This window comes from Girardinichthys multiradiatus, chromosome 19, assembly GCF_021462225.1.
Source record: "Girardinichthys multiradiatus isolate DD_20200921_A chromosome 19, DD_fGirMul_XY1, whole genome shotgun sequence".
NCBI classification, from domain to species: Eukaryota; Metazoa; Chordata; class Actinopteri; order Cyprinodontiformes; family Goodeidae; genus Girardinichthys; species Girardinichthys multiradiatus.
Window position 1 is genome coordinate 12,141,573 of NC_061811.1, and position 109,378 is coordinate 12,250,950.

At 41.4% G+C, this 109,378-nt stretch overlaps 5 protein-coding genes across 12 annotated transcripts; 4 read left to right on the plus strand and 1 right to left on the minus strand.

The window, feature by feature from the left end:
- Window positions 1-6,005: 6,005 nt before the first annotated feature.
- arf6b (ADP-ribosylation factor 6b) lies at window positions 6,006-8,455 on the plus strand. The gene is made up of 2 exons (XM_047345344.1): window positions 6,006-6,197; window positions 6,428-8,455. The coding sequence occupies exon 2, from the start codon at window positions 7,034-7,036 to the stop codon at window positions 7,559-7,561; it is 528 nt and encodes a 175-aa protein (XP_047201300.1). The 5' UTR covers window positions 6,006-6,197; window positions 6,428-7,033; the 3' UTR covers window positions 7,562-8,455.
- Window positions 8,456-24,233: 15,778 nt separating this feature from the next.
- On the minus strand, window positions 24,234-30,540 carry vcpkmt (valosin containing protein lysine (K) methyltransferase). Of its 3 annotated transcripts, XM_047393187.1 has the most exons (6): window positions 30,256-30,540; window positions 28,452-28,565; window positions 28,288-28,360; window positions 26,413-26,542; window positions 24,603-24,722; window positions 24,234-24,513 (listed from the first exon to the last, which is right to left on the minus strand). In XM_047393187.1, the coding sequence occupies exons 1-5, from the start codon at window positions 30,537-30,539 to the stop codon at window positions 24,652-24,654; spliced, it is 672 nt and encodes a 223-aa protein (XP_047249143.1). In that variant the 5' UTR covers window position 30,540; the 3' UTR covers window positions 24,234-24,513; window positions 24,603-24,651. The 3 variants fall into 3 exon arrangements, with proteins under 3 accessions (XP_047249143.1, XP_047249141.1, XP_047249144.1); XM_047393185.1 differs by lacking the exon at window positions 26,413-26,542; XM_047393188.1 differs by lacking the exons at window positions 26,413-26,542; window positions 28,288-28,360 and having other exon boundaries at window positions 28,463-28,565.
- A 921-nt stretch (window positions 30,541-31,461) lies between these two features.
- Window positions 31,462-45,724, plus strand: msh4 (mutS homolog 4). Of its 2 annotated transcripts, XM_047345810.1 has the most exons (20): window positions 31,462-31,822; window positions 32,401-32,529; window positions 32,614-32,777; window positions 32,886-32,996; window positions 33,129-33,244; window positions 34,311-34,484; window positions 34,585-34,757; window positions 34,850-34,917; window positions 35,175-35,249; window positions 35,333-35,397; window positions 36,708-36,877; window positions 36,977-37,113; window positions 37,224-37,327; window positions 37,807-37,931; window positions 39,538-39,738; window positions 39,825-39,943; window positions 40,038-40,166; window positions 40,386-40,560; window positions 40,640-40,728; window positions 45,281-45,724. In XM_047345810.1, exons 1-20 carry the CDS (start codon window positions 31,624-31,626, stop codon window positions 45,473-45,475), a joined length of 2,718 nt encoding a protein of 905 aa, XP_047201766.1. In that variant the 5' UTR covers window positions 31,462-31,623; the 3' UTR covers window positions 45,476-45,724. The 2 variants fall into 2 exon arrangements, with proteins under 2 accessions (XP_047201766.1, XP_047201767.1); XM_047345811.1 differs by lacking the exon at window positions 40,038-40,166.
- A 303-nt stretch (window positions 45,725-46,027) lies between these two features.
- On the plus strand, window positions 46,028-76,772 carry ktn1 (kinectin 1). 5 transcript variants are annotated; one of them, XM_047345143.1, is made up of 35 exons: window positions 46,028-46,177; window positions 53,111-53,784; window positions 54,439-54,597; window positions 54,709-54,825; window positions 56,334-56,464; window positions 56,580-56,684; window positions 56,784-56,915; window positions 57,000-57,106; window positions 58,917-59,061; window positions 60,683-60,779; window positions 60,867-61,045; window positions 61,140-61,229; window positions 61,341-61,378; window positions 61,479-61,569; window positions 62,798-62,866; window positions 62,971-63,008; window positions 63,095-63,185; window positions 63,297-63,365; window positions 63,450-63,487; window positions 64,225-64,315; window positions 64,420-64,532; window positions 64,624-64,720; window positions 64,810-64,850; window positions 64,957-65,047; window positions 66,599-66,685; window positions 70,329-70,418; window positions 70,501-70,587; window positions 70,667-70,756; window positions 70,838-70,930; window positions 71,785-71,868; window positions 72,075-72,158; window positions 74,565-74,648; window positions 74,753-74,848; window positions 74,932-75,042; window positions 75,782-76,772. In XM_047345143.1, the coding sequence occupies exons 2-35, from the start codon at window positions 53,112-53,114 to the stop codon at window positions 75,809-75,811; spliced, it is 3,738 nt and encodes a 1,245-aa protein (XP_047201099.1). In that variant the 5' UTR covers window positions 46,028-46,177; window position 53,111; the 3' UTR covers window positions 75,812-76,772. The 5 variants fall into 5 exon arrangements, with proteins under 5 accessions (XP_047201099.1, XP_047201101.1, XP_047201102.1 ...); XM_047345145.1 differs by having other exon boundaries at window positions 54,442-54,597; XM_047345144.1 differs by having other exon boundaries at window positions 46,094-46,213.
- A 6,010-nt stretch (window positions 76,773-82,782) lies between these two features.
- On the plus strand, window positions 82,783-103,536 carry peli2 (pellino E3 ubiquitin protein ligase family member 2). Its single transcript, XM_047345211.1, has 6 exons — window positions 82,783-83,133; window positions 91,887-92,016; window positions 96,103-96,204; window positions 98,346-98,543; window positions 98,688-98,876; window positions 99,486-103,536. The coding sequence occupies exons 1-6, from the start codon at window positions 83,057-83,059 to the stop codon at window positions 100,062-100,064; spliced, it is 1,275 nt and encodes a 424-aa protein (XP_047201167.1). The 5' UTR covers window positions 82,783-83,056; the 3' UTR covers window positions 100,065-103,536.
- The last annotated feature ends 5,842 nt before the right edge of the window (window positions 103,537-109,378 follow it).

A 109,378-nucleotide genomic window follows, 5' to 3' on the forward strand; every position in this document is an offset into this window, starting at 1 on the left:
GAGGCCGCGGGCTGGTGTGGGTTTGCTTGTTGCCCCCCAGCTCAGCCGTCTCGTGTTGGGGTTTACCCAGGTGGATGAGAGGGTCGCATCCCTGCGCCTTCGGGTTGGGGACAGGTCTCTGACTGTCGTTTCGGCCTACGGGCTGAGCAGTAGTGTGGAGTACCTGGCCTTCTTGGTGTCCCTGTCAGGCGTGCTGGATAGTGCCCCTCCCGGGGACTCCATTATTCTGCTGGGGGACTTCAACGCCCACGTGGGAGACGACAGTGACACCTGGAGAGGCGTGATCGGGAGGAATGGCCTCCCCGATCTGAATCCGAGTGGTGTTTTGTTATTGGACTTCTGTGCTAGTCACGGTTTGTCCATAATGAACACCATTTTCAAACATAAGGGTGTCCATCAGTGCACTTGGCACCAGGACACCCTAGGCAGGAGGTCAATGATCGACTTTGTCGTATCATCAGACCTTCGGTCGCATGTTTTGGACACTCGGGTGAAGAGAGGGGCTGAGCTGTCCACTGATCACCACCTGGTGGTGAGTTGGCAGGCCCAAGCACATAGTGAGGGTCACCTGGGAAGGCCTGGCGGAGCCCTCGGCCAGGGTTATATTCAACTTCCACCTCTAGGAGAGCTTTGACCAGATTCCGGGGGATGTTGGAGACATGGAGTCCGTGTGGACCATGTCCTCCGCATCTATTGTGGATGCTGCTGCCCGTAGCTGCGGCCGTAAGGTCTGCGGTGCCTGTCGCGGCGGCAATCCCAGAACCCGGTGGTGGACACCGGCAGTAAGGGATGCTGTCAAGCTGAAGAAGGAGTCCTATCGGCTGCGGTTGGCATGTGGGACTCCTTAGGCAGCTGACGGGTACCGTGAGGCCAAGCGAGGCAGAAACTCGGGCCTGGGAGGAGTTCGGTGAGGCCATGGTGAAGGACTACCGGTTGGCCTCGAAGCGATTCTGGCAAACCGTCCGTCGCCTCAAGAGGGGGAAGCCGTGCTTCGCCAACACTTGTTTGTAGTGGGGGTGGGAGGCTGCTGACCTCGACTGAGGACATTATTGGGCGGTGGAAGGAGTACTTCGAGGATCTCAATTCTGCCATCATGCATTCCCTGGTGGAAACAGAGGCTGGGGACTCAGGGTTGGACTCTTTCATCACCCAGGCTGAAGTCACCGAGGTGGTTAAAAAGCTCCCTAAGCCAGGGTATTGGAGAGGAGAGTCCGGCCGATAGTCGAACCTCGGCTTCAGGAGGAGCAGTGTGGGTTTCGTCCTGGCCGTGGAACACTGGACCAGCTCTACACCCTCTACAGGGTACTCGAGGGTTCATGGGAGTTTGCCCAACCGGTTCACATGTGTTTTGTGGACCTGGAGAAAGCATTCAACTGTGTCCCTCGTGATGCCCTGTGGGGGGTGCTCTAGCAGTATGGAATCGGGGGCCCTTTATTAGGGGCCATCCTGTCCCTGTACGAGCGGAGCAGGAGTTTGGTCCGCATTGCCGGCACTAAGTCAGACCTGTTCCCGGTGCATGTTGGACTCCGCCAGGGCTGCCCTTTGTCACCGATCCTGTTCATAACTTTTATGGACAGGATTTCTAGACGCAGCCAAGGGCCGGAGGGGGTCTGGTTTGGGGACCAATGGATTTCGTCTCTTCTTTTTCCAGATGACGTGGTCCTGCTGGACCCCTCTAGCCAAGACCCGCAGCATGCGCTGTGGCGGTTCACAGCTGAGTGTGAAGCGGCTGGGATGAAGATCAGCTCCTCCAAGTCAGAGGCCATGGTACTCGACTGGAAAAGGGTGGCTTGTCCTCTTCAGGTTGGAGGGGAGTTCCTGCCTCAAGTGGAGGAGTTCAAGTATCTCGGGGTCTTGTTCACGAGTGAGGGAAGAATAGAGCGGGAGATCAACAGACGGATTGGTGCGGCTGCTGCAGTAATGGGGGCACTGTGCCGGTCTGTTGTGGTGAAGAGAGAGCTGAGCCGAAAAGCAAAGCTCTCAATTTACTGGTCGGTCTACAGGGGTTGGACAATGAAACTGAAACACCTGTCATTTTAGTGTGGGAGGTTTCATGGCTAAATTGGACCAGCCTGGTAGCCAGTCTTCATTGATTGCACATTGCACCAGTAAGAGCAGAGTATGAAGGTTCAATTAGCAGGGTAAGAATGTAGTTTTGCTCAAAATATTGAAATGCACACAACATTATGGGTGACAAAAGAGGACAAATTGTTGGTGCATGTCTTGCTGGCGCATCTGTGACCAAGACAGCAAGTCTTTGTGATGTATCAAGAGCCACGGTATCCAGGGTAATGTCAGCATACCACCAAGAAGACGAACCACATACAACAGGATTTACTGTGAATGCAAGAGGAAGCTGTCTGAAAGGGATGTTTGGGTGCTAACTTGGATTGTATCTAAAAAACATAAAACCACGGCTGACCAAATCACGGCAGAGTTAAATGTGCACCTCAACTCTCCTGTTTCCACCAGAACTGTCCGTCAGGAGCTCCACAGGGTCAATATACACGGCCGGGCTGCTATAGCCAAACCTTTGGTCACTCATGCCAATGCCAAACGTCGGTTTCAATGGTGCAAGGAGCGCAAATCTTGGGCTGTGGACAATGTGAAACATGTATTGTTCTCTGATGAGTCCACCTTTACTGTTTTCCCCACATCCAGGAGAATTACGGTGTGGAGAAGCCCCAAAGAAGCGTACCACCCAGACTGTTGCATAACCAGAGTGAAGCATGGGGGTGGATCAGTGATGGTTTGGGCTGCCATATCATGGCATTCCCTTGGCCCAATACTTGTGCTAGATGGGCGCGTCACTGCCAAGGACTACCAAACCATTCTTGAGGACCAGGTGCATCCAATGGTTCAAACATTGTATCCTGGAGGTGGTGCCGTGTATCAGGATGACAATGCACCAATACACACAGCAAGACTGGTGAAAGATTGGTTTGATGAACATGAAAGTGAAGTTGAACATCTCCCATGGCCTGCACAGTCACCAGATCTAAATATTATTGAGCCACTTTGGGGTGTTTTGGAGGAGCGAGTCAGGAAACGTTTTCCTCCACCAGTATCACGTAGTGACCTGGCCACTATCCTGCAAGAAGAATGGCTTAAAATCCCTCTGACCACTGTGCAGGACTTGTATATGTCATTCCCAAGACGAATTGACGCTGTATTGGCCGCAAAAGGAGGCCCTACACCATACTAATAAATTATTGTGGTCTAAAACCAGGTGTTTCAGTTTCATTGTCCAATTCCTGTATGTTCCTACCCTCACCTATGGCCATGAACTTTGGGTCATGACCGAAAGAACAAGATCCCGGATACAAACGGCTGAAATGAGATTTCTCGATACGGTGGCCGGGCACTCCCTTAGAGATAGGGTGAGGAGCTCGGCCATCCGGGAGGGGCTCGAAGTAGAGCCGCTGCTCCTCCACATCGAGAGCAGACAGTTGAGGTGGCTCGGCCATCTATACCGGATGCCTCCTGGACGCCTTCCTCGGGAGGTGTTCCAGGCACGTCCCACCGGGAGGAGGCCCAGGGGACGCTGGAAGGATTATGTCTCTCGGCTGGCCTGGGAATGCCTTGGGCTCCCCCCGGAGGAGCTGGAGGAGGTGTCTGAGGAGAGGGATGTCAGGGTGTCTCTGCTGAGTCTGCTGCCCCCGCAACCCGGTCCCGGATAAGCAGAAGACGACGAGTACAAGTACGAGTCTTCATGATTCCAAAGACCAAATATTCAGTGGACTGATGAGACAAAAGTGGAACTTGTTGGAAGGGTGCATCCCTTTATATCTGGTGTAAAACTAAAACAGCATTTCAGAAAAATACAACACTGTTGTAGTAGCGCCAGGGTCTGGAGCAGCTTTGCTGCTTCTGGACCTGGACAACTTGCTGTTATTGATAGAACCATGTTGCTCTCGACCAGAAAATCCTGAAGGAGAATAACAGGCCATACGTTAATGACCTTAAGCACACTTGGGTTATGCAGCAAAATAATGATCCAAAGCTCAAGTGTACTTGGGACAGTGTAAATAATTAAACTTTCTCAACCAGCAATTTATATTATTCAGCTTAAGAAGTGGCCTAGTAAAAGTCTGGGCATAAATGTGATAAAATGCTGTGGCATGGCCTTAAACAGAGCTGTCATGCTCAAAAACCTTCCAATGTGGCTAAATAAAAAATAATTTGCAAAGAGTTGACCAAAAGTCCTCTGCAGTGACACAAAAGACTCACTGCCAGATCATCCAAAATGTTTCATGGCAGTTGTTGCCACCAAGGCTGACATAACCTGCTGTCAGGTTTAGGGGGGCATTACATTTACCATAGGCACAGGTCGGTTTCTTTTTTTATTTCTTTTAATAAATAAAATCATTACTTGAAAACTCAAGTTACTCCGGTTTATTTGTCAAATCTAAAAATTGGTTTGATGATCTGAAACATTTAAGTGTAAAAGAGGAAAACTAGCTACCTACACACGCAATGTGCAGTCTTGTCCAAAATTTCAACCCTACTTGATGGACATTTTACAGGACACGGAAATAATACTTTATTCCCATGTGACAGCACTTCCTCCGTGCATTTCTGGTCTGTATGCCCATAATATATTTGGACAATTGGATGCAATTTTCCTGTCCTACCTGATATAAATTTTCATGGCCACAATACTAGACCTCACAAATAGCAGTGGGGACATCATGATACTGTAGAAGAAAGAAAATCTGCATAGATATCAATATCGCAATATTCAACAATGCTATCTTGACTACAAGCCTCCCTAATATCTTGTATCCCAGTATGTCTTCATGTGTCTTAGTTTAATTACCATAAGGGAAAATTTGAGGGGGCTTTCCTCCTTCCATGTTTTTGAAACATTAAGGAAGACATTTTGACACCATCCAGGTTCAATGTGATACTGTGGATCCCTTTCTTTGACCTCTGAAATCTTGCCTTAAATTGCACTATTTGGTTACATGGGACAAAAAAAGTCGTTGGCCACTAGGGGGAGATGTTACTCTTCATATAATTAGATATTGGCGCACTCAGAGGTGAACTGACGATATTTATTTCCATTTTTGAGATCCAAAACTTTTTCTGATTCAAAACGAGACACCAGTGTTCACAGAAAACTTTTTCTTACACTTTTCTTCTTTTTTAAGGCTGTTCCTGCCAAATGGAGATCAAGAAACCCTAAATGTTGTATTCATGCCAATAGTCAACTATTAAAAAGCAATAGTAAGATTACATGATATGACATTTTATGGAGATGCATCTGAATAAATTTAAATTTAGTCAAAAGTAAATTTTTGTCAAAAATGTATTTCAAAAATTCAAATTAACACAATACATACATTTGTTGGGAGACAGAGCAATATACTGTATTTCTAGCAAATTTCTTTTTCATTTTGATAATAGTTTACAGCTAATTATTATGGTTTATAGCTAATAAAAATGCAAAATGCAGCTTCTTGGAAAATGCACTACATGGGACCACAACAAGGCTTTTTAATCCAACAATATGTTATGGCCATTTTATGACCTCTACATCATGGGGAATACTGCTGACTTGACAGCTGTCTAGCACCAAAAGGTTGGCTGTTCAGCTGCTGACTCCAACCACATCACTGGAAAGTTAGGTTGATAGAAAAGTTTAATAAAAAGAAATGTGCACAGGCAATAAGTAACTGCAAATAACAGCAGCACTCCAAGCATTGTAAAATGAGTCCTATTCATGAATATGAAGTTTCACATGCAGATCTCCTCGCATTAATGCAGTCATTCAGAAAAAAAACTTCCCCAAAGAAGTATTAAGTGTATTTACTGTACAGTAAGAGGGCATACTTTTAAGTAAGTCCACATTTCTCTATTTAAATTATAGTGTTATTGGGCTACTGTACACATTTCCTGATAAACGAAATATTTGTTGCAAATAAATATGTAAATCTAAATGTATAACTTTGCGTATGACTTTCACTTTTTTGAAATGTTTTCCTCGTTATATTGTATGATAGTGTAGCCAGTCGGAGCGTCAGACATTCAGAGGAGGACTCGGCGGGTGTCCGCTGAATGGAGCAGACAGGAGGAAGTGGCCCCCGATGCAGTTCCACACCTTTCCGTTGAAGCAGCAGCAGCGCGGATAGCTCCAGTTAAAGGAGGAAGACAAGAGCTGAGACAATTTATCGACTCTGGAGGGCAATAAATAGGTAAGTAACTAAATTATAACCCGTCTCTCCTACTCCTGAAACGTGTCGCTTCTCATATTGTTGTCGTAGCACACATTTTCTACCGTGATTCCATGAGTTTACTGCAGCTAACTCCTGTTAGCTACGTAGCTTAGCTTGCTAGATAACGAGCTAACTAGCTGTCTTAACAGGCAATCTAGCAATAGTTGGCTAATTTTTCATGGCTGATCCTCCCCTAAATCTCTTTTCAGTGTGACCGGAGTTCCATGAACGGAAGATTTCATCCTACGAACTAGCAGGGATATATTTTACGAAGTCATTCCCTAGCAGCGCGGTGAAGTTGCCCGGTGTGAGCCGACGTAAAGCTGCTGTTTCTCCCCGTCAGCAGTGGAGAGTACAAGGGCGCACCCGGCGAGAAGGACCGCCACATCCTAAGAGCAGAGGAAATTCTCTTCAAGTATCGCGGCTTTTGTTGGAGGTCCTGTTTACCCACACAGTGAATCTGCTCTGCAGTTTCCACTCATCGCGGCCTGCATTCATCACAAATGTTTTTCTCCATTTTTACTGAACAATGAACGACCTGCAACAGCTGCTGCCAAGTTCTTAGTCCCATCGTGTCATGTTGCGTGTAGGCCAGGAAGACATTTTTATCTGAGCATAAATGCCCCTGCACCTAACAAGATCCAGACAGACTTTTAGGTGTATGTGTGTGTATTTTTGACTTTTGATCCTTAGAAAACAAAGTATCCCATCACTTTATAGCTTCACCACTAAGCATTGTGAACTGCATTCCAAGTGAACATCCAGACATCATATTTTCTCCTTAGGAACAAAGTATTTATGCTCAAGAGTTCAAAATGGGGAAAATGCTCTCAAAAATCTTTGGCAACAAGGAGATGAGAATATTAATGCTCGGACTTGATGCTGCTGGAAAGACAACAATCCTTTACAAACTGAAACTGGGACAGTCTGTGACCACAATCCCCACAGTTGGATTCAATGTAGAGACGGTCACCTACAAAAATGTCAAGTTCAACGTGTGGGATGTTGGAGGCCAGGACAAGATACGTCCTCTGTGGCGGCACTACTACACGGGAACTCAAGGCTTAATTTTTGTGGTGGATTGCGCGGACAGGGATCGCATTGATGAGGCAAGGCAGGAACTTCACCGCATCATTAATGACCGGGAGATGAGAGATGCCATCATCTTGATATTTGCCAATAAGCAAGACCTTCCAGATGCCATGAAGCCACATGAAATCCAAGAGAAGCTCGGATTGACCCGGATCAGAGATAGGAATTGGTATGTTCAGCCCTCCTGTGCGACCACAGGTGATGGACTGTATGAGGGTCTGACATGGTTAACTTCAAATTACAAGTCTTAATGATTGAGTGCTGACTGTTTTAGGTCAAAACTACAATGTTGCAAGTAACAATTTATTCTTCAAAATGAGAATGCTTAAGAAAAGTTGATTATTTCAATTTATTTTTATTACGTTTATCTTTTGACTAATTTATCTTTAACTGGGTTTGCCGGCTTAAAGTTTGCTTGTGTTCTTTAGCAGGCATAAATCACATTCTTTATTGCTTGGGCTTGTTTGAAAATATGGAGTTAACTGGTTTCTAAGGTCAAAGCCACAGAGATCACCACCTTTGCCTGTTCTTTTGTTTCTATTTTGTATCTTTTTTTTTTCTCCTAAAGCCATTCTTGGATTGAGCTGTTTGATAGTCCTTTTGACTATTGGGTTGAACTTTGACAGTAAGCTCTTAATTTGTCATGTAGCCTACTTGAAGGACACATTACTGTGATTTATAGTTTTCCTTCTCTGGTATTAAAAAAACTGGGGTAAATGCAAGGAAAAAACACATTGCCCATGTTTACATGTCGCAGTCAGATTAAAACACAATTTCCTTACCCCCTCAAATACAATTACATGGGCTTTTCTAATTAAATGATTGACCGATTTCATGTCTCACTATAATGTGCAGATTATTAAACAAACAGGCCTTCAGTAACCTCAGCTCTGACCTCTCAATCTGATACCACAGCTGATTAGTCTCAGTATTGGGACACCATATGATAGCTTATATCTGTAGCATGAGTACATAGGTACATTAACCCTACATCAGAGTCCATTCGTTGGTGCAGTCAGAACAGAGAGCTGTTAAGAAATGAGCTGAACAACAGTCTGTGGTGCAGCTCTTATTCCTTATTTGACTGGGGGAACTATGTACAGAACAATGTCATTGTAATGTCTTATTAAAAAAGTGATTTTAAATCGTTTATGTCTCTGTTTTTCCTTTAAGGATTAGATCATTACCTGATTGAGTCTGCAGGGTCTTCTTTTTACAATTGCGCAGTTTCAGCTAAAAATTGTTTATTGTACATTTAGGTAACGTTCTTGTTAAACTATCCACTACTAACACATAAGACTTTGTATTTTATAACATTTGGTTTCAGTAGTTGGCTAAACCCTGTCCTTAAGTAATTCTTCTGGAATGTACTGTTTACTTTAAGAAGGTGTTGAAGTTGTGTAACTTTGGTGTGAAGGTACTGGACTTTAGTTGATGAAAAAGTTAAGCGAAATGTATTGTTTTTTTAAACATCCAGATCTGCCTTGTAACTGAGGGAAACGTGTAGCAACCTTCTTTCTGCCAGCTGACCCTCAGTGCAAAGCTACATGTGTTGGGGGGAGAAGCTCTGTGTTAGTCAGCGCTGCATTAAGCCAGAGAAAACACTGGTCACTGTAGCACTTTTTCTGGCATTTTATGAAAACTGCAAGTTTTAGTCATTCATTTTCCAGATGTTTCTGTAATCTTAAAGCATTGATCTCATTTTAACCTTAAAGAATATCCTAAACTTGTCCAAATTTTCCACAATAGGTCTTACATTTAATTTTATTACATCTCTAGGTTTTTTTTTAAATATCTGTGCATTTATTGTTTAGGGAAATTTAAATTAAACTTCCCTCGTGTTATCCACTACTAGCTGATGATCATATTTACCAAGATTTAGCTTAGGAACAGGGAGTAGTGGAGTAAAATTTGTGGAGCCCCTGAGATCAGAGTATACTGAAGTAGAGATTCGCATGCCAAAGTCAACAAATACCAACTTGACAAGTTGATCAAAAGTAATTTATAAAGCTGATAAGTTAACATTTCTTTGTGTAATTCATGTAGTTCTTAAACTGAAATAAGTCTTAAAATTGTTAAAACTTACAGAAACTGTTTTATATATGGTGTTTTCAGGAACACAGAACATTGAAAGTAAACCATTCATAATTAAAAAAAAAATGGTCTCAAACTCCCTTAGTGTTTGAGTCCCATTTGACCAAGTGTTTGTGAATAGTTAAACAGCCATGCTTAGATTCAAAGCTGGCCTTTGTTCCCAACCCATTCAGTGAAAATGTGCAAAACAGGAAGTCCAGTTGCTAGTTCTTTTTTCAGAACAACAGAGAAGTGCACGTATTTGCATGAAAAGTTGGTATTCAGCTGTGAATTCTTTTCGAATGTTTCATATTGGTGCTGAGCCACACTTGGGTTGGTGCTGAGCTGTCAGCTGCAACTTCCTGAGTTTGTCTCAACTTGAGACGTGACTACACAAAGGAAATTTGTAGCACTTTAGCTTGTCGTCCAAGGGTCCTCTTTGGAGTGAATTGGTTTCACTATGTGATCCTCAGTATGATAGCAGAGTAAGAATACTACAGTTTTTACAGAAAGATTCAAGCTTAATTGTTTAAAAAACACAAAAGCAGCAATTCATTTTACTGGTGCTTAAAAATATGTTACTGATATTAATAGAACTACCAGTCTTATGTATTGTTTCTTTGGTTTTAATACATAGACCTAAGCATTACCCACTAAATTTTGCATTATCTTAGAACCAGTGTAGATATATAACCAGCTTATTTTATATAATTTGTGGATCTATCTGCTTGAGCAGCCAGCCTGCAGTCATAACATGCCAATTGTAGTTTTAGCAACAGGTGGGGGAGGGTCCTTGATGTATTAATCTATGCTCCTTAAGGCCATAGAAAACTGCCAGTTTTTCCTAGTATCTCATTAAAAGTGCTTTAAACCAGCTTCTTCACACCTAGAAAAGCATCCCCACAGCGTGATGCTGCCACATCTGTATGAGGGATTAAAAGTCTGTTTTGCTGTCATCTGTGCAGCGCACTTTCTTCCACATGTTCACTGTGTCCCTTACATAACTTATACCAAACTGCAAACAGCTTATTATAATTTCCTTCAACAAGTACTTTCTTCTTGCCACTCCTTCATGAAAGCCAGATTTGTGAAGTGCACAACTACCAGCTGTCCTATCGATGGATTGAAGATTTCAGAGCACTGTATGATGAATGCAGCAAGATAAAACCAGGGTCACTCCAGCACTTTCTCTGGCAAGGACTTTAAACCGTAGGAAAACCTTTATATTGGTACCCAGCCCATGCCTACAACTGAGCAATATTCTTTGTAGTTAAGTTGCAGGTTAGGTGTTAGGATCCATCTTATGCTTTTTGTTTTAGCCAAGGATGCTCCATTTAAAATTCTCAATACTATTTTCATATTTGAATATTGTGCATAATAAATTATACCAGGAACATAATATAAAATGCTTGGGTAATTATCAGCCAACATCAGCTTGTGATGCTTATTTCTCTAGAAAGAGCCGAATGGCAAACATGCCTGCTGTTCTTTATAATAACCATGAGAGTTTATTTTATATTTATAGGTGGTAAATTAATTCCACTTAACTATAATTTTAGCACCAGTAGGAACAATCTGTTTTAAATAAAATATAAAATATCATTGAGGGTTATGTAAATTGTAGAGTGGCAATCAAACATACACTCACTGGCCACTTTATTAGGTACACCTGTCCAACTACTCATTAACGCAAATTTCTAATCAGCCAATCACATGGCAGCAACTCAATGCATTTAGGCATGTAGACATGGTTCAAGACGATCCGCTGCAGTTCAAACTGAGCATCCGAATGGGGAAGAAAGGTGATTTAAGTGACTTTGAACGTGGCATGGTTGTTGGTGCCAGACAGACTGATCTGAGTATTTCAGAAACTGCTGATCTACTGGAATGTTCACGCACTACCATCTCTAGGGTTTACAGAGAATGGTCAGAAAAAGAGAAAATATCCAGTGAGCGACAATTCTGTGGGCACAAATGCCTTGTTGATGCCAGATGGTCAGAGGAGAATGGCCAGACTGGTTTGAGCTGATAGAAAGGCAACAGTAACTCAAATAACCACTCGTTACAACCAAGGCATGCAGAAGAGCATCTCTGAACGTAACTTGAGGCGGATGGGCTGCAGCAGCAGAAAACAACACTGGATGCCACTCCTGTCAGCTAAGAACAGGAAACTGAGGCTACAATAGAGTCAAATAGAGATTAAGAATAGAGTCTGAAATATGATTTTTTTCCCTATCTTACTTTACCTAAATGTGTGATTTCATTACTTTTCATAGATTTTACCAGCAAAAACCAAACATTATTAGTAACTTGGACTTTAGCTGCTTTTACACCAATGACCCAGCTTTCTTAATTAGAGTACTTAGTTCAACTTCAGCACCAGTAAAAGCAATATATTATTAGCACCTGAAAATGTGGATTAAAGCTGTTTTCTACCAGTGACTCAGCTTCACTAGTTAGAATTCAGTGGAATGACTAGACTTCTTAGCATAAGATGCTTTCCCCTACATAGAGGACTTAATGATATAATTACCTCTTTAGAAAGATTGGTTTAGAACCAGCTCTTACCAGTAAAACCCAAAGGATTATTAATGTTATCTGTATCATTGTAATATTGACCAGAGATTTTTAGATTTCTCAGAAGGATTCATAGATTTTTAGATGTCTTAGCATTTGATTTGTTTTTCTGTGTTCTTTGTGATTGTATTGTAATTGTATGTACAGCGCTTTGAGTGCCTCGTTACTGAAAAGCGCTATATAAATAAACTTACCTTACCTTACCTTACAATTCGCACAGGCTCACCAAAATTGGACAATGGAAGATTGGAAAAACATTGCCTGGTCTGATGAGTCTCCATTTCTGTTGCGACGTTCGGATGGTCGCGTCAGAATTTGGCGTCAACAACATAAAAGCATGGATCCATCCTGCCTTGTATCAACGGTTCAGGCTGGTGGTGGTGGTGTAATGGTGTGGGGGATATTTTCTTGGCACACTTTGGGCCCCTTAGTACCCAAGTATTGAGCATCGTTTCAATGCCACAGCCTACATGAGTATTGTTGCTGATCATGTCCATCCCTTTATGACCACAGTGTACCCATCTTCTGATGGTTACTTCCAGCAGGATAACGCACCATGTCATAAAGCAAGAATCATCTCAGACTGGTTTCTTGAACATGACAATCAGTTCACTGGACTCAAATGGCCTCCACAGTCACCAGATCTCAATCCAATAGAGCACCTTTATGATGTGGTGGAACGGGAGATTCGCATCATGGATGCAGCTGACAAATCTGCAGCAACTGTGTGATGCTATCATGTCAATATGGACCAAACTCTCCGAGGAATGTTTCAGTACCTTGTTGAATCTATGCTACGAAGGATTAAGGCAGTTCTGAAGGCAAAAGGGGATCCAGCCCAGTACTACCAAGATGTACCTAATAAAGTAAGTAAGTAAGTAAGTAAAATTTTATTTATATAGCACAGATCACAAAGTGCTTCACAACACTAAAACAAATTACAATTGGAATAATATATTTATATATGTCGAATAAAAGAAGATAAGATAAAATCAAAAATAAACTAACCAAACACAAACCTAAAAAGATGAGTTTTTAGCAGTTTTTCAAAAGACACCACCGAATCCGCAGTCCTTGTGCACAAGGGGATAGAGTTCCAGAGTCGGGGAGCTACTGTTGCAAAAGCTCTATCACCCTTAGTTTTCAGCCTTGTGTGATGTACAGCCAGTAGGACTTTATCACATGACCTCAGAGACCTGGGGGGATTGTACGGATACAAGAGTTCACTGACATAAGTTGGGGCTTGACCATGAAGACCTCTATAAGTCAGGACCAGCATCTTAAACTGAGCTCTGAAATTAATGGGGAGCCAGTGCAGCTGGATGAGTAACGGTGTGGAGTGGGAATACTTAGAAGATTTTGTCAGAAGTCTAGCAGCAGCATTCTGAACAACCTGGAGACGTTCCAGGGAGTTTTTGCTAAGACAGGTAAATAAAGCATTACAGTAATCCAAACATGAGGAAATGAATGCATGGATAGCAATCTCAAGTTCAGAACGTGACACAATGGGACTTAACTTAGCAAGGTTACGTAAATGATAAAAACAAGAGTGAACCAGAGATTTGATGTGGGTATCTAAGGAGAAAGCAGAGTCAAAGGTTACACCAAGGTTCCTGATGGAAGATTTAGCAAATTTGCCAAGAGGACCAAGAGCTTCCATTATACTGGATATAAATCTATCAGGGGCACAAACAAGGACTTCAGTTTTTTCATCATTAAGTTGGAGAAAGTTATCAGCCATCCAACTTTTGATAGATTCAAAACATATAATCAGCAACTGTAACTTAAAGACATGTTCAAGCTTAAAGGAAATATACAGCTGAATGTCGTTGGCATAACAGTGATAAGAAATGCACTCAAAAGTGCTCAGGATATGCTGTAAAGGAGCCAAATACAATAAAAATAGCAAGGGCCCTAGGACAGAACCTTGGGGGACACCACAAGAAAGGGAGGCTGGAGAGGACCTGTACCTAGAGGCAGCCACACAGAAGCATCGTTTAGATAAATATGAAGTGAACCACTCTAAAGCAGAACCAGATACACCCACCCAATGTCTCAGCCTATCGAGCAAGATTTGATGGTCAACAGTATCGAAGGCAGAAGTAAGGTCCAACATCAGCATAACAGAACACTCTACTGCATCACTACGCAACAAGATATCGCTAGAAACTCTAACAAGAGCTGTTTCTGTGGAATGAAACCTACGAAAACCAGACTGATATTTGTCAAGGATATTGTGTTTGTCCATGAAGGCTATCAGCTGCATAGACACAACCTTTTCCAGAATCTTAGATAAAAAGGGAAATTTGGAAATCGGTCTATAACTGTTGAAAATAGAAGGGTCAAGCTTGGGTTTCTTTAAAAGTGGGTGAATGACAGCGTAAAGTGGCCGGTGAGCGTACATTTTCATTATGTGTGTCATTCAGAGACAGAGGAGTTTTCAGAGGGATTGCAATTATTGTTTGTAAGATGTCAAGTTCCTCTTAAGCCTCGGGATGTTTGCTTTAGCACCACAGAGGTTTCTGTCAGGCAGGTCAGCCGACCTAAAAAGTTGTTCTAAAGATGCAGAGATTTAAGACTTCCTGTGGAAAAAATTTGAAAAAAGAAGGAATATAATTCTCTACATATATCATCATCTTTCCAATAAATGCCTATTTTAACCACCTGAGTTTCCAACATTTCAGTACAACCATATGATCCTCGAAGCTTTATTGGCAACAATGGTGCCTGTGGGCTAAGGACAAAAACTGTGAGCATGTTTCAGTGACCTCCCCTCTGAAAAGATAAGACCTTCTGCCCTTCTGTCAACTCCCTCCAAGCTCAGCTGGAATCCCATACACTTCCTGAGAGGAAAGGTTAGGAATTGCTTTTAGGTCAAAGTAGGAAGCTCAGTAATGAGGAGCTTCTTGTAATAACCTTTGTTTTTCTATCAACGAAGGGTTAGGCTGGCTGAGATTGAACATGTTTGCTGCAACATAATGCCAATGAAAATAGGCACATAGTTTAGAGATGTCATAATTCACTATCCAAGGGCTTAAACTCTTAACATCTGCTTGTTTGTTGGAGTTGTTTCTATGAGAATAGTCCAAAGGGATCTCCAAAGTTACGCCTGGATGTCTTTGGTATCACAAACATGCTGATTTTGGTGCTACAAACCTCCAATAAGGCCTTCTGTTCTACATGAGAAGTAATTAAAAGAGACTGGCCACTCAATGCTGAGCCAACAACACATGTATCCTACTGTTTCACAAGGACGGCTTTCAACCTATTAGTCAGCCTCAGGAAAAGTAAAACAGCCCAGAGTAGGAAAATAGCTGCACACCTCCCACGATTACAGGCTAAACCTGAACTGTCTTTGTGGTTTTCACAGGCGTGGTTAGTCTAACTCACTTGTCTTCATTTCCTCTGAGCTTCATCTGCAGAGCAGCATTTCTGCAGGTAGTTCCAGTGTAATACTCCCAACATAGACATTGTTGGCTTAATGTTAGCCTACAATTTAGCAGGTACACCCTTCTGGGAAATCACTGTAGGATTACACACAGACTTTTGTGCCCATAAAGGCCAAACACCATTATTACAGCCGTTTATTTATTTGCTAAATGATCTGTGGGAACACCTACTCCAAACATCTGTTGTTACAGTCTGATTCGGTGCCTGCTTATCCTTATGGGCACATAAATTGTCCCTGGTTGTGAAACAGCTGTATCTGCGTCCTCTTTCCGGTGCACCCTCTGAAACCTCTTCGAGTGTTATTGATGAACTCAAACAGAGCTCAGTTTAAAACAGGTGCGGAAGTGGCTAAAAGTTGTTTGGTTTCCTGCTTTGGGCATAGTTCCCCTGATAAAAGTTGCCATTAGACAAAGTGGCTCACGTAAGTTTTCTCCCCACTTTAACTTTATCCGATTTTGTCACAAAAAACCCCCACAAAGTTTGATGTATTTTATTGGGATTTTATGTGATAGACATTGTGCATACTTGTGAAGTGGAATGAAACATTTTTTTTGTAAATAACAATCTGTGGCATGCAATAATATTGTCATTCAGGAAAAGTATGAATTTGTCAACAGTGTCCTGCTGGGTATAATTTAATATCAGTACAATATAGCTGTTCTTTAAGACCTCAGAGGTCTTTAGAGAACATTAGTGAACAAATACTATCAAGAAGACCAAGGGCCAAAGCAGACAGGTCAGGGATACAATTGTGGAAAAGTTTAAAGTAGGGCTACAGTATAAAATAATGTCCCAATCTCACAGATAACTGTTCAATTTATCATCTGAAAAGAGTATTTCACAGCCATTGTCATCTACTTAAACTTATATGCAGCTAAACTAAGAAGCCTATGGTAACTCTGGAGGAGCTTCAGAGATTCACAGTTCAGATCAGAGAATCGGTTGACAGAACAGCCTCCGGTTTGTTTGCTCCACAAGTCTGACCTTAATGGAAAAGTGGTAAGAAGGAAGCCATTGCTAAAAGAAAACAAATAACAGTCCTGGTTGTAAGTGATGCAGCAAACATGTAGAAGAAGGTGCTCTGGACAGATAAGACCAAAACTGAACATTTTGGACCAACAACAAAATGCTATATGTGATGATGAACACTCTACAGTCTTCCACCTCCCGCCCTCCAGGCACGTCCCACTGGGAGGAGGCCCTGGGGACGGCCCAGGACACGCTGGAGGGACTATGTCTCTCGGCTGGCCTGGGAACGCCTTGGGCTCCCCTCGGAGGAGCTGGAGGAGGTGTCTGGGGAGAGGGACGTCTGGGTGTCTCTGCTGAGCCTGCTGCCCCCGCGACCCGGTCCCGGAAAAGCGGAAGACGACGAGTACGAGCTTCTCTACAGCAGAGACTGGGAAACTGGTCAGAGTAGATGGGAGGATGGATGACGCTAAACGCAATGGAAGGAAACCAGTTAAAGGCTGCAAAAGTAACTGTGAAGCTGTACCAAGACTTCACACATGCTCCCCAACCAATCTGACTGAGAATGAGCCATGCTGCAAAGACAAATGGACAACTTTTGTCTCAAAATTTATAAAGCTGCTGGAAACACCCTAAAGACAGCATCTGTATCTGCAGCAAGAGTTTTATTAAAAAAAAGAAAGTTATTTATTTAGAAAAGTGAATACCATTTGCCATATCATTTCGCTTGTTTATTTATGCACTGCTTTGTGTTGCCCAACACATAAGACTCCAGTGAAACAGATTTAAGTTTGTGACTGGCACATGATAAAATGTAAAAAGGGGTTTCAACACTTTTACAAGGCTCAGTTGATGTAGTGTTTTCTTTTTGTTACGTTGGTATAACCTGAGTTTGTTTGACCTGCAGGTGTTTCAGATCAGAATTTTCTTGCAAATTATAATTGTTTTTTCCTAAAAAATTGTTAGAATATGAGAATTGCTGTGGCCAAATAAGGATGAAAATGCGAGGACTGTGAAGTCCAAGGTACGCCGGGCAGTCGTCCAAAACACATTCCATTCATATCTGCAGCTGAAGGTTGTTTACTGTGGAGAACTTACTAGCTCAGTGTACCAGAAATGTATTATGAACTGTGAGAAGTCCACCTGACATTTTCAAATTGTGTGTAAGCTGATACATAAAGTGCTCACAGTAGCATCGAGTGCACTATACGTGCTACAAATTATATTTAACTTGGTTAAAATCATTGGTTTACGTGTCATTACATTTGTATTTTCATGGGTGCTCTAGAGGATTTACAGATATTTTGTTTTGTCCCTGCAATCAGACACCAAGAATACTAAGGACTGTAGCTTGCATTCAGGTGTGAGCAAGGCTTTACTTCGGAGATAGGAGGGGAAGTTGCAATTAATAGTGCAGCAGCTTGCAGTTTCCTGAGTCTCCTTATAGCAAGAACCACAACTGCATCTGTTTCGGAAGAAAAAAAAAAAAAAATCTGTTGTTACTTCTTTGTGATAATCTGTTTGGAAAAGAGACCTGGCCAATACTTGTTCAGGCAGCACACAGATCACCAGCCTTTGTTATGGAGCATGTGTTTTTACAGAAACACAGGGGGGTGATTTAATCATCACATACAGCAGCACAGGCACAAGTCATCCATCTCCACAGCTGCACACACCAGCTCTCACACTGAAGATCCATGTGTGCAACCTAACCGCTTCTTTTGAGCTGTTCTACATGCAGAGTCACTGTTGTGACGATATGTCTGGGTTAAACAACACATTTTGCTTGTAGGGGAAGAAAAAAGACAAATCCACGGCAGGTCAGGTGCTGCTTTTCACTTATGCTATACAATTAGACAACAGAAGAAGAAATGACTGAGGGAAATGTTTCATATATACACTGGTTTGGACTCCAAACTCCATAAAATTAAAGGATGGGAATGTTCCAATACTAATGCTTTGCTAGGAATGGAAAAGTGCACACTTTATCCTTACAGTGCTGGATTTTGACCCCTCCCAACCGCAGCACAGCTGTCCTAACAGTACCCTAGCTGGGAGAGAGGAGGGAAGCAGTGATGTTTTGCCTGAAAAACAGTTGTTTTACAGCTTTACGTCGCCATTTCATGCAGTCAAATCCACTGAAAGTGTGGTACAAATGCTCAGTGTCACTGCATTCCGAAAGAGGTTTGGGAAGTGTGCTGAAAGATAACACAGGTCACATGCTCTGCTTTCAAAAGTGAGCTCTGTTGTCTGTTTGTGCAGCCTTAAGTTCAGCGAACTCACTTTGCTCCGTGAGAGATAGAAGTTGAATTTCTCTGTGTGTGTGTGTGTGTGCGCAGAAAAAATGGATGGGCACTTTATGCAGGATCAGAAGAGTCAACCATTTATGCAGCCCTTCTATTTTTAAACAGCCCAGTTTGATATCTATTCTTGAGTCAATCCTAAGAGTTAGTGAGAAAATGAGTCTTCCTTTTCTGGAGCAGTGTCTCTTGGCTCCAGGCAGTGTGATAATGATGGTGACACAAAGGATCCTCTGTGTCACTTGTCTGTGATGCAGCAGAGAGGAGCACGCCACACAGAGCGCTACGGCTTTCACAGAGCATTTAGGCTGCACGTGGATCATGGAGCAATTCAGTTTATTTTATACAGATCAGTAAAACCTGGGCGCAAACAAGACACCAGATATTTTACTGTCATTTCATGATTAATGAACAGATAGATTAATAAAGAAATGTTTCCCAGTAAGTTTGAGAACCTAACAGCACCATCTGTTGGTATGAAATGGCCCAGTTATGTCTTACTGCAAGGATGGACCTACAAAAACAACTATAATCCACTGTTATGTATACATGATAACATCAACTCCTGTGCTTCTCTGTGGATTGTCCTCATTTATAGTAAGGCCTCCTGTGTTCCCTTCTGCTGCATGCCTAATTAGCTCACTTTAAAATGATCTTTTAGCTGTTTTAGCTATTTTCTGTTCAAATTTCAGAGAAAACCAGGTTATCTTTTCTGACTGGGAAAGCTTAAATTGGACGAAAACCAGTGAAGCTTGCCCATACCTCTATAATCTCTCTTAGTAAGTCTGTCTGGGCCCTGTCCCCACCTCACAGGGGGACATGAACTTAATACCAGCTGTAATTCAAATTAATTAGCTGGTCAAAGGTAAAAAAGACCTTAAGAAAAAGTTCATTCTGATTGCAGTCCAAGTGCTTAAGGACAAACAGTGAAAGGACAGTGGAGGGCCAGAGGGAGGTATAATAGTTTACTTCAACAACTGAATAGAAAAATGTCATTAAAATCAGTGTAACAAATACAGGGGTTGGACAATGAAACTGAAACACCTGTCATTTTATTGTGGGAGGTTTCATGGCTAAATTGGACCAGCCTGGTAGCCAGTCTTCATTGATTGCACATTGCACCAGTAAGAGCAGAGTGTGAAGGTTCAATTAGCAGAGTAAGAGCACAGATTGCTCAAAATATTGAAATGCACACAACATTATGGGTGACATACCAGAGTTCAAAAGAGGACAAATTGTTGGTGCACGTCTTGCTGGCGCATCTGTGACCAAGACAGCAAGTCTTTGTGATGTATCAAGAGCCACGGTATCCAGGGTAATGTCAGCATACCACCAAGAAGGACGAACCACATCCAACAGGATTAACTGTGGATGCAAGAGGAAGCTGTCTGAAAGGGATGTTCGGGTGCCAATCCGGACTGTATCCAAAAAAAAAAAAAAAAAAAAGAGCTGCTAAAATCTCTGCAGACCCCACACAACCTGCACATCAACTGTTCAGAGCTTTACCTTCAGGCCGCCGCTACAGAGACAGTTTCTTCCCCCACGCTGTTTCTCTGTTGAACATTCAATAGAGTACAGAACAACAGCATACAGATGTTGCAAATGCACCTTTTTATTATATATGTGTATATTGTACATTGTAAATATGTATATTCTGTAATGCAAAAACAAACCAAAGAGCAAAGTGTACCGGAGTCAAATTCCTTGTTTGTATGTATGAACTTGGCAATAAAGCTGATTCTGATTCTGAAAAAAAAAAAAAAAAAACATAAAACCACGGCTGCCCAAATCACAGCAGAATTAAATGTGCACCTCAACTCTCCTGTTTCCACCAGAACTGTCCGTCAGGAGCTCCACAGGGTCAATATACACGGCCGGGCTGCTATAGCCAAACCTTTGGTCACTCATGCCAATGCCAAACGTAGGTTTCAATGGTGCAAGGAGCGCAAATCTTGGGTTGTGGACAATGTGAAACATGTATTGTTCTCTGATGAGTCCACCTTTACTGTTTTCCTCACATCCGGGAGAATTACGGTGTGGAGAAGCCCCAAAGAAACGTACCACCCAGACTGTTGCATAACCAGAGTGAAGCATGGGGGTGGATCAGTGATGGTTTGGGCTGCCATATCATGGCATTCCCTTGGCCCAATACTTGTGCTAGATGGGCACGTCACTGCCAAGGACTACCGAACCATTCTTGAGGACCATGTGCATCCAATGGTTCAAACATTGTATCCTGAAGGCGGTGCCATGTATCAGGATGACAATGCACCAATACACACAGCAAGACTGGTGAAAGATTGGTTTGATGAACATGAAAGTGAAGTTGAACATCTCCCATGGCCTGCACAGTCACCAGATCTAAATATTATTGAGCCACTTTGGGGTGTTTTGGAGGAGTGAGTCAGGAAACGTTTTCCTCCACCCGTATCACGTAGTGACCTGGCCACTATCCTGCAAGAAGAATGGCTTAAAATCCCTCTGACCACTGTGCAGGACTTGTATATGTCATTCCCAAGACGAATTGACGCTGTATTGGCTGCAGAAGGAGGCCCTACACCATACTAATAAATTATTGTGGTCTAAAACCAGGTGTTTCCGTGTCATTGTCCAACCCCTGTATTTCAATGCACATTACACAACAAACAGGTCTGATTCATTCCTAGTTATAGAGGAAAATATTATGAAATCAACCAATTTCATCCATTCATATAAACGTGTTCAGATAGCATACAGCCCAGCTTGATTGTAAATATAATACAAACCAGTAAATTAGTAGATTGTATGCAGTTTCCTATCGCAGAAAACCAGGCTGGCTTTAAAGAAATCATTCCTGCTAAGCAATCATAATTTAAACGTAGCAGTTCATTTCTGTCCCTTTTCTTACAGATCAATACCTTTTCAGAACCGGGACCATAAAGCGTCATTTACCCAAGATGTTTCTGTATATAAATTGTTCATTTTGTAACGTCCCTTGAGACATTTGGTGTGGATTGGTACTCTATAAATAAACTGAACTGAAATTGAATTGAAGCGTCAGCAGAAGAAACCATAAAATGCTCTAAAACATTTCTTGTCATCTTTGGACATTTTCCTTCAACTAAACTTTCCATTGATATGCTTGCATACAGAACTCTGAACAGCCAGCTTTCTTTGAAAGTAACATTTCATGACTTACCCTCCGTTGTTATGCGTGTCAATGACTGGACACACGTCATGTCAGCAGTCTTTTCACTGATTGTGGGGACCACAGCATAACATTTGTGTGTTAAAAAGCCTTTATTTGTAGCTGTGGGCAATATGGACATTTTATTCATTTTATCATGATATTTTGTGGTATTTATTGTGGTGACAATAAAAGTGATGATAAAAACTATTTACATCTCCGCAGTCTTTTTAGGTAACTGTAACTGAAAGATATCACAGGCCCCCTGCTGGACCCCCTGCAATTTGCTTACCGAGCAAACAGGTCGGCAGATGATGCTGTTAACTTAGGTCTACACTTCATCCTGCAACACCTCGACCAGCCAGGGACGTACGCCAGGATCCTGTTTGTAGACTTCAGCTCGGCCTTCATCACGATCATACCAGACATCCTCCACCAGAAGCTCACCCAGCTCAACGTCCCAGCCTCCACCTGTCAGTGGATCAACAGCTTCCTGACAGACCAACAGCAGCAGGTGAGACTGGGGAGCATCTTCTCCCGATCCAGATCAATAAGTACTGGTGCCCCGATCCAGATCAATAAGTACTGGTGCCCCTCAGGGATGTGTTCTATCCCCACTCCTCTTCTCCCTCTATACAAATGACTACACCTCAGCGGACTCGTCCGTGAAACTCCTTAAGTTTGCAGACGACACCACTGTCATTGGACTGATCCAGGACGGTGATGAGTCTGCATACAGACAGCAGGTGGATCGGCTGGTACACTGATGCAGTCAGAACTACCTTGAACTCCACCCACTCAAGACTGTGGAAATGGTGGTGGACTTTCGGAGAACACCACCCCCATACACCCCCTCACCATCCTCAACAACACTGTATCGGCCGTGGACCACTTCAGGTTCTTAGGAACCACCATCTCTGAGGACCTGAGATGGTCTTCACACATAGACACTGTTCGAAAGAAGGCCCAGCAGAGACTGTACTTCCTGAGGCAACTCAAGAAGTTCAACCTTCCACAGGAGCTGTTGGTCATCTTCTACACTGACATCATTCAATCTGTCCTGTCTTCATCCATCTCAGTGTGGTTTGGCTCATCCACAAAACAGGACAGGTCCAGACTGCAACGAATAATCAGGACTGCAGAGAGAATAATCAGGGCTGACCTTCCCTCCATCCAGGACTTATACAGGTATAGGGTCAGGAAAAGAGCTGCTAAAATCTCTGCAGACCCCACACAACCTGCACATAACTTGTTCAGAGCTTTACCTTCGGGCCGCCGCTACAGAGCACTGTTCTCTAAAACCAGCCACCACAGAGACAGTTTCTTCCCCCAGGCTGTTTCTCTGTTGAACATTCAATAGAGTACAAAACAACAGCATACAGATGTTGCAAATGCACCTTTTTATTATATATGTGTATATTGTACATTGTAAATATGTATATTCTGTAATACAAAAACAAACCAAAGAGCAAAGTGTACCGGAGTCAAATTCCTTGTTTGTATGTATGAACTTGGCAATAAAGCTGATTCTGTGTGGCTGTGACTGGTTGTCACAGCAATCATAGCTTCTCAAACATAAATACTGCTCTTAAAAAACATACACATTTTTAAATAAGCTTCTCAAGGACACCAGTTACATAAACAAGTGTGATATCACGGAACCACACACATTAACTGCATTTAATCATATTTATAAATGTATTAATATTTATTTACTGAACTTTTCGATGATATTCTAATTTACTGAGATGGACCTTCATACTGAAATAAAAAAATCAAGTTTCATATTTGAAAATATTAATAAACACTTGGAAACAACACACCTTCCTGCTGGTAAAACTAATACATTTTAAGCATCTTAATTGTGCTTTAGGCAGAGAGTGTATTTATTTAGACTGTTAAACCTCACTCAGTCAACTGCAACCATATCATTTTATTTAGCACTGAAGGCCACCCATGCTTTTTATGCTACAGTCCCCACTGTGTAAACAAAGCAAGACGGGCTGTCTGGGGCCCCTGCATGCCTGTGAGAGCGTGTGGGGCGTACTTCATAGTTCTATGCTTGAATAGGAGCCATAATCTTCTTAATCTGGAGCACTGAATGGAATTCCTCTAATATGGGGGCAACGATTGGCAGTGTGTTCACTTTGCTTTTTACAACCATGTAATTTAACTTTTGGGTTTCTTTTTGAAGTTACTCAATGCAGTACTAAAATGTGTTATTCATAAATTATTTATATGCAGATTAAGGAAATAGTTTAGGCTTGAACGATTTAAGGTTTCTGAAGTTGAATGCTTATCGCCCCCCAGTGTTCATAATGGGTAAGGTCTGTTACAAAAATGAAAGATAAACACACTCTTCCTGCTACCAGAAGGGTCTCGGATCAAAACGGTGTTTCAGAATATTTTATTTTCATGCCAAGAAAAAATTGTTTTTTTTTAATGTAAAAGATTGTAAAAATACACACACACTATGTAGGCAGCAGGGCTTTTGTATGTCATAATCTGATATCTTTCTGAAACTGGTATAAATCTTTACAGCAAAGCAAATTTCATGCCATAAAGTTCAGTCTTTTCTTCGAATGTGTAGAATGTGGATGTCAGGACAGCTGAACTCTGGGTCCTGTTTGTCAGAAGGGATCTTCTCACAACTGAAATTTTGTTGCAGCAACTGAAAATAAAAAACGTGAGAAAGCAAATCCCAGTAAAAAAGGATCTATAACAAACTTGAAAGAAATATGTATCTGTTTATATTCATACCTCAAAAAACTTTCCTTCTACTTCTGGGTTAATGCCCTCGGTGCGTTGCTCATAGCAGCAGATAATGGAGGTCTCTGGTCCAGAAAGCTGCTTCAAGGTCTCCACCAGCGGACCAATAGACTGTGTAGGAGTGATCCGTGACATAACATGAAAAATGCAGCGAAATATACTTTTTATAGTCTCAAAATTATTACAGTGATTCATTACTGTATTTATACCTCCTAAACTTGTTCACATTTTGTTACATCCACAAACTTCAGTGTATTTATGTGGCAGATCAACACAAAGTAGTTAAGAATTGTAGAGTGGGGGAAAAAAATGATACATTGGTTTTTAAAATGTTCACAAATTAATTTGTAGAAATTTGTCAAAGCACCTTTCACTAAAAGTATGGCTACAGATCTTCTCAAGGATGTGTCTAGATTTTTTACATTCTTCTTTGGAAAATAACTCGGTCAGTCAGATTTGATGGGGAGCATCTGTGAACATCAATATTTACGTGTTTATAACTGGTTTTAAGTCTAGACTTTGACAAATGAATATGCTTTGATCAGAGCCATTCCATTGTACCTCTGGCTGTATGTTTATGGTTGTTGTTCAATTACAAGGCAAACCTCTGGCCTCCACCAGGTTTTCTTACAGATTTGCCTTGTATTTAGCTCCATTAATCTTTCCATCAACTCTGACCAGCTTCTCGACTGAAGAAAATCCCCTCCACAGCATAATGCTGCCACCACGTTTCACTGTAGCGATGGTGTGTTCAGGGTGATGTGTAATGTTGGTTTTCCATCACACATAGCTTACCTCTATGCATGTAGACCAAAGAGTTCAATTTTAATCTTTACTGACCAAAGCACGTTCTTCCACATGTCCTTCCCTAGCCTGTCAGTTTAGGTGGGAGCCTAGTGGTAGATTTATAGTAATGCCATACTCTTAAATTCCAGATGATGAATTGAACAATGTTCAGTCCGATTTTCAAAGCTTTGGATATTGTTTTATGACCTTTGCATATTTTATACTCTATACATCTTTTTTCCTGACCTGCATGGTGTGTCCCTTGGTCTTCATGTTGCTATTTGATTACTAACATTCTCCAACAAACCTCTGAGGACCTACACCGAACATACTGAGGTTAGTATGTACACGTGTGTAATTTATTTACTAGCAATTTCTGAGGAAAACGTATCATGCTGAATTATATTGAGGGGTATCAAAGTAAAGTGGGCTGAATACAAATGTTTTTGTTTTTTTTTACATTTTTCAGATTTTTTGATAAAAAGATTTCAACTTATGAATTATGTTGGTTAAACTCATAAAAAGCACATATAATACGAAGTTGGTGGTTGTAACGTAAAAATATGTAATATGTAAAAACGTTTGAAGGGTAACAACAAATTTGAAAGTCACTGACAGATGGGATAAACTGGGTTCTGGAAGGAATACAGAGAAGTGGGATGAAAATGGTTCTAAATAGGAACGATAGTTAAATGTGATGAGGATTCTAAAATGAATGAGAATGACAAGTGGCATGAAAATGGTTCTAAAAGGACTGAGAAGGACAAATTTGATGAATAGGGTTCTAAATAGCAATAACTACGTTTACATGGACATAAGTTATCGGAATAAACGGCCGATCGGACCTAAAATGTGTCATGTAAACATGTCAGTCGGAATATTCTGATCGGATTCAGCAGGATTGGAATGAAATTGTAATCCCACTGAGAGGGGTGGTTTATGCTGATTGACAATACGATCAACATGCATGTAAACGCTTGACAGGATCAAGTTATTCTTAATGAGGCAAACTGACCTGAGTGCGCATATGCGCCCCACATTCCCCCCACTGGTTTCTGGTCTTTGGTGGAGGGAGGGCCAGCGGCGCTAACGTTTGAGGCATCACAGAACTTTGAAGGATGCTTATTTCGTTCTGCTCTCTCATCCTGTAACGCAGATAGACCAGTAGCATGTGTTGCTGAGCCCGCAGATTAATTAGGAAGTTCAGTAACATCTCAACCGTGATTGGAAGACAGGCGAACTGGTGCGCTACTTCTTTGTTTGCTATTTTTTGTTGTTCAGCAAAGACGGAAGTACTTCTTCTTCTTCTTCTTCTGTGTTTTTGTAGGGAAATTTAATAATTGGATCTGCGCATCTCAGTGGTTCTATTCCGAATAAAGCCATGTGCATATAAACCCACATCATGATGGGATTGATTGGTTGTGTGTACATATATACGGTGCCATCAGATTATTTTTTAGTCCGAATACATTTCAATCCGATCGGAAATTATGTGCATGTAAACATAGCTACTGATAATGTTAAATGTGATGAGACAGGTTTTAAACAGGAAAGATAATGTTAAATGGAATGAAAAGGGTTTGAAAAAGGAATTAGAATAGGGGGTGAGATGAAAAGGGTTATAAATAGGAATGATAATGAAACATTGGAGGAAAAGGGTTGTAAAAAGAACTGGGAAGGACATATGGGATGAAGAGGGCCCTAAAAGGAATGAGAATGACAAGTTTGATGAAAAGAGTTCTAAAAAGGAATGAGAACCACTAGTGGGTTGAAAAGGATTTGAAAGGGAATGAGAACAGGAAATGTAATAAAAATCATTCTAAAAGGAATGAGAACACAAAGTGTGAGGAGAAGGATTCTAAAACAAAAGAGAATGGCAAGCGTGATAAAAGTGGTCTAAAAACAATAAGAAAGACAACTGGAATGAAACAGGTTCTACAAATGAATGAAAGAGAAAAGTGAGATAAAAAAACGGTTGTAAATAGGAATGATAATGGTAAGTGGCATGAAAGAGGTTTTAAAGGGAATGAGAGTGAAAAGTGGGATGAAAAGGTTCTTCAGAAGGATAAATGTGACAGGAAGGATTCTAAATAGGAAAGAGAATGTTAAATGGGATGAAAATTGTTCTAAAAAGAACAAGAATGATGAGTGGGAAGAAAAAGGTTAAAAAAAACAATGAAAATGACAATTGGAATAGAAGGGTTTTAAAAGGGAATGACAATGTTAAATGGGATGAACAGGGTTCTAGAATGAAAGAGGAACAGGTGGGACGAAAATGGTTATAAATAGGAATAATAATTTTAAATGTGATGAGAAGGATTCTAAAATGAATGAGAATGGCAAGTGGGATAAAGGGTTCTAAAAAAGCAGGATTAAATGGTTCTTAAAGAAGAAGAAGTTGGTTGTAAAGGTCTCTAAAAAGGAATGATAATGACAAGGGGGATGAAAACGGTTCTAAAAGGAATAAGAACGGGAAGTGCAATGAAAATAGTTCTAAAAGGAACGAGGATGAAAAGTGGAATATAAAGGGTTCTAAAATGGAATGAGAAAAGGAAGTGGGATGAAAAGAGCTCTAAAGGGAACAGTAATGAAAAGTGGGATGAAAGGGGTTCTAAAAGGAATGGGAACGTTAAATGTAATGAGGAGGATTCTGAAACGAATGAGAATGGCAAGTGGGATGAAAATGGTTCTAAAAGAAAGGGAATGACAAGTTGTTCGTAAAGGGTTCTCAAAAGGAATGATAATAACAAGGGGTATAAATAGGGTTCTACAAGGATTGAGAGGGACAAAAGGGATGAAAATGTTCTAAACTGAAGAAGAATAACAAGTGGGATAAAAGGGGTTCTAATTCACCCTGAAAAGGACTGAATGGTAGAAGGTTGCACAATACCTGCTCATAATATATGCAGTCTGCCATGAGAATGTAATGAGGAGGAGGCAATAGCTCTGACACATCCTCACCCCTTTAATTCAAAGAAATAGGAAGGTTAGGTGTAAATATGCAGCTTGAGTACATTTTAGTAATCCAGTGCGATATTAAACATAAGTACAAACCATTTCAGTACCTTGGCAGATATGGACCCACTTTTGATGAGTGACTTATTTTCTTGAATATTCGCATCGAGGAGGCTCTGCAAATCTTCTAGGTCTGTTACCATGACTTGAGCACTGTGAATATTAAAAGAACATGTAATATATATATATATATATATATATACAGGTCCTTCTCAAAAAATTAGCATATTGTGATAAAGTTCATTATTTTCCATAATATCATGATGAAAATTTAACATTCATATATTTTAGATTCATTGCACACTAACTGAAATATTTCAGGTCTTTTATTGTCTTAATACAGATGATTTTGGCATACAGCTCATGAAAACCCAAAATTCCTATCTCACAAAATTAGCATATTTCATCCGACCAATAAAAGAAAAGTGTTTTTAATACAAAAAACGTCAACCTTCAAATAATCATGTACAGTTATGCACTCAATACTTGGTCGGGAATCCTTTTGCAGAAATGACTGCTTCAATGCGGCGTGGCATGGAGGCAATCAGCCTGTGGCACTGCTGAGGTCTTATGGAGGCCCAGGATGCTTCGATAGCGGCCTTTAGCTCATCCAGAGTGTTGGGTCTTGAGTCTCTCAACGTTCTCTTCACAATATCCCACAGATTCTCTATGGGGTTCAGGTCAGGAGAGTTGGCAGGCCAATTGAGCTCAGTGATACCATGGTCAGTAAACCATTTACCAGTGGTTTTGGCACTGTGAGCAGGTGCCAGGTCGTGCTGAAAAATGTAATCTTCATCTCCATAAAGCTTTTCAGCAGATGGAAGCATGAAGTGCTCCAAAATCTCCTGATAGCTAGCTGCATTGACCCTGCCCTTGATAAAACACAGTGGACCAACACCAGCAGCTGACACGGCACCCCAGACCATCACTGACTGTGGGTACTTGACACTGGACTTCTGGCATTTTGGCATTTCCTTCTCCCCAGTCTTCCTCCAGACTCTGGCACCTTGATTTCCGAATGACATGCAGAATTTGCTTTCATCCGAAAAAAGTACTTTGGACCACTGAGCAACAGTCCAGTGCTGCTTCTCTGTAGCCCAGGTCTGGGGAATGCGGCACCTGTAGCCCATTTCCTGCACACGCCTGTGCACGGTGGCTCTGGATGTTTCTACTCCAGACTCAGTCCACTGCTTCCGCAGGTCCCCCAAGGTCTGGAATCGGCCCTTCTCCACAATCTTCCTCAGGGTCCGGTCACCTCTTCTCGTTGTGCAGCGTTTTCTGCCACACTTTTTCCTTCCCACAGACTTCCCACTGAGGTGCCTTGATACAGCACTCTGGGAACAGCCTATTCGTTCAGAAATTTCTTTCTGTGTCTTACCCTCTTGCTTGAGGGTGTCAATAGTGGCCTTCTGGACAGCAGTCAGGTCGGCAGTCTTACCCATGATTGGGGTTTTGAGTGATGAACCAGGATGGGAGTTTTAAAGGCCTCAGGAATCTTTTGCAGGTGTTTAGAGTTAACTCGTTGATTCAGATGATTAGGTTCATAGCTCGTTTAGAGACCCTTTTAATGATATGCTAATTTTGTGAGATAGGAATTTTGGGTTTTCATGAGCTGTTTGCCAAAATCATCCGTATTAAGACAATAAAAGACCTGAAATATTTCAGTTAGTGTGCAATGAATCTAAAATATATGAATGTTAACTTTTCATCATGACATTATGGAAAATAATTAACTTTATCACAATATGCTAATATTTTGAGAAGGACCTGTATATATATATATTAAATGCAAAGCAAGTCAGACAGACTGGAGAACAAGTCCGGTTTCGATCTCGGATCTCACCCGAGTGTTGCTGCCATCAGACCAACGACTCCTGTCCCAGCTCCCAACTCCACCACAGTCCTGCCACACCACACGTTGGCTCCTGCCGACGGGTTATAAAACTGTTTAGTCTCTAAATATTTAGACAGAACGATAGCTGCATCCCAGACCACACAACCGACGTCCCCTATGTAGCACTGCTTCATTCTTAACACGCAACCGTCATTCTTTTCAATTTCTCTCACAAAATATTTGCTGGCCTCTATTTCCGCCGCCATGTTGGCCAAAGTTGAAACGGTTGGCATTTAAGAGAACTTCCGGTATTACTTCTTTTCAGAATAAGACCGCTAATTCGAAAACATTTATGGAGTTTGAAGACATGTAGGCCGAAATTCACTTTCTTTTTGTGGAATTAACTGTATATGCCTGAAATACGGTAACCATTCCACTATAAAGAGGTCAAATCTGATAAATAATAAATAAATAAGACACAATAAGACCATAAAGAAATAAAACGTTGAATTTGTATTGCCATATTTTAAATAATGTGGGAAATAAATTTTTAAAATAAATATATTCATAGTATTTAAGTGATGGCAATTTATTATATGTGTAATTAAATAATTAAAGGTGGTAATCAAACAAAAGCTTTAAGTTATTTAATAATTTCCTGGTTACTGTTTAACATTGCACTATGAATATAATTCAAAATGTCACAATAGCTCATCCAATAGACTCTAACATCTGATTGGATTCAGTTCAATTCAATTCAGTTCAATCAAAAATACTTTATTCAACCCAAGGTGAAATTAATTGGATTGGCTCAATAAGCCAATTTCAGACCAGGGTGAAGCAGACAGACGAATTAATTTCATGAAACAATTAATAAAAATTACTTAAACAATTTGTTGTGTTTTGTAAATAATAAATACTTTTATTGGCCTTTTTAGTTAATTATATATAAAAGATATATATTAAAATATTTAGTTTCTATTACCAAATGACACATTGAAGGAACCATTTAATAATCTATTCATTGACTTATGGGGTAGTGCTTTTGGCCCTTAAAATGGGTAACTAAGTTAACTTGCTGACCAGATTAACAATCAGATGCAGGCTGTGGTTCCTAACCTATATTGAAAGTTTTTAATTGTGCACTGAAATACATGAAACAATTTTCAAAATAAAGTTCTCACTTGCCAGAAGCGACAGCATCAAGCGCAGAGGCTAACTTCCGGTGGTTCTCAGATTTGGAGTTTTTGCTAGCTGCTTGAAAGATGTTTAAAGCGTACCTTTACTGCTTGTTGAAGTCTACGAAACACATTTGAACATATATAGTACGCAGTTTGAATTTTTTTCATCACGATAATTTCTTTGTGAGAATTTAAAATGTATCAGAGCAGCACAGAGGAGATAACCGGCAGTGAAGCATCAGAATCTGGACAAACCTGTGCCAGAAGCGGCCTGAAGGGAACTACCGCCTCATCCTTTTGTCCCGCATCTCTTTCTTCTGCTTTGTCTTACCAAAGTTCATATGTCCATACTCCTAGTTCAAGTCATGCTCCATGTCAGCCAGGAATGACCTCAGGTGATTTTAAAAACTATTGTTTACAGGGCCTTGCAAAAGTGATCATTCCTTGAACAATTTGTCAAATTACAACCACAGTTCACTTCAGTGTGTTCTACCGACATTGTACTGGTAACACAAGTAGCACATAATTATGAACTTAAATACTTTTTACAAATCAAAATCTAAATAATATGCTTTTCATATGTCTTCCGGCCCCTAGAATATTTATGGACATGCCCTGACCTGCTGGATACACAGCTTTCTGCCACTTTTTTGCAAAAACAAAAATATTCAGTCCGAATGAATAGAACATTTAATAACTGCAATTTTTAAGTCTTGCCACAGATTCTCAATTGGCTTTAGATCTAAGCTTTCATAGGGGTATTCTAACACATGAATATACTTTTCCTTAAGTTTTCTTATTGTAGCTCTGGGTGTGTGTTTAGAGTGATTGTCCTGCTGGATGGTGAACCTCCAAACTAGTCGAAGGTCTTTAGCAGCATAGAACAGGTTTTTGATTCCAGACGTTCACTGTGTTTAGCTCTATCCATCTTCTAATCAACTCTGACCAACTTCCATGTTTTGCCGGAGAAAAGCTGCAGAGACACAGCATGATGCTGCCACAACCATGATGGGCCTCGTGTCTTCCTCAGACAGCTGCTCTGTTCGCTACCCTGGAGGAACACCAAAATTCAGGAGGACACCAGGTTCTTCAGGACCCACAGGTTGACACCCTACACGGTTATTATTGACTGAACTAAACTTCATATGGAGCTGTTTCCTTTACTCAAAATGATCACTTTTGACAGGAACAACTGGCTCGTCTGTTTCCACAATCGCTGGTGCCTCTGTGATAGTAGCAGTAGTTGAGGGACGAGGTTTGGCCAGAGGAGAGATTGGCATGGCCAGTGTTGACTTAAAATGTCCAGAACTTGTACTTTCTCAGTTTGCAGACACAGGGACATATGCCAAGGTAACTTATTAATTTATTTCTAGTTAACAATAAAACCTGTGAGAACAGCAATAAAATACACAGGACTGGAGTACATACAGCAGCTATGGCTTATTTTTCCCTCTGAAGGTTATAACCAGGATTCACATCTTGATGCCGGTGGAAATCTTGATGCCAGACACATCCAGTGAGAAGGGGAAAGGGACAAAACTCTTCAAGCTCATCACAGAGAATTTTCCGGTATAAATACACAGATATATTTCAAAATAGCATTTTTTTTAAATAAAGTACTAAAAATAAGTCACTGCTGGATGCATATTGTTAAAGTTAGCTAGGATATCTGAATATATTTCAGTGTAATGTTTTTTTCAGGGTGTAACTCTCACTGCAATCCAGAGAAAGTACTATAATGAGAAGAAAGGGCTGGAGTACATACAGCAGCTGTGCGCTCCAGAATTTAACACCGTCCTAATGGAAGTTCAAGCGAAGTAAGCCGCAAAATCCACGAAGACGCAAAAATACAATGCAGGTCCAAAGTTTGCATACATTCACCATTTACATGAATGTCACAATAATTGTTAGCTTTTTATAATTCATTTGAACAAAACGGCAACCTTAATGAATTTTATGAACAAGAATTTATAGTAGATTCAAATTACCGGTTAAAACTTAGACAAAGAGGCTCAAATACATATATTTGGATAATTGTCCCTTTGCAAGTTACAAACAAACCAAGCACTTTATGTAGCCAACAGCAAGGTCGTGGCGTTAGCCTCATTTTTCTGTCACTCACTTAGCGAAATGGACAAGCCAAATGTGTCTGGAGAAACAATTTTTGGCTACAGTGACAAAACATAAGTTTGGAGGAGTCAAGGTGAGGCTTTAAAAACTGAGAACGCTGTACCAGCCACCTAGCATAGTGGTGGCAGCCTCATGCTGAGTGCTAGTGGTACTGGTGCATTTCACAAAATGGATGGCCTGAGGAAAAACGAGGACTACCTTCAAGTTCTTCACTGTCACTTCAAATCCACACCAAACCTTTGGTTTTTCAGCAGGGCAATGATCCCAAACACACATTAAAAACCAGTTCTGGAAGGTGTGAAGCACGTTAATATAATGCCTCTGGAAAAGCGCCGACCTCAACACTCTTGAAAACTTACAAACTATGCTTAAAAGTTGCATTTGTGCAAGGAAATCAACCAGTTTAAATGAGATCTACCATTTTGGATAAGAAGAGTGGCTTCAGAAAGCACATTATTTCTCAGCAACTTGTTAAGGGAGTTTATGAACATATGAGTTGGGCTGGCTGTATATTTTTAACCCAGCATAGATTAAAAAAAAAATCCAAAGTGAATGAAAACTTGTATACCAAATCTTTATTTTTAAAGTTAATTGAAGCTGATAAAAAAACAAGTTCAAATTCACCATTTAAAGCTTAAAATCAATACGACATTCATGCTGATGATGTGTATATGCAAACCTCTGCCCGGCACTGTAAATCCACTGTAGATCCATCACTTCTTGTTCTTGTTTCTTGAATTATTATAATTTTAGGTATTATTGCTTAGCAACCGCTGCTGCTTTGCTGAAATACTTGGAGTTTATCCAGAGCTCTTTTTATGCGGCCAAATCTCTGAAAGTGATCTTTAAAGGGAGCGAACAGACAGCTATGATTGACTCAGCATCTGCAGCTAACCTGGAGTTAGTGGTCAATAACAGAGACCACAGGTAAGAGAGGAAGTAACTGTATAATTATGTTGTGATGTTTTTATGTAGTGACTTAGTAAATGAACAGATTTTCAACCTGTCTTTATTTGCCTTTGGACAGAAGTGAGTATACTCTTTTAGGAGTACTGAACCATACAAAGACACCTGGTGGAGCAAGGAGGCTGCGCTCCAATATTCTGGAGCCTCTGCTTGATGTGGATACTATAAACACGCGCTTGGACGCCATACAAGAGCTGCTGCAAAACGAGGATCTCTTCTTTGGCCTAAAGAATGGTTTAGGAGCTACTTTTTCTTTTAATCATACATGCACAGCTTTAATGCATACAGATAATGCATGACAGTGTGTGTTTTTTCGCTCCCCTCAGCCATAGGTCAGTTCCTTGACATCGACCGGCTGCTGTCTGTTCTCGTTCAGATCCCAAAGCAGGAGACGGTACATCCAGTGCTTTGATTTTTACAGCTTTAGGAGTCAAACTAAATTGCAGCAATTACATTCTATAGAAGTTGGCTTTTCTGTCGCTTACTTTTTGTGCATTTGTTACTTGTGGTACATTTGTTACTTGTGGTACATTTGTTACTTGTGGTACATTTGTTACTTGTGGTACATTTGTTACTTGTGGTACATTTGTTACTTGTGGTACATTTGTTACTTGTGGTACATTTGTTACTTGTGGTACATTACTCTTGCAGGTTCAAGCTGCTGAAGCTAAGATTACGCATGTCATCCAGTTGAAACACACACTGGACCTCGTGCCACAGTTAAGGGTCTGTGCCTGCTGGTAATTATTTAAATAAACATACATATAACGATTTTAAAAAGCTTATTAAACATTACTAATATTGAACAGATGGTGTTAAAGACATGCAGTACAGCTCTGCTGAAAGCATACAGTACTACACTGGAGGATAACAGGTGCAAAGCCATTTCTTTATTCTAAATGTGAATATTTAAAGTCCAAGGCACTTTACTGGCACCCTCTGTAAAGAGATGTAAAAACCTTTAAATGAACAATTTATTGCAGCAGCATAATATTCACTGAATTATGAAAAATACATTTAATTTGAGTACATTTATTCAAAGTATAGAATTTCCATGTCAGGATTTGTTTTAATAAGCTGTGTCAATGGACCCCATTTTACCAGCAGGGCATCACTTGTTATCTCCTACATCATTTTATGATCTTTGACTATTTCTCTTTTCATAATCTCGCTTTTTTTTCCAAAGCTCTTTATTGAACAGTTGAACGGAACATATACAACAAACCAAATAAGGTATCAATATATTGCAATGGAACCAAATAGTGGCAAAGACCAAAAAGTAGTAAACAGGAAGGAAAAAAGGGGCAACATTATTCAAAAAATAAACCAAAAAACTTTATCTAAACAAAACAAAAAGGCATTACTTCATTTTTTTTGCAGTGAGAACAGGTGTTTTCCCAATCTCGTATCGGATGATTGTCAAAGCGTCCACAGTCTGAACAGTCTGGTCGCATTTCATCCGACTTTAACATCAGTGTTCTGGTTCCGACTAGCATCCACACCGACTTCTCTACAGAAGTAGCAGTCACTGCTCCTCAAAAGGCTATTGTTAATAACAGTGCTCTCTTTTTTCTTCACCTTTGTCGGTTTCCATTGCTCAATAACAAAAAATTATACACAGACACCGACATCCATTTTTTACTTCCGTAAACAGTGTGCTGCTGTGTGACGTCAGTATTCTCTTTCTGCGCTTGCAGGTCGCTTTGAGGTCATGAACTGTTCAGACTGATGGCGGTCGCAGTAGTGGGAACCACCACTGGGCCCATGTCACATAATATTTGTACCCCAGGGAAACATAAAAGTCTTGTGTTCCTTGGTAGAAGTTCACAAAATGTTTGATCAACATAAATAACTACATTTATTTTTTTCAAATGCTTAAATGTAATTTATTTTTAAGGGATTGTTAGATGTAGAGATGATTGTTCCAGCAGTAATTTTATTAAAAACAACTAAATTATTTCTTAATTTAGTATTTCATCCCCACTGAATAAATGTACTCAGAATAAAGGCTGTTTTTTAAATTCATTTTACAGTGAGATGATGCTACTGCAAAAAAAGATCTATTTTTTTTAAGTCTTATTACACATCTTTACCTGGGGTGCCAATAAATATGACTGGAGTTACACATTTATTACCTGTACTCTGCTTTTTTAAACCAGGTTTTGCATTTTTGCTTTCCTTCAGATTCGACGTGATCCTTGAACAGATCAAAACGGTGGTAAATTATGACACATCATATATAAAAGGCAGCCTAAACATGCGAACCCAGAAGTGTTATGCAGTGCGACCCAACATCAATGAGTTCCTCGACATTGCACGCAGAGTTTACACTGAGATTGTAGACGACATTTCAGGTTCTCGTGACAGATCTTCAGTGAAAACCCTCTTCTTGCATTGTTTATACAATGTGTTTGTACCTTATGGCTTTGTGTGTGTCTCTTTGCTTTGTACAGGACTTGTGAACAAGTTGGGGGAGAAATACGGCTTGCCGTTGCGCACTAGTTTCAGCACGACTCGGGGATTCTTTATCCAGATGAAGCTGGATGGAGTGGTCCTACCTGAGGGCAACCTCCCCACAGAGTTTATCAAGGTACAACCCTTTAAAGATGTGAATTGCTCTGCAAACAAACAGACTGAGTTGTATCAGGAACATTGGGTGACTAAGATAGCGCCATGCTAACAGAAAACCTTCTGTTTCAGGTCACCAAGCAGAAGAACAGCTATGGCTTTACCACTGCAGACCTGATGAAGATGAATGGGCGCTGTGATGAGGCCCTGAGGGAGATTTTTCACATGTCTTATGTGTGAGAAGACACCTATCTATTAATTTATGAATCATTTTTGTAAACTTAAGTTTTACATCACTGACTTTCAAAATGCAAACCTTGATTTTTACTAGGACTGTTCTTGTCTAAAAAAAAAATCAAATATAAGGACATAATTAGTAAGGTGATTATTTAATTCATTGCATCTTTATTCTATAAATTGTTTCAATTAAATTATTGTACCTTCAGAGCTTGAAATATTTTAATTAATTCACATGTTGAAGCTGGAATGTATAACACACTTTTTACTTTGTGTGTTGTCAATGACTTATTATTGACATTCACACAGCAAAACAATATTTTTTAGTCACTAATTAGTCACTAAAACCACAACCAGTGACAAACTTGGAAGGTTTTAGTCAGAAAAGGCAAGACTTATTTTTAGCATTTGACGTCTACTAGAGGGTGCTATTTATAAGGTATTATTTTTATTTTGCTCCTTATGTTTGTTTCAATAGGGTGATATGCCAGCTGCTTACCACCATCCATGAGCACATCCACTGCCTTTATAAGCTTTCTGACACAGTATCCATGTTGGACATGCTGCTCTCGCTGGCCAATGCATGCACAATCTCAGACTATGGTAAGTTTCAATGGGTTCAATGACAGTGCCTTGCAACAGTACAAAGACCGGGTCAGTTGTCTTGAGCCCATGGTAGACGAGGGGCCTTCAACTATCAAATGTTTTTTTAAAAAAAGGGCTGTTTGTGAAGTAAAATGTAGGTCTGATACACCATATTGCCAAAAGTACCAGGTCACACCACCAAATCAATGACTTCTGGTGTTACAATAACTTCCAAAGTTGCTGGCCTGGGAACACCTTGGGCTCCTCCCCGGAGGGGCTGGAGGAAGTGTGTGGGGAGAGGGACGTCTGGGTGTCTCTGCTGAGTCTGCTGCCCCTGTGACCCGGTCCCGGATAAGAGGAAGACGACAAGTACGAGTATTTAAAATTATTTAACAAAGATTTTCACCTCATGACCATGTGTTGAAGTCATCGTGAATTGGTTTACCTCCTGGCTTACAATCAAAACCACTATGATTGACCTTCTTTAAGGCGTTCTGCAGCTGAGTTGCTGTGCAGGTTAACCGGTGCAGGTTGTTTTTGAGACACAGCAGCAATGAACAAATATTTTATGATATACTTTCACCACAAGAAGCAAAAGATAAAGAAAATAAAATTCTTATGCATGATTATACCATATATTTGATTAAGATTTCAATTGGATTCCCTAATTTAATTACGGCATTGATTAATAAATTGAAACCTTAAAAACATATTGAAAAAATATGCATTTATTTTTATGAAATATATGTGTCTAATTTATTTTAAATTATTACATATAACAATATAAAAATGTAAGAATTTAATAACCTATTTATTTTGGGGGTTTGAGTCACTGGTAACTTTCTACAGCAGGAAGATCATCTAGAAACGGTAGTAAACAAGAATATTAAAAAAGCATATAGCTGATGAGGGACGGGGGGAGCAAGAGAGAATGTGAATCATGACTGGAGAAAGTAGAATACAGTATCAATCATGTCTTGAAAAGGTAAATATACATAATTGTTCTACTAGTTGTCATGAGTGGGGGCCTATCTCAGATGATCTTGTCCCAGGCCCAGGCAAGGCTTTCAGCTGTCCTCAGGGCAACAACCCACACATAAAGCCAGAGCTACAGTGGAACAGTTTGAATCACATATTCGTACTAAGGTTTAGTTAGTAACCTTCATGAAGTTTGATCAGTTCTCCATAGGACAACCAGAACTGCTCTACTAAGCTTAAATCTCTGCTGGGCTCAGTTCTTTCTGTGTGCAGCGCCACCCCCAACAGCCACGTGGGTGGCAATTGCTGGCCCTCAGCTGTCTGAAACTGTCTTTCCATTGATGCATGCTGACTGCCTGCCCCCCTTCTGTCCCAGCCAGCTTGTACTCAGATTACCCTTTTTACATAAGCGCTCACTGATGTGCTGTATTTGCAGAGACAACTGCAGCCGCCAACTGTCTGTAACCAGTGCATATCTTCACTCAGAAATGGCTGATGTATGATACTGTGGCTTATTTCACAGCAAACTAGCAGCTAATCATGTATTTATTTAAACACACTGATGACATGCTGAATTTACATGCAGCACTCAGGCTTTTTTTAAAACAGCAGACAAAAAATTTTGTGTTTGTGCTGTGGATGCCAGTGCGTCCAGAATTTACAGACACCCTGGCCATCAAGCAAGGTCGTCACCCCATTCTGGAGCGAATGGCCCGACAGCAGCCTGTCTCAAACAATAGCTACATCTCCGAGGGCAGCAACTTTGTCATCATAACAGGACCCAACATGAGCGGCAAATCCACATACCTCAAACAGGTGGCGCTGTGTCAGATCATGGCCCAGATAGGTCAGCAGCTAATATTCTACCCTTATAAACTGTGCAAGTGCTTAGCTTAATCTTGCTTCATGACTGCTGTGTTTATTATCTTTAAGGCTCTTTTGTCCCAGCTGAGTATGCCTCTTTCCGGATCGCTGATCAGATTTTCACCAGAATTGGTGTTGATGATGATTTTGAAACCAACTCTTCTACCTTCATGTTGGAAATGAAGGAGGTAGGAGCTTTTTTTGCACAAAGATTGCACACGTTTTTGCATGCACTAAAAAAAGGAAGGATTAATTTGTAATACAATGTTTTCTTTACTTGAGATCTCTTACATAGTCCACAATGTGAGTGACAGGTCATTGACCATCATAGATGAATTGGGGCGTGGCACTAGTGCTGAAGAAGGCATTGGAATTTGTCACTCAGTTTGTGAGTTCCTCCTTGGCCTAAAGGTAAAATATGAATCAGCACAGTTGAGCTCTGCCGCTCCTCTCTCTGAATTAAAAACCAGATAATTCAGATTCCTTTGTTGTCTCTTAGCCATATAACTCCTTTCTTCTTGCTTTTGATGCACCTCCCTGGTCAACATGAAGCCGCAGAACAAACAAAGGCGTCCTACGTTTTAGTTGTTTTATACATGAAGGTGTGTCCTCTTTTTCTCTCCTCTGCAGGTGTTCACACTGTTTGCCACACACTTTCTTGAGCTCTGTCAGCTGGAGTCTCTCTATCCTAACGTGGAAAACCAACACATGGAGGTTCAGCACACACGCAGCAGTGACTCTGGCGCAGAGCAAGTGGTGCATACATATCTGCTGAGTCGAGGATGTTCTGAAGAAAGACACTATGGTAACCAGTCGGTTTTAGGAACAGTTTTGTTAAGGTTTCCCATGGAAGTGATCACAGTAAGCACTTTCTTCTGTTTTAGGTCTGAGAGCAGCTGAGATGACCTCACTTCCTCCGAGTATAATCCAAGAGGCAAAGTCAGTTGCCTCTAAAGTCAGCCAGCAGCTTCTGGTATTGTTCATAAAGATCATTAAAACTTTTTACATTACAACCACAAAGTTCTGTGTATTTTATTGGGATTTTATGTAATAAATTAAACAAAAACTAGTGCATATTTGAGCAGTTGGAAAAAAAGGGTTTTGATTTCAAACTGGATAACAAATAAAAATCGGAAAATTATGACTTGCAATTAAATTCAGACCCCTTTGAGTCAATACTTTGTAGAACCACCTTTAGCTGCAATTACAGCTGCTCCCAGCGTTGAGCACGAAGAATGTGCCACAATTCTGGCCCATTCTTTGCAAAATAGCTAAAGCTCAGGCAGATGAGATGAAGAACATCTCTAGACATCTGTTTATTTGGCAGCCTCTTGAAGTTTTCCTCCAGGATTACCCGGTATTTAGCTCCATTCCCATCAGCTCTGACCAGCTTCCCTGTCCCGAATGCAGAAAAGCATGTTTCACATTATGTGCGTTCAGGAGGGATTTGCAGTTTCAGTTCTTAGTTGCTACATGGTATTTGTAGTAAGGGAAGAGAGTTCAATTATGGTTGGATCTCACTGGAACACCTTCATCCACATGTTTGCCGTCTACCCTAAATGGCTTGTGGCAAACAGCTAAGGGGACTTTTTATGGCTTTCAACAATGTGACAACGATGGCCTTTTTTTTGCCACTCTCAAAAATGCAAGTTTGTGTACAATTCACCCACCTGAGCTGTGGATCTCTGCAGCTCCTTCAGAGTTGCCATGGACCTCTTGGCTGCTTCTCTGATAAATGCTCTTCTTGCCTGGCCTTTCAGTTTAGGTGGACGGCCATGTCTTGATAGGATTGCAATTGTGTCATACTCTTTGCAATTTAAGATGATGAATTTAACAGTTCTCTGTGAGATGTTCAAAATGTGGAATATTGTTTTATATCTTTATTCTGCTGTAAACTTTACAACTACACAAGTTTATCTATGACTGTCTGGGATAAAGTCCATACAGTTGAACTCTGTTTGCTAGTTTGGTGACGCCCGAAGGCAGCTGGTCACCAAACGTTTTACCATTGAATTTGTAAAAAATTGGAAAACCATGTATCACTTTCAAATTTAAGCGTTAATTTGTGTTGGTCGAGCACCTAAAATTGATTGCAAGGTGATGAAATTAGTAAGATTTTGGGGTTTGGGAGTGTGGATGCTCTCTCGTCTCTCGTCGTCTTCCGCTTATCCGGGACCGGGTCGCGGGGGCAGCAGACTCAACAGAGACGCCCAGACGTCCCTCTCTCCAGACACCTCCTCCAGTTCCTCCAGGGGGAGCCCAAGGCGTTCTCAGGCCAGCCGAGAGACATAGTCCCTCCAGCGTGTCCTGGGCCGTCCCCTGGGCCTCCTCCCGGTGGGACGTGCCTGGAACACCTCCCGAGGAAGGCGTCCAGGAGGCATCCGGTATAGATGCCCGAGCCACTTCAACTGGCTCCTCTCGATGTGGAGGAGCAGCGGCTCTACTACGAGCCCCTCCCGGATGGCCGAGCTCCTCACCCTATCTCTAAGGGAGTGCCCGGCCACCCTACGGAGGAAACTCATTTCAGCCGCTTGTATCTGGGATCTCGTTCTTTCGGTCATGACCCAAAGTTCATGGCCATAGGTGAGGGTAGGAATGTAGACCGACCGGTAAATCGAGAGCTTTGCTTTTCGGCTCAGCTCTCTCTTCACCACAACGGACCGGCACAGCGCCCCCATTACTGTGGCAGCCGCACTGATCCGTCTGTCGATCTCCCGCTCCATTCTTCCCTCACTCGTGAACAAGACCCCGAGATACTTAAACTCCTCCACTTGAGGCAGGAACTCCCCTCCAACCTGAAGAGGACAAGCCACCCTTTTCCGGTCGAGTGCCATGGCCTCGGACTTGGAGGAGCTGATCCTCATCCCAGCCGCTTCACACTCGGCTGCGAACCGCCACAGCGCATGCTGTAGGTCTTGGCTAGAGGGGGCCAGCAGGACTACGTCATCTGCAAAAAGAAGAGACGAAATCCACTGGTCCCCAAACCCAACCCCCTCCGGCCCTTGGCTGCGTCTAGAAATCCTGTCCATAAAAGTTATGAACAGGACCGGTGACAAAGGGCAGCCCTGCCGGAGTCCAACATGCACTGGGAACAAGTCCGACTTAGTGCCGGCAATGCGGACCAAACTCCTGCTCCGCTCGTACAGGGACCGGATGGCCCCTAGTAAAGGGCCCCCGGTTCCATACTCCTAGAGCACCCCCCACAGGGCATCACGAGGGACACAGTCGAATGCCTTCTCCAGGTCCACAAAACACATGTGAACCGGTTGGGCAAACTCCCATGAACCCTCGAGCACCCTGTAGAGGGTATAGAGCTGGTCCAGTGTTCCACGGCCGGGACGAAAACCACACTGCTCCTCCTGAAGCCGAGGTTCGACTATCGGTCGGACTCTCCTCTCCAATACCCTGGCGTAGGCCTTACCAGGGAGGCTGAGGAGTGTGATCCCCCTGTAGTTGTAACACACCCTCCGGTCCCCCTTCTTATGAAGGGGGACCACCACCCCAGTCTGCCAGTCCAGAGGCACTGTCCCCGACCGCCACGCAATGTTGAAGAGCCGTGTCAACCATGACAGCCCCACAACATCCAGAGACTTGAGGTACTCAGGGCGGATCTCATCCACCCCCGAAGCCTTGCCACCGCGGAGCTTTTTAACCACCTCGGTGACTTCAGCCTGGGTGATGAAAGAGTTCAACCCCGAGTCCCCAGCCTCTGTTTCCTGTGTGATGGCAGGATTGAGGAGATCCTCGAAGTACTCCTTCCACCGCCCGATAATGTCCTCAGTCGAGGTCAGCAGTCTCCCGCCCCCACTATAAACAGTGTTGGCGAAGCACTGCTTCCCCCTCCTGAGGCGACGGACGGTTTGCCAGAATCGCTTCGAGGCCAACCGGTAGTCCTTCTCCATGGCCTCACCAAACTCCTCCCAGGTCCGAGTTTTTGCCTCTGCCACAGCCCGGGCTGCAGCACGCTTTGCCTCACGGTACCCGTCAGCCGCCTCAGGAGTCCCACAAGCCAACCACAGCTGATAGGACTCCTTCTTCAGCTTAACAGCATCCCTTACTGCCGGTGTCCACCACCGGGTTCTGGTATTCTCACCGCGACAGGCACCGCAGACCTTACGGCCACAGCTACGGGCAGCAGCATCGACAATAGATGCGGAGAACATGGTCCACTCGGACTCTATGTCTCTAACATCCCCCGGGATCTGGTCGAAGCTCTCCCGGAGGTGGGAGTTGAATACATCCCTGGCCGAGAGCTCTGCCAGGTGTTCCCAGCAGACCCTCACTATGCGCTTGGGCCTGCCAAGTCTGTCCGACTTTCTCCTCCTCCAGCGGATCCAACTCACCACCAGGTGATGATCAGTGGACAGCTCAGCCCCTCTCTTCACCCGAGTGTCCAAAACATGCGGCCGAAGGTCTGATGATACGACAACAAAGTCGATCATCGACCTCCTGCCTAGGGTGTCCTGGTGCCAAGTCCACTGATGGACACCCTTATGTTTGAACATGGTGTTCGTTATGGACAATCCGTGACTAGCACAGAAGTCCAATAACAAAACACCACTCGGATTCAGATCGGGGAGGCCATTCCTCCCGATCACGCCTCTCCAGGTGTCACTGTCGTTCCCCACGTGGGCGTTGAAGTCCCCCAGCAGAATAATGGAGTCCCCGGGAGGGGCACTATCCAGCACCCCCGACAGGGACGCCAAGAAGGCCGGGTACTCTGCACTGCCACTCGGCCCATAGGCTGAAATGATAGTCAGAGACCTCTCCCCAACCCGAAGGCGCAGGGATACGACCCTCTCATCCACTGGGGTAAACCCCAACACGAGACGGCTGAGCTGGGGGGCAACAAGCAAACCCACACCAGCCCGCCGCCTCTCCCCGTGGGCCACTCCAGAGTAGAACAGAGTCCAACCCCTCTCAAGGAGATGGATTCCAGAGCCCACGCTATGCGTGGAGGCGAGCCCGACTATTTCCAGTCAATATCTCTCGACCTCCCGCACAAGCTCAGGCTCCTTCCCCCCCAGCGAGGTGACATTCCACGTCCCTAGAGCCAGCCTAAGCATCCGGGGATCGGGCCGCTGAGGTCTCCACCTTCGTCCGCCACCCAATCCTCTTTGCACCGGTCCCTCACGGTTCCCCCTGCAGGTGGTGGGCCCAGTGGGGGATGGCCTTGCGTCTCTCGTTCGGGCTTGGCCCGGCCGGGTCCCGCGAGGAGCAACCCGGCCACCAGGCGCTCTCCGACAAGTCCCGACCCCAGGCCTGGCTCCAGGGTGGGACCCCGGCTCTGCCGTACCGGGCGACGTCACGTGCCTCGATATTTTATTCTTCATGAGGGATTCTTGAGTGTGGATGCTTTCTAATGACAATACATCACACAATATGCAACCATACAGGCCAACATTAATTCCTTACACACTGACCCAATGCTAGCAGTATTATTCTAGTTTGGCATTATAAACTGGTAAATTTCAGAAAAATACTTTAAGAAGAGACTAAACCTAGTATCTGTCTGACACTTCCAGGCCAGACATCCTACTGATCCAGAAACACAGAGACAGAGGGCTGTGTACCACCTGGCCACTCGCCTTTTGCAGACCGCCAGAAACTCAAGATTGGACCCGGAGAGCCTGCGTATGTATCTGAAAGGACTGAAGAAGCAGCATGAGGCTGAGCTGCAGGCTGCAGGACCAGCAAGGCCCACTGACTCTGGAAGTTAGAATCAGTGGCAGAAATAAATGACTCTGCCCTTCATTAGAGAGATAACTTGCAGTAAAATAAATTTCTCCATTCAGCAGCATTATTAATCTAACAAGTTATCTTATTTGAGCAATATAATACAGCTCATTGATGAGTTGTCTTAGTTATTCTGTATGTTAGTGAATTAATAGCAAATGATATGTTTTATGAAAATAAATGATGGCTAATTACATAAGGTTTATGAATAAAAATGGAAAGGTTACACAGCAGTTATCTTTGCCAATTGTTTCATTTGCTAGTAAAAAAAATCGAAGCAAATGTTATAACAAGATGGCAATAAAATGCCAAATTAGCAACAAGCCAGGTGATATCCACAAAATTAAAAACAAAAAAAGCAACAACAAAGCAAAACTAATTTGCACTAATAGTATGAATTTCACTTTTTGAATTGTATTACAGAAATACGTTTTCGACAATATTTTAATTCTTTGAGACGCATCTGTATGATGACCTATTCCCTCGGTGTACGTCGGTTCACAAAACGAGCGCTCCCTATCAGGCTGCTTATGATCCGCCCCCGCAAACCAGAAACGGCAGAGTGTGACGGAGAGCGCAGGAGGAGAGTGCCAGGAGCTGCCCTGGGAAGTCGGGGGTCTCCCAGAGTCAACGCAGAACAACGATATTTCATCACTAGCAACAGGAACAGACAACTGGAGCCACAGGTATAAAGAGGACGGCTTTTCCCGCAGATGATAGGGGTAATTTTTGGTTAGAAAAGCCGTTTGTCCTGGTCAGAGCTGCTCTTTAGTTTCTCACGCAGGCCTGGGAGCGGGCCGCAGCGGAAGAGAGAAGCAGAGCGCCGGGTCAGAGATTTCAAGAGAGGGAGGCTGGGATAGTACGAGCAAACGAGGCCTGTCAGGGCAGAGGTCCACGCCTCCAGAGAGGGACGAGCCTCTCTGTAAGGGAACCAAACTATTATTCTGCATCACTGTCTTGGTCAGCTCTTTAATGGCAGATATTTCCGGTGAATTTAACCTGACTGACCGGCTAGCGTTGATGGCAGTCTCCCGTTAGTTAGCTCTGTTAGCTAGCTCATTCATAGGCTGAACTGGAGTCTCTCTGAACTTAAAGTGGTCTCCTTGGTGAATTTAGGAAGAGAGGTCACTCATAACGTTCATGTCCGGGTCACAGGGGAAGCTCTACCAGAACATTTTAGGGAAATGAAGTGAGCATGCCTGCTGCTTCTGATGACTAATTTCATTAGTATGTGTAAACTAGAAAGTAACACTGCGTGAAGATCAGACCCTGTTTATAGTTTGTTCATTTTAAAGGTGCAGCGTTTGACTTGGCGTGGGACCAACTGCCATTATTCGGCCTGCGGTTCATGTTCGGCATGACCAAGCAAGCTAGCACTTTCAGTACTCCACCTGTTAGTGCTGGGGTGGCGTAAAGCTTACCACCCTGTGTCAAAGACAAGTTGATCTACTGTAAACTATTCCTGGTATTCGGGTGACTTTGTGCTGCCAATCCCTGAATGTGTTCATGATATTTAACCCAGTCAAACCGTCTTTGATGGCAGGAGGACTTTGGACTCATTGGACATTCTTTCAGGATCTTCTTGGTGACAGTTTAAGGAATGAATTAATCCTCCATTCTGACTGGGAATATTTTTGTCTACTGATTGGTTATATCTCAAGGCTGTTTAGATTTGCAGCCCGACCAGGATTAGCAGAAAATGAAAGCACTAATGATTTCTCCATAACCAGGCTTAGATACTGTGTACTTTGATTCTCTCAGTTTATGAACATGGTTATTGATAAGGGTATATAATTAGTATTTTATTTTTATCTTGTAGCCTTCTCATTGACTCAAGTTCATGTTGCTGGGGCAACGAATGAAAACACACTAGTCCAGTTTTATGTTTGAAAGTAGGCATGGGCAGGTCTGAGATCCTCATGCTATGATAACCTTGAGTAAAACACCACAGTATCAAAGTATTTCCATAAAAAGTATATAACATAAGTGCCTTTATTTAAAACAATGATACAACCGCTTTACTGATGTTTATAACGTTTATTATTATTCTAATGTATGTAAATATTAAAACAAAAATATAGAATAAATGGGCATAAATAGTTGACCTATTGCCAAGTGTAATATAGTATTAATTTAGTGATGTCTGTGGATTCAGTGTAATAGTGATCTTGAGTCCACAAATTGTTTTTTTTTTAAACGGTTTATATTAAAAAGCCAATTGGTTTAGTTAATTTAATAATTCATGACCTAATTCATTTTCATTCAAGAGGTTCAGGGTAAAGAAAACTGTCATTTGTTTTTACTGTTTTAGTCTGTGCTTTTAAACAACTTGCTGCCAACTCTAAGATATTAACTTTAGAGTTGTATGTCCTTCTTTTGGACTTTAGGCATGATAGTTATCAGGACTTGGCTCTGTGTCCTTGCCTGCCAAATTAGGAGGCCTGGCCAGCCAAGTGGGTAGATTCCGCGGAGCCAACAGCCGGAGAGGGCTTTGTCCTTGAGGCCCATTTTGATGCTGAAACAAGGCTCAAGCTCCATAACGGAACGCGTGAAACCTCCGTTCTGAGTCCCAGGACTGAGAGAAAGTGGGTGGAAAGCAAAAGAAAACACGCCTGGAACTTTTACACCACTTTCTCCACCCATCCTCCGTGCCAAGATTTAATGTTGTTTAAGAGTTACCGACAGTAACTACAGAATTTACATTAAAAGAAGTAACATTTTGAAGATATTTTCTATAGATATTTATTATTGTTATTTTGATATCAAGATGTGGTCTTTCTTTAGTTTAAGTTATCTTAGCGCTGTTCACAGTCAATGCCTGGTTTTATTCAAGGTGCTGCAAGTACATTTAGGTTTTTCTATGCTGCAAATTAGCCACATTATAAGGTTTCTGTAATGATATGCAAGAACCTTTTATAATCGACACTCCCCTTAATGAGATGACTGGGATGATCCTGTGGCAAACAGATCAAATTAAAAACAAAAGGTAAATATACACACGGAGATGGAACAGTTGATCAGCCAAAGATCAGAACTGGTCCAATATTTCTTGATCAGCTGAAATCAGTTATTTACAAGTCAGGTACTGAAAAATCAGATTTATTATTTTTTGTTTTTCTATTGTCATTAATTAAATCTAAGCTAAGTACTCCTACTATTTTCAGTCTATAAGCACATTTTGGTGCACCTTTTTAGGTGAATAACAATCGGCTACAGGTTCGATGCATAAATGAGGATAATCCTTTAATTCCTTAATTTTTTCATATCAGAATTGGCAGGTCAGACTTGAAGAAAATTGGTATCGGCCATGGAAAGCCTGATCAGTGCATTTCTACAAAGAGCTCATAGTCAGCAGTTAAACAGCTTTTGAAATCCTGCATCAGGATGAATCTGTTTTAGTCAAAGCACTTCAGAAATGCCTTGTATTTTAAAACGGGTAAATACTTAAAAGGTCAGTTTTTCTGTAAATGAAATGTTGGGTTTTACAGCCAAACAAGTTTAAAGTTAAGCTTGCAACAGATTTAATCATTGATCTTATTTCGGTTGAGAAACGTGATCAAGGCAGTAGTGAAACACAATCAGTGCTGCATTGTGAGACTAAGCCTGTTGGTGCTCAGGGAGCCCTGCAGTGGAAAGTTATTCTTAAATCTACTATCATGGGTAATCTTCTTAATCCAAATTACTAAAGGCCTGCTCTACGACACTGACTCCTATACTGACTGTCGACTACAGCTCTTGACTGGATTGTGCAGAATTTCAGGTCACTTCTCATCGGTCTCTTCGCATTATTGATGGCTCAATGCTGATACAGGCTTTAACTGGTGCCTATTCTCGGAACATCGGGCCTTTATTATCTATAACTGCTTTTCCACCTCAGAAGAAATCTCTGGCATTATTGAAACAGCTAAACCTTTAATTTAACGAGTAATAGTAAAACATCTAAACAATTGTTGGTACCCTTGTGTGCAAGGATTGTATTACCAGTTCATTCATAAACACGAACAGCAGGGTTTCTGGAATTCCCGTTTGTTTTTGCATAAAATAAAAGTAAAGTCTTTTTTTTTTTATGTTGAAATCTATTAAAATCACATCGCAGGTCAACCTAATGGGCCATTTTGGTTTGAGTTATTGGAAAAAGAACCCACTTATAAAATCACACTCATTTAAAAATAAATATTTCCCTGCTTTTTAAGCCAGACCTGTGGTGAATTATTATTTATAAAGATAATAAAGCCATCACAGATCACAAACAGCTTTAACAGATCTGTATTTAGTGTTGGTTAAACCATTTAGATTTACCAGATCTAGTGTTGTATACATAGAAATTATCTAAAATTTATGAAATACCTGTCACATGTGCTCAGTGTGAACCTGCTTTCATCGGTGAAGAGCACAGGGCGCCAGTGGCGAATTTACCAATCCTGGTGTTCTCTGGCAAATGCCACACGTCCTGCACGGTGTTGGGCTGTGAGCACAACCCCCATTTGTGGACGTTGGGCCCTCGTACCATCCTCATGGAGTCGGTTTCTAACCGTTTGTGCAGACACATGCACATTTGTAGCCTGCTGGAGGTCATTTTTCCGGTGCTCTGGCAGTGCTCCTCCTGTTCCTCCTTGCACAAAGGTGGAGGTAGCGGTCCTGCTGCTGGGTTGTTGCCCTCCTATGGCCTCCTCCACGTCTCCTGGTGTACTGGCCTGTCTCCTGGTAGCACCTCCAGGCTCTGGACACTACGCTGACAGACACAGCAAACCTTCTTGCCACAGCTCGCATTGATGTGCCATCCTGGATGAGCTGCACTACCTGAGCCACTTGTGTGGGTTGTAGAGTCCGTCTCATGCTACCACGAGTGTGAAAACATCACCAACATTCAAAAGAGACCAAAACATCAGCCAGAAAGCATAGGTACTGAGAAGTGGTCTGTGGTCCCCACCTGCAGAACCACTCCTTTTATTGAGGATGTCTTGATAATAACCAAAGATTTTCCCCTGTTGTCTATTCCTCTTTCTTTCTGCTCTTGATGGAGGAGGACGCTTTTTCTGTCTCCCACCCCCTCCCATATCTGCCCTGCCTCAGCTCTGTGTCTTGTCTTTGGAGCCTCTTCTTGCATATCTTCCAAATTCTGAGTTATGGATTTGGTCAGCTGGTCTCTCAATGCAATTGATCAAATTTTCTCGAGGAGAAGACAGGGTGAAGGAGAGCCCAACTTGTCCGGACGGGACGTTTTTCTCTGGATACACGATGGACTCCTGGCAGAAGTGGAGGATTGTGTGTTTGTCGATAATGTCAGTCGAGGATGTGGAAGATGTGTATATAATTGGATGTTTGATCAGGATTTCTGCTTTTTGGAGTCAGCGGTTACCTGGCATATCGAGAAATTCGGAGAATGTCAGCAGCTGTTCTGGCCATTGTAAGGCTGCCTGGTATGTATGATGGGATCTTCAGAGCGATCAGCACTCAGACTGAGATGTTACGTGAGCTGAATCACAGACTGGATGTGATCCTTAGGATCGCAGGCAGGTTGCGGTTCCTGGACTCAGGGGTGAAATGGGATAAATCTTGGAGAAAGTTGTTCGCTCGGATCTGGCGAAAGACCAGGAATTTGGCTGTTTGGATTCGCCTTTGAGAAGCACCAGCGAGACTCTCAAGGCTGACGGAAAATTAAGAGTCAGCCTAACCTAAATAATTAGTGTTTTTCTGAATCTGGCTCCCCTGCACGGCCTTGATGGCTGGCTATCTTCAACTTCTCCTGGAAGTTATGTAAACATGACGCTCTGCTCCCTCTGCACCCTCCCTTCCCTGAGGACATCTGTGGACCTGCTCAGAACTTTGTGGCCGGTTGATGAACATTCCAACGTATCATCAAGGACAATGGCCTCTGGGACAGTGCTTCATGGACTCACTTGCACGCACTCACTTGCACACACACACATGCTCAAGATAAACAACATATGCACCCCCTCATACCACCTTCACCGTTCCCGGCATGATGTTGTTTTGTCAACTTGTTGCTTCTTTGTGCTGAGGTTTTTTGCAATCTCAAACTGTATCCTGCTAAGGATAAAGTGTGAAATATGATTTCTTTTCCCTCTACTTACCTAATGTGGCCTCTTTTCTCATTTAGCAAGAGCAGCGCCTGTGAGTGGGCAGCAAAGCCTCGGTGACCCGTCCCCCCCTTTGTCTTGTGTCATGATGTCTGTTTGGATGGGTTGTACTGGAATTCTAATTTCCCCTCGGGGATCAATAAAGTATCTTTGAATTGAATTGAATTTTGAATTGATTTGCACAACAGGATGTGAAATTGATTGTCAATCAGTGTTGCTTCCTACGAGGACAGTTTGATTTCACAGAAGTTTGATTTACTTGGAGTTAAATTGTGTTGTTTAAGTGTTCCCTTTATTTTTTTGAGCAGTGTATATACACTCACTTCCTCTGATCTTAAGATGTTTCTAAGCAAATTGCTCCTGGACCGAAGGCTTTTTGTAGCCATCAAAACGGTTGTGTGTATGATTCTGCCTGCATATTTGACCAGTCTTCTTGGCAGGATTTATAGACTTTATTTAATTTGGTTGTCCTCCAGGCATATAACTGGGTTTTAACCATTGTCCATACGTTTTATATAGGGTTGAAGTCAATCTTAGATTTATCATTTCCTAAACCGGTTTTAATGCTTTTGTAATCATTGTTTTGTTGGAAACCCCAACTGTGTTTTATGTTTCGCTCATCCAACCCAAACGGCCACCTCTGACAAAAAGAAATTGGTCAGGATGTTTGGTGACCAATTTCGTGTCTTAAGCCACCAGACAGGAAGATGCTGGACCCCCCAGTGTCAACGTCCACAGGGAAGCAAGTTTTTATCATGGAATGAGTGGGTGCTGACTAAATGAAGAGCTTGTTCCAAAAGCAACACCTTCAAGTGCCGACAGACATTTGCAGCTGTCCGCATGGATGAGACACATATTGAACTATTTGGCATCAGTGACATGCAAGAGTCAAGTTGGAGCTTTCAAACCTAAGAACACTATACCACTGACAATCATGGTGGCGGTAGCATCATGCTAAGGGTCTGTTTTATTGCCTGTGATGCTGTTGAATTAAACAGGGTGCTGAGTACCTCTGAATTTTTACCATCACCTCAAATCAAACGGGTCAAACTTGGACCAAATTGGTATTTCCAACAAGACTTTCTTGAACAGACGTCTGAACTTAGTCTAAAGGAACAGCGCCATTTCTGATTGGAGCGGTCAAATAACAAGCAAGAATACCAGGACATTATTAATGGTTATAAAAACTTTGTGGTTTCGCTACAACTTGCTCTGCACCATTTAATTGGTGGTGGTGTATGTATATTTATATAAGGGTTTTTATGTTTGTAACCACTGGTTAAAAAGATTGGTTAAATAAACCATTAAAAGGACAAAACTGATATTAACGCCCATGATAATTGGAAACGTCTGCACGGCGCTTTAAGTGCATTGATCTTACCTTTCTATCTAAAATGGCTTTGGATTCTATGTAATTTTGGGATTTTCTGTTGTTGGTGGAGCTAAAATGTATATCGACAGATCCACCTTGCAGTATGAGTTGTAACAGCTGAGTAATAATTGTTTTCCCTTCCTCAGAATGGCGATGGATATCTACGACTCTCAGTACCTTCTCATCCTGGCTCCCTCCCTGGTCATTGCCCTCATGTTCCTCTTCTTTTGGCTCTTCATGAAGGAAACCTCTTATGATGAGGTGCTGGCTCGACAGAAGCGAGACCTCAAGTTGCCACCAACCAAGCCAGACTCTCGTAAGAAGAATGAAAAGAAGAAAAGCAAGAAGAAGGAAGCTGCTGGTGGGGGAAGTGGTGGAGGTGGAGGAGAATCAGAAGAAGACCTGCGGGATTTTGACATGTCCGATGGTCTAGGCTCTAATGTTGACGCAGAGGAAGAACCTGAACCAGTGGTTACCCCAGATCCATCTCCACCTGCTGCCAAAATTTCAGCGTCGCCAGAGGCCCCTTCTGGTTTAAGGGAGAGGAAAAAGAAGGAGAAAAAGGCTGCCAGAGCTGCAGCCGCTGCTGCAGCTGCTTCAGCAGCGTCAGCAGCCTCCCTCTTAGAGGAGTCAGAAATAAATGACTCAAAGCCAGTGAGCCACAAAACAGAGCCATCTCCTACTGCAAGCGTAAGCCCGCCGCCTTCACAAGTAGAAATGCAGGTTCAGGTCCAAGCTGTTCAGGCTCCTGTTCAATCTCGGACTCCTCCCCAAACCTCTGGGAAGAAGAAAGAGAGGAAGAAGCAGAAAGTGGAGTCAGGTCAGTAAACAAGTCAGGTCATGCAGGAGTGCTCAAGTCCAGTCCTCGAGAGCTGCTATCCTGCAACGTTTAGATGCATCCCAGCACATCGAATGAAACAGCTGAATTCCAGCCTCAGCCTGTCGTTCAGCTCTGCAGAGGCCTGGTAACGAGCCGCTTATTGGATTCAGGTATCTAAACGTTGCAGGCTAGTAGTTCTCGAGGGCTGAACTTGGGCAGCCCTGCTACAGAGATGGCATTCATAGCTTGCCAAGCTGTACTTTTTAAACAGCAGTGCAGAAAAGGGTGGCACTCCTTTAGTTCCTTCACTCTGAGAGACCGTACTTTTTCTGATCTAAAATATTTCCATTCCATGGATTCGTGGATTTGTCTTAAATGATTAAATAGTGTAAGTGGCCTCTTTCAGCCATCTGATAAGCAGTGCACAGCTATAGATGGGGAAGGGGAAGTGCTCTATTAAGCGAAAAAATCTCTGGTAACTCTGGAACTTTCACTGGAATTTCAATTAAAGGTGATATATAGCTCTAGGAATGGTATGTTAGAAAACTTGAAATCTGGGTGTACCTAGATGAGCATGTAAGGAAAAAAAAAAGTTAAATCTCAAAACAAGCTTCATAAAATCTATAATCTTCTCTGCTTGCTTCTCATTTCAAGCAGACGTCCAGCAGCTTGAGGTGAAAGCGGAGCAGGCTCCAGCTCCAAGCAAAAAGGAAGCTCCTTCTGCGGCTGAAAACAAAGTTCTGGATGGTGTCAACCCGAGCGCTGCCACTGGCAAAAAGAAAAACTCTGCCAAAAAGCAGAAGACGGAGCATGGTAAAAATGATAGAAAAATCTCAGAAACTGAGTCATATTTCAGTTTTATTAAAGCTTGTGGGTTAGGATGAGGTGTGTGTCTCTAATAAATCTTTTTCCCAAAAACTGCAGTGGAAGAAAGCCACATTTTGGCAGATGTGGCAGCTTCAGCCAACCACCAAGAAAGCCATAATGATGACGTACCGTCTAAAACAACTGGCAAGAAACAGAAGAGTGAGACCGATAAAGGTAAAAAGTTGATTTGTTTTTTATTTTTTGGGCAGCTGTGGCTAGCAAGTTTTTTTATTTCATTAATTTTGGTTACAAAAGTGAAGATCATGTTGATTTATTACACACAGTGATATATTTCAAGGATTTATTCCTGTTATTTAAGGTGAATATGGCTCATATATAATAAAAAACAGAATTCAATTTCTCAGAAAATTGAAACATTTTTAATTCAGAAATATTATGTTAATGCCATGTCATGAACTACACAAGCTGGGTATCCAACCATATTAGAACGTTGAATGGAAGGAAAAAGTCTAGTAGAAAAAGGTGCACAAGCTGGGACAACAGTTACATTGAGAAGGTTGTGAGGCAAAGACCCTACAAGAATTTAAAGGAGATCCACAAAGTCTGGACTGTGGTTAGAGTCAGTACTTCAAGAGCCACCACCCATAAACCTATCCAGGACAGGAGAGATGCAGCTGCCGCTTTCTTTGTGTTAATTCAATCCTAAACCAGAGATGTGAGAAGTCTGGGCTGAAGAGAAAAAGAACTGGACTGTTGCTTAGTGGTCCAGTCATCTTTTTAGATAAAAAGAAAGTTTTACATGGAAATCAAGGTCCTGGATTCTACAGGAAGAGTAGAAAAACATATTTCAAGTAGCTTGAGGATCCAGTGTGAGGTTTCCAGTCTTTGATTTTGGGAACCGTGTCATTTGCTGGTACTGGTCAAACTGTGTTTGGTCAAGTCCATAGTCAGTGGGTCCGCCTAGGAGAAAATGTTTGAGCACTTCATGCTTCCTTCTATAGACGAGCTTTATAAAGAAGCTGATTTCGTTTTCTAACAGAACACAACCAGCTATGTTTTGAGGTCATATACTGAACAGTACATGGATCTACTTCTGAGTGACTGAAATTTAATGGACTTCAGCCACAGAACAGACCTCGTGAATCTCTCTCAAATTCCTGTTTATGTACCTTTTTCCACCACACCTTTTTCTTCCACTCAACTTTCCATGAAAATAGAACTGACTTAGCACTCTGAGATTAGCCAGTTTCTGTTAGCTTATCTTTCTTGTAGAGGGTGTCAGTGACTGTGTGCTGACCAACTGTTAGGTCAGCAGTCATTCCTATAATAATGTACGCCACAACAACACCACAACATAACATTTTTGTATTAAAAATAGTCTTTTGCTGGTTAATGTAATAATCAAATCTAGAACACTGAAATTTAGGTACTTATTATTCATTCATTATACTTAAAATGTATCATTTTGTGTTTTGAAGTATTTACGAGTTTCCTTTAATGGATTTAATGACTGAAATGAATGATCTTTTTGATGTTTTGTAAGATTTTTGAGATGTACCTGTATAGAGTGCAATGCAGCATTAACAATCTAATTACCTGTCAGTGTGGATGGGTTTTGTAGAACAGTGAAACACATTTCAAAGGCCCTTTTATCTGCAGAACATGTGCAGACTGTTTATTATACAAATAAACTGCACCAGCACCATTTTGTGAATTACCAGGGAATGCAGAAGTGAAACTGAAGGAGCTGCTCTCTGGCCTGTCCAGCCTGCCTTTGTCAGAAGCAGAAGCTGTCAGTGTGTTAGCTCTCCTCCGAGAAAAGAGCCCCAGTGCCCTGGATGCCTGGCACAAAGTAAGACATTAATAGATCACAAACAACATGTCTCAATATTTGTATCCAGCAGGAAACCTTAAAATTCTTGTTGAACTTCCCCTGACGGCTTTTCACTTCTCTTTGTGACCCTCAGTCCACAGCAAGACCCGACCCGGCTGCCCAAGAACGAGATAAACTTCTCGTAACCCTGCAAGAGGAATCCTTCATTGCCAAAGATAAAGTGAAGCAGCTTAGCCAGGTCTAGAAATTAATTTGCTTTTCAATCAATCAATCAGCCTTATTACATATGGATTGTTTTATTGAGCTTCACTGGGTGATTTTTTTTGTTCTGCTTTAGGAGCTTCAGCTTGAGAAGCAGAAAACTGGCAGAGTGGAGGCCATGATGAGAGAGCAGCGAGCAGCCATGGAGAAAGAGCTGGGGGGCATGCAGGCCAAAGCTCAGGGCAGCTACCAGGAGCTGCAGATAAAGGTGAATACTAAAGTTATATGTTAAGCTACAAAATAAAATAGGGAACTGTAGTTCAGTGTAAGGAATTGCTTTGTGTGTATGTAGTTCCAGCAGATGAGGGAGCAGTTGGAAAGCCAGATCAATCGTCTGCAGCAGGAGAATGGGATCCTTAGGGATGCTGTCAGCTCAGCCACCACTCAGATGGACAGCAAGTCAGTGTTACACTACTGGGTCAAATCTTCATATTCATATTGTCTATTTGTATTAGTATAGTAGAATTTCTTCAAGATATTTCGAATATGATCATATTTCTGTGATAATTGTATTAAATTATTGGCTTAATGCCTTCCTGAAGTACTTCTTACAGTTACAATTTAGATCAGCTGTTCTCAAACTTACTCAAGTTCCATCTTTAGAGGTAAATAGAACGATGCATAGGGAGCCAAAAGCACCGTTTTCGCTATTCTTCACTTTATCACAGTTAGTTTGTATTTACCTTTCAAATAATAACACATTTCTTTAGAGTACCACTAAAGGCAGCCCAAGTACCACAGTCTTAAGAACTTTGGGTTAAGGTCATTGGATCTCTACCTATGCTACCACTGGTGGTACTTGTGCTGCCCTTGTTGGTACTCTAAAGAAATATTAGTATTAATTGTTTGCAAGATAAATATAAGCAAATCAAGTATGATGCAGAGCGAAGTTCAGGGTTCCTACACAGTCTGGATAAGGGTGGAGTTTGATTTCAGTATTTTCCTGGTCTAGCTAGGTTTGAAAAAATAAAAATAAAATTCCTCTCTTGTGTCCTAACTTTTCTTTCTTTCCTTCTTTGTGTCCTCTTTTCATTTCTTTATTCTTTTGGCCGTGCTTCTTCTTGTCTTTCTGTCCTTCCTTCCTTGTATACTTCCTCTCCTTTCAGTTTGTTTTGCCCAGGTTTCATATTTCAAACCTGCCTACTGCCATAAATTCATTGTGAACTTTAAAAACATTTTTTTAAAATAGATGTGAAGGAATGAGAACTCTTAAAAGTTAAATCATGGAAAATGTGGATTTTTCACGTTAAATGTGTAGGAACCCTGTAATGAGCTGGAACGATGACTTGTTCAGGCATGTTACTCATTGCTTTATCAGAAACGTCTCATAAGAAACCTTCAGTGGAGCAAATGTCTAGAACACCCAGTACAAACTGAGCGAAACATTGAACCAGCAACAGGTGCTGCTTGTTTCTCAACTTGATCCAGAAAGGACATTAATTAAAATGTAAGTGTGTTCCAGTTTCAGATTTTAAAACTGGTGGGACTTCGACCAGGTTAGCCATTCATTTTAGGAAGACAAGCCTAAGAATAGAACCTTTCTCTTCATTTTGTGCGTTTAAACAACATCCCAACTTGTTCATTAAAAGAGCCTATTAAGTTCTGTTCATGTTGGAGATGAAGGTTGTTTAGAAGACCAAATGAACTGCTTGGTACTGCAGCTATCACCAACTTCTATATGCATGTCAGCCATGTTGGATTTTGAGTTGGGTTTGGTTTAAAACGTCTTACTGGGAATTCCAACTTCAAACCCACATAATTTAGTGCCTGAATGACAATGTACGGCTCTGTAGTGCCAACATAAAAGAAAGCTTTTTCTTTTGTTTTGTTTCAATGACATAAAACAATTAGAAAGGTTAAAGTCCTGTTGTACTACTGTGGTACGTTTTCGAACCATAGGTGTAGATTATTAATTCTGCCAATAACAAGATTAAACATTTACCGAAGTATAACCTTGTTTTGGTTTGTATTTTTAAGGTAATCTTGTTTAATACCTTACTAAAAATTTACTTTGCTGCATTTTTTGTTTACCTGCTTGTTGCAGAGCACTTCTGAGTTTCCTTTGTGTTTTTAAATGTCCTATCTAGCTACACCGTTCTTATTTGCACAATGTCATATATCTTGCGTAGGTTGCTGTTGATTCGCTTCTTCGGTAGTTTCCCAAAATATTGCTCCACTATGAGTCATTTTCATATCACATTCTTGACAGGAATTCGGCAGAGCTGAACAAGCTGCGCTCCGAGTATGCCGGCCTGATGAAAGAACTGGCAGACAACAACAGCAAGCTGCAGCAGGAGGAGCGCCAAAGGAAGTCACTGGAGGTCAGCTACAAGCAGAACGTGTCCCAGCTGGAGGTACGCTAAGCCAGATGTGTTTATTTACCATGTGCTTCAGTGTCACCCAGCAGAGAAAAAAAATGAACCGAGTTGTATGCAGCAGAGCTTCAGATCTCCTCAGAGGGTGTGGCAGCAGTAGTGGGGAAAGGGTGGGTGTGGGGGCTGTTGTAAAGTCCAAGGGTGAGTTGTGGGAAACAAAACCTGAGATGGGTGGGTTTGCTTGGCGAGGAAGCTGGAATGTTTGAAGCTTTGTGCTCTGTATAAACATGACTTTTCCTGTCAAATACTCAAATCAGCCCTTCCTGTTGGCTTGATGCAGACAAGTCTTTGCAATGAATGCAGAGGTGTACCAAGCTTTGGGCTTCGCACTCTTAAACCTCAGTAAAACAGTCTTAAGCTGTTTATATACCTTGATTCAGGTATCGGCCAGAATAGCAATATCGGTGCATCTCTAGATTATACAGCAAACAACTTCAGAGAATTTACAAAACAAGAACTGACTATTTTTAATTCAATGCAGATTTTCTATATTCTACTCACATTTAAAATTGTGCATACACCCCAATCAATATTTTGATAAATATCCCTTTTGTTTATTGTTGCCATGCACAAGATTCCTGCATATTTCTCCATGGATGTTTGACCAGTCACCTTGGCAGAAATAATAGGACTTAAATAGATTGTTTTCTGACATAAATCTGGTTCCTAAACGTTGGGCACACATTTCAGGACCTTAATGTTCGCTTTCTTTGGAGAGCCTGACTGTGTTCGTTTCTCCCAAATTGTCACCTCCGATGGAACTAAATGGTTCAAAATGTTTATGAAAAACTCTGTAACCACAGATGCTCAAGCCTATCATTAACTGAAAGATGCCAGAAACATTTCCACAGTTAAAGAAACCTCTGTTCCAAAATTAAAAGCTTTAGGCCTGGCTAACATTTGCAGACTTGTGGATAAGAGTCCGAAGTGGACTAGGATTAAGCTTTTTGGCCCCGATGGCAAGACGTAGTGTCAGAATCAGGCTGTTTCAGAGAAGCTGGTGGTGTTTGCATCATGCTGAGGGTCCTGTTTGCTGCCAGTGGCACCAGCGCATCCCACAAAATTGGAGTAAAAGTAACAGCTTGGATGGTTGAAACTTGACCCAGTTTGATGTTCCACTTTTGGAATTGATAAAGCTCACTAACTGTGAGATTCTGGAAAGGTCACAACCTCAGATCTATTGAAATATAATGGACAGTGTTTTAATTTTGGGTGCATGAAGGAAACTAACCGGTTTAAAGGATTTTTGATAAGAGAAGGAGTCACATAGCCTGAAATGTAGCAGAATCCTGTCTGTGGTTTGTCTTTGCTTGGTAAAGGAGATTCTTCCAGACATTAATGGGAATAAATGTTTTTATTTGAAGCTGCATGCATAATTTTGAAACTTTGCAAATGAAAAATGCATATTTGCATATTTATTTTGTATATATTTAAAGCACAAGTCATGCTGATGAGTGTATGTGTACCCCTGACAGCTACTGTAATCCACACTTAATTAATAGTCGTGCATGCTGAGTTCTGCCATATTTAGAAACAAATGTATATTTTTCTACTAGTGCTCCTGGTGTTATCATGTTGCCTGATTGCTCTTCATCCCCAGGCCCAATTACAGGAGGCAAAGCGGCGCTGGGAAGAGTTGCAAAACTTCCTCCACAGTGTCAATGTTGAAAGAGAGAAACTTCAGGCCTCTAAGCAAGGTCCCGAAAAACCCGCCACGCAGGAAACATTAATATTGTCTCAGTCCTATCAAGTTGAAATAACTTGGTGTCTTCATCTTTTAAAAGAGCTCCAAAGCCAACTTCTAGCAGTCGAAACAGAGGTGAACAACAAAAACAAGGAAATCCAGACTCTACGCACCAGTCTGACTGAAGCCAGGGTCTCCAATGACCAGCTGGATCAGAGAGTGATGGAGATGTCCCAGTGCACCATCATGCCGAATGAAACTCTGCAGGCCCAGGTTCAGGTAAGTTACCCCAGTACCTGAACCAACTCAGTATATATATAAAAATAAAGCAAACATCCAAAATTGAAATCATTATTAAAATTTGTTTTACCAGGAACTAATGAATGAGAACAAAGCTCTTCAGGTTCAGATTGAGACACACAAGGTCCAGAATGAGAGCCTGCAGGTTCAAATCTCTTCACAGGTGTGGGTCAGCTTTACCTATCTTTTTATATCTCTTTAAAACCAACATAAGATTCAAATCAACATATCTGACTGCAAGTAGGCTAATTAGATTTCTCTGTTCAACATTTAGGCCACCCATGTGTCCCACATGGAGGAGCTACAGAAGCTGTAAGCAAGTCTTTTTATCCTTAAATTGTAGCAAATGTGTTACTATTAGAGTTCATTACAGTGATCTTGTTTTTACACACGTCTCTGCTTCTCTACCTAGACTGGCTGAAAAGGAGCTGCAGCGGAAGAGTCTGGAGGATTCTCTAAATGCTGAGAGGAGCAGCGGGGCGAGCAGAGAAACTAACATGCAGGTATGTTTTTAAAGAGACCTCATCTTCAGTTTCCTGTACTAGCATGTCAGCGGTAGGTCTGTAGGCAATTAATAAAAATGTTCTCTACCATGTTGGAAAGTTATCGAGCTGACATTCGCATACAGCGCCTCACAAGCACATTCATACCTTTTGAGGTTTTTTACATTACTGCAACCACAAACTTCATTGTAGTTTGTTGGAATATTATGCGATGGGTCGACTAAAAATATGCCGCAATTGTGAACAGAGAAGGAAAAGGTTACATGTTCATCAACGTGTTTTTCAAATCAAAATTTGGAAAGTGTGGCGGGAATTAGTATGCACACCCCTGTTATCTGATACCCCTGTCCAACCAGGTGCCTTCAGAAACCAGCTGTGCTTCTTCTCATCTCTGTACGAATGCAGCGGTTCTGTGAAATCCTCAGAAGTTTGTTAGAGACCATACCAGACAGCTGTTGGGAAGTCCACAGATAGGTTGAGTTTTAAAACAACATCCCAAGCTGTTAACATCTCACAGTTTGGTCCAACCCACTAAGACATATTGGTGTATGTATAACTGTATTTATAGACCAACAGATCCACATCTTGGTTTGGAGAACTATTAGTCATGGACTAATGGACGTGTGGAACAATATGCTCTGGTCAGATGAGACTAAAATGAAATGTTTTTGATCCACATGCAAATAAGGATGTGAAAATGAAACGTAGAACTGCATATTATCCTGAACTCACCATCCCCATAATGATGCGTGGTGGGGGCAGCATCATACTATGGGGACGCTTTACTTCAACAGGGAACCTGTTCAGAGTTGACCAAAACAGGACAATCCTGGGAAAATAAACCTGTTGGAAATATAAAATAGACTTGAGACTGAGGTGGAGGCTCAGCGTCCAGCAGGACAGCGAGTCTAAAGCTACAGCTGAGCTACAATTAAAATGGTTTAGATCAAAGCATCTTGAATGGCCCAGTAAAAGTCCAGACCTAAATCTAATTGATAATCTATGGCAGAAATAGAAAACTGCGTTCAGAAATTCTCTCTATCGAGTCTGGGTGAGCATTGAGATATTTTGACAACAAATTACAGCTGTAATTCCGTTAAAGATGATTGTAGAAGGTTATGGTTTTAAAGGGACAAAATTAGAAAAAGCTGAAGGAATGAGTGTTTCAGAAATGTGCTGTAGATCCACAGAGCTATTTTGAAAAGGTATAATGTTACTTGTCTTTTAGGCTTTGCACAATGAGAACATCTCATTAAAGACGGAGATTCAGAATCTCCAGGCACAGATTGCTGATCAGGTCAGCTTTGTGTTGTTTTTTAACACATTTAAAAGCCCCATATATTATTGGTTTTCCTTATTTGACACACCCAGACTTATTGGCTTTGACTTTCTTCCTTTCAGAGAGCTTCCCAGCTGGCCTTGGACCAGATCCAGAAGAGGTGGGTGTGGGAAAAACATATTTTAAATTCCGGTTTCTTTGTCTGTGAAACAAATGTTCTGTAGTGAGAACCTGCTTCCTCCCCAGTGTCCAAGAGAAGGAGGAGAACTTTAAGATGGTTGAAGGACTGTTGGAGAAGGGGCTGATTGAAGTGGCCAACAAGGAAGCGGACCTGAAGGTAATCTGCCAGCTTTTACAAAAGTTCAGACATATTTTTAATTATTGAACATTTAATGTCCGTTTTTTTTGAAAAGCACAAGTTCAGTGACTTTATTTCTCCAAAATGCAGACTGTAAGAGAAGAGAAGGAGGCACTCGGACAGGAGATTGAGGACCTTAATAAACAGCTAGCAGAACAGGTAAAGTCCGGTTTATTTTAAAAAAATTATTACCATATTGTTTTTTATTACATATTTATTATATTGTTTGTTTTTTTATCACAGGCTTCATCAGAGTTGAAAGTGGAAGAACTCAAATTCAAGTAAGATCAGTCAAATTAATTCCAACATTGCTGGTTTGTAATATGACTTGATTTTTTCCAAGACCCGTAATAGCTCAGGTAATCCACACGTTCCTTTCTGATCATATGACGGGAGCAGATTTTTGCGGTAATCCTATTAACATCTGGCCTAGTAACATTTACATCATTATCAGCATGTCCAAAGTACCAAGTGTAGGTGTAACCCAAAGATCTTGGCTCAGTGTTACCTTTTCTTGCCCAGCCCACACACAGCCACTCACTCCTTTTGTAATTATATCTCGAGACATCAGCAGATGATCAGCCATGTTTTAAGAACGCGACCTCCGTGATCTAGATCATGAAAAATATATCAGAATCAGCTTTCTTGGCCAGTTTGTGCAAATCAACAAGGACTTTAACTTCGGTTCCTCTTTGCTCTCAGTGTACAGACGTTTTAAAGATAAATATATAAATTTAGTGGGAAACAAAGGATTCTTTTTAGTCAGTAGTAATTGATATTGTAGCTCGTAAAGTCACTTGTGCAGCATCTACAAATACCTACTAACGTAGTTTGGCTAGTCTGAGCTTGTATTTAACCATCTTTTAAAGCATAATAGTTGACAGATTACTGTGTTTTTGTTTTAAAATATTAGGGTTGGAAAAGTGTGTATTTACTTGTATGCTGTGACAATGTTAGGAGACTGTGAGGCCTCTAAAAGTTTTTATTAGCAAAGCTTTGTGTCACTGTTGATGTTTAGGATCCAAGAGAAAGATGGGAAGCTGAAATCCATGGAGGAGAGTTTACAAGCAGCACAAGTCAGCATCTCCACCAAAGAGAAGATGGTTGAGGTATGGGCCTTTCCATTCTAGTTAATGGAGCATTTACGACAATCATTTATTTAAGATTATTGCTGTTTTAGCTCGTTTTAACAATTTTTTTTTTTATCTTGTAGACTCTAGAGCAGCAGTTGTCTGCTGTTCGGCTGGAGTTGGAGCAGATAAGACAAGAGCAAACTCAAAAGGAGATGGCCAGTTCTGGTGCCGAGCTTCAAGAACTTCAGGCTCAGTAGGTTTACCTCACTCTTCACCATGACTGCCACTTTTCCACCTTCTTTTTCCCCCCAAATTGGACAGTAATGGGAAATTCTGAACTTAAGGTTAGCAGCAAAGGACCAGGAAATCCAGATGCTTCAGACCGAGCTGGAGGTAAAGACAAAGGAACTGGGTGAGAAGGTGGAGCAGATGCAGCAGCAGGTGAGGAAGGGTTTCATAAACCAAAAATGGTTGGCTCTTTAAAATAAAACATCACATATTTTGTTCCAATTTCTCTTTTGCTAATACAGCAATCCAGCTCTGCAGCACCAAGCCCTAAGCTTCTTGAGGCGTAAGTGAAGCTTTGCCACTTTATCCTTTTTCTCATTTCTAAACAGACTGGCATACTGTCAATAGTTTCTAACAGTTTTAAAGTGAGTGCTTATTTTGTTCGTCAGGTTGTCTGAGAAGGAGAGTCAGGTGTGCAGTCTGCAGAGGGAGCTGGCTGAGCTGAGGGACTCATTGGAGCTTCACAGGAAAAAGAACAATGTAGGTTTCCTGCAGCAATGACTTATAATGCATGACCACTAAACTTTTTTCCTCTGTCCCCTGAATGTTACCACAAACCGTTCCCCTTTCACAGGTATGAACACTGCATATATCCATAGAACTGGTTGTCCACTGCCTCTTAGTCTCAGCTGGTCTGCTTTTTTGATTCTGTTCATCTAGAATAATTTTTTTGTAGCTGGATCCAAATTAATTGGACACATCAGTATCGGTATCACTTATATGCTTAAACTGAGCTTTGCAAATGAAAGCTTCCAGTCTACTCGTGTTGTGCTCACTGTTGGATCCAAATTCAGCAGACTTGATTGTGAATAAAACCCTGACTTTATTAAAGCAAATTATTTTTACTGTAAGAACTCCAGTAAGTACTGTTTTCATACCTCTTGAATCGTTACACATTTTGTCACATTGCAACCATAAACTTATGACACATGGTGTTCTAATTTATTTACCGTAGTTATTTTTACAACAAAAAAAATCTGAAAAGTATGGGATGCATTTGGATTTCCTTTTATTCTGACACCTCTAAATAAAACCCAGCAGAAGTCAGCTTGTGTCCAAGTTTATCTTAGAATAAATCCAGCTGTTTTGTAAAGTCTTAGAGGTTTATTGGAGAACATTAGTGAACAAACGGCATAATAAAGACTAGTTACCACTCCGCACAGGTCCGGAAGACAGCTGGGGAGAAGGTTTAAAGGAAGGTTAGGTTATAAAACTTTTAAACATGTCGTAGAGCACTGTTCATTTAATCATTTGACCACCCACCCAGACTGAGAGGCTTGTTAAGGAGAGCAATAGCCAATAGAGAAGCCAAGATGACCCTGGAGGAGCTGTTAAGCAGGTTGGAGAATCTGTCAACCGGAGGACTATCAGGTCTGGCCTTTTTTGGAAGAGTGGCAAGAAAAAAGCCATAAGAAGTCTTATTTGCCGTTTGATACAAGCCATGTAGAGGACACAGCTAATATGTGGAAGAAGGTGCTCTGGTTAGATGGGACCAACATTTTACTATTCGGCCTACATGCAAAACGCTTTGTGTTGTCGAGAAACAATTGCTGCACATCACCCTTAAAACACCATCTCTGAAACATGGAGGTGGCTGTACCATGCTGTGGAGATGCTTTTCTTCAGCAGGGTCAGGGAAACTGGTCTGTTGATGGAAAGATGGATGGATCTTAATAAAATTAAATGGCTTTCTGTGTCGATCTGTGACATAAAATCCCAGTAAAATATATGGAGGTTTGTGGTTGCAACGGTTCAATCGGTATGAATACTGAACTGTTTTTCTAGAATAAGAACAATGATTTTACATTTTGATTAGCTTTTACCCACAAGTGATGCAAGACTGGATTTCTAGAGAGATTGACTGCTATTGGGAAGATTGGGATTTTGTCTTCTTTTGTGCCTTTACAGACGGAGTAATTTGTAATGTGAGAAATCATTTCAGATCAGGTTGTACTTAGGGGTCACTAAATGCTTTTTTCCGTGAGGCTAAACTGAAAGTAGTATCTTTCTGGAACTGACTTTGTAAAACAGGAGCTTCGGGAGAAAAACTGGAGTGCAATGGAGGCTCTGTCAGTCACCGAGTCCATGCTTCAAGGAAAACTCAGCAAAGCTGTCAAGGTTCGACACCTCATCTCAGTCCTGCTTCACTCTAGATCCAATCTGATGCATTCCCCTCCAAAAATTCTGTGTTTTGCCATAATTGCAACCTTTGTTTTTGCACAGTCATCCTCGATAACACTGCATACTCATTTACCCTACTTTTGCTCTTGCTCTTCTTTTCATGGCCTCCAGATTTTTAATTGGCTTTGTTTGGAGCTGTCAAATCATTTGATCCTCTCGTGCATGTCGTATTTTAAGGCTGTTTGAAAACTTTGCTAAACCAAAAGACGGGATGAGTTTGCAGTGACTTAGTCATTTAATAGATGTCATTAGATCAAGATTCATGTTTTTTTCCGTCGTCTTGTCATTATGCATGGCATGTTTTTTCCCCATATTGCCAACATCACCAACTAATCAAAATAACTCTTTATAATGCAGTTTCTTCTGATTTAATTCGGTTTAATCTTTCCAAATGTTTAATCCATTTGCTGCAGCTCTGTTTCTCGACGCTCTGCATCTTTGATCACCATCAGGACAAATAAGTGCAGCTAGATGTGTAACCACATTTCCCTACATTTTGTCGAGTTACATATCAGTTGGCAACCAGAAAGCAGGTTCTACTTGCAGTTGCGCTGAAGTGTGTATATTTTTACCATCCTCCTCCAACAATAGGTCAGAGTGGTCGTCCATCCATCAGCATGCAGCTGTTGCTTTTCTATCTCCTGAGTACAGTAGAAAACACGTTCTCGCGTCTGATCCTGGTACTTTCTTGGTTCCTGCCGTCTACTCTCAGATGGTGCTTGTTCTGTTGAGTTCTGCAGCTTTTAAAGCCACCTGCTCACAGTGTTACTGTTAACTGTTTTCCATGTGCCGGTTGTCGGTGCCTCTTTTAGTCCTCAGTGACGTCGGCTCATTTCAGGAGCTCCAACGTGAGAAGTTTCCTTTTTTGTTTTATTGAAAAGCTTCGCGGTACTTTGGTCATTTAAAGGAAATGAAACATTTATTTACTGATGTGGGACCACAAAGCTTATGAGATGCTCAAAATCTAAAGTTCAACTTTTCTGTGTAAATATGACCACAAAGGACCTGACAGAAATGTACCTTTTTTACAAAGGTGAAAAATGTCAATAAGTTCTAGCAGGGGCTAAGATTTGGGGAGTTTGCTGCATATAAACCTGAAAAAAAGCATTGTTCATCATAAATATGCTCCTGGATCGTTAGAGAAACTGTTTAGTACTATTCTCTATTCATTTTCAGTGTTTTTAAGCAAGATTGTGAGCGATTCCACCCCTCTTGGATGACAGGCAACCCCACACGAACTGCTGCAGGATGCTTCACTATTAGCATGACACGGCACGCATGGTAGCATTTCTTTTCCCAAACTGTCTGAACGTGGCTTCACCAGGGAAAATAACTTGACCCAAAATCTCTGCAATCTGAATCTGGTGCCTCATGCTAAACTCCAGTCTGTCCTTGATGTTTATATCATTAAAAGTTGCCTTGTTGCTGCCCTGCTTCACACCCGGCCACCATCCAAAGCCCCCTCTCACTTTGCATGCAGAAGCGTTCACACCTTCCTGCTACCATTCCTAAGAAAGCTCTGCAGTGGTGGTAGCTGAGTCTCTTATGTGAATCCAGGTTCAGGGAAAGTTACTTGTTAGACTTTGGTGCACCTCCTGAAATTTTCTGGACAACAGCTGACCTTCATTCAATGAAGGCTTTGATGATTGTATAAGTAGCATGTTTCCTTGGAAGCAACTATGTTTGACCTAAGAAGAATGACAGTAATAGTAGAATGCCTGATATTAGCTGCGCTGCCACAGAATGTCTGCTGGTCAGTTTGTGGCAGAGCTAAAACACAGTGCAAGTTAGGTTTTTGTGAATAAGTTAATATTCAATTAATTTTGCAATTAATTGCATTTCCTCTGATCACTCTTCATTGCAACCCAGACTCAATGTAGATTGCCTCCATGAAAGATTTCTGTGGTCTCAAAACCTTTGGCCTGCTGAAAAGTGCACATGTAGTTTCTGCAACAAATAGAGGCAGGAATGGGATAATATACACTGCTCAAAAAAAATAAAGGGAACACTGAAATAACACATCCTAGATCTGAATGAATGAAATATTCTCATTGAATACTTTGTTCTGTACAAAGTTGAATGTGCTGACAACAAAATCAGACAACAATCATCAATGGAAATCAAATGTATTAACCAATGGAGGCCTGGATTTGGAGTCACACACAAAATTTAAGTGGAAAAATACACTACAGGCTGATCCAACTTTGATGTAACGTCCTTAAAACAAGTCAAAATGAGGCTCAGTATTGTGTGTGGCCTCCACGTGTCTGTATGACCTCCCTACAATACCTGGGCATGCTCCTGATGAGATGGTGGATGGTCTCCTGAGGGATCTCCTCCCAGACCTGGACTAAAGCATCCACCAACTCCTGAATAGTCTGTGGTGCAACGTGACGTAGGTGGATGGAGCGAGACATGATGTCCCAGATGTGCTCAATCAGATTCAGGTCTGGGGAACGGGCGGGCCAGTCCATAGCTTCAATGTCTTCATCTTGCAGGAACTGCTGACACACTCCGGCCACATGAGGTCTAGCGTTGTCCTGCATTAGGAGGAACCCAGGGCCAACTGCACCAGCATATGGTCTCACAAGGTGTCTGAGGATCTCATCTCAGTACCTAATGGCAGTCAGGCTACCTCTGGCGAGCACATGGAGGATCATGCGGCCCTCCAAAGAAATGCCACCACACACCATTACTGACCCACCGCCAAACCGGTCATGCTGAAAGATGTTGCAGGCAGCAGATCACTCTCCACGGTGTCTCCAGACTCTGTCACGTCTGTCACATGTGCTCAGTGGGAACCTGCTTTCATCTGTGAAGACCACAGAGCGCAAGTGGCGAATTTGCCAATCCTGGTGTTCTCTGGCAAATGCCAAGCGTCCTACATGGTGTTGGGCTGTGAGCACAACCCCCATTTGTGAACGTCGGGCCCTCATACCATCCTCATAGAGTCGGTTTCTAACCGTTTGTGCAGACACATGCACATTTGTGGCCTGCTGGAGGTCATTTTGCAGGGCTCTGTCAGTGCTCCTCCTCTTCCTCCTTGCACAAAGGTGGAGGTAGAGGTCCTGCTGCTGGGTTGTTGCCCTCCTATGGCCTCCTCCACGTCTCCTGGTGTACTGGCCTGTCTCCTGGTAGCGCCTCCAGGTTTTGGACACTACGCTGACAGACACAGCAAACCTTCTTGCTAATCACCAAAGATTTCACCCTGTTGTCTATTCCATTTGCACAACAGCTGTGAAATTGATTGTCAATCAGTGTTGCTTCCTAAGTGGACAGTTTGATTTCACAGAAGTTTGATTTACTTGGAGTTATATTATGTTGTTTAAGTGTTCCCTATATATTTTTTGAGCAGTGTATATATTTATATATTCATATTATAACATCAGTTGATTCTAGTTAAATCCTTCCTGATGTTAGTTTACAGAATAAATTAAATGATTGGTTTAAATGGGGATGAGAGCAGGGGTTTGTGGTTTTATCAGCTTGTATATCCACTGGATCCTGTCGTTGCATTATCTGGTTTGAATCAGAGTTGTCAAACATCTTTTTGTCTGTTTTTGTTCTTTTTGCTTTCTAGGACAGCCAGGCAGCACTGGCAGAGAATCAGGCTGAGTGTCGAGATGTTCTGCACAGACTTCTGCCCCACGTGCCTCTGCCCTCTGAACAGGTATCAGAAACACTGGATTGAGCCTTCAGGCCCATTTTGTTGCAGAAACCAAAATCTTTTAACTTGTTTGACTTGTTACCAGAACCATCAGGAGTGGCTACAGAGATTTGAGAGTTTAGTGGCTGAAAGCTTGGTTGCACAGTCTGGCAAAGCATCACAGGAGACTGAGGTAAAGTTAAAAGTAGAAAAATGAAGTTAGCCAGCAGTTCTTTATATTCTGAATGTATTAATAAATGTCCTTCCTGCAGGAATTGACTGAGAAACTGAGAGAAGCGGAGGAAAGCCAAAGGATTCTACAAAAGGACTGTCAGACGTACAAGAAGGTTTTGGCAGAGACTGTAAGATATTTCTTTAAGTCAGTCTTGAAGTTATGGGGAACTATTTTCCCAACTGAGATCTTATTCCTGCTGTGCCCACAGGAGGGCATCCTGCAGCGCCTGCAAAGCAGTGTTGAGAAGGAGGAGTCTCGCTGGAAAGTTAAGCTGGATCAGTCGCAGGAGGATGTTAGAGAGGTTTGTATTCAGGCTCAGAAAGCAACAACTTTGTTTGTTCGATTACATCACAGGTGTGGTTCCTTTACTCTTTCTCTTCTTTTATCCAAAAACTGGAGAACAAAATAAAGTATAAACACCAACACAAACCTATTGCTAAAAGTATTCACTTACCTGTCCCAAGTCATTGGATTCTGGTGTTTCAATCACTTCCATAGATACTGCTGTCCACGGTCCAGCACTTGGGCTTGTAGACTGCTTCTGCAAACATTTGTGAAAGAATGGGTCACTCTAAGGACCTCAATGAATTCCAGTGTTGGTACCAGGATTGGCTAAGGCACATAGTGAGTAGATTCTGGACCATACACAGGAATGATCAAGTGTGTTTTGGAAGAATTTGACTGGCTTACACAAAGTTCTGACCTTTAATGTGATAGAACCCCTTTGGGAAGAATTAAAGTTGAGACGGCAAGTCGGACCATCTTGTCCAACATCAGTGCCCGACCTCACAAATGCTCTTCTGGAAAAATGGACAAAAATTCCCATAAACGCACTCCTAAACTTTTTTGAAAGCCTTCCCAGAAGAATTGAAGCTGTTATTGCAGCAAAGGGTGGACCAACATCCTGTTAAACCCTGTAGATTCAGAATGGGATGTCACTCAAATGCATGTGTGTTTAAAAACGGTTGTATTGTAGCTATGCTTACGTTACCAATCCACCTTTGTTTTGACTGTTCTGGTGATGGAATCGGGTCTAGTTTACCGAGCAGAGCTGGATAATCTCTGTCCACTTCAAGCCACTTCTTCTGTCTAAACTTTCAGACATTCTGAGCACTGTCATTTTTAATTGTTCTATAATTCTCTTGTGCTCTGTAGCTGAGAAGAGAGAAGCAGCACCTGGAGTCAGAGCTGGAGAAGGCAGAGAACGAGAGCGCTACGTATGTGACAGAAGTGAGAGAGGTGAGCAAAAACTGAACTAAAAGTTCCTCCAGGTCCTCGTTAATTGTGTTTAACTTGCCTCCGATCATTCAAAGGGTTTTGTGGCTTGGCCAGAGATGCTTTATTCCTCAATCATCCAGTTTCACTGCATAGACTGTTAGTTTTGCTGTCCCAGATCCGCTCCCGCAGACCACCATTAAACAACAACATGTCGAACTTAATTCCAGCTCAAAGACCTGTTGACTAAATTGCAGACCAGACTTGATGGCTCATATACAGAGGCTTACAGACAGAATGAGGAGCTGGCTTTGGTAAGCATGGATGATCCTCTGTCTAGCCTATCCCACTGACTGCTACGGGACAGGGTTTCTCTGTCTGCTGCATAACTGTGGGTCATCATTCACAACTTCTACATACAAGTTGGAGCCTGTAACATACTGTGCTTTACTAAGTTCTTTTATTCTTTGAACTTTATTTTTTGTCATGTTACAACTCCGAAGTCGGTGTATTTTGTGGGGGTTTAATGTGCTAAACCAGCACAAATTCATAAATCATCTCAGTAGATTATTTTAGGTTCTCTTTTCTATAAACGGTATAAATCCAGCTGTTCTGTGAAAGACTGAGTCTTTTTAAAGAACATTAGTGAACAAAAATGCGTCATGAAGACCAATTAACAAAGCAGTATGCAAGGGATAAAGCTGTGGAGAAGGTTAAAACAGTAGTTATAAAATATTATTATATTTAATATTTCAAGTTTTGAACACCTCACATGGAAACATGGCAGCATCATGCTGTGGGGACGCTTTTCTTCATTTAGGAGAGGGAAACAGGTCTAGAGATGATGGGAAGATCAACAGAGCCAATAAAGGGCAGTCCTGGAATAAAACCAGCTAGAGGCTGCTAAAACCCTGCAACTGGGGGAGAGGTTCAGCAGCTTCCAGCATGAACATACAGTCAGAGCTACAGTGGATTGGTTTTGGTCAAAGTAGGTTCATGTTAGAATGGCCCAGTCAAAGTCCAGACTGGTGGTTGTCACATGACAGAATCTGAAAAAGTTTAAGGACTAGTAAAACTACAAAAACTAAAGAAATAAGATCTTGAATGATGATCCTCCTGTTTACCTGCTGATACTAACTTTTCCTTTTCCACGTCTGTATTCTGCTGCTGTCTTTTTCACACTACTAAACTTTCTCTGCAGATTCCTAAAAAGGTTCTCATTTTATCTGCAGTAATTGACTACAGCTTCAATCTTCAAACAGTTCTGTCTGTTTTGTTTCTGTCTTTGTCTGGCTTAAATGGTGCTGGTGATGTTTCAATGGTGATATTAGTTAAGTCAACCATGTGTTTTGAACTATGTCTGTGTTCAGACTATCGAACGTGACCTACTTCTTGACAACGGTTGAAATTTCACAACCGACCACTGAAATGTTGACCCCGTTGCAAGGTTTTTGCAACCAAAGAACAAACAAAACTACTCAACAATCATGATGTTTAGCATTGAAGACCAAGGAAAACATTACTTCAGCAGAGACCTTTCCTGACTTGCAGAAAAATGTTTTACTAAACGTTTTTGTGTAACGTTAAATTGTCTGGTCAGTGTGCGAGACTCAAACTGGACTTTTTGGATGGTTACACATCATCCCTCTGGTACCTGGTCATTCCAGTGGTGTTCTGTGTTTGAACGCTGCCTTATTAAAAGATCACATCCTGGACATTTTATCATAAGCAATGACTTTTGATATTTTGCAAATAGATGCGCTTTAATAAATACAAAATAAGTTAAAAACCTTTAGTTTAACAAATAAAACCTGTAAACTATATAGGTTCGTTACACACAGCAATAGATTTCTGTGAATTTGGACGATTATGGCTAACAGCCAATGAAAAGCCAAAATCCAATATTTCAGGAAAATTCTACTATCACCCAAATAAAAAATCATTTTTAACCAGCCGTTCAAAGATAACTCTACAGAGTTCAGGTCAAGTTAAATTACTAACCAACCAAGCGCAGTGATACCACGGTCTTTAAAGCAGGGGTTTGTACCTTTTGGCTGTGTTGGCAGGTGCATGAAGTGCTCTAAGATTGCTTCGTAGACTGCCGCGCTGACTTTAGACGTTATAAAACATAGTGGACCAACGCCAGCAGATGACATGGCTTCTCAAATCACCTTTAACTGTGCAACCTTCACACTGGACTTGAGGCTACTTGGATTATCTGCCTCTCCACTCCTCCTCCAGACTTTTGATTTCCAAATAAAATGCAAACCTTACCTAAATCTGTAAAGAGGACTCTCTGCCACTTATGTAGCAACAGTGTTTTACTCCTCAGCCCCTGTAAGACACTTTTTAGATGTCTGAGCCAGGAGTTGCTTAACACAAGGAATCTGACAGTTCTAGTTCATGTCCTGAATACATCTGTGTGTGGTGGGCGTTGAAGCACCGACTCCGGCTGAAGTGTAGAATCTCCCACAAACTCTTGAATTAACTTATCAATGTTTTTGTGCATTTTTTTTTTGTACTGTGGATTTTTCAGTTTCTCCTTCCACTCAACTTCCCATTAATATTCTTTGATGCAACACTCCGTGAACAGCCAGCTTCTTTAGCAATGACCTTTGGTGGCTTCTCCTCCTTGTGGAGTGTGTCAATCACCGTCTGCTGGACAACTGTCAAGTCGAGCGTCTTTCCCAAAACGAGCTTAATACCTGTTCTTTTTTCAGTTGAAAAAACAGCTTACAGAGACGGTGTCCAAGCTGCAGGATGAGGAGAACGAGAGGCAAAGAGTAGCTGGTGACCTGTACAAGGTAATGACTCTTAACTTTTTATTTCATGTTTCTGCTCATACAGGTTAATCCACAGCTTCTAATGCTAATAAAAATGAGGATTATTCTTCTTATTGCTCACTCAGGCCCAGCAGTCTCTTGATCTGATCCAGGGTGAACTCTCAAAACTAACAGAAAACACTGATGACCTGATAGAGAACAGCAGCCTGTCATCACAGCGAGTAAGGGTTTATAAGACTAATTAGTAGTGGTAGCATCCAGTGGCCCAGCATCTGTTTTAAACCAGCTCACATATGTCTGACAGGAGGAGATTGACAAGAAGGAGAAAATGACTGCAGGATTGAATCAAACAGTGAGAGAAATGCAGCAGCTGCTCAGCATGGTCAGCCAGCAACTGGCTAAGGGACAACGGGGGGTAAGTTATCTTTCTGGCAAAATGTTCCACTGCATCTGAGGCTTTAATAAACATAAAATAAACCCTATTAAAGAAATCTATCTGAATGATGAATTCTTTATCTTCATCTGGATGTCTGGAGGCTCCTCACTCTGGATTCAGAACCAGTTGACACACTTGGGGAAAATTGCTGAAGGCTTAAACACACGTCCAGCACTTGACAAACGGCTTCAATCAAAGCTAGAGACGTTATCCTAACGTCGAATGCAAACAGACATTTAAAGCAACCGCAGTCTGCAAAAGTTGATCCGGACCGGGCCCGGTCTGACTTCTTTGATGTGCAAATGTTATACTCTTGAGAGTCTGGGTTTGGGTTCAAACAAGCCTTCCTTCCTCCTGAAGTCTCTTCCCAGCCCACCTGGGAAGAGACTGTAGCAGCCAATCAGAAGCAGATTTTAATGTAACTATAGCAACAAGTTGAATGTGAGAGAAAAATTACCAAATTTGCGGCTGGGTTGTCAGACTCCATTTATCGAGTGCTGTTGTCATAAAAACCATTTTCAGAAACTGGCTCATAGTTTTGAGAGAGTTGCTCTTATGGCTGAACTAAGTGTTTAGCCATTAATATCCAGTCAGGCGTCTTTGTAAATGAAAAGTCCGATTTAAAAGGTGTTGGTTGCTATACATCATGCAACTGTTTTGTCAGCTTTTAACAGTATTTTAAGTGCTCAGCCTGAATCAGTTTGTGCTTTTCTTTCAGGAGACAGACAAAGATCAACAGAAAGTATAATGAGATGACAGCACCACGCAGACACTTGAACTGCAACACAGAGGCAACCCGTTAACTTCAACCTTCTCTCTACCGCACAGCATCATACAGTCACTCCTCCTCACCTCTTCCCTCCCAACCCTGTCCACTTCACCGGTACTGTAGACTGCCTCTGTCTGGCTCAGACTGGGGCTTGTAGACCACCCATACTGTCTACACAGGAGCAGGCAGAGGTTCTGTTTTATTCCCAACACTCCAGGCACGGTACCCCAACTTGAGTACTCCACTCCAGCCACATTCCTCCTCTTCTGCAGCTTCACCAATTGATTTCTTTGTTGTTGTTGTTTTTTTTTTTTTTTTACTCTAAACTTTAAAAATGACCCCGGCATTATTTAAACTGTATGGCAACCATTCCTCTGTTATAAATCCACCTGTATAATTTCCAGTGAAATACTTTTGAAAACTACAGTAGTTTTGTGTTATCTTTCAGAAGGGCACAGATAAAATGTCCAAACTTAACAAAGCAAACTTTGGGGTTTTCTGTTTTTTTTTTTTTTTTTTTTTAACTTAAAAATATGTATTGTTTAAATGTATCACTTAGGACCTGCTGAAATACACTGTTCTGTTGATTTGCTCACTGACCAGAAAACCACCACGATTGCTCCATTCATACTTTGGCTCAATGCTTCATGGGTAAAGAGGGGAGTCAAAAGAGCTCTCAGCATGTGAGATGGGACACTATGTGACTGTAACCATAAAGACAAATTTTTGTCCAGCCTTTTATTGCAGCTCCACAGAGAAGGGAGTCTGGGGTACAAGACCAGACACACTTAAAGGTTTTTAATCCTACTGCAACCACTTTAGAAATGAGTGTCTCATATTGTGCGTAATCAACATTTACTATATTGTGGCTAAGTCCATTAACACTGAAGATTTTGTTCTTTTGTAATGGGTGATGTTAATAAAAGGGATGCTTAATAAATCTGTCCTTTTTTTTTCACAGCAGTCTTTGTGTTGGCCACAAGGTGGCAACACATTACCTTGGATGATGATTTTCATACTTTTAACAGGCTGGAAAAACCTGAATGTGCACTATTAATATCCATAGTTTCTCTTCATGTACTTTTAGCTGGCAAGTAAATGTAGTTTGGAAAACACAAACTGTTTTTGCCTGCAGAGTTGTTATTCTAGGTCAAATTAAGAGCCTTGACATTCTGAAATCAATGAAACACTGGGATCTGATTAGTTAACGGTGATTGCAACCTATTTAGAGACTCTTTATTTAGGCTTTGTTTTTTTCTCTGAAGGTGGAAAGTATGGGAAATCAAAATAATCTGATGAATCTGATCCTCTAGCGAGAGCAGCTTTAAAGCCCTGTCCCACTGACTTCTGCATATCTGGTGTCATCATTCACATCAACAAACATGTGGTTACACGGCGGTGGCTCTAACATGCAGAGCTATTCATGCCCTTTAAACCTTTTCACATTTTGCCATGTAACAAACTCTTAAATGTCTCATGTTGGATTATATGTGGTGGATAAACTTAAATTAATGTGCAATTGTGAAATGGATATATGGTTTTCAAAGCCCAACCGGGCAAAACCTAATAACTGGCTTTGGCTGCAACAACTTGTATCAGGCATTTAGAATGACTCTTCTTTACAGAATTGTTTTCATTCAACCACATTAGAGGGTTTTTGAGCTTGGTGGCCTGTGTAAGGCAATGTCACAGCATCTCAATTGTATTTAAGTCCAGGCTGCTCTTTTTTGGCCAGTCAAAGATAGACTTGCAAGTGTGCTTTGGATCACTGTCTTGCTGCATAGCCCAGGTGCGCTTGAGATTAAGGTCACAAACTGATTGCCAGACATTTGCCATTAGGATTTTCTATTAGAGGAAAGTTTATGGGGCCATAAATTACAATAGGTCACCCAGGTCATAAAACAGTGAAAATCGTCAAACTACCACCACATTTTATTGTTGGTATGATTTTCTTTTTTATTAATTCTGAAATGCTGTTAGTTTTATGCCAGATCCAATGGGGAGGAAAGCCTTCCAAAGAGTTCCAGTTAAGTCTCATCATTCCACAGAATATAAAAATAAATAAAAAGTAGTGTGGATGAGATATTTTTTGAGAAATGCAATTATGATCGCTGACCTTAACTGAGTCAAGTGAGGCCTGCAGCTCTTTAGATATTGTTGATTGATTATTGAGGTATTTTGTGTCAATGACCTTTGACCAGGGCATGATGAGTTGATTTTTCAGATCTTCTAGCCTACTTCATGTAGTCAGACAGATATTAGTAATATTTGTTTTATTCTACAGGTTTTTGTTATTCAGTTAATTCCTATAAAAAACTGATTTTTTTTATTTATTTGGGTTGTCTTTAATATTAAAATGTATTTGATCTGAAATACTGAAAAGTAACAACACCAAAAACAAGGAATCTAAATGGTCAAATGCTTTTTTACTGCACTGTACATGTTCAGTCCTCTTTACTTTGATACCCCAAAAAATCCAATGCAAGATGGAAAACAAATAGCTAGAAAAAGTAATTTTGATTTTATTTTAATCTAGTATTGTGCATTCACACAATAGTGATGGACAGATGTATACTTTACTCAAAGCTAAAATACAAGTTCCATTTGAGGAATTGATGCTGGCTTTTTCTGCACGAAAAGCTGTTGCTGTCTTGCATGTTAAAAAGGCCTTCTAGACAACAAGACTGTTGTGCTGACTGGGAGAGAAGGTGGGTGTTTGGGTGGGTGGGGCATGTCAGGTCAAGAACACGAGCAACATAGAATCAGCACATTCCTCACATTCCCCCACACTGTCATGCTACAGTCAGCTGATTGGAGATCTGGCCTATGCTTTGATTGAAACCTCGCGACACAGCGCCTAACAGCAGCACTGAGAAAATGCCTTTCACTAGCTGGAGATGCAGGTCGCTGGAACCTTGCTTTGAGGTAGATTACTCTAAGTGTAGCCCAAAGTTAATTTAAAGGGCTTTTCCTGAAAAATGTGATTTAGCTGATAAAGGGGGAACATTAAAGCATTGCATTCTTACAAAAAGACATTCGCCATTTTTTGTAGAATAAAAAATGCTTCAAAATGTGGGACAATCACACGATGAATCTGCTGGAGATTTCCCCCTATCAGCTACGCCTCAGTAAGAATAGTTGAGTTGTTAACAGAGACTTTACCAGTCTGTTGTTGTCATTGCTCACAATCTCTCTATTGTGCAATTCAGCTTTGCATGCTACTTGCCTGGTAACATTGGGCTCCTCCTCCCAAACTTAGATTTATTCTCAGACTACGCCAGCGCAGCTTCAGCAAAGCAGCCCACTCCCTGCATCTGCTCTCCATCAGTGTGGTATGTGCCGGAGAGCCTTTGATCCACCCCCACCCCCAAATCTTCTCTGTGTTTATGTGAGTCAAACAGAGGTAGAAACAAAACCTGCAGTGCTCTTTTACAAAGACAATGCCCAGTGAATGAAAGCACAGCGGAAAGAGGCAGTGGCACACAAAAGAGGTAAACATTCATTATACCCACTCCTTTGGGGGGTTGCCCAGAGCCCTTTAGTTATAGGCCTAACTCAGCTTCATGTTTGTGAAGAACAAGCTGACATAAAGACATCTGTTCTGGTAACTGTCAAGAAAAACTGCAAAATGTCAGATATTTCAGTTATTTTTCTTAAATGCTCTATTTACAGTAGTGCATAAGAGTGGGGGTGCAAATACCTTCATGGACCCCAGTGACCCCCTCGCTACCTTTTTGTTTATACGTCAAGTGTTATTGCACTTTGAAACTGAACACCAGTTCAAACAGAGGGCCATAATTAGAAAGGCAGGGGTTGGCGGGCACTGAAGGGGCCCCAGGCATTGGGTGAGCATCGTCAGTCATGGAGGTTCTTGTGAAAACATGACTGAGGCTGTAAAGTGTTGATGAGACCACCAGAGAAAAGAGGCACATTCACCAGAAAGACATGGGAACAACTGGACATGTGAGGTCTGTCTCATATAAGGTGCAGTTTCAGCGAATTATTATTGAGTTCATCTCTGAATAGTCAGCTAAGCAACGTGAATGGCTGCTCGGTTATTTGAATGCGCTTCATCTTCTCAAATGATATGATAAACAAATTATATGAGAGAAATAAACCTGTATCTGTAGGCTTGCAGCCAGCAAACCAGTCATTGGAAGTTATAGGAAAATAAAATAAAACACGCAGATCTGTATTGGTGTCACAGCAAGTCTCAAAAATATTCAAGCCCCTTAAACTTTTTCTACATCTTGTCACGTTACATCCATAAACCACATTGCACAACCCCATTTCTCTGCAACTTTGGCTGCAGGTCTTTTGGGGTGTGTCTTAACTAGCTTCGCACATCGAGAACCTGAAGTTTTTACCCATTCTCCTGTGCAAAATAGCTCAAAGTCAGTCAGAGTGGATGGAGATCATCTGTGAACATACATTTTCAAGTCTTGCCACAAAGTCTTCTTTTAATTTTGGTGTGGACTTTGGACCAGTCAAACTTACTCATGTTTTAAACTAAAACATTCCACTGTAGCTCTGGGTGCACGTTTAGGGTTGTTCTCCTGTTGGGATTTGAACATCCACCATTGCCTCAAGTCTCAAAAAGGCTTTTTTTTCCCAGGATTGTCCTCTTCCCATCCATTTGGATCAGCTTCCCTGTCCTTTCTGAATTACAGCCTCCCCAGAGCAAGATGTTGCCAACACTATGTTCCATCATAGAGATTGTGTGTTTAGGGTGATGTTAATTTTCCCCCACACATCGGTTTTTTCCATTTTAGGTCAAAAAGTATATTTTTGTTCTCTTCTTATCAGAGCACAGTCTTCCATATGTCTGCTGTGGCTTGTGGCAAACTTTAAATGAGAGTTCTTTTGGATTTTGTGGCACTAGTTGCCATGACTCTCAGCAATCAGAAAGAGAGATGGGTATAAGACATGTAGCCAAGGTTCAGAGGTCAGGGAACTGAACCCCAGAGATTTACACCAAGGATTTAACAACCTTTCTCTATGTGTTACCCAAACAATTACACTCTTGCCTAATTTGTAACATTCAGAAGTAATAGTTGTCAACAGATCCTCACACCTGAGCTGTGGACCTCAGCTGCTTGTCTACTTACCATGGGCCTCTTGCACAATCAGTCACATGTTTTAGCAAATCTGCAAAAAGCCCTGATTTAAAAAAAAGCTTTTAAAGAGCTCAGAGGAATCGGCAACAAAATGAGGAAATCTGATTTCGCCATCTTTTCACTCCCCTCGGAAACAAACCGGTGGGATAATCTTCACCATGTGTTTCCCACCACTACCGTCCCCTCATCATTATGTCTATGTTCATATGAATAAACGTGACTAGTATTTAAGATATTTTTCTACAACTGCATGATTAATCTTGTGTTGTGCATTTGAAATAATATAAATAAGTAAATAATTATTATTAGTAAATATGGGTAAGCACCTTTGTTAAATATGAAAGCCTATTTGTGCTGCTTGGATGAAAAATTACTCTGCATCTTATAATTAAAATAGTTAAGTCACAATTCTAAGATACCATGTCATCATTATGACTTAGCTTTTGCTTAATTATGAGATACTGTTGCATTACTTTGGCGTAGTTATCTCATTACAAGATAATATCTCATATTATGTTGCAATGATAAGATAGTATCTCATAATTGTGGGACAGCTAAATCCAAATTCTGAGGTAGTATCTTATGATAATGATATATGATCCCATGATTTAAAGTAGCTATAGTTGATCAATCATGTAATTGTATTTCATAGTCACGCGTTAGTATCTCATGTTCATCTCATTATTACTATCCTATAATTGTGATCTAAATTTGAAGACATAACAATAACTCCTTCATTAGTTAGTTCATTATTATGGAGTATTATCTATCTGAAAAGTACTATCTCATATTCTGTGATCTGTATTATGAAATGTAATGACTTGGCTATCATGAGATGGGTAAATCATATTTATGAGACACTACATCATAAGTATCTCATCATTTTCGTATCTCATAATAAAAGCAGCTGTATCATAATTCGAAGATGGCATTTGATAATTATAACAAAGTATATCATTACTATATACAGTGTGGTCAGAAATGCGATACCATCTCATAGCACTGATTCACAACAAATGTTGTCTAAAGGTACTTTTTAGTAAAAAAATCAGATTCCAAGTCAGGTACATACATTCCAAATTATCCTTGTGGTTAAAAGGTTTTCTTTCCAAGGAATTACTGTCGTTTATTTTATAAATTAAATTATGAGATGCTGTCTCATAATTAAGGTTTTTTCATAATTTTAAAGAAATCATGAGAAAAAGCTAATTTTGAGATTCTATACTAATATGTAATTCACATTGTTTCCTATGATTTAAAAGTAGCTTTGCCATAATTCTTAAATATTATCTGTAATATCTCAGAATTACTGTCATAATTCTTACCATTTCATAATTGTAACATAGAAACTCATAAATACGACTAAGCTGTCTCATAATTAAAATGACCTCACATCATTGCAGTATCTGATAACTTTTAAGTACCTATCTCACTGTTATCACAAGTACTATAAAAGTATTACCTCATCTGAATTATGAGGTAAAAATCACCTGACATTCCGTCGCATTACAGAAGAAATACTGAAAAGGAATTAAAACAAGTAATTTTTTCATGGTGCCCCTTTAAGAATTCCCAGATTGTAGTCTTTGTTTACATAACAGATGGTGCCACCCATGAATATTACACGGTGGTTAAAATGGAAAACTAAACTCACGCTTAGTTCACTTAACCCTCACAATATTGAATTAAGGAGTAAATATCAATAGATACGGATTTATTTATTTTTTTTACCTTAAAATAACAAGTCACAGCCAGTTGTGAGGAGATTTGCCGTCGGAAAAGGCAGAGCTGGTGCGGATTTCCCCCCTGCGGAAAGTAAAGCAGTGAATGGTACAGTCCGGCCCTGCTCCTCGTTGCTTTGTATTTGCTGTAGAGCGGATTCAACCACCAAGTAAGTTACGCTCTGCCGCGGTTAGCTGAGGAAGTTAGAGACCAGTTTGTTTTTATTTTTATTTTATTTTTTTATTGTTATTTTTAAATAAAAGAACAGGATTTATTCTGACACGGATACACGCAGTAGGACTCGTAAAATGTAGAGAGGGGACTTGGTGTTTCTGTTGATTTGTGAGCCACTGTTATTGCTGTGTAGCTAACACAGTGAAGCCTCATGTTTTCGTCAAGCCAAGAGGAGCACTGCGCCCCGTCCAAAGACCCGGTGAAGTACGGGGAGTTGGTGGTACTGGGGTAAGACGATGGGTTCTGGTTTTTACCATATTTACTGGTTTAGGAGAGAACCAGAGAGCGAGTGTTTGTCTTGAAAGTTTCCCCGGATGTATCTCTCTCTCTCTGCCGAGCCCTTTTAACATGACTCTGAATGAGCAGGGACGTGTTGTTTTTTTTTTTTTTTTATTTAATTGACGGTAACGGTCGGGTTTAACTCAGGACGCCGTCGGGCTTTAGTTTAGAAATTTACGAGCTCACGTTACTCCTCAAAGCAGACACGCAATCAGAAATATGTTCGTGTTCCCGTTGATGATGACGATGATGATGATGATGACTCGCTCCCTGATAGCCAGGGAGGGGGGTTTAGCGTTTAAACACAACAGCCCGCTCATATAAGCGATCACGTTCAGGACAACTTTAGGTACACCTCATTCCCAGCAGCCCCCAGCCGGAGCGCTCCTCCCCTGCCTTGAAGTTGGATTCACGGGGCTCCAGGAATTCGGAAGTCGTGGTGGTCCCCACCCCCAGGCTGCTTCCTTTTCTGCTGCCACAACCCCAAGATTTGCACAGCTTTTGTTCTATAAGGATTAATAATCACTCCCCACTGCGCCCTGGCGTTGGATTTTATCGCCACACAAATAGACACTAATGTAGGAACAGGCTTGGAAGCTTAACTCCTGACAGGATCACGCCAAGAATGAAGCAAGGAGGATGCGATTTTAAAACGTCATCTTTATTGGGAAATTCTTTTTGTTTTTAAGCTTAAGTCAGACATTTCACCGACAGCCACATTGTGCAAGTCAGGGAACAGGAAGTTACTGTGCATAAGTCATCAATAACAGGACACAAGTCATCTAATTCTTAAAAAACAAAGCCAGGGGGTATGTTAAAGTTTGCATTGCAGGTCTCAGGTTAAAAACGAATATCCCAGGACCCACCGCCCATCCCAGGGTTCCTCATGAAACGTCCTTGAAGTCATCAAAATAATGGGAAAGTTAACATTTTTTCTATGTGCCACAGTAAGGGAGTATTCTGTCCATAGATTTCAGTGTGTTCTTGACATGTTCATTGCTTATTTCAGGCCTCGATGTGAGCTTGATTATCAGAAGACTGTAACATAGAAACTTGATCATTTTCTGCTAAAACGTTTGTTGTTTTGCTTCATCACTTCTGTGATAATCAAATGTAATGTTTTGACAGCCACCATGTGTTTTTATTACATCGCAAAAGTTTTATATGTAGTTGAGGCCAGATGTTTACATACACTATATAAAAAGACAGATAACCTTTTATCCTCGCTGTCTGACATTAAACCAGACTAAATGTTCTCTGTTTTAGGGATTAACTAAATAATTTCTATTTGCTAAATGAAAGAATAATAAAAGAGAGAATTGTTCATTACATTTATCAAATTCAGACACATCAAGGTTACTTACCAGCTTATGTTGCCATGGCTTTCTAAGATTCTGGTGGGTTAATTCACAACATTTGACCTAAATAGGGGGATGGCAGAACACTGGGAACCTGTGGATGTATTTTAGAATAACACCTCAAACACACCATTAACCATTGGGCGCCACGTTCATTTGGTCAAGCTATTATACACCAGTATAAACACCTTAGGAATGTCTGGCCATCATACCTTTCAGGTTGGAGATGAGACCCGTGTCCCAGAGATCAATGTCATGGTATGAAATGTGTGTTTAAACTAGAGCATCGTGTTGTGTGGGTGTTTTGCTGTAGGAGGAACCGATGCGCTTGAAAAGATAGTTGGCATCATGAGGGAAGAACATTTTGTGGAAATGTCAAAGTAAGATTTCAACAAATCATCCCAGAAGTTAAAACGTGGTCACAAATGGTTCTTCCAGGTGGATAAAGATGAAACTAAGCATACCTCAGACAAAGTCAATGGTAGGAAGTGAACATCACTGACCTCGGTGTGAGCCAGGCAGCCTACAAACCTGACTCAGCCTCACCAGTTCTGTCAGGGGGAATGGGCCAAAATTACAGAAAACTATTCTTCGAAGTTTGTGGAAAAATGTCCAAAACATCTGACAAGTCATACAATTTAAAAGGCAATTCTACCAAATACTAAGGAAACATATATCAGCTTCTGAAGTTGAAGTAAAACAAAAAAGCCTCTAAAAATTTGAACAAAATAAATCATTTGGGCATGGTCCTTTGAATGAGATGCCGCAAAAAGTTCAAAAGTGACTGGAGTTTCCTCCGGCTGTTTGGTGCATTAAGCAACACAGCAGCAGTAGAAAAAAAATGCTGCCTTTCTCTTTGATAATTTTGCATATTTTCCGTTTTAAACTTCCCAGAAGCCATTGCATTTTTACCCGGGGTTATTAGGTGATGAGAAACTCACAAGAACATCCAACATTATATGGAACAAGTTAAACAAATTCCGTTGCTTGTATTTTATGCTGCAGTTACTTCATTCTCGGTTGAACAGTTTAGAGGAAGTTTCGTTTTTACCGCCAAGGCACCGATTCCCTGAAAAAGTTTCTAAAAATCTCTCTGATGTTGGTGATGCATCAAAATCCAAATATTTTGTGATATTTTGTCGTTCAGTGACCTACTCTGAGTGCTTCTTTAAATCAGGGTACTGTGATTTAATGAGAGCTTTGTCTATCTTCGTGTGTCTTTCTTTATGCCTTTTAAACACTGTTGTGTTAAGATTTAATCTGGAAAGCCCTCTCTGAACATTTTGCTCCAGACAAGCAGAAGTTGTCCATAGAAATACAAAAACAAAGCTGGAACTTGTTCATAAAAAGGTCAAATACTGTAAAGCAGTGAAGCATGGCCCCCTGTTTGAGACTTATTGCTAGGAAATCGTTTCTTAATCATTAACCTTAATGGATTATCTCGTTAACAGCTGCATCTTGTTTTAGATCCTTCAAATCCAGCAAGCGTCAGTCCAGATTTGTGCAAGGTTATCAGTATTATAAAGCAGCAACTGGGTTTTAATAAATTGTTTCGAAGAAGGCACTAACAAAAGGTCCTTCTGAATAACCAAGCTCCAACATCTCCAGTGTTCTGCCATGCTTTGTGTCATTGGTGATTAGACTTTGGTCAGTTTTGCCACTCGCCTGAAAGTTTTAAATGAATAATTAACAGTTATTGTAGCTTGTGGTGTTCGAATGTCACGTTTATAGCACTTGAAGCCAACTGAACCAAAGTTATAGACTGGGGAGTAGAGTGGGTGGCTTTGTCCTTCCCCTCCAGCTGTCCATTCAGCAGCAATCCTGCTTATTGTAAAGGACAAAAAGCAGCACTGACTGGTTATCACCCAGGGCTGAGCGTGTGGTGTGTTTGACACCGGGGCTTTTGTTCTCCCCCCTGACATCAAGACACATATGTGAATCAGATGTGACGGGTGCATAATTACCGCCGTGACTTCACATCCCCATTGATAAAGCTGATGGTAGAAAAGATAGCTGTCAGGATGGAACAAAGCTTGTTTAAGCTGCTGTTTCCCTCGGTGGCTTGTTGTCACGGACGCGGCGGCTCTTGTTACTTGCATGGCTGACCTCCGTCTCTGCTGAGGCGGGATTGGCCCGGTTCTGGTCAGTGAATGGAGGAAGGGGGAGCTGGGGCTGGATGGGTATCTTGGGAATGAAAGGACGGATTGATCATGACTCGGCCTTTGCTTTTCCTCAGCTTCCTCTGTTCATTGTGGATCAGAGACTGGGCCCATTGAGTGAACTTTCTACATTTCTGCCATGAAGAAGTGCGCAGTAATGGAAGCCAGCCTAGCTTTGTTACAGACTTCCACTGATTGTTGATACATAATGGCTTCTGCAGAAACTTCTTTCAGAAAAGAAACCTTTTAGTCTTCTGCTCTGTAACTTAAAGTTCATGTTTAGTTTTGTATGATGTTTTATGACCCTTAAAAACCAGCCTCTACTCCCACCTTCCCTCCCTTATGAGTGTTGAAATGACTCGGCATACGGCGCCTTGAAGGTTTTGTTGCCCTCCTACAGATTTCTTCTTGTCTTGATTTTTGTCAGTTAAATATTTCATATGTTTAATATCAATCAAAGATACAACAACTGCAAAATTCAGTTTAAAAATCAGAATTTAATTCATTAAGTGAAAAGGCTTTCCAAACCAACCTGGCCCTATGTGGAAATAGTAATTGGTCCCCAGGCCTTATAACTGGTTGTGCTATCAACAGCTACCATCAAGTGTTGGCCATGGTGGAGGAATTCTGACCCACTCTTCTTAGTTTAAATTCAACCACACTAGAGGGTTTCAAGCATGAACAGCTTGGTTGAGGTCCAGACTTTGATAAGGCCTCTACAGGACCTTTTTTTTAGTCATTGGGAGACAGATTGGCTGATATGCTGATGTCTCCTCCTGCACAACCGGAGAATGCTTGAGCGTAGGATCATAAACCGATGGCCACATATTCTACGTTAGGATGTTCTGCTAAAGAGCGATGGCTCCATAAATTACGGAAAATCGTCCAGCAAAGCAGCGCCAGATCATGACACAACCACTGCTGTGTTTTACTGTTTGTATGATGTTCTTTTTTGGGGAAACTGTGTCAGTTTTACGCCGATTGCTTTTTGTCTCGTCAGTCCACAGAATATTTCCCCAAAAGTCTTTTGGATCTTCGAGTTGTTTTTTTGTAAATGTGAGACAGCCTTGGGGTTTTCTTTGCCCAGCAGTAACCCTGAAACTCTCCAGACTGCTCGATGTTAATGAATTTGTTTCACATCTGTTTTTGCTGACACCTTCACGCCTACTTCCCGTTGTCAGATGGGTTCTGTATAAGTGAGTTTCACAGACCTGGCAGTGATTAGGTCTCTGTGTGGTTAACAAAATTGTACTCATCTGTCCAGAAAACTTCGTTAATCACAGTTAAGTCATAATTTAACAAGGGAAGTAATGGGGCACCCTGGTTTGGATAGCTTTTTACCCCATTAATAAATTAATTTAATCATTTAAAAACTACATGTATTAATTATCTTTGTCAGATGCAAAAATTAGTTTGATGATCTAAAATTGAAGTGTGACAAGAAAGCAAAAACACAGGAAATCTGTAAGCATTTTTTCCACAGCACTGTATTTCCTCCTGTTCTGTAAACGGTACACTTTCACATTAACACAAGAGGTAGGAGGTGCTGTTGGCTCCTCACCGCAGTCCTGGAGGATATGCGATATGCCACAGTCTTCTAATCCCTGCTGCTAAATATTGGAAGGTAAATCCGCTGTCTGCCTGGCACAGGTCAAAGGGAACATGATCACAATTAGTTGGTAGCGTCGCTTTAAAGAGCCTGTCCTAGCTAATGTGACGGTGGCGGCTCCTGGATGACACGATATTGTTCTACAATGTGATGATGAATTAATTTAAAGCTTGTGAAGACTTAGAGGTTATGTTCTTCAGTATAATTCATCATGGTGAAAATGCTAAGCCTTGTGTCATCTGAATACATGCCTAGAGCGAGACATTCAGGTACAAGGAGCCAGCCAGTGCTGAGTGTACGTCTGAACAATGTAGGGCTTGTTGGTCTTTATTTAGGCCGAGAGTTTCCACGCTTGATCCGGGATTTTAGTTGGCTGCTCTCATCCATTGTAGAGTTATTTAACAGATTGCCGCGTATGCGTTACCTTAAAATTTGAATTGTATTACAACTAAACGTTAAGTGGAAACTACAACTGCTGAAGGAGTGAGAAAGTTTCAAGTGTTTGTGTACTTTCTGATCTGCTGAACAGTAGTGATGGTGTATCATCTTTGAGGTGAAAAATGCAGATTTTTCACAAACTGACCATAGACATGTCCTTGTTTCTAGCATCTAGAACCAAGACGTTCAAAGTTACATTTTTATATATGCTAAAAGTGTGTCACACTGATCCTTTGGTTTTAATGATATGCCAGAGACTGGACTCTTCTCCAGCAATATGTAGTGTGGTGTAACACAGTTCCGCCCCTCCCCGACACATTGCTGCAGACTGCTTCTCAGCTGGCTAAAAGAATGCTTTACATTTTTCTCTCGCTTATTAGAAAGACAATTTCAGCTGTTAGGAAATATTTCTGGTCCCAAAAAAAATAGTCAGTCATGATGTAGAAACTAAAGGAAGGCCAGCCATCACTAATATCAGAATCAGCTTTATTGCCAAGTTCATACATACAAACAAGGAATTTGACTCCGGTACACTTTGCTCTTTGGTTTTGTTTTTGCATTACAAAATATACTTATTTACAATGTACAATATACACATATATAATAAAAAGGTGCATTTGCAACATCTGTATGCTGTTGTTCTGTACTCTATTGAATGTTCAACAGAGAAACAGCCTGGGGGAAGAAACTGTCTCTGTGGCGGCTGGTTTTAGTAAACAGTGCTCTGTAATGGCGGCCTGAAGGTAAAGCTCTGAACAGTTTATGTGCAGGTTGTGTGGGGTCTGCAGAGATTTTAGCAGCTCTTTTCCTGACCCTAGACCTGTATAAGTCCTGGATGGAGGGAAGGTCAGCCCTGATTATTCTCTCTGCAGTCCTGATTATTCGTTGCAGTCTGGACCTGTCCTGTTTTGTGGATGAGCCAAACCACACTGAGATGGATGAAGACAGGACAGATTGAATGATGTCAGTGTAGAAGATGACCAACAGGTCCTGTGGAAGGTTGAACTTCTTGAGTTGCCTCAGGAAGTACAGTCTCTGCTGGGCCTTCTTTCGAACAGTGTCTATGTGTGAAGACCATCTCAGGTCCTCAGAGATGGTGGTTCCTAAGAACCTGAAGTGGTCCACGGCCGATACAGTGTTGTTGAGGATGGTGAGGGGGGTGTGGGGGTGGTGTTCTCCGAAAGTCCACCACCATTTCCACAGTCTTTCTGTGAAGCTAACGCTGTTTTAAAACAACGGCCAGGTATGAGTTTGTGAGGCTTTGACATTTCCAGAATTTTTTCCAAATAGCTTTGTCTTAATCGTACGGAAGGCAAAAGTGTATCAGCTGACCGGCAGTGCACAGCACTGGGTGAGGGGAAGCGCTGGAGTAAGAGAAAACTCTACAAAAATATTGTGAAAAGTGTAATTATTAATCTGCTGTATGATGTTAGGAGCAGTAGGAATAACTGTTGCTTTTTTTGTTTTTAAATGACAAACATTTGATTATGTTGAGCATTACTGATTAAAATTTATATGTAAATACTCTGAAATTGTGGTATTTTAATCTCATCAAAATGTCAGTCAGTCAGCCATTTTCTACCGCTTATTCCATAGTGGGTCGCAGGGGAGCTGGTGCCTATCTCCAGCAGTCTATGGGCTAGAGGCGGGGTACACCCTGGACAGGTTTCCAGTCCATCACAGGGCAACACACAAACAACCTCACACACACTCATACACCTAAGGGCAATTTAGAGTGACCAATTAACCTAACAGGCATGTCTTTGGACTGTGGGAGGAAGCCGGAGTACCTCGTGAGAACCCACGCATACACAGGGAGAACATGCAAACTCCATGCAGAAAGACCCCAGTCCGGGAATCGAACCCAGGACCTTCTTGCTGCAAGGCAACAGTGCTACCAACTGCACCACCGTGCAGCCCCTCATCAAAATGTCTAGCTGAAAACTACTGATTTCAGAAGGGCAGTTAAAACCTCTGGAAAATCATTTTGGACGTGCAAAAACACAGGTTCTATTGGGAATTAAATGCTTCAAGATGCAACACGCTCTGTACTGTCTAATCCCACTGCAGATGCATCGAACATGATCAGAAATGTGGCAAATCTGAGTAAAAATCTAATGAAAGGGCTAAAAAAATTGCATTAACTGTATATTTTCCACAGAATTTGCCTTCCTGGCTCTCTGTGGGTGGCTTGTCTTACGGGCCAGCTTTGTGCACTGTGCTGACTGGGACCATGTGTTTCCCTGCCTGGCCAGACGTGTGGAGACACAAGACAGGTGGACTCGCTTAGGAGGGAGGTTAAGGACTGTTGCCTTTATGGTGCAACAATGAATATAAGAGACAGATTATGCTGCGGCTGGTTGAACCTCTTCCCTTGAGATGAATTGTTTTGCAAAGTTAGGGCGTTGGAAGTAAATATTTCTGCTAGACAGTGTGGCTTTTTAGCACACTGTGGTTACATACGAGGGTGTGACCAGAAGGTCTGCGTGTTGGATGGGAGTATAGCATGGGGTGGCCCAGCTGTAGGAACCAGCTGGTGGACAGAAAGTGGATCAGTCCCACCGGAAAGGGCTCCTCCATTCATGAGGAGGAGCTTGGGCGATATGCCTCACACCGGACCGAAGGGGCAGAGCTGGAAACTGCTACCAAAGGTTCAGGAAGCGCAGAACACATAGATTTCAGATGCTTTTTTTTTCCCTCAAGGCTATCAAATCAAGATCTTGTAGCTTTCTGTGTAATTATGCTAAATTCTGCTCAGTTTGCCACCCAGACTGTGCGTTTTAAAATGTGCTCCTGCTGGTAGCTGCAGCTTACGCAGCCCCAGCTTGGTGAAATCACCAGCACCAGAGTGCATTATGTAATAAGAGACATTATCCAAGGTGACGCTTAGATTACTAATATGGTGTATTAGATTGCCAGTGATGTAATGCGTGGAAAAGCTTCCTTTCAAAGCACGCAAATGTTTCTAAATCTCCATGTGTACTTTTTATATGATTACAAGAATTTTGCCTATAAATCTCATTACACACATCTCTTTGGAGCTCCCAAAAAACCTGCCGGTTTATCCAGAGAGAAAAAAATAACTGAATGCTGTCCTTTTCTCCACCCAAACCTCACCCCCACCCCCCTCTGTGACAGGTACAATGGCTTCCTGCCCAATGGAGATCGGGGTAGACGGAAAAGCAGATTTGCTCTTTTTAAGAGGACCAAAGCCAACGGTGTTAAGCCGAGCACTGTGCACATCCTCAACACACCCCAGGATAGAAAGGTACAGAACAAAAGATGAATTAGCAATTGAATGAACACACCCTCAGTGCGAATGGTGTGTATTTTGGACCAAATATGTATAAATTAATGTAAAGGGTGTTTTTCTTATGATTCTGTAAACTTTATCTGATTATATTAGGTAAGGTAAGGTAAGTTTATTTATACAGCGCTTTTCAGCAACGAGACACTCAAAGCGCTGTACATACAATTACAATACAATCACACAGCAAATAAACACAGATACAGACACAGAAAAACAAATGATAAAATCAAACAACAGAGGTGATTTAAAAAAGATAAATAAAATAAAGAGAATAAAATGATGGACAAGAAAATGAAAGGAAAATTGGGCTGAAAACGCAACTAATTATGCTTAGATGGCCCAGTCAAAGGCCACTTTAAACAAATAAGTTTTTAATCTTGATTTAAAGCAATTTAGGGTTTCTGCGCTTTTACAGTTTTCTGGCAGTTTATTCCAGATTAGTGGAGCATAAGAACTAAAAGCTGCTTCTCCATGTTTTAGGGTTAGGGACACAGTAAACTAAAACTCCAGTCAAAGGAGAGCCTTAAGGCAGCAGGTTTCCTGATCTCTATCCCTCATCGAACCCTGAATTTACGTTGCTGTTGGCTCGGAGTATTGTGTTGACATTTCCAGTTCAATAACCATAGTTCTTAGCAGGGCCTCACTGCCTCTCTTCACACCAGCGAGCCAGTATAACATGTTTCCCTTCCCGCATTCCTCTCCTCAGTTCCAGAGCCAAGCCGTTAAACGAGGAGCTGCCTTATCGCCGCTGTTGTTCAGGCGTTTGTTCTCAGTTTAGCCCCCTGACCAAAGGCTCACAGGTTCAGGTTTCTGTCACCTTGTGTAACCTGACTCCAGATATCTGCGTAGAAGGGTTTTTTTCCTGTGAGAAATGCCTTTTCACAACAGAGGCTGAGCATTATTTCATTGGAGGATGGGCTAAATGTTGGGATGCAGTGGTTTAAAGTGCTATTCATACTCACTCACATGTCGTCATGTTACAGCCTCAAACTTCAGTCTATTTTATTGAGATCATGTTTGATAGACCAACACAAAGTAGTGGCTAATTGTAAAGTGGAAGAAAAATTACTTTCAAATTTCTTCATAAAAAAATAATCTGAAAAGTTTGGTTTGCATTTGTTTTCAGTTCCTTTTACTCTGATACCCTTAAATAAAATTCAGCGCAATTATAGGTCACCAAGTTAGTAAAAAGAGAATGTCAGTATAAATATGATGGCTCTGCATTTAGCTCCACACACATTTTGTTCATTTCGTTCCCGCAGCACAATGCCACCACCCTACAATGGTTTTCCTCTTGTTCCTCAACCATAAATTCAGAGTTTTTTTTAAAATTTAAAACAAATAATACGCTCTCTCTGCGGATTTCCCACCTGAGTTGGTAATTTCTGCAGCTCCTCCGGAGACACCATGATCCCTTGGCTGCTTTATTGATTAATGCTTTCCACAGCTGTGCTTAGGTGAGGAGCCATTTCATGGCAGGTTTGCTGTAGTCTCAGTCTTTTCATTTTCAGATGCTGGATTGAACAGAGCTCTGTGAGACCTTTAAAGCTTGGGAAATGGTATTATAACCTAACCGTGCGTTATGACGCTGTTTGTTCACTGACGTTCTCTAACAAATCTGAGGACTCTACAGAACAGCTGGATTTATACTGGGATAAATTACCCCCAGGGTTGTTTGCACTGGAGTTTATTTATAAAATCCCAATTGTTCACTACTATGTGTCGTTTTTTTTTTTTTTAAAACATCGGAAAATGTAAAAAGGTTTAAGTGGTGTGTATACTTTTGCAAGAATTCTGATTAATGTTATTTCTCAGATATTTGCTACATTGTTTTTGGCTTTAAAAGAACAATAAGTGGTGTTTTCAGTACGGGAACCGCTGCGACGTTCTTCCTCTTTTACCTCTGTTCCTCTTTGCCTCTGTGTTACCAGGACTGGGAATATTGGGCTGAGCGAACGGGGGATGTTGTTGCAGCCGGCCAGCCCTCCTCCACTCCCAGCTGCACGTACATTCAAAAATAACCATCTGTGATAGACAAACGGTGCTGAGCCAATGGAGTGATTAAATATATCAAACACTGAAGGAGTCAGATGAAAGGAGCCATCTTTTCTCCTTTCTGGAGCAGTCTGCCAGCCCACTCACGCTCCCTAACGGTGCAGCCTACGAATGATCTGAGAATGCCCGGTGGCTGAAAGGGAACGCTCACATGTCTGTGCACACTCTGGTGTTCATGACAGATAGTGTGAAGCTCCCATGATGCCGCTGCCAGCCTTCTACTCGTCTCTGTTTATTTTGACTCCTCAACTCTGGGAACACGGTTATTTTTGTGTCTTTCTGTTTCGTTTAAGCACTAGTTTTCCTTTAGCAGCTGAACAGGTGGAGCAGCATTTGTTTGTGGCGGTGATGACATTTGTCCCCAGTCTGTGTCTGAAGTCACGGCAGAGCCTGGCAGCTCTGATGACCCACTTTCTGTCCCCCGCGTTTCCTCCTGCACGTGACAAAATAGGAAAGGGGAGGGGTTGTTTTGGAAATGGAATTTCCAGATAAGAGGTGGATGATGGTGGCATGTGTTTAAGTGTTGATGAGAGCTGCGTTTGGGGCCTTAACCCGCCCTCTTCTCAGCGCGCTGACTGGCAGATCAGCCGGTTGGCGATCTCTTGCTAACCGAGGGCCAGCAGGCAGTTTATGGCCACTGTCATGGAAGTGTGACTTTACAGGCTTTTCTCTGTTCCTCTTCCAGGAATTTGTACCACACTGCGCAACTTAATGTAATGCACTAAAAAAATGTGCAATAAATTGCTGCAGGTTTGTCTGTAATAAGAAAAAACAGTATGCACAACACCAACTCAGGACATGATTGGTTTGTTGAATGCTGTGTATCTTAATCCTGGGGTTGTTTTTATTTCCTCATTGTAAATCTGGCATGCATCAATGGAACGATTGCTTAAGATATCTCCTCGCATTGCTCCTGTAAATGACTCCGCTGTTGGTGTCAAAGCCACAAACAAGATGTGTCAGCACAAGAAATCGTCTTTTTATTGTACATAAAAAGTTTCAGATAGTGTCTGGCAAAAGTATTGAAAAAATAAGAACATTTTTACATTTTACCTAACATTAAAACCAAAAACGTCAGTGTATTCTATGCGATAGACCAACACTAAGCAGTACATAATTGTAAAGTGGAAGAAACATAGTTGCATGATTTTCACTTTTACTAATAAAAATGTAAAAAGAAAATGAGTTTGAATTTGGATTCCATTTTTCTGATACCACTAAACCAAATCCTGTGCAACCCTTCGCCTTCATAAGTCTAGTTAGTAAATACAGACAGTCTAGTCTGTGTGTAGTTGAACCTCAAAATAAATCCAGCTGTTGTGTGAAGGCCTCAGAGGTTTGTTGGAGAACATTACAGAACAAACAGCATCATGAAAACACAGGAAACCAGACTGTGGAGTAAACTTTGTGTTGTTTTATCACCTAAAATCCCAAAAACATGCCTTGAAATTTAAGTTTGTGACAAACTCTGAAAAGGTTTAAGGGGTGAGAAAACTTTTATAAGTCATGGTATTTGTGTTTCATTATGAAGGTTTCTTACAGTTTAGAAAAGTTTGGAATTTAATTTCCAATCTGAATAAGTATGAAAAAAAGAATATGGAAAAATATTTATATTTCCAGACTTTATACCCTCTCCAATTGCCTTTGTGTTGTTTATTCCTTGTGCCCGTATTCCCTTCCTTCCTCATAAACGTCTTTCTGTTCTTGCTTCTGTCCTTGTGTCTTTCCTTCCTTCCTTCCTTGCTTATTTACTTACTTACTTATTGACATGTTCTGGTTTTTGCAGCTTCCGTATTTAAAGCCTTCTCACTGCAATAAACTGGCAGTGAACTTTAGTGTTTTACATTTTAAAAGGAACCTGAAGTCCTGGAAGCTCTAAAGTTAAATCTGGTCTTGAAAAGTCGTGAAATCTTTAAATGTAAAACGTGTAGAAACCCGTTTATGGCACCACAGTGTATCCTACGTCAGTGATGCGTTGTCTCATTTCAGGCTGTGAACTGTAAAGGCCAACACAGCATCTCCTACACGCTGTCCAGGCACCAGACGGTGGTGGTGGAGTACAGCCACGATAAAGACACAGACATGTTTCAGGTAAACGCCCTGTTTAATTACGCAGCTGGCTGTGAAGGAGGCTACGTCTAAACCTTGCATGAACATTGCAGCTGATCATCAGGCTTCATTGCAATCTTGTAGAATTCAAAATAATGATGAAATTGATTTTCAACACAGTCCATCGTCATGTTTGAAATACGTGGTTTAATGCTCTGTGTGAAAAAGCAAAGGATTTTTATTTTCACAATATAAATATAAATAGGGGTGACTTTATCCTATGAAGTCACCATTGTAAGCGTAATAAGGAGCGACATCATGTGCTTCACAAATCAACCTCATTTTATATTTCTTTGTTTTAGAGCAAAACTGGAAACACAAAGTAGAAGCAAGAGAACTGAGCAAATGAAGGATTTTTAGGAAGTTTTCAGAGACACAATAAAAGGGGAAACGCTTATTTCTGCCTCTGGTTTCCTCAGTATCGGTCTGATGCAACGCTTGAAGTGAAATTTAAAGACATATCGCCCCCCTTTATCTGAGGATATTCCAGTATTTAATTAGAAATAGCACAAACCCGTCGTATAAATAGCTGAAACTGAGACTGTTTACCGGGTTTTGATAAATAGATGCTAATTTTGAACCTGACGGCAGCAGTATGTTTAAAGAGCTGAAAGTAGAACATGAAAAGGTCAGTTGCCTACAGGTCAGTAACATGACTGGTTATAAAAAGATCATCTGAGAGAGGCGGAGAAGCTGTGTGGGTGGGGTTCACTGCAGGGACCTACATTATAAACACCAGGTTTTCTGTCTTGAAGAATAATGGCAAATTCTGCCTCAATATTTAGATGAAACACAAATGGTGAACTTTTAACAGTTATAGTGTTATAAGTTATAGTGCCTAGCAAAATTATTTCTACCTCTTGAACATTTCCACCACTTTACAACCAAACACTACCGGGATTTTTTTGTTTCCTATATATTTGCAACAAAGAGCCAGTTTGGAAGACCTTAAGAAATACAAGCAGTTCCAGAACCACAAGTTGCAGACCTAAGAGTGCATAACTGCGAAATGGGAGGAAAATTATACACCATTTATTTTTTTATTCTTTTTTGGTAAATCTAGAAAGTGTGGTGTGCACATGGATTAGAACCCCCTTTAGCTCCAATTATAGTTTCAATTCTGAAATCTTCAACATATTCAATTTGATTTAGGATTTAGATCTGGACTTTAAATGAGCCATTTTAACACACAACTGAGCTTTGATCAGAACCATTCTGTTGTAGCTCTGGCTGAATGTTTAAAGTGCTCCTGCTGGAAGGTGAAGCTCTGCCCCAGTCTCAAGCCTTATACAGCCTCTAGCAGGACTTTGCTGGCCCCTCTTTCATAGAGGTCAGATTTGGTGCACCACTGGTAGAGGTGTAAATCTCTGCAGCTCCTCCAGAGTTACCATGGACTCCTTTGCTCCAAAATCGGAAAGGTTTAAGGAGTGTGAACACTTTTACAAGGTACTAACTTTAAGAAAACTCAGAATTGCATGTGATTAAATGACTTAACATTTAAAACTGTTTTTAGAAATTATAGTTGCATCAGCATCCTCCACACTCAGGAGAACACATACTATCTGGCTTATTATTAAAAAGCCACATCCTGTTATGGTTTGGTTGTGTTTTAGTGCAACTTGGGTAACATAAAGGTCCTTGAGGTCACCACTAAAACTGAACAACAAACCCGGTTTCCACCAGAGAATGCCAAACTACGTTGTGCAGAGGAGCGAGTTTCTGTGCTACACGTCGCTTTGCTGAACAGCTGCGCTTTTAGACGCCAGGGGGATGGGATTATTTGATTGCAGTTGAAATCCTGAATCAAGTGAGAGTGGTGAAAACATTTTGCTTTTATTTGTGCGTAAACTGCCCTGCTTACTTCCCAAGCGTTTATTCCGGCATTAGTGAAGAAAGAGATGATGCAACACAGTAGTACAAACGCCTCCGGCCCAAACCTGATTTTAACATCAAGCTGACGTCGAGCTTTCAAAAACAATCGATTTCTCAGTTTCATCATGCCCAGTGCTTTCTTTACTTCAGCTTTCATAATTCTCCAGTCAAGCACATTTTAAAATTGGAACTTTTTTGCAGTTTTTTTTTGTAAGAAATTCAGTGAAATGAGTTATGGGCTTGTTCTGCAGATCGGACGTTCCACTGAAAATCCCATAGACTTTGTGGTTACTGACACCGTAGCAGGAGGCCAGGATGGAGAGGAGACTCAGATCACGCAGAGCACCATCTCTCGCTTCGCCTGCAGAGTTGTTTGCGAACGCAACCCTCCCTACACTGCTCGCATCTATGCAGCTGGATTTGACTCCTCTAAAAACATCTTCCTGGGGGTAATTACTAGTTACTATTCATTTTTGTTGCACATATTTCATGTTTGGGGTTTTGTGCACTTGTAGTTCGATTCGTGACAAGAAAGTAAGTATTTATTTTTGTATATAATGGAAATAATAAAAATAAAATCATTCCTGCATCAGGAAAAAGCAGCAAAATGGAAGAACCCTGATGGTCACATGGATGGTCTGACAACCAATGGGGTGCTTGTAATGCACCCTAAAGGGGGCTTCATGGAAGAGTCCAAGCCCGGCGTCTGGAGAGAGATCTCCGTTTGTGGAGATGTCTATTCGTTGAGAGAGACCCGCTCAGCACAGACCCCAGGAAAACTGGTTTGTAGATTTAAGCATGTGTGTATGCACAAGATAATGCTGTACAAAAAGTATTCATACCCCTTAAGCTTCCCTTCTTTTATCACACTACAACCATAGACTTCAATGTCAAAGTAGTTCAAAATTGCTCCCTTTAACAGGTTTTAATTCAGTATTTATTACCCCGTTTTGTAGCTTCATCCATCTTCACGTCAACTCTGACCAACTCCCCTTTCCCTTCAGGAGAAAAGCCTTCATTCAGCATGACGCCACCACCATGTTTGATGATGGTTTTACGGTGATGTGCATTATTAGTACTGTGCCACACATAGGGCTTTGGACGTTTTAATTTGATCTCTTTAGACTACAACACCTTCCACATGAGAACAGTTGTATTTATACTGGGATGAAATTACACACAGGTGTACTGATTGAAGGAGACTGAATACAAATGCACCCTAGATGTTTCCATCAATTTCTTTCCACTTTACAATGATGTCTTTGTGTTGATCACATACAGTAATAGTAAAATACTACATTTTGTGGCTGCAATGTGACAAAATGTGAAAAGGATTGATGAATATTTCAGCAAGGTACTCTAGATTCCTAAACGTGTCTCACTTTTTGCAGGTGGAGAATGAGAGCAACATCCTGCGGGACGGCTCCCTGGTGGATCTGTGCGGAGCCACTATGCTGTGGCGCACTGCAGAGGGTCTCTTTCACACTCCCACCCAGAAGCACCTGGAGGCCCTCAGGCAGGAGATCAACGCGGCACGGCCCCAGTGTCCTGTAGGCCTCAACACCCTCGCCTTCCCCAGCATGCAGCGCAGCCGGGCGTTCTCCTCTCTAGAGGACAAGCAGCCTTGGGTCTACTTGGCATGTGGCCACGTGCACGGTTACCACAACTGGGGCCACCGCTCCGAGCGGGAGCCCAATACCCAGCGAGAATGTCCCATGTGCCGGGTGGTGGGACCCTACGTCCCGCTGTGGTTGGGCTGCGAGCCCGCCTTTTATGTGGACACAGGTGCACCCACTCACGCCTTTGTGCCGTGTGGACACGTGTGTTCAGAGAAGTCGGTCAAGTACTGGGCAGAGATCCCTCTGCCCCACGGCACCCACGCCTTCCACGCTGCTTGCCCCTTCTGTGCCACCCAGCTCAGCCCCTCTCAGGGCTGGTCCAAGCTGATCTTTCAGGGCCCAGTGGACTGAGCTGAGGATCTCTGCTGCAGGAACATTCCGGCAAACTGATCAGATTAACCCGGGGTTTCTTTCATTTGTGCAAACCAGCCTTGAAATGGAATGAGTCTGCTTGAGTTTTGGTCGTTTACTGTGGATCCTGTTCAACAGAGAGCCACTACAGATTACTAAGGAGCTCTTTGGATGGCTACTCTGATAAACAAATATGAAAGAACACTGTCCAGACAAACAGTTGTTTTATCCAGGGCTCCACCATCAGGCTGTTTAAACCACACTACCATCAGATTGCTGTTAAAGAAAGGCTCTTGAATGACTGACTTATTTCTCCCACACAGAATATACCAGGTGTCCTTGGGCCCGTTGGGAAAGGAAACAGTTGATGAAGCTTTTACAGAGCCAGACAGCTGGACTGTTGGCCGGGAGAAAGGCCAGGAGAAACTTTGGGCTTGATGGCTCGTTAGCCAAAAACGCTCCCAATGGTTCTTCTTGGCCGTAAACTCATAATGGCATCTATATCATCCAAACTCACCGAACACTCTTTGAGGGAGGAGGAACAGACTTTTTGTTGTACAGAGATGAAATCCAGTGCCTGAGATCCTGATAAAAAGTGGGAATATTTTTATTAGAAGTATAAAATATATATTTTGTGAATGGTAAAGAAAGAGATTACAACCCACATGTTTTACTACACTGAGACTGTTAAAATGTCTTGTAACCCAAATGTTAATATATTTTTCTCCTTCATGTATGATGTGTGTGAGAATGAGTGCATGGGTGATTAACTGTGTGTGTGTGTGTGTGTGTGTGTGTGTGTGTGTTGGACTGTGTGGGTGTTTATGTGGCCCTGCATTTTACCCCAACTGCTTCTTATGATCTCACATGCCAACCCAATCTTCCAACGGAGACGTCACGGGACTAAAAAGAAGGTCACCGGGTTTCAGAATGATGGTGTGGGAATACACCGACTCTCCTTGCTGCTGGTGCTCCAACTATATGACCTGCTTTCTCGGTTAATGTCAGGCCTGCTCACAGTCAAATGTGACATTTTGGCTTCACCACCGACACCTACGTTGCTGATCAGCTTTACGCTGCTGTTGGCTTTATCCCGTGCTGGGTCTGATCCAAGGAGCTTGTTGGCAGTTTAATCCCGGGCAGGTTCCCAGCAGCATCGTAAGGTTATAATGCAAGATGTAACGGCCACTGTTTCAGTGATCCAAAGTGTTTCTGTGAACAATCCAGCACCCAAACGGCTGCAGTGATTGAGCCCTGACATGTTGGGATTACAGTAATGTCTGTTTGTATCTCGGTGCAGGGTCCTACACAGTCCCAAAGATGCAAAAATAATGAAATAGCTTTTCAAAAGTGGAATAAATTTCAAACTGATTATACATACAAGATGTATGAAAGCAGTACTTATAATATTTGGAATTTGTAGAGTTAATAAGCTGACTATGTCCTTATTTTGTGAGATAAAACTAGTATCAAGCCAACTCTGTCCTGATTTCTGAGCTGACATAAGTATACTAATCCATTATTTTAAGAAAACTCTGATATATCAAGATAATATTCAAATCTCAATGTCTTATTACCTTCAGATACTGTGACGATTATCTCGTTATTTCAAGATGACGAAATCATCACTAAAAAGTTGCTGACGGTGTCATTAATGTAGTGAAAGATTTATGGTTTTACCTTGAGATGATGAAGTAACCAAATTGCTATAATAATGACAAACCTAAGAACTGTTCACCTGGGGATAATGAAACCACCACCGCGAATAAAACGAGTTCAAGGTCTGGTTATCATCAGATAATGAGATAAATTCAATTTTATAACAAAAAACCCAAGAAGTTATTTTCACAAGATAAGGCAACTATTATCACATCAGAATAAGCTCAAGGTCTCACTTTCTCAAAATGGCAAAATAATAAAACCATTATTGTGACAGTATGAGCTTGAGGAGTTATTATCTTCAGATAATGGATAAATTAAAATAAAAATCTCAGCACGGAAAACACAAACTCGTCTTGCCATGTCTTGTTACTTTGAGATGATAAGAAAATAATAGTACCACTCTAACATAGGAATGACATGTTAGCTTGAGATATAGATGATTATAAAAAAACAAACTTAAGATCTGGTTATCGCAGGAAAATTAAACTGTCCTAACAAAAGAGCCCAAGGTTATCCCAAGATATTGGGAAAAGAAACCAGCAGAGAGTGCTCAAGGTCTCATTATCTTGATATAATTGGATGGTTAGAACAACATAAAACATGTTATCTTGAGGTAATGAAAACTTTAACCAAACAAAATGAGCTCCTGGTCTCATTTTCTGGAAGTACTAAGATAATTGAACTGCTGTAGCACCAAAAACTCATCCTGACATTACAAAGCCATCATCTTGACATAATGAGATAAATGAATGGTTAGAAGATAAAAACTCTTATGTAGACAGGATGAAACTCTTATCACAACTAAGTGAGTAATCTTGAGAAAACGAGCTAATGAAACGCTTAAGATGTCATTATTTAGAGATAATGAGACTAAAACTTACTGTGACAAAACCAGCTGGAGCTCTTGTTTTCATTAGTAGGGCTATCACTACCAAACCTTTGCGATATATCAGTGCAATTATCTTTAAAACATTGAAAATTACTGTTTTACGACAAAACAACGTTAAAATGTGGTTGTCTCACGATGTCGAGGTAATGAAACGTCAAACTACCATCTTGAGGTCTTGTTATCTCAAGGTACTGTGAAATTAATAATGTTTTCACTACAAAACAAGTCTGGGATATATTAAATATAACAAGATATTGACACTTACGGTATCACTGCAAATAAGTTGTTACCTTAAGATAATGCGATGATGTGCAACTCATCTACACAATTATGACATTTTGGGCCTAGAAAATGGTTTTGTGCTGTTTTTTGCCATTCTGATACCAAACCTGAAACTGCAGAAATCTACTAAGTCACATTAAACAGGTATCACTAGGGGGGCAAAATCCAACCATGAGTAAGGGCTTCTACACTTTACACAAAAATGTGAGTTTTTCATTTGGAAATTTTCCACAAAGAATCTTAACATTCTTATAATCCTTTACGAATACCAGCAGCATTGCTTCTCTTTTATACCACTAAGAAGTCTCTTGGTTTCTGCTTGTTTTGTATAACAGCCATGCAGGGTGATGCACTAAGCCTGGAACTGTACAGTAGCATTCCCTCTGACAGTTTTAGGCTCAAACACTGTGCCCATTGCTTGAGACCATATACTGTAACAGCTGCAGCGTAGCCGCCTCAAACATTCCTCCTCGATAAACAAGGGTGGGGCTTGCAGTTTCTCCCAAGGGCTCGTTCTATGAAATTTGTTGTTTTGTTTTGTTTTTTCTCCTGCAGGAACTCTGTACACAAGCCATAGAACACACCGAAGCTCCTGATGCCTCCTTTGCAAATAATAAAAATATTTTTTAAATACCATAACAGCAGTGAGTTGAGCTTTTTTGTCTGGCTGTCAGTTTGTATTTTATACTTGTGGTTAATGGTGTTTGGCTGCAGGGCATTTGATCCACTGATTCAAAGGGCTGTGTGCATTTGAAGAAAATTAGTTGGTTTTCTTATTCAGCCCTCGCCTTTGAACTCCAGATGTCTGTGACGTGTTCACTCAGCCAACACACCAGTAATGTTTAATCATAGTTACACATGTGTTTCATCATGCGTCTGTGTGAGCATTGTACCTGCTATCTTGGTTGCAAGCACTGGCTCTACATGTTGATAGCTTTATCGGGATATTTTACTCCAGAAAAGCCAAAGAATTTTCTTGAAGTTTATTTTCTTTACATTTCTTAATTTTATGAGAATCCCTTCTTCTTAGTGCAGATTTCCGTCAGAGGCCACTGGAGGGCACTGCTTCCTCAACAATAGAGCTGTTGGCATTGCGCCCTGAGGCATCCAACAGCCGCAGCAAAGAGATGAAAGTTTTTATGTGCGCATAAATTCATCACATAAATACATTAGAAACAAGAGAAACAGAATTAGCTGCACATGTCTGAAAATCCTTCAAACAGACAACTAAAGGGGTTGCATGTCAGCTGTATATTTAAAGCTATTACATATGAATCTTTTGCATTCTGGACGCTTTTGCTTGTGCAGTTAATTTAATTATGGAGTGCTTTTTTTCCCTTTTTAGCTGCTGTCATATCCCCAAGAAATGCCAGATGTATACATATAGATGTTTGCCATGTTTCAGGTTTATTTTAAAATTCCCTTAAAAAGAAAAGCAAGCATAAGATGCTGACAATGACATTTCCAATCATTCTTATTTGACTCCATCTCCCCTATAATAAGGACACATGAAAGCGATTTAAATACACTGCATGTCAGTTCTACGCTGGGAGAGGACTGAAGCTGTGCGGTGGCATGCGTCCTGATTAACATTTCTCCAGCAGATGGGAAATGGGTTCACATGTCTGCACACTTGCCTGTTTTGCTGTATGACAGAAGAGACGGCGAAGGTGACAGCATGCTAATTTTGGGATCACTCAGTGACTCCTCTGCCTTAAGCAGGCCAGGGTTATGCAAATATAGTGGAATAGTGCTGGGGGGTTCTTGACAAAGTTTGTATGCGGGACTGATGCTGCTCCTTATAAATGTACATAAGTTAGAGTTGTCTTATAATTGCTCAAAAAAAAAACTGTAAGCGATACTTTGGTCGTATTTCTTGAGAAAGTTGTCATTCTGAAGAAAGAACACTATGTATGACGAAAAATAATAATTAAAATCCCCACCCCAGCGCTAGGTCAATAAAAATAATTGTACATGTGTTTTATATATTGTACTCCACTTAAAAGATAAATTTACATTCATGTCTACAATTTCCAGAGTCCCCCTTAGAGCCTTTTGTTCAGCCAACAGCACAGAAAGTTTTTTTTTAAGGCAGGGTTAGGTTATAAAATCATCTCACTGAGGTCTGTTCAACACATCGTCTAAAAATGAAGAGTGTTGAAAACCTGCAAACCTACCAAGACATGGCTATCCAACTAAACTGACAGGCTGGGCTGGGACAACATTAAAGGCACCCAGAAGTCCCATGTTAACTCTGAAGGAGCTGCAGAGGTTTACAGCTCAGGTGGAAGATTCTCTCAACAGCTATTTGACAACTATTAGCGATGCACTCCAAAAATATGGCCTGTATGCAAAGACGACAAGAAGAAAGCAATAAGAAGTCCTGTTTAGAGCAGTGCACCATCTGTCCTCAGTGTTTTAGATGGTTCTCTGCTCCAGCACACCTGATTGAAAGGACTGGAACACCTCCTCAACATGGCATTCATTATTTAAGTCTGGTGTGTGGCAGCTTGGACACACATAAAACCTACAGGAGATCCAGAGGACCAGGACTGAGAACCCCTGGTTTAGAGTATGCCAGCAGCTATGTATCAGATTTAGCAAACAGGTAAAACAAAGTCCTCTGGTAAGCTGGGCTACATGCAAAACACTGTGTGTGGAGAAAAACACTACACACCCTCCTGAACCATCCCTGTGGTGAAACATGGTGATGGCAGCACCATGGATAATCCTGGAAGAAAACCTGTTAGAGGCTGCAAAAGACTGGAGACTGGGGTGGAAGCACATCTTCCAGCAGGTCAGACAACAGCTCTAAAGATACATACAGCTGCAATGGAAGGCCTTAGATCAAGTATATTCATATGTTAGAATGGTTCAGTCAAAGTCTAAACCTAAATCCAATAGAAAATTAATGATTTGCAAGGCATAATATCCCATGCACCAGTAACAAAACATTAAATACATAAGGTATGTCAACAATCTATAAATACACAAACAGATTAAACACATTTCAAGTGCAATCAGGTACACGGTTATTTCAGTTAGCACTTGTTCAGCTAGGACAGAAAGCTGTGCAGCTGTCTGCTCTGTTGGTTCTGCTTTCGGTGTCATGTTGCTGATGGCAACAGTTCAAAAAGTGTCTGAAGATGGTATGAGGAGTCTGTGATGGTCTATAGAGCTCTGCATCAGTTTGGAAATATTTCCAGGACAGAAAGAATGGGGACACTCCTATGACTCTTTCAGCTCCCCTCACTATCCTCCGCAGGGCACATGCAACCCAAGCCCACGTTGCTACTGATTTCTTGTTGTGTCTGGCTTGTATGGTGTTCACTACTTGTGAAGGAACCAGGTTTCCTGTTGTTTTTTTTTTTAGCTAAAAGTTGGGTTCACTGTTCATTATCTGAAACATGAAGCACTCACTCAGGACTTTTGTTCGAGAATCCATATATTTCTTTCTAGCTATAGAATAAGACAATCAGAAGCTGTATGTGGTGCCGTTTGAAAAGGATTATGATTATTTCATGCCTATTTACTATTTCATGTGGTTCTTGATGATGCTTTGTACTCATGCCACTCGGCGTATTGCATATCAATGAATAACAAATGAGTTTTCAAATAAAAGACAAATAACCAGAGACGAATACATCATCAGAACATAGGCCAGGGAACAGAGGTTTGGAAAATCAAGCATTAAATTCCAACATTAAAGCACCTTATGTCCTTTTTTGGTCTTCAGCTCTTACGGAGGCACATGTGGCGTCTTGCCTACTCATCCAAACAAGGGGCCAAATGACTTTAATTATGGAGTAATTGCAGAGTTTGGTGTTAATTAAATCTTTATCAGTTATTGTAAGTGGATTTCTCCCACATGGAGACAACGCAGCTTGCTCTCTCCTTCCTCCTTTCTGCTTAGCCATAATTTTCTGTTTGAGGCCATCGTTCACTCACAGTCTACCCGGACTCTGGCGTTCTCCTACCACCAGGTCTCCCTGAAATAATTGGGATTAGCAGGATATGGCAAAAGGGGGTTGTTTCTCCAACTCTGTAGCCAGCTGTGTCTTAAAAACACTGGAACAAACATGATAGCACCGATGTGAGGGAGTATCCCGCACTGGAAAATGAGATACATGATTTATCTGAGGTTCCTGGTGTTTGACAAAATTGAATCCTCTCATTTTAATTGCTCTCGACTAGGTGAGCTGCTCCGGGCAATGCAAACGTGGGCTCCGTGTGTTGTCCCTTGTTCTCCACACACTATTATACTCCATTGTGCAAAACACTGATTATGAATTGCTGTATTCTTGTCATCTATCTTATTTAGGATCATTTAGGTAGCCACATGTTACAAAGAAACAGCAGTCAGCCCTGTTATTATGTGTGTTTGAGGCCCCTGCTTCCTGTAATGAGAACAGGATCACAGAGGAGAATTAATCTGTCTGAAGTCACATTCGCTGGTTCAAGGCCTCACTATGTGGACCTTTTTATCCACAATAATATAGAATGATGATGTGTTTTTTCAACACTTTCAAAAACACACACGCAAAGTGCTTCACAGACGATAGAAACATTTTGGCCCCTCGCTGATTCATACAGAGCCTCACTAAAGTATTCAGATGCATTCTTAATTAAGGAAATGGTAACACCCTTGACAAGTAAGTGAATATAACCACTAAGCAGACACACATGCATAACAATGTTTACCATCTCTTCTAACTGGTCAGTTTGTTAAAAATCCAACAGTATACAGTGCCTTGGGAAAGTATTCATACCCTTTGAATGTTTCCATATTTTGTCACATTACAGTCACAAACCTCTATGTATTGTATTGAGATTCTATGTAACAGACCAACACAATGTAGTGCGTAATTGCTTTGCACACCTACAGATAAGTTGTGCCCGTTCTTCCTTGTGAAACAGTTTGTCACAGTCAGATTTGAAGGAGAGTGTCTGTGAACATCAATTTTCAAGTCTTGCCACGCCACGCATTCTCACTAATAATCCTGGACTTTGACTGGGCCATTCCAATATATGATTATACTTTGATCAGCACCATTCCTTTGCAGCCTCTAACAGGGTTTCTTTCAGCATTACCCTGTATTTAGCTCCATCCATCTTCCAATCAACTCTGACCAGCTTCCCTGTCCTTGCTGAGGACACGCATTCCCACAGCATGAGTTAACCCTATGTTCTCCTAGACATGGCTACTGACTGAGCTTTTACTGTGACTAACTTTATGTGTTCTCTCTCATACTCTCAACTTAAAAACTGGCTCAGAGTTTATCTGTTTTTTTCTTCCTAGATGAAACCACTAAAGGAGCTACATCCATTAACATTTACTTTTCCTTCCCATAGAAAGTACTCATGGATCAGTGCTTCTGTGTTCTTTTTGTGTCTCTGCTCTGTTCTCTCAAACCCCCAGTCGGTCGTGGCAGATGGCCGCTCACACTGAGCCTGGTTCTGCTGGAGGTTTCTTCCTGTTAAAAGGGAGTTTTTCTTCTCCACTGTCGCTACATGCATGCTCAGTATGAGGGATTGCTGCAAAGTCAACGCCAGTGACTGTCCACTGTCTCTACATGCTCATCCAGGAGGAGTGAATGCTGCAAATCTCTGACTCGATACAATCTGCTGGGTTTCCTTAGATAGAAAAACCTTTAAACCAATTTGAATAAATAACTAAATCTGACTGCACTGTTCGATAGTTAGAATTAATTGGAATGCATGTACCCTTGAGACAACATGTGTTGTGAATTGGCACCATATAAATAAAACTGAATTGAATTATCTACTAAAAACAAAGGTGACAACCACCTATATCTCTTAGTGCATATGTCTGAATGATACAGACGACCTGAGTTTAACACTCTGTTATTTGAATTAATGTTAATTAATTATAATTATTCTGGTTATAGGGTGGGGTTGCATGGTGGCGCAGTTGGTAGCACTGCCTTGTAGCAAGAAGGTCCTGGGTTCAACTCCCAGAAGGGGGTCTTTCTGCATGGAGTTTGCATGTTCTCCCCGTGCATGCATGGGTTCTCACCGGGTTATCCAGCTTTCTCCCACAGTCCAAAAACATGACTGTTAGGTTAATTGGTCTCTCTAAATTGTCCCTAGGTGTGAATGAGTGTGTGCGTGGTTGTTTGTCCTGTATGTCTCTGTGTTGCCCTGCGATGGATTGGCGACCTCTTCAGGGTGTACCCTGCTGGAGATTGCTGGAGATAGGCACCAGCTCCCCTGTGACCCACTATGGAAGAAGCAGCATGGAAGATGGATGAATGCACACCCTATGGTTATCTCTAATGATTAAGAATTTGAAATAGTGATGTAATTTTACAAATTTGATCAGGTAATGCAAGAAAAAACTTCTAAAAAGTGTTAGTAAAGAGTGCTTTAAAGCTAACGTATACTACCAGTCTATCAAACAGTTTATCTAATCTATATTATTATTTAGTGTTTTAATGAAGGCAGTAGCATCATTTAGCCT

Bases quoted from the DNA above. Each gene is read 5' to 3' on its own strand.
- peli2 (XM_047345211.1), top strand. From the start codon at position 83,057: ATGTTTTCGTCAAGCCAAGAGGAGCACTGCGCCCCGTCCAAAGACCCG. The intron at 83,134-91,886 runs GTAAGACGATGG...CCTCTGTGACAG, and splicing joins GGGGAGTTGGTGGTACTGGG to GTACAATGGCTTCCTGCCCA. The intron at 98,544-98,687 runs GTAATTACTAGT...TTCCTGCATCAG, and splicing joins CTAAAAACATCTTCCTGGGG to GAAAAAGCAGCAAAATGGAA.
- ktn1 (XM_047345143.1), top strand. From the start codon at position 53,112: ATGGCGATGGATATCTACGACTCTCAGTACCTTCTCATCCTGGCTCCC. The intron at 61,230-61,340 runs GTGTGGGTCAGC...TTCAACATTTAG, and splicing joins AGGTTCAAATCTCTTCACAG to GCCACCCATGTGTCCCACAT. The intron at 70,419-70,500 runs GTATCAGAAACA...ACTTGTTACCAG, and splicing joins TGCCTCTGCCCTCTGAACAG to AACCATCAGGAGTGGCTACA.
- arf6b (XM_047345344.1), top strand. From the start codon at position 7,034: ATGGGGAAAATGCTCTCAAAAATCTTTGGCAACAAGGAGATGAGAATA.
- vcpkmt (XM_047393185.1), bottom strand. From the start codon at position 30,539: ATGCCAACCGTTTCAACTTTGGCCAACATGGCGGCGGAAATAGAGGCC. The intron at 28,566-30,255 runs GTGAGATCCGAG...TAATATTCACAG, and splicing joins CTGATGGCAGCAACACTCGG to TGCTCAAGTCATGGTAACAG. The intron at 24,514-24,602 runs GTATGAATATAA...TTTTATTTTCAG, and splicing joins TAGAAGGAAAGTTTTTTGAG to TTGCTGCAACAAAATTTCAG.
- msh4 (XM_047345810.1), top strand. From the start codon at position 31,624: ATGTATCAGAGCAGCACAGAGGAGATAACCGGCAGTGAAGCATCAGAA. The intron at 34,485-34,584 runs GTAAGAGAGGAA...GCCTTTGGACAG, and splicing joins GTCAATAACAGAGACCACAG to AAGTGAGTATACTCTTTTAG. The intron at 39,944-40,037 runs GTAGGAGCTTTT...TCTTTACTTGAG, and splicing joins TCATGTTGGAAATGAAGGAG to ATCTCTTACATAGTCCACAA.